At 39.8% G+C, this 111,627-nt stretch overlaps 8 protein-coding genes and 1 long non-coding RNA gene across 16 annotated transcripts; 4 read left to right on the top strand and 5 right to left on the bottom strand.

Moving 5' to 3' along the window:
* Positions 1 to 611: 611 nt before the first annotated feature.
* Positions 612 to 16,473, bottom strand: LOC119739840 (pantothenate kinase 3-like). Of its 4 annotated transcripts, XM_038214936.1 has the most exons (8): positions 16,317 to 16,428; positions 15,516 to 15,658; positions 7,122 to 7,480; positions 6,182 to 6,432; positions 4,612 to 4,788; positions 2,423 to 2,546; positions 1,690 to 1,815; positions 612 to 1,109 (listed from the first exon to the last, which is right to left on the bottom strand). In XM_038214936.1, exons 2-8 carry the CDS (start codon positions 15,613 to 15,615, stop codon positions 1,017 to 1,019), a joined length of 1,230 nt encoding a protein of 409 aa, XP_038070864.1. In that variant the 5' UTR covers positions 15,616 to 15,658; positions 16,317 to 16,428; the 3' UTR covers positions 612 to 1,016. The 4 variants fall into 4 exon arrangements, with proteins under 4 accessions (XP_038070864.1, XP_038070862.1, XP_038070866.1 ...); XM_038214934.1 differs by lacking the exon at positions 15,516 to 15,658 and having other exon boundaries at positions 16,317 to 16,473; XM_038214938.1 differs by lacking the exons at positions 15,516 to 15,658; positions 16,317 to 16,428 and adding an exon at positions 12,444 to 12,598.
* Positions 16,474 to 18,194: 1,721 nt separating this feature from the next.
* Positions 18,195 to 25,090, top strand: LOC119739854 (pyridoxal phosphate homeostasis protein-like). Its single transcript, XM_038214963.1, has 7 exons — positions 18,195 to 18,385; positions 19,470 to 19,583; positions 20,164 to 20,275; positions 20,798 to 20,932; positions 21,665 to 21,807; positions 22,534 to 22,632; positions 23,041 to 25,090. The coding sequence occupies exons 1-7, from the start codon at positions 18,272 to 18,274 to the stop codon at positions 23,227 to 23,229; spliced, it is 906 nt and encodes a 301-aa protein (XP_038070891.1). The 5' UTR covers positions 18,195 to 18,271; the 3' UTR covers positions 23,230 to 25,090.
* A 1,554-nt stretch (positions 25,091 to 26,644) lies between these two features.
* Positions 26,645 to 42,903, bottom strand: LOC119739692 (stress-70 protein, mitochondrial-like). The gene is made up of 14 exons (XM_038214714.1): positions 42,674 to 42,903; positions 40,481 to 40,803; positions 38,959 to 39,157; positions 38,265 to 38,371; positions 37,063 to 37,225; positions 36,333 to 36,425; positions 35,609 to 35,818; positions 34,774 to 35,001; positions 32,651 to 32,755; positions 32,020 to 32,137; positions 31,367 to 31,461; positions 30,920 to 31,012; positions 29,675 to 29,815; positions 26,645 to 29,011 (listed from the first exon to the last, which is right to left on the bottom strand). Exons 1-14 carry the CDS (start codon positions 42,773 to 42,775, stop codon positions 28,871 to 28,873), a joined length of 2,118 nt encoding a protein of 705 aa, XP_038070642.1. The 5' UTR covers positions 42,776 to 42,903; the 3' UTR covers positions 26,645 to 28,870.
* A 97-nt stretch (positions 42,904 to 43,000) lies between these two features.
* Positions 43,001 to 49,007, top strand: LOC119739693 (peroxiredoxin-like). Its single transcript, XM_038214715.1, has 7 exons — positions 43,001 to 43,095; positions 44,034 to 44,178; positions 44,726 to 44,864; positions 46,185 to 46,320; positions 47,254 to 47,357; positions 47,988 to 48,153; positions 48,587 to 49,007. The coding sequence occupies exons 1-7, from the start codon at positions 43,018 to 43,020 to the stop codon at positions 48,638 to 48,640; spliced, it is 822 nt and encodes a 273-aa protein (XP_038070643.1). The 5' UTR covers positions 43,001 to 43,017; the 3' UTR covers positions 48,641 to 49,007.
* Positions 49,008 to 51,811: 2,804 nt separating this feature from the next.
* On the bottom strand, positions 51,812 to 74,713 carry LOC119739702 (aldo-keto reductase family 1 member A1-A-like). 2 transcript variants are annotated; one of them, XM_038214725.1, is made up of 9 exons: positions 74,651 to 74,713; positions 59,228 to 59,395; positions 58,278 to 58,394; positions 57,096 to 57,173; positions 56,424 to 56,540; positions 55,742 to 55,848; positions 54,885 to 55,050; positions 54,276 to 54,358; positions 51,812 to 53,315 (listed from the first exon to the last, which is right to left on the bottom strand). In XM_038214725.1, the coding sequence occupies exons 1-9, from the start codon at positions 74,696 to 74,698 to the stop codon at positions 53,276 to 53,278; spliced, it is 924 nt and encodes a 307-aa protein (XP_038070653.1). In that variant the 5' UTR covers positions 74,699 to 74,713; the 3' UTR covers positions 51,812 to 53,275. The 2 variants fall into 2 exon arrangements, with proteins under 2 accessions (XP_038070653.1, XP_038070652.1); XM_038214724.1 differs by lacking the exon at positions 74,651 to 74,713 and adding an exon at positions 60,469 to 60,651.
* On the bottom strand, positions 51,812 to 75,284 carry LOC119739700 (aldo-keto reductase family 1 member B1-like). 4 transcript variants are annotated; one of them, XR_005272616.1, is made up of 10 exons: positions 74,905 to 75,284; positions 70,874 to 71,041; positions 69,979 to 70,095; positions 68,469 to 68,546; positions 68,052 to 68,168; positions 67,079 to 67,185; positions 65,799 to 65,964; positions 64,361 to 64,443; positions 62,831 to 62,934; positions 51,812 to 53,214 (listed from the first exon to the last, which is right to left on the bottom strand). XR_005272616.1 is itself a non-coding variant. In XM_038214721.1 (9 exons), exons 1-9 carry the CDS (start codon positions 74,974 to 74,976, stop codon positions 62,892 to 62,894), a joined length of 951 nt encoding a protein of 316 aa, XP_038070649.1. In that variant the 5' UTR covers positions 74,977 to 75,284; the 3' UTR covers positions 62,230 to 62,891. The 4 variants fall into 4 exon arrangements, 3 of the variants coding, with proteins under 3 accessions (XP_038070649.1, XP_038070651.1, XP_038070650.1); XM_038214721.1 differs by lacking the exon at positions 51,812 to 53,214 and having other exon boundaries at positions 62,230 to 62,934; XM_038214723.1 differs by lacking the exons at positions 51,812 to 53,214; positions 74,905 to 75,284 and adding an exon at positions 74,775 to 74,793 and having other exon boundaries at positions 62,230 to 62,934.
* Positions 71,561 to 73,341, top strand: LOC119739703. Its single transcript, XR_005272617.1, has 2 exons — positions 71,561 to 72,466; positions 72,789 to 73,341. It is a non-coding gene; the product is annotated as an uncharacterized LOC119739703 (long non-coding RNA).
* A 1,898-nt stretch (positions 75,285 to 77,182) lies between the features above and the next one.
* LOC119739883 (2,3-bisphosphoglycerate-independent phosphoglycerate mutase-like) lies at positions 77,183 to 85,533 on the top strand. The gene is made up of 11 exons (XM_038215005.1): positions 77,183 to 77,363; positions 77,651 to 77,817; positions 78,335 to 78,451; positions 79,295 to 79,427; positions 79,979 to 80,157; positions 81,013 to 81,216; positions 81,831 to 81,957; positions 82,410 to 82,558; positions 82,834 to 82,951; positions 83,775 to 83,909; positions 84,457 to 85,533. The coding sequence occupies exons 1-11, from the start codon at positions 77,309 to 77,311 to the stop codon at positions 84,600 to 84,602; spliced, it is 1,530 nt and encodes a 509-aa protein (XP_038070933.1). The 5' UTR covers positions 77,183 to 77,308; the 3' UTR covers positions 84,603 to 85,533.
* Positions 85,534 to 88,281: 2,748 nt separating this feature from the next.
* On the bottom strand, positions 88,282 to 98,182 carry LOC119739971 (transmembrane anterior posterior transformation protein 1 homolog). Its single transcript, XM_038215137.1, has 12 exons — positions 97,981 to 98,182; positions 96,372 to 96,502; positions 95,346 to 95,464; positions 94,358 to 94,517; positions 93,247 to 93,382; positions 92,633 to 92,730; positions 92,076 to 92,145; positions 91,841 to 91,921; positions 90,977 to 91,086; positions 90,748 to 90,807; positions 89,977 to 90,122; positions 88,282 to 89,434 (listed from the first exon to the last, which is right to left on the bottom strand). The coding sequence occupies exons 1-12, from the start codon at positions 98,150 to 98,152 to the stop codon at positions 89,056 to 89,058; spliced, it is 1,662 nt and encodes a 553-aa protein (XP_038071065.1). The 5' UTR covers positions 98,153 to 98,182; the 3' UTR covers positions 88,282 to 89,055.
* Positions 98,183 to 111,627: the final 13,445 nt, after the last annotated feature.

Raw genomic sequence — 111,627 nt, 5'->3', positions numbered from 1 at the left:
TTTTTATTAACCTCCAATATTTCGTTGTTGCCATAGCAAACAGGAAATGTTTGCTGGAATACGGGTAAAAAAAAGTGCCCTTCTAAAGTGGTCCAAACATCGCAACCAACTTTGTTAATTGCATTGTGGGCTTAAAAAGTCTGTACAGCTGGACTTTAAAAGTCCATCACATACAAACTGTATTCAACTTCATTCAAAAATCTTCGCCGTTATCCTCTAAGAGTGATTATGTAAAGTAGACTACCTACCCAACAAATGATAGTTTCAACTCAATTTTGATGCTACCTGAACGGCAAATTACACAGTTCGGAGGTAAAAGGGACAGGAAAAAGGTCACATTGGGACCCTCGATGTATAGAATGACATTAGCTTCTACCCATATTTATCACAGTGCCTCTCCTTTACCTCCATGTTTCCTTTGTCAGGTTGTCAGCAAACTAACATCCCCCAAAGTAGAATCTCAAGTTAATGTTATTACAAGATACAAAGTTTATTATCTTTTGTATGGAATGCTCTCAGTAGGAAAAAAGTGCTCAGTACCTGATCGGCTGGCTAAAGGCCTCACACAAAGAATACACTGGCATGAGAGTTAAGCGGAACTTGTGCGTTTGTTTTTCTCCTTCTTTTTTCATTCCTTTGTGTTATCTGCTCTACTGGCATAATGCAGGCCTTGGCAGGGCTGGTACGGTATCTTTGTAATAATCAAGGCCACGTACGGGACAGAGTTTGCATGGTACTTCGATAGTCTGCGGCTACTGTTATTGTCAGCATGTGCCAATGTAGTTGTATGGTCAAAGATTCCAGAAAATAGCTCTAGATGAGAGACTCGAGCACAGCCCGAGTTTCATCCCCTGCTTTCCCTGGTGACTGCCAGGATTGTCCATTGAGCTCCATGTACCGTCTACCAGTGATGTAGCATGCGGTGACCAGTGGCCATGCCAGTGCCCGCTGGGTGAATAAGGCCATTGCTAGGGTGCGCGCAGAGCAGTTAACATTCAAAGACATGATGGGGTGGGTTATATAACTCCATTGCATATTTCACCATTGCCGTTCCGATCTCCGTCGTAGCCGATCAGTTCTAGGAATGCTCCCACAGCACCAAAATAACCCTGGAAGAATGACGCATGGAAAAGATGTTGATTTTTCAAATAAACCACACAGGGAAACTGACTAGGTGCTTTATAATCATTTTTTTTCAAAGTTGATTAAAGATAATGGCTTGAATGGGGTTTGAACCCACGACCTACAGATCGCTGTTCCAGTTTGTCAATGTCAGGGCTGGATAGCTCAGTTGGTAGAGCACCGGAACGGCAATCCAGAGGTCGTAGGTTCAAACCCCGCTCTAGTGAATTTTTATATTTAACTTTTTAAAAAAATATTGAAAGAGGGAAAAAAACACACCAGAAAGAAAAGTATTAAATCACACAATTAAATAAAATTAAAAGCAATACACACCTTTTGTTATATCATTGAGCCTTGAACCTTCAACTGTATTTTTCAAACTTTTCTTTACCAACACAAAATCACGATTGGGGAGCAATCCCAAAACTGATAACCATGACAACAAAGCACGTTCTTTGGCAACACCATGTAACTCTTTTTTGTGTAATAACTACTGACAAAAAAGCTCATTATTTACACAAAATATGTTTTCAGTGCCTAATCAAGACCGCCATTCACTGAACGTACCTCATGTTGTAGGAACAGTGCCTTTCGGCTCCCATTGGACCAGAAGTCCATGGCGTAGGACAGGAGCTTCATCGAGATGGGATTGACTCTCAAGAAGTTACCCACGAAGACTATCCTCTCGATGCCCTGAATGGATTGCAGAGAAGAAAAAATCAAGGATTCTTCATGTACGTACAATTACACGATTGGGCAACCGTCTGCCGGCTGAAAGAAAAATGTTATCAATCCTCGTCCTCAATCTTATCTCCCAAATGCAAAGTTCCCTCACACAAAAACAATGTCTTATTGCGTTATTCGAAAAATATCGAACATCATCTAAATCCATTTGCACATTTTCCAAAATGTTTTAACGTAACCTGCCTCAAACAACAAAGTTTACCTTGTGGTCCAATGGTTACGGTGCTCGACTCAAGTGCCGAAGTACCCGGCTTCGTACCAGGAAGGGGGACATGGTGCTTGTGCCCTTGGGCAAGACACTTTACTACAATTGCCTCTCTCCACCCAGGAGTGTATATGGGTACCTGCGAGGGTAGAGACTAGATTGCGCTGATCTAAAAAAAATGGTCTCAGGAGTAATAATTGTGATGTGCTTTGAGACCTTTGGTATAAAGCACTATATCCACACCTGGTGGATACGTGCGCTTTATAAATATCCACTATTATTATTATTATTATTATTATTATTATATCAGCAGCATGTTGTTATTATTATTATTATCATGCCATTTCTCACCTCATTTAGTGCAGTCATTCCAGCAATGGAGCCAATATTGTTGGTGATCGTGACCAGCGTGGCCCGGGCCAGGTCTTTTTTACTGGCAGCCTCTCGTTTCTCTTTGATTCCCATGCAGCAGAAACTAGAAACAGAAAAGATAAGCACCATGAGTTAGGACAAATTATGGGCGTTTTGGTGTATGCCACAGGCCTAGGGGTTGCACTCCGTGTGTTCCTGGGCAAGCCACACAACAGGGACCATTAGAAACTGTGCGGGTGCAGGATATGTATGCGGCTCAGAAAGAGTGGCCTATCAAAATCACCATTCTGCGTGATTCTTTCACCAGACTTACAGCACGGACCAAGTTTGGTTAGGTAACTAGAGTCGACTAGGCTTAACCATAGTCGATCTAGATGTCACTAGGACGCTGCGTGGTTTGACTAGCTAGTCCAACTGGATCAACCTAGCCCCGGAGCACTGTTTCTCTAGTCAATTTGCAAGTTACGTCACTGTAACAAGATGGCAGCAGGCCCGGTTTATCCAATAGGCACACTAGGCACTGTGCCTAGGGCCTACAAAAAATTTGGGGGCTACGAAAAATTTGAGGGCCTACAAAAATACCACAGTGTGCCAACAGGCTTTTAGAGTTATCAGTTTGGCCTGTCTTGTTTCGTACATCAACATGAAATTGGTGTTGGTGCCTTGTGCGGAGTAGGGCCTACGGAACACTTAATCAGGCCCTGGATGGCAGAAAGGTAAACTAGGGCAAGTTTTGCAAACTTTTGTTATCACGGTTAACATTAACAATTAATGAGTAGTTCAACGATAAATTGTAGGTTTTGTTACAAGGGAGCACTCAACTGTTAAAAACAGTCACTTGATTTATTTTGCTGGGCTGGCCTTGTTGAAATTGCCAGCCAGCGAGGGAGTTTTAATCTCAAAAGCAGCCTACCGAATCATTATCAAAAATCTTACTTACACGTAGATTAAAGATTGTACTGGTTTGAGTGCTCCCTGCCTTCATAAAGCAGGATTGACTGGCTGTGATTGTCATGAAACCTGATATAGCCATGCTTTGACTGAAGGAGACTGATAAGCCAGCCATGCCTACCAGTCACCTGCTTTTGTCTGTTGACAGATTTTGACTGTCACAGTGCCTATTGAAATATGATCTGACTGTTGGTGACTAGCCTGTGTAAAAGGCATGGCATGGGATTGATTTTTGACTGTCTGTGGCTGATCAAACAAAAGGAGGGTCAAAAGTGACTATAAACGAGCTACATGTAGGTAACAGAATAACACTGGAACATAATACACAATAGCTGAATAAATATTATCATCATCGTTATGCAAACAGTATACCTAATACCAAATCCTATCAGGCCACTCATATCATTCAGATCCCTATCAGCACTGAGCTCCTTACATTCTATAGAACTGCAAACAAACCCTTGAATGCAAACAGCCTATATCAGGTTGACCTTTTTTATAGGGAAGCTATCTTGAGTGCTGCTTACTAAATATATATTTATTAGTGGTGCCATCCATTTTTAAAACAAAAACTTCAGGTACAGTTTTAGAAAAATCTTTCTACTTTTAGAAGTTTATCTGAAGGCTTGAGATCTTGCGATGGATAGGATGGGTAAGAATAAGGGTAAGAATAAAGGATCTTTAGTTGCAAATATGCAACAAATATTGTTACACTGACATGTTTTAAGTTTTGTTTTCATAGATGCTGGAGAAACTAAGAAAACATGCTGTTCTTGTAGTCTGGTTCCATGACCCTACTTCGGACGAAACAGAGCAATTTATAGACGTCGGGGAATGGTCAAGTCAGGAAACCAGACAAGCTGGCTTGCACCCGTTCACGGATATGTAACCTATTGCAAACAAAATGTGGACTAACTAAGCATAGTAAATTATGGGGTAGTATTTGAAAAAAAAGGTCTAGTTTTTGCAACGATAGTCAGCCGACCATCGTTGGAAATTGATACAAAAATTCCACTTGTCTCGGAGATGACAGCACACCAGGTGCCATGATTTCACAGGATGCTTGAGACTATTATTCACTTACAGTCAAGAACAGTATTTCATAATAATTTGGTAGTTTTGTTTTTTAATGTTTGCAAATGTTGTATATTAAATTTAAAAATTTAGGATGGCAAAATGGGCCTTGGAGGTGAAAATGGGCAAACGATGTTACCAACCTGCTTGCTACCACTGAGCCAGGCAGACCGAACCGATTGTAGTCTGTGCCGTAGATGTCCCTGACGCTCTTGTCCACCTTGGTGCTATCGCCCTGCGAAGCTAGCTCGATGGCCTCCTCAAACGTCTCGCAGCCCGTCAACAAGCAGCACAGGCCTAGAAACGTTCCCCCTCCCAAACTGGAAGGTTGAAAAAAAGAAAGGTCAAACTCCAAACCATGACGATGTATGCTTCTGGACTGAAAACGTTGGAGTCCTGATGTTTCATGTTTACTAATGCAGCCATTTTACTACTTGACTGTTAAAAGAGTTCCCACAGAAACCTTAAATGAAATTCCACGACTTTTCCATGCCTTTTCCCAGGACAAAATTAGGGTTTTTCGTGACCAATTCCTGAGCTGTTTTGGCATCTGAGAAGCCTATTTACAATACACCGGCCAGTCATCACACTGAGGCAAGGGACGCGACTCCCTTTCAGCCTTCCAGTTTGACACAAACCACTGAGCACCACAAAAACACCACAATGATGCACTGAACGAGCAACAAGTATAGAGCATACACGCATAAAGAGGAAGTATAGTGAGCTGGAATGCAAACTGGAAAACTGCCATGGCCAAATATTACGCATCATCACATTTGGGTTGTGCAGGATTTTATGATTTTTTTTCTTGGAGTATCAACTTTCCATGACTCCTTGTAAAATATTAAATTTTCATGATTTTCCATGATAACTTTAAATTCCAGGATTTAAAATTTTTTTCAAGAACTGCTGGAAACCTGATTGAATTTTTTAGTGCCAGTTAGCTTATTAGTCTCTCTCAAATGACGTCACTTTCTACAGATTGCCACGGGCATCGGCATTTCGGGCGTTAAATTTTCGTGACGCGCATCGGCTGCGCCGTATTTCGAAGAAATTTCGAGCAACACGCGTGCGTGTTTAGAACATTTTGCCCACTGCACTGCGTGCACACGCACCTGATGGCGTTGAACATGCAGTTGTAATTTTCAATCAAATACAGCAACGACTGCTGCAACAAAAAGTTAACTTTCCTAAACATAGTGTTATCTAAACCAAGTTTTTTAATACATTCAAATTATGACAATCAATCAATTCGGGCGATTCACAATGCAGTGCGCCACCAAGAGTTTGCCGCGGAGAGTTCATTTTTCCCAGTGCATTGTGGGAGATGGTCGACAAATTTGCAGTGCGGGACATTTGAAATTGTTAGTTTTTCCGGTCAGTAGTTTCGTAAGCGTATAATTCGAGGATTCTGTTTGCCCTTTTCTTTTCTTGTCATCAATATGGTGTTTTTTTGTAAGGCGGCAGAACGCTTTGCCCCAATTTATAACATATTAGCTCAAGTTGTCTACTGACACTCGTTCAAATTGTCCATGTTTTGTCGACCATAAACTTGAAAAATGGACTCTCCATGGCAAACTCTTGGTGGCGCACTGCATTGTGAATCACCCGAATTGCCATAAATAGCAGGCTACAAAATATTGCCAATTACACTTCGAAGCCAAAAATAAGGTGAAATATGTCGAGGCAATAATGGAAGAAGAAAGCAATTACCTGGAGCCCGCAACACGTTTAAAATTGTCCTGTGAGTACACGGCCAGTATGCTGACTCCTGATCCGATGTTGACTGCCAGATATGGGTAGGGGTCCCGGAAGTCATAAGGCACCTTCTCGCTGGCTTCGCTGTTGAAGGCGTCCGTGTTCTTGTAGTAGTAACACTCGTTCGGGAGTATTCTGTCCATGAAGTGGATGCCGCGAAGTAGGCAGGCCAGCTCGTCGTGTTTTTGCAAGCTCATATTGACAATCTAAATGTGGGAAACACAGGATAAAAATATTGTAAAGCTCTTTTACATGCATGTCTTTTTAATGGGTTTGCTTATTGTGCTTGGATCTTAACCCTTACAGAACCCAACCCATCAAACCCCAAAGGCATGTTTGTTGGAATCTGTCAGGATGGGTACAGTACCAACCCTTACAGAACTCAACCCATCAAACCCCAACGGCATGTTTTGTTGGAATCTGTCAGGATGGGTACAGTACCCCTAAACTGGCAGTCTTTAACACTGGGTTGGCACACCTCCAGATACAAAGTCAGAAATGTGTGTGTGCAGTTTCCAATATGGTGTTGGAATTTGCCAGGATGGGTATGGTTCCTCGTAAATCATGCTAGGGAGTTAGGATTAATGAAATTGAGCTTCGGTCACCTGATCATACAGAAATGGCTGTAATTTCTAGAATAGGCTAAGTTTTATCCTAATTCGTAAGGCATTTTTACTCCACTTTGCAGGGAACTAATAACACATTCTCAGTTTCAACTTTCAAAGGGCATCAGTTTAAAGGAACAATAGATGAGCTTGGCTTTACCCTCATCAATCTAGCAAAATCCTTCAAATTTTGAAAAGGACAACTAGTTACTCAGAGATAATGACCTGTTTAGAAGCCTGTTAAGTCCTTAAAACTTCTTTCCTCTCGAAGTGAAAAGAGGGGCTCTCACCTCCTTAAAATCTTGCTCAAACTTATAGGCCCCGCCTCCGGTGGCGTGGATGGTATCGGCCAGACTCGATAGCTTCTTCTCCTTGACCATGTCCAGGAACAGGCTCATGCTGGTGGTCGGGAAGCGGATGAAGTGGATTGAACCCTTGTGGCCCAGGACGGTGACGTCGCGCACCTCCAGGTGCACGTCCCGGATGCCCGTGGAGCCGTAGGCCGTGTTGTAGCGCAGGTAGTGGTGGATCTTGTACAAGGCCTCGGGCTCCAGTTCCGTGTCCTCGTCCTCGAGGTTGAAGTCTGCCGGCTCGAAGTAGACCAGCTTGGCGAGGGAGCCGCCGATGTCCATGCCAAACCAGGGCATCGCTGCAGTGATATTCGGCGAGTAAAAGAACAAATTAGCAAATTAACCCTAACTCCCTTGGCCTTTTTTGCTAGGATGTAGCCTGAATCCTGCAAAATCCTGCAGCAGTGAGTGTCAATATGTTGAGGCTTGGCCATTGACATCCTGGAGCAGTATGGAGGATTTCAAGCATAATCCAGGCCTATATTTACGCATGGCTGAGCAAAAACAACGCAAGGTCTGGCCCAAGTCCTTGACAAAGTGCATCCTACATAAAGGAAATCATTAATGCACTTTTGCCTTGTTACTTCAATCCTCCAAATTCCTCCACTTTGGCAAAGAAGATTTTGAAGGATTCAGGGCGGTTAGGGTTAAGGTATCGTACGTTCATGAGTCTGGCCTTTAAAACCATCCCTCTCTGGCTGGCAACTTCGGCTACACCATCACAGCAGTCAAAATCAAATAAAGGACTGTTTTTAACAGTTGAAAAAGACCCGTGTTAATAGCCATGCTTTGACTGGAGGTGATTGATATGCCAGCTGTACCTACCAGTTACCTCTTTTGTATGTTGATGGAATTTAACTAGTCATGGAGTTTACATGAATATGATCTGACTGTTTTTTTTACTAGTTTGTATATAAATGCATGGCAGGGGAAGTGGAAGAATTTGTTGACTGTCTGTGACTGATCAAACAATAGAAGGGTTTCAACACATAACATACATGCAACTCTCAAGTCAGTCGGTCATTTTATTTGGGTGCTGAATTAAAGCACAAGTGAAAACTGAAAAGGGGTAAAAAAAAAAGGTAAAAAAGATTAAATCAAAGGTTTAAAGGGAACAACATTTGCTGCAATTTTCAAAAATAAATGGATTTGGAGGATTGATGTTATAGCAAATATTGTTCAACTGAAAAACCAAGAAAATCAATCATGTTCTTGTAGTCTGGTTCCCCGACCCCACTTAAGATGAAACACAGCAATTTATAGGCTGTGTGGAAATGTTAAGGTCAGGGAATCAGTCTAGCAGGTTTGTACTCCTTCACAGGTGTGTAATCAATTGCCAAAAAATGCAGAATAACTAAATTTGAAAAATTAGGAGCAGTTTTTGAAAAAAAGTTAGTTTTCTCCAACGCTGGTCGGCCGACCAGCGTTGGACAAATACAGCTTTTCTTGAAAATATCAGCACACCAGGAGCCACGATTTTACAGGATGCTTTAGACTGTCATTCCTTAACAATCCTGTAAGGTATCTTGTGATAATGTGATCATTTCGTTTTTTGATGTTTGCAAATGTTGTATCTTCCCTTTAAATTTAATCCTTCACAATATGAACACAGCAACGTACATGTACAAAACGCCTCATACATGTAAAATCCAAATACCACACTCACAAGAATGTAGGCCTATAACTGACACTTAATGCAAGAAGAGAGAGTTTTTACCCAAATTCTGAGCACATCCATCCACATCGCACACATGGTTTCGCTTAGTAACCGGAGGCATGTCGGCAGTTTTCGAAGTCGGGCCAAGACCAGGCACAGAAAACTGGCGATAAAAGTCTTCTCGACAAAGGTAACTGAAATCTCACCAAAACTGAGTTTCACACATGGGCATCACACGCATTCAAAGTTGCGGTATCCAATATAAGTCATTTTCTAATATAAGGTACATGTAGGCCTTTGGGAAGAAGTCAGTTATACTTTACATGAATACATGTAGGTAGGTTCTTTGAAAGTTGGACTTCAAGTTTAATGGTCAAATTCCAATTAAGTACATGCAGTCAGTCAAGATTTCAAATGAAAAATGGCCATAATACCGCACACCATGTGTGTATAAAAAGAGTATTTCGACAACTCCAGTTTACATTGATATGAATATGCGCAGATAACACTGTCTGTGCCTTATTGACTTCAACCAAACCATCTGTTCAAATACACTTGTTGCAATCAATGAATTTCCATCCTGTCACATGGTGTCTCGCAAAAAGTGCATCAGCTGCATCCAAAAGCACATTGTACATGCTATCATTCAAACTCCTCCGTTATAGTTCCTGGAAAAATCTGATGTGTCCGGGGGAAAATTCAGCAGGGGAACCCGGATTTATTCCCAAAAGCACGGAGGAAATGGTGCAATAACTGACCACAGATCAGACATGCAATCGCTGAAACTTCAGTGGGTAGACCATGCTGGTACCAGCACCGTGTTATACATGTAGACACCTCACAAAAGCAAGTCAGTGTTGCGGCTTCAAACATACACTCTGCTACACTAAGCCAGCCGGACTTGAAAACCGCACAGGAGGATCTCCCCACACCCACCAAGCACTCTCAGCCCAGTACAACTGTACTTAAATCAGCAGTATCTAAGTTTGTGCTGGTATCTATTCTATATTTAGTGTCACCTGACATTTTTTTTTTATCACCTGATTTGGCATGAGTGATTTGGACTGGCCACTCATGAGGCTCAGTTATAATCTTAAACATGCTTTAAATACATGCGCATATGCCTACATGTGTGCACAGGGCTAATAAAGTACAAGGTGCAAGGTTGATAAACCCACACAATTCCTGTGGTAGAATCTGTTCTCATGAAAGCATTTTCTTAGGGATGTGCTTCCGACAGCAGCTATATGATGCGATCAAACTAAATGAGTCGTTTGTTGGACATTTTTATTTGGAGATACAGGCCAAAATACGGTAGGGCCACTTCATCACATCACTTCATCACATCTCTTGGTGTTCCAACTTTTCATAATTTTTGAACTAAAGATGGTACCAACATGCGGTTTTCACAGCAGTAATTGTGAGATTGTGCTGACTTTTCAAGTCTTCAATAAAAATGTTTTGGCCAGGGTCGACAAACGACTCATTTAGCTTGATCGCATCACATATCTTGAACAATTTATGGGAAACTGACTTGCATGTACACGTTATATCAAATAACAATGTTCCGGTAACCATGGTAACAGGCAAAATATTTGTGATGCATTGCTCATATTTATTTTATGGTCTTCCATGGGGCCCAGTAAACTAAGACAATGTGAAGAAATTAGTTTACACGTGGGAGGAAAACCCCAGAAGAATATTCCAAGGAAAACCTGTAGACTCAGGCATGTAATCATGATAATGTTCATGTCATGCTTGCATGTAGTAGGCCTACTTTATACCAAAAGTCTCAAAGCACCTCACACTGTAAAACAACTCACTCAAGCACTCGAACTTTAACGCCTCCAATTTGGCTCTTTGGGGAAAACTCGATAATATTTCAAGCAACAAAAAGGCCACTGCTAAAATGTTGTACTTCCTTACAGAAATTTTTCCACAATTCTTAAGGACAAACATACCTGAACAGCACAATTGAATTGAGATTTTGTTATTGCTGATTTGTTTGAAGGGAAAAATGACCTCCAAAAAAGAAAATCCACTTCTATACCTGCAAAAGAATGCAGCTTCCCAATCTTGAATGCGCAATCTTGAGACCCTTTAACCACTTGAAATAACAATAAACCCAAAACATCCCATGCCTCCATTTTCATTTGAGTAGCTTTCCTCAAAGTTTGAGCACCACTTGACAACTTTCACATCTCCAATTTGGTTCTTTGGAAAACCTTGGTAAGATTTTCTCACAATGAAATGGCCACTCCTGAACAAATGATGAGTGCTTTTCGAAATCATTGAACCATTTTAAGTACTTAGCCGGAGCGCCACAAATTGAATGCTTTTTTGCACAGTATACCCATCGCCTTGTCTCCAATGGTGCTGGGCAGTTCCTCATAATTATAACCTTACTGCCAAAACTTCAAAAACTAAAAATACCACAAATGAAACGTATGTATATATATCATTTTGAAGCTTACTAGCTGTAGTTTATTTCTAACAATGTGCAACAGTTCAGCTGTTACTTATAACTGAAAAATTAAATAATAAGGATACAATAAAAATCTATTTGACAGAGTACATGTACACGTACATCTAAAGAAAAGACCATGGTGGTTTTAGCCAATTTCTACTAAGGCATAAAACTTAGTTGAATGAATATTTTTTTTTAAATCATTGTACTCACTAACCAATACGTTTTATCAGACTTAAATTTAAAATCCACTTAATGATTATAACTATTAATTTAACCCTGTACTTAGATGTGAATGCCAAAACTTTTTTTAGTTCCCGATGTGCCATCAAACAAATAATTTGGTGGCGTGAAACTTTTTTTTTCTTTTTCAGAACAAACCCATGGGCTCAACTTTAAATACACTTTGTTTGTGAAAAATACTTGTATGGTGACTATTGTACATGTACCTCAAGTTTACAGATTACCACTGAATAGGACTTCCAGTTATACAAAAGATGGTAACTTTTTTAGAGTTACCGATCACGGACATTAACCTGGGTCAAGGTCACTTTTTGTTGCAATACAAAATCACACAATTAGTTGTGTTCCTTGATTCTTCATAAGGATGCAGGGAATTGCCTACGCTGGCCAACATGGCCAAATCACGATTTGCATGCATGCCCTCCAATTTTTGCTATTAGAGCATTTGTGGACCATGAAGTTGAGGGCTTGTAGAAAAGGAAAAAAAAAGTGGAAGCCATGAACAGGACTGCGAGATCGAATACATCAGCTTTTCTTATAAATCCCTAAAGAACGTATGTTTTTAGGATTTAGGCAGATGTATGTGTACTTTTATAAGACATATAATGTGTCCTAGAAAATGGAGGAAATATTACAATCGAGTTTCATAATTTTGGGGACCCAAGGACACAATCTGAATTTTCATCTATGGGAAATCTAAAATGTTTTTCTATTTTAGAAACAAAAAGAAAACAAACTTTCATGTGAATAGATACTGCATGTACACATGTAAATAAGCTTTGAATCAAAAATGCTTAATTAATATGTACACCGTAGCTCTTTTCTCCACATTGCACTGGCACATTAAATTAAAGTAAAACATGAGTACTTTAGGTTCACCAATGGTTTTACTTACTTGCACAGTAAAAAGCTCTTGTTCCCATGTCCGAGGCAAGTAACAGTTTGTCATTATTAACAACAGCAGCAGAAAGCCGAATAGGATTATAATCGTGTCGAAAAGTTCATAAGAAAAGCGTAAACAGCTGAGTTCAAACTTCAAAGTTTGTAAAAGAGACACATATGCAGTACGTAATTGTGGAGTGTGGATTCTATAATATTAACCTGTACTCTGGTGCAGTTTGATTTGAATTGATAGTTTTGTGTACACTGCACTGTGCACAGTGAATCACACATCACTGTTTACATAATGGCTTTGGGGGTTTGTAAGAAAACAATTCTGGTCTCCCTCTTCGCCAAGCAATGAAAAAGTTGTTGTTGGGGTCGGCATTAAAACCAAACAGGATTCCTTGATACTTCCCTGAGAAATTTCCAAAATTCCTTGAGAAATATTTTCACTTTAACTAAGTTGCTGGGAAGTCAAGAGGTGGTATGAGGTACATGCAGCACAGCCAATTGATATTGTCTGGAGGGGTGTGTACAAATAGTAATAATAATTATAATAATTTGGGAGGCTAATCATCCTTACTCGCAGCTGATATGCTGAATTGCGAAGGACGCGGCTACAATGTGGTCAGGCCGCTGGCACGTAAAGGCGCCTATGGCTGCCAGCCACATCGACACATACATGAGCACGGAGCACAGCCTGAGATCGAAAGTGTTTGAATTTGCCGGAGGGAGGAAAACCGGAGGGCCCGGAGAAAAACCCTTGTGGCACAGGAGAGAACCAACGCACAACTCTACTCACATGTGATCTGCGGCCAGGATTCGAACCTTGGTCACCTTGGTGAGAGGCGAGCGCTTTACGCACAAGCCACCCAAACAAGCCACCCATGCAAACCAAACATTCACACTGAATAAACACTAAAAGCCACCATAGCCAGTCAGCCGATGGACACAAAGTTGGACACGTGGCACAAGACGAACATATCCCAAACTGGTGAAGAAACTCTTCTGGGTCACTGTCAATTACCCTGAGTTTTCCCTGATTTTAAGTGATTTTCCTAAATTCCCTGAGTTTTTCCCTGACTGGAAAAATGCAAACTCATTTTCAAGGCTTTTCCTGATTTCCATAGTGGAAAAAAAACTTCCAAGGATGATAATGTGATTCACAATCACAACAGCGCATTACAAAGTGTCTCTGAAGAACAATTTCCAAACTTTACGGTTGACGCCCCTGAATACTAACTACACACTTACCTTGAGATGATCTGCCCATCATTGTTCAAGAGTGGGACCACACAAATTACACAATACATGCATGTCAAGAAACCTCATAAATGAAAAACTATAAATACGGTATTTACTACAGAAGGACCAAAACTTGGTTGTTATTGTAGCACAGGGTGTGTCTGTGGCAAAAATAACAGTCTTTTTTTTTTTCAAAATGAAAACGCAATCACGTGGGATTGTTTGCATTAAGTTTGATTCAACTCGAGCGTATCATGGAGGCAGCTGGCTTGAACGCAACTCCACAGAACATCGATTTTTATACAAATTACATTCGTACAAAGCACTGAAAAACTAACGGTGCATGAATACCACATTTTGGGTCATGATACCGGTACATACGTGTATATCATTTGTGTGGCACTTTTGAACATTTAAAACTCATGAGTTCCTCTTTCTCCAAATGGACCACAAAAATATATGGACATGTTCTTGCAAACATGCCTATGTTCTTATTGAAAATGATGGAACCCTTTTATTTTTAAATGTACTTTTCTCAAAATTTCAATGTTCATTTCATTTTTAAATTGCTATTTTTTTAGTGATACAACAGTTACTCACTTTCGAACAAATAAATCGGCCCATGTTAAAGATGCGTTCCCCTTGCTATTTTCGAGTTTCTTCCCCCAAAATAGACTCCTTTAATCTACCCATGTTCAATAATTTCTTTACCAATTTCAGTTTTTGGGTTGTTTTTTTTTTGCGTCCAGTCAATAATCCAGTGTTTTGGAGGGTAGACTGTAGCACTAGTAGACTGGTTCCCGCCTCTTATTTGAAACGATAATGTTGGGACTGGGAACCAGTCCACTCGCAGGTTGGATCTGTTAGTGCGCAACAGCAACCCTAAATAACAGCCTTTTTTTTAAAAGGGTTGGCAGACAGCTAAAATAGATTTACAAAGGTTGTGTTGGTTTTCTTTTCTTAGTGGGATCATTCTAGCCACAAACCAACTGACGTGAATTTATCGCACCACTGGTTATCAATAGCTATGTACTCCAAGAGTAGACTATTTAATGATGACGTTTGACAATACATGTAGTCCAACTGGTGGCATTCTAGCTATGCTCTCAGCATGCAGCGTACATACTATGTATGTGGCAAAAGTGTTGCAAAATGATATCCCTGTGCAGTGTACTAGTGGATTTAAAGCAGGAATTTTTTTTACCCTGTCAGAAATGTATAGTGACATCACATTTTGCAAACTTTGAGATGAGTAACAAACCAAACAAAAAGTATTATACCCCCAATTTTTTGGATATTTTGTAGAAAACAAGTGTTGGTATAATTTTCATCCAAGTTCGTCTCAAGGTCATGTGATCAACAAGGTCAGATTCAAGGTCAAATTAAAGGTCAATAGGTCGTCATACTTCAAATTACTCCACCATGAAAAGTAATGGTAAGTTCGGATTCCTGATGATGTTACCTTGTCCAAAGCAAGCAAGATCAACAAATTTGGCCTATATACTACAGGTTATTTAGATATGGTCATTTGAAAATTGGCGGCCACGCCCATTTTGCCCAAAATCACCAAACAAAGGCGGGTGGTAGCGCAAAAACCCTTGGTCCAATGGTGCTAAAACTTAAGATTTCAACTTATTCAGCCAAATTCACCCACAAACTAAATATGAGCGAAGGGGTTTACTGCTCAAAATGATCCAACAGGATCCAACGGAAATGTAAAATCGTTGGATCCTGTTGGATTGAGCACGGTTAGGGAAAAGTGTTAAACTTTGGTATACATAATTGGGTAGAAGAAAAAAGTTTTTAAAATTATTTTTTTAAATATCAGAATTTAACACACCTGGATTTCTGCAGGACAATTTTCTTGTTCTCTTTGCAGCGTGTTCCTTGATCTTCATTGAGACGTCCGACTCATTGCTCTCCTTTTCCTTGGTATCCATCTTATCAATCAACAGGATTGGGTTTCCTCTGTGAACAAGTTATCTATCAGATGAAAAATTAAGAAACTATTTTACGGCCAGATAGGACCATTTGCTTTTCATGCATTTTGTTCATTTTCAATAATAACACTGCTCAAAATCAAAAAAAAAATGTTCAGAACCTAACCTGTTGAAGTTTCAGCTCAATGGATACACACTTTCAAATAAACAGTTTAAAATATCAATTTCTAAGATAATTGTTATGTATCTTTTTCATCTTTCATTTCTATTCAATTAAAAATGTATATAAGAATGCAAAGTTTTTAAAGTACCGTGGACCGGTCCTGCTTTTTTTCCATTTTTTCATCAAGTGTCTTGCCAAAAAGTTTACAATTCTATCTGATAAAAAAATAGTCCTTTTTCTGTCGATTTATTGTCATATCTCGAATATCAAAAACTTTTTGTAATATAAAAAAGTGATTGAAAAGACGTCCTCCGGTGAGCTGGTTTTACGCAAAACGAGAAAGGAAACAATTCCGTCACAAGAGGGCGTTTTATACGAGCTTAGGCGCAAGCACGGACCGTGCGAACAAACTAATGTCGCCCTGAAAACAGCCCGTCAATAAATAACATGTTATTACCTTTCTTAATTTTGAAACAATAAGTAACTATATTTCGAGGCAAGAACAGTAAGTCTAAGTCAACTCTAAATCATCACTTACCGATCTCCACTGATATCTTAAACGATATTACCGCGTAGTACCAGCAACCTACACATTTGGTTTTTGCCCATGTGCTTACACGAAATGAATCATCGTACGATTTTGCTTTTAGTGTGAATGAATAGTCAAAGACCATGAACCAACAAACGTGTATCCGTCATTCCATGAAAGTGGAACTCGACACTCTGCCGCGCCGGCGTTTGCACGCAGCGCCCCCAACGGCAATGCTCTGTCTAGTGACTTTCGATTGACGTGAAAGTTAACGTTTTTATAAATACAAATGTATAGCTAACAAAATTTTTAAAAAATGTTTTACAGAGAAACAAAATAACAACATTTGCTTCACATGAGTTATTTAAGATCGTCATAAAGGTTTATTGCAATAAAGTTGGTTGGAGTTATTCTTATAAACTTGCTTTTAGGCCAAGTAAAAAAAAAAAACACCGGTTGATCGTCTAGCTCACACGATATTTGTCTTAAAAATGACAAGGCTTTTTTTATTTGATAGTTTTATTACGAATTAAAAATCTTCACTACTTAAATTTAGGAAACTGTATGTATACATATTAAATACCTGGTTGTTTTAGCTTTGAAAAAAATCACCATCATTATATTTTTGCAGTGTCCAAAAAAAATATTCTTAATGCATACTTATAACTTTTTTTAAATTTATTTTGTATTGTTATGTCTTGGTACCTGGCATGCACAATTTATGCTGTTGTAGTCCATTGTCTGTCCCTACGGGTTAGGGTACGAAAACATTTTTGCTTCACCAAAACCTAAATGTTGTCCTTTTTGTAATAATTTGATAATAAGTTAACCCATAATATTGTATTTCAACTAATTGTAAACACTGTATATTTCCTTTTCCCAAAGACAGCATTGAAATAAATGTACTATTCAATACAATTCTGGGTAGTTGTCTACTAGTTGATGACAGCAAAACTTTTTTTTAAGTTAGTACTTACTGAACATTGGTAAAGCTATTAGAAGCATCCGAACTTATGACATATATCTTTTAAAAAATGTTATGCCTGAAATTTAAAACGTAAAACAAAATTGATGCAGCCTCAAGAAAGGAAGCGGGCGGGGACGATGATCAACTGGTATTTTCTTTTTACTTGGCCTTAATTAGTGTTATCGCTTTTTTTGTATACTTCATAAAAAAAATGTTTTTGTCCTAGTTCAGCTTTTGCGCTTATACTACAATAATATAAGAATAAGGGTTTGTGATCTCATCACCAGGGCTGCTCATCACACAAATGTTTTTTTTTCCATAGCATAAATCCCATTTGGCATATATCGAAGTGATTTGAGTTGCAAGTCAGGTCTGAACAAAATTCTCCAAACCACACATGAGCAAAAGAAAAATGTTCGTAAATGGCAAAAAAAAAACCTTTTTAAGAGAAAAGAAAACGAAGTAAAAGAAAGGATTTTTTTTTTAAATCATACCCAGTGGGATTCGAGGTCATGACATACGGACGGTACATAGTAGCGAATGTGTGGTATGGACAAAAAAATCGCCCCCTGAACAAGTGTCATTTTAGACAACTTGCGAGACTTGAAATGAAGACAAATTTTGAAATCGATGTTCTACTCATTATCTCCTTTCCTTTTATAGAGATTATATATAATGCGGCTTTTGAAAGTTATTTCTTTGTTTTGGTATATTTTGTGATATTGATGCTATTTTTGTTTTATTTTTAAATAATGAATTAAGTTTTTTTCCCTTTTTCGAAGTGTTCTGGAAATATGAAAAAATAGTGGACGTCCAGTAGGGCGCCACCAGAAGGTCGATACATCGAAAAGGGGGCGTGTTTTTTTTTCAGCATAAATAAACAAAAGACACCGAAGAGGACTTGAAGCTAGTCTATGTTTGGAACAGCCATCAGCCGTCGGGTACAAAATACCCGACGTACGTGCATTTAAAACGCTGCACGAACTGTGTGTGAACAATGCAGCGGGTTTTCAACGCAGTGATGGCTACCGAATCTGAGTTTGGACAGATAGGCAGGGCGTTGCAAGTCGTCCTGCAGCGAACAGAGGCGGCCTGGCAGTCTAGAAACGAGGTGAGACGAAGTAGTTTGAAGTTTGCGAGATGATTTGGGAAGCAGTTGATGAGTTGTCGGGAATCTGCTCCCCAAATTTTAGGTGGAAAATTTTGGGTCGAAGTTCATGCATGATGGAAAAGTACTGAGACATTGTGCGTGCCAATGCACGTACTTTATGCGTTCATTGTGTACGTTATTCAAGGCTAGGCAATGCGGAAGTGTTTGCGCTCAGTCATCAGCTGTTCTGTTAGACGTGTAGTTGATGATATGGTTCCAAAAAGTGGGCTTGCACTAGTTGCAGGCCTGGATTTTAACCGGTTTAGGACGAAATTTACATATTGCAGGGCTAAGACAGAGGAAAGAAATTGGGAGAAATTTTAATTCAGTATTGCCACTATTTTTCCACCAATAAATTAAACTGCCAATCATTCAACTTCAACTTCAAGTGCACCTTTTTGGAACTTGGGCAAATGTATCGTCAGACCTCCTAATAATATGGTCCTATTTCAGTGCACTTGCATTCAATTTGCACCGGACAGCGCGTGAGCGTTGCAAGCCTCACTTGGCCGATTATGGTGACTCAAACTTCAAAGATATTCATAATTTCGGACTTGGTAACATTTTTTGTTTTGAGAACATGTTTTGTTAAAAATATTAATACTGATTTACCCAAGCTTCAAGAACACATTTGCACATTTTGATTTTTTTAGCTAATGATACTTTTGTTTGTCTTAATTATAATGCAAAAAAGGAAAAAATAGTGCTTCCCTAATTTAAAGAGAAAACCCTACACCACTTGGATGATTTTAAACAAATTAAAAACTTTGATTTTCCTTCATCCCAACTCAAAAAGTGAATAACATAATGTTTTTGGAAGGAATAGTGCATCCTGACGCAACTTTTTTTCATCGTTATCTCAGTAAAGGTCTGTCATTGCAAAAACGTTGAAAAAGACATGAATCTGGGACTGAAAAACATTTGCAATTTTGTTAGGAAATACTTCAAAATACAATCATCGCAGAGAATGCACAAGTACTACTCCTGTGTCATCAATATTCATGGTTGAAATGGTTCTTTCTTTGTTCCCCGACTTTCGCGGCAGAATGTGTCCAGAGAATCACCCAACCTGAGACTAGTGGCTGTTACCAAGACTAAACCAAAGGAGATGGTCCTAGAAGCCTACAAACATGGACAGAAAAACTTTGGAGAGAATTATGTAGGTGTACAACTCGGACAGTTTTGTAATTACAGACTTCTTTTTAGACTTTGAAAATACTTTTTTTAAACTTTAAAAAGTCTGTTGTCAGTGATGTATTAAATTTTAACTTTTTCAAAATTCGAAAATTCTCCCGATGGTTTTTGGAGGATGTTGGAGGATTGATGATGAATGGTGTTTGAGAAACATGATGATTTTGGAGGATTGCGGATGAATGGTGTTGAAGCACATGAGGATTTTGGAGGATTGAGGATGAATTGTGTTTGAAGAAGAGGAGGATTTTGGAGGATTGAGGATGAATGCATTTTGAGAGGCAGGACTGTCTGATGATTTTGAAGGATTGAGGCGCTGGGTATCCTTCATTTGAACTTAAGTGCAAAATGTTGAAAATGGAGGATGGTTCCTAGCAAAAAGGGCTTGGGGTTAGCTTGAAGTTTTTTTTATTTTGAGTACTTAAAACCTTGTTTATACAGAATCTGTTCTTATACCTCTGATATGTAAATTTATAATATTCGTGCTGTGCATATGTTGTTCTTGTTTGATTGACAATGTGTTTTTCATTCACATATTGAAAACCTAGGTACAAGAACTAGTGGAGAAATCTAATGACGAGGAGCTGTTGAAGGCCTGCAATGAAATAAGGTGGCACTTCATCGGTCATCTGCAGACCAACAAAGTGAAAAAGGTCCTCGGTGAGTCCATCATATGATTTCTGATTAAATGCAATAACCAATCTAATCCAGCGTAATTTTTTTTAACCAGTTCGCGTCGGAGGACGTGATAACATGCACTGGCTGTTTTTATACACAGGCACGGATTAAAACATCAAGATTGCCTCGACTCGCCTCTGGGTGACGTCTAAACACGCTAATCCCTCGTGCCTTTTGTACACAAACCAAGTGTGTGGATCTTGTATTGGCCGTTGTGCATGGCCTATTGTGCACACCCTGGTGTATTGAAACGTGAGGTTTCGGCAAGAAATATCGTACAAATACTGTTGAAATTACTCTTGCGAATCAGTGTTTGTTGCGTTTGGCTGTATATCAGAAGTTGGCTGGAAAATTTTGCCTTTTGTGAAAATCGAAATTTTTGGCAAAAATAATCCCGGCACGAAGTGGTTAAAAATCCTGAATTGGCTACAACAAGAGTTTATTTGCAGCCGGTAGAAATATTAATTTTTTTTTACGTATTGAATGAATTTCTTCCTTTTGTAGAGTCGCCGAACCTGTACATGGTGGAAACTGTGGACTCGCTGAAGCTAGCCAACGAGCTGAACAAGACTTGGCAGAAGCTGGCCAAAGGTCGCAGGCTAAAGGTCATGGTGCAGATCAACACGAGTGGAGAAGAACGTGAGTGTAATCACTAAACTCAACCCTAACAATCCCCATCCAGTCAAACTCCAACACCAGGGTTTGTTGGAATCTGTTGGAGTGAGTACTGCACTAGTAAACTGATTATGCTTTACATGGGCTTAGGCATACCATCAAAATTTAAATTGAATTAAAGCAAATAGTAAGTAATAAGTACAACTTGAAATGTTGATCAAGGCAATACAAATAAAAATGCCTTGATGCATTTATTTAAAAGCAAGCTTAACCCTCCTCTGCAAACATACGTTCTGTGCAAAGTTGTCCTTTCAGTCAAAATCAATCCAGTGACTGTAACAGTTACGATCTCCCAGCCTACATAAAGCAGGATTGACTGGCTGTGACTGTTTAAGTAACTTGATACAGCTATGCTTTGACTGTAGGTGATTGATAAGCCATCTGTGCCTACCACTTGCCTGCTTTTGTCTGTTGACTGAATTTGACTAGTCACAGTGTTTGCTTGAAATATGATCTGACTGTTGGTGACTAGCCTGTGTAAAAGGCATGGCAGGGGAAGAGGATTGATTTTCTGACTGTCTGTGACTGATCAAACAAAAGGAGGGTTAAAGTTGAATATAATGATACTTACAGTTGAATATAATTATACTTACCGGTCTTCTCCTGGTTGTGTTTGCGGTGTCTGTCCTATTGGAATGGCTGAGATACCCAAAGCTTGTCTAATCTTACGGAGTGCACATTTTTCTTTTCCTGCAGAAAAGCACGGCGTTTCACCGTCAGAATGCTGCGATCTCTACGACCACGTGAGGCAGAATTGTAGCGCCCTGGATGTTGTGGGTATCATGACGATCGGCGCCTTCGATCACGACCTGAGCAAGGGACCCAATCCTGATTTCCAGGTGAGAGAAGTGATCAAATCGACCCAAGTTTTCTCACCAATGAATATTAATTGCCAAATTAAAGGACACTTGCAAAACTAGTTGAAGAATGCCGAGCTATTAATCTCAACATTTTCAATAGTAACTGTCTGTATTAAATAGACAGTCAAAAAGCTTTTCTTTTATATAACAAGATGGTCAAGTACCCTGAACTTTGCTAATGCTGTTTTGATACAAATTCCGTAGGTTACTTTTGGGTAAAATGCCAATGATCCTATATGCTTTTAAAACAACATGCAGAGGTAAAAAAAAATTATCCATTAGGCCAAAAAAAATAATAAGTCGGTCTCTGGTCAGCGCGCGCGTCGATTTTAATCATGCGCGTCGATCTTTTTTTTTTCCAAAATGTTCCGCGGTAGCTCCAACAGCGCCCTCTATTTCCGCACCTCAATTTTTTTTTACCAAAGAGCACCAAGGAATGGGAAATTGCACCAAGGCAAATGATCGAAAGCACCAAGGCATATTATGGAGGACACCAATGTACATGAGGACACCAAAAAAGCAAAATAGTACCCACCTTGTATGTACAATCAAAGCTTGAAGAAGAAAAAAAAAAAGCCAAAAAAAAAAAAAAAAGCCGCGTGGCCGCGTCAATTCCGGAACTTTGGTCTGACCAGAGACCGAATATTTTTTTTTTTGGCCTTAAAACGATAACTAACTGGTTGCACCTTTTCCCACTTACTCTAGACCCTCATCCAGTGCAGGGAAGCAATCTGCAGTAAGTTTGGCCTGGCCAAGGAGGCCATTGAGCTCAGCATGGGAATGTCCAATGACTTTGAACATGCGGTAAGTTTCTTAGCGTGTAGAAAAGTCTTTAAAAGTCTACGGAAATATAGACCACTAATTTTACGTAAAGTGGTAAAACCTATTCTTGAGAAAATGGCATTTAAAATTTTGCAGTTGTGTTAACGAATGCACAGTCAACTCGTAAAATGGGATGAAATAGATTTTAAAGATGTTTGGCAGGACAACAACAAAATGAAAAAGGTAGCACAGTGCTTACAGATTAAGGTTCAGCTGAAAACAAAAATACCGACCTCCCCTTCAAATTTTTCTTCCACTGTACTGCAAAATATCCGACTTTAACCTGATTTCATGACGACAGGTCACACATGTCTGTGAAGCACATTTCTATTGCTATGTTGTAACAAGAATTAAAATCTCCCCTTCCCCCCCCCCAAAAAAACCCACCAGATTGAAGTCGGGAGCACCAACATCCGGGTCGGCAGCACGATATTCGGAGCTCGAAACTACAAACCCAAAGTGGAGGTGGCCCAACAAGATCCCGTGGAGAAGGCATCGAAAGAGCAGGCGCCCTCCGAGCGGCACGGGGAAAGCAGTCACCAAGATCACATCAGCGGTATGGCCAATCTTGCCCTATAACAGTTCAATGATATGTACTGGATGTGAAAGTGGAAGTTACCTGTCCAGATGTTGGAGTAGTTTTTTTTTACTGCCGTTACGTTTGTCAGGTGATAGGTGGCCCCTCCCTTTTTGTATCGAAGGGCCCAGTTATAACATGGGAAATGGTGGTCGACATGATTGGCGGTCAGTTATAAGGATGTTGCCTTCCACGACAGTGGAACCTTATACGTGGACACTAACCCCAACTCCCTAGCATGATTTTACTAGTACCCATCCTGGCAAATTCCAACACCATATTGGAAACCGCGCGCACATATTTCTGACTTTGATTCTGGAGGTGTGCCAAACCAGTGTTAAAGACTGTCAGTTTAGGGGTGCTGTACCCATCCTGACAGATTCCAACAAAACATGCCGCTGGGGTTTGGTGGGTCGAGTTCTGTTATGGTTAAGGAGCATACCTGCTGTTGAGATGAGACACAAACCTCCCAAATCTTGAAATCTGTGGTCCGTCTTGAAGTAATGTAGAATGCAATCATGCTAACTTTGTTCTGAATGTGCACAAAGCTATGTATAGTGTTTTCGCGTAAGCGTCAGGCATCGTCGGCAATGCGTTATATTATCTTTTCCAGTGGTCTCACCCAACTCTCTCTTTCTTAACGTTGAGGGGGTACTTGTGCACTGAGCCCATACACCAAAGAAGTTTGAACTCTTAGGGGATCCAAAGTTGTGTACGGAGCCCGTATACCAAAGAGGTTTGAATTTTTCGGGGATCCGAAGTTGTAAAAGAAAATTGGTAAAAAGTTAATCTGAGCAGTTTACTCTTGTTCATTTCTCCCAAGCAACTACGCAATATCACTGTGCTGTAGCAGAATGGCTTTAGTTTGATTTAAAAACCCAACTTTTTAAAATCACATTCAAGCTCACCAAACCGTCACAGTCTTTAATTGTATAAAGTTTTCTGTTCTGCATTTTCTGTTAAAGAACTCATAAAATACTGACATTTAAAGAATTATATTGAATTAATTAATAAGCTTGTGGTAAAACTTTAAAAAATTTATATTATATTGAAAAATTTGTACTGTCACCAAAAATGAAGGTAATTTGTCCAATTAAAATTGGACAAGTTTCAACCGAGAATGCCCAGGGAGTTTAAGTTACAGTAAAACTGTAGTCCAAAATTAAAAAAAAAAAAGGCTTGCATTAAGTAATATACCAAAGGTGTTCTGACAAGTCTATTTTTTTTTTTTTGTGATTAAAAAGTGTTTTGGAATTTCTCGTTTATTATGAAATATGGTATCCATACAATTGAAGCTATTGTAAATTGGAAGCAGGCTATTGAAAAACTAAAACTGTTGCAATTTCAGCTCAGTAGATATACCTTTTAAGAAAACTGTAAAAATTCTTCCTTTTTTTCGACGCAAAGCATAGGTTTCGTTTGAAAGTGCGATGATTCAATGATTTCACAGGATTGCTTACGATCAAGTGGGCTATTTGAAGTAGTTTCATTTTTGAACGTTTGCAAATGGTGTCCAATACCTTGCAATTTTGATTCAAATTATTAACCCTAACCCCTTGGGTATATTTACTAGAAAGTATCCTGAATCCGCCAAAATCCATAAATTTTGCCATGAGAAAAATATTTTGGTGGTTCAGCGTTTTTGTGCACATGTGTAAATATGTTTTTGGGTATCCATTTGACGCCACGTTTGCGAAAACACGCCCCTGATTAACTGTGAATTCTAACCTCAGTATGGAACAGATTATTATGGGTTGTTGCTTTTAAACAGTACAAAATGGGACAGTTTTCATGACTGCTGATACCTCAATACCATGTACCAAAGTCTTGACAACAAACCAAAAAGTAGAATAATTGTGAATTCTAACCTCTGTATGGAACAAATTGTTATGGTCAATCTGTTTTTAACAGGAACAAATATGGACAGTTTTCATGACTGCTCATACCTCAATTCAAGGAACTTTATGATAATGTACATTTGCTTTTGCTGTGATTTTCAGAAATTGATGAGTTTGGGGGTTAGGATTTTACAGCAAATAATGTTACGCTGACCTGTTTAAAGTTTTGTGTTCGTAGATGCTGGAAAACCTAGAAAAAAAATGCTGTTCATAAGTCTGGTTCCCTGACCCTACTTCAGACGAAACAGTGCAATATATAGACGTCCGGGAATTGTAAGGTCATGGAACCAGTCTAGCTGGCTTGCACCCGTTCATGGATGTGTAACCGATTGCAAACAAAACGTGGACTAAATACTAAAGTAAGTAAATTGGGGGCAGTATTTGGAAAAAAGTCGGTTTTTTTCCCCAACGATGGTTGATGGACCATTGTTGGAAATTGATACAAAAATTCCACTTGGCACACCAGGTGCCATGATTTCACAGGATGCTTGAGACTATCATTCACTGACAATTGAGCAAGGTATTTCATAATAATTTAGGTTTTTTTTTTTTTTTTTAATGTTTGCAAATGTTGTATATTATCTCTAGGTCTTGACAGCAAACCAAAAAGTAAACTAGAGGCCAAAGCAAAAAGTAAGTTAATGGAGAATTTCAACCTCAGTATGGGACAGAGTATTACAATCAGTCTGTTTTAAACAGTAAAAACATGGACGTTTTCATTACTTAGGTCTGTCTGCTTGTAATATTTGTAAATATGTTTGCAAGTGTAAAAATATTTCTAAAAAAATAAAATATGTATATTAATAACAAGAGTGGAAAATTAAAATGGAATGAAGTTACGACAAGAGTGTAATAAATTGTATTCCTTTATTGTGTTGTATATGAGTAAAACATGAACAGGCAGTATTGAGCCAGTAAGTTTGCAGGGTGCGCACTGGAAAAAAAGGCCAAGTATAAAATACATTGTTTCTGTAAATCTGTTTTTCCCTCCTCAAATGGCAGATCGATTCTTTTTATTTACTCAACTCGTTTGTGTCCAATACCAAAAGAGCCATCACCCTTTCTACCAGAATTTGAACGTGCATACATACACATTGCAACAAATTTGCTGGAAACAAATATAAAACAAAAGATATTGCAAAAATGTGATTAAGAAAAGGCAGACGGGAAACAGGAAGTGGGCAGAGAAGAGAAACGGGTTAATTTTTTATATCTGGCCTAATGGAAAGAATGTTGCAACCTGACGCCACTTTTTTCTTCATATATAATCTCAATAAAGGTCAGTCATTGCAAAAATGTTGAAAAGACATGAATCTGGGAATAAGAAACGTGTACAATTTTGTTAGGAAATACTCTGATTTTTTTTCCTGACTCTCCATAGACTTTGTACACAACCGCTGAAGTGGCGTCCGGATGCTACATTCTTTACGGCTGAACCATGAAACTTTCTGGCTAGTGCAAAATTGTTTCTTACGGGAATTTGTAAAAATGTATCATGTGCACACGCAGATACAGCGGGAACTGTTTTCCAAAATGCATTTTATTTATTGTCATTTCCTCCCATCCCTTTTACGGGTACAATACTGTACACTAAAAATATTTAGCACCCCCCCCCCCCAAAGGAAATATCAAATAGAATACATTGACAAGTTATTGAAAATGTATCATAAACAAGCAAAACAAAAATTGAGAACTGCTTACCGGATTTGCATCAACAAATCTCGTGTTAACGAAAACGTGAAGTCTCAAATGCTTTAAATTAAATTGTTACCGATTGTTATACATAAATTTGCATCAGAAATTGTATAACATCATACATGATCATAAATCATAACAAAAGAATTGTGTATTTTTAAAATCAGATACGAAACTGTACATGTACGGTTAACTGCGAGAGAAGAGAGGAAGAGACCTCTTTTTTAGTTGTAAGAAAATGGTTCTGCTAGACAATGTCTTCCGAAGACAATCTTAGCCCTATTATTGAAGCATTGCGTGTTAACAACTGGTCTCCCCACTTTCATACCATTCAAAAAGAGATCTTTTTCTGTTGGCGTTTCTCAAAAACTTCATTTCAATTTGATCTATACAGATAATTATTTATACTGAAAAATCATTTCACGGCAGAAACAAATGATTCTTGAACATACTTAGCTTGAGTGGGTAAGGTCCCTACGCTATGGACAAGTTTTCTTACAAAGAGCGCGACTACACAAAATGATACCAGTAGCATTAAATGATGGTGGGTAGAGTGGAACGGAACGGGATGGAATCAAGAATGAGATGCCAAGTACTAGACAAGTAGATTACAAGTACAATCACAAGTCGCATCAAAAGTGAGGTCACACGTAATAGGATTAACACCAACTCCCTACTGTCTTTTACCAAGTACTGGACCAAGTCCACCAAAAATCCATCAACCACACCGCTTCCAATGCATGCTTTGCTTTAGGCCTGCAGGCCCAAGTCCATCATACTCCATCAAAAACAAACCAAGCCTGCAGGACCAAGTCCCCCAAAATGGGGGATGGGTTTGATGGAGTTGGGGAGGTAAGGGTTAACGGCAAAGAAATACCTTCCTTAACCCCAACCCCTTCAGTGATTTACTAGGAACCTTCCTCACTCTTGCAAAATCCAACACCATATATTAATTCAACACTTAAACTGTTGGACTCTGATTATGGTGGTATACCTGACTCCATGTAAAGCATAATCAGTTTACTAGTGCAGTACTCACTCCAACAGATTCCAACAAAACATGCGGCTGGATTTTGAAGGGTTGGGGGTGGTTAGGGTTAAAGTTCAACTGAACAACATGTGACTTACATGCGTACATGTAAAAATTGGATCCGTGCAGGTTGTTGAACACCAGCCTTCACTGCAATTTTCACCACCAGGTAAAGTTTAATGTATTCTACAGACGGGCCTGCGTACAGCCTCAACTAGAAAGCACTCAGAGAGCGCAAACCTCGTATAAATGGTGGAAAAATCCTTAAAAAACATCCTGGATCCAGACCCAGAATCGGATCACTTCCAAAGTTTAATCAATTTGTACTTGTAGCAAGGACCACCCCAAAAAATGTTTTCATGCAAATCCGTCCATAACTTTTTGAGTTATCTTGAAAACAGACAAACCAACTAACCGAATCCGATGAAAACAAAACCTCCTTGGCAGAGGTAATAAGTGTCAGCCCCACAGAGATGTATGCATTTCCACATTCCCTTTTAGTGCATCAGTACTGATTCTGATACAGGATAGAAAAAGTGACAATGGCTGGAGTATTAAAAAAATTGAACGAATAAAAGACACTACATCATATTGCCACAAGACAAAGTAAGAGTAGGCTACATCAAATAAAGAGAACCCAAAACCAGGTACTTGGGTACCAACGCTCAAGTGCCTTGTGGGTCCCCTTCGCAAGTACTCGGTCTCGCATTCAGAAGTCAACCTACTGTGACACAAATTCACATAACTCAGAATTCAAACCCGACGCGCTGACTTAAACTGTACAACTTCCACTGCAGTTCATCAATGAATTCGGTTCTAAAAAAAGTTCTAAGCAGGGATCGATGATGACACAATATAGACACAATTACACCCGCAATGTTATTCTAAGACTGCGCAAACACCGTTTTTTTTCTCTCCAAAAGTCAAGTATTAAAAAGGTCTGCTGTATTTATATGTTTCTCCCCTTTGCTGGAACGATGCTATAAATTAGTTATTTCCCACGATGGATTACTGACTATTCTAGTTCTCCTTCTTCTGTTCTGTTGTCTCTTCGCTGGTGCTGCTGCTGTCGCTGCTACTGCTGCTGTCGCTGCTACTGCTACTGTCGCTGCTGCTGTCGCCGCCGCTACCTCCACTGCTTTGGTCTCTTTCTGATGCCATCTGAAAAATTGATGAGAGGAAAAATTGCGTAAGTCTTAGTGCTCATGTTCCTTCAAGAGTTTGTAGTTTTCACAAGGGACTGGCTAAAAGACAGCAGAGATAAGAGCCAACATACAGAAAAGGTAAAATGTAAAGGTATCCCATGGCCATTACTAGCCGTAGGAGCAGTGGGATGTTAGAGGTCCACTGTGTCTGGGGCGCGGCATATGAGTGGCGGGGCCCAGTCCTCTCCTCTCGCCGTCTCACCTTCCCTGAACGAATCAGGTACCCATTTTACTGTTGGGTCGTCAGAGAGAGTTTTCCCGTTTTTGGTCCGAATGGGATTCGAACCACCAACCTTCCACTCCGTGGCTCCACGCTCTAACCGCTCGACTACGAGGCCCCTCTAGACAGAAAAGGTCTCCGTGAACGAAATGATGTCTTGTAACATATTTTTGGTAAAGGTTCGTCTGACCCCATAAACCCTGCTTTCTTTGTTCGTGCATGGCCCATTATAAAGGATTATGTATGTCAGTTTTTTTTAAAAACTCATATGGTACAAGGTGACGTCCAAAGTGGTTACGGTGTTTGACACATGTACGATGGTACGTGGATTCGAACCCTGCCAGGAACATGGGGTTTGTGCCCTTGGGCAAGACACTTAACTAGACTCAAGACACCGACCTTCTTGTAAGCCATCTCAAAGAGCTTGAGGGACGACTGTTGCAAGGTGGATGCGGCTTGCTTGATATTCTCTGCTGTCTCCGTATCCTTCTTGGTAAGAATCTCCCTCACTTTGGCAATCTCCTCCTTCAGTTTATCGCACTGTGGAGAAAAAAATGACTTGCTTTGTAAGTTTAACCCATAACTCCAAGTAATGCCCCTAACAGCTTTACCTGTAGCACTTTCAAATTCTAGGACATGAAAGCTCAATTAATGAGCTTTCTGACGGTACAAGAATCATTCAAATCACTCATGTACTTTTCAAGTTTTGCATTTAAGTTCTGTCCACGGATCATAAAAAAGTTAAGTGCAGCAAAACGAAAACAATTCACATGCATCCCAATGAGAATTGTTTTTGTTTTGCTGAAGGAATGCTTACTTTTTTTGTGATCCGTGGACAGAACTTTAAACGGTGTTTGTGTTCAAAATTCCATAACTTGAAAAGTACACAAGTAATTTGAATGATTCTTGTACTAAAAGAAAGCTTAATGACTGGGCTTTCATATCCTAGATATTGAAAGTGCTACAGGCAAAACTTCATTCAAAACTTGGTTCTGCCATTTGGGTGTCGTGGTTTTTTTTACTCACCCTGAAATTGTTTTTCTGAAAAGCTGCGAGAGTTTGGGATTTCCACTTTAAAACTAAAATAATTCTGCTAAAATAATATTCTAGTGCATTGTAACTTTCTCAGTTGCTCCTCTATTATGTTGAGAACTTTGGCCAAAGCTTTTTCAACCCAACGTAGGAAAGGGTCCATACATTCACAAGGAAAAAGGTTGTGAGCGTATCACATTTTTCAATGTCATTTTCACAGGATTCCTGCGCTTTTAGGCAAATAAAATTCCATGAATTTTTCACGACCATTCCATGACCAAATTATGAAAATCCATGACAAAGTTCATCAAAACGCAGATCAAAATGGTAAAACATGTAAAAACTGCTGAATACAAAGGCGGCAAAAAATTTGAAATCAAAAGCTGGTATCAGATAAACTTGTTGCATTTTGTACGGTATAAATCCTAAATAATTAATATACAAAAGTTTCAAATTTAAAATAAATTGGTCCTCACAAAATTCCGTGACTTTTGTCATGTTGTTTTCAAATTTGCATGACTTTCCCTGACCTGGAAATTGAAAATAAAATTCAGTGACTTTTCCAGGTTTTTTCCAGGCAGCGGGAGCCCTGTTTTGAGACTTTTTTGTTACCTCATCTGCTGGCAGCTGATCTTTGAATTCTTCCATCTTGCTCTCGGTGTCATGTACAATGTTCTCGGCTTGGTTGATGGCCTCCACACTCTCCTGAGTAGGGAGAAAAATAATGACAGAATGATAAATCAGGCTTTCCAGCACTTGATGAAAACAAAATTCCCTGAGTTTTCCCCTGATATTTCCATGAGAAACATTTTCACTGTAACAAGGTTGGGGGGGGGGGGGGAGAGTCGAGAGGTGGTTGCAGCAAAGCATTTAAGATACAGATTAATACACAGGCAACTTGTTGGCAAGCGAGGGCCTCCTTTCTCCCCTTACAGCCATCCTTTCCTCACCATATGCAACACAGTGGTAGCCTGTGCATAAAATATTTTAAGCTATTTCCTGATTTTTTTATGTTTCCCAAATTCCTGACTGGAAAAGTCAGGGCAACTGTCTACTTGCCTTCTTCTTGCGATCCTCCTCGGCATACTTCTCGGCGTTCTGCACCATGTTCTCGATTTCGTCTTTGCTGAGACCGCCAGATGATTGGATAACAACTACAGGCAAACGGAAAACAGGTCTTGATTATACTACCAAATTTGGCAAATGCTGAAAGAGACATCATGTCCACATAACCACGGTTAACCTCTTCAGAAACAGTGGCCAACACAATGCCTCCTCAACGGCCAAAATGATTAAGAGCACCAATTTGGAAGGACCACTGGATACTCTCTAACATTGTGCATGTAAGTAAACAGATAGATTAAGTAAAGTATTCTTTATATTATGTATGACAAGGCTTCACCTCGCCCGCTACAGGACTTTTGATTGACTTGTGATTGACTAGTGACAGACTTGTGATTGACTTGTGATTGACTTGTGATTGACTTGTGATTGACTTGTGATTGACTTGTGATTGACTTGTGACGGACTTGTGATTGACTTGTGATTGGCTTGTGATTGACTTGTGACTGACTTGTGATTTGACTTGTGGCTGACTCGGGAAGTAATTACAACTGGACTTGACTTCGAACTGGAGGTATGAATGCACATATCAGGTCGTGCCACCGCGGTCATAAACACCCTAGCTTCGCTAACAACAGTAACCCTCTTACTCTGTTGCTCTTTTCCCGTTCCCTTGTCCCTGGCGGAAACGTTGACGATGCCGTTGGCGTCGATGTCAAAGGTCACCTCAACCTGCGGCACACCCCGTGGAGCTGGGGGAATTCCAACCTGCCAATGAACAAAAGGATATAACACAACATGATGTGACACCTGTTGATTATAATTTATAAACACATTTTAATAAGTGACCTAGAAATGTAGCCACTGCAGACTCCATGCACAAGAAAGAGAGAAAAAAGTTTGGGGGAAAAAAGAGCAAGTTAGGCAGACTCTTGCATACATTGCTTCTGTGTAGTACACCTGGCACTCTCACAAACATGAACTGTTTAATCACATTCAGAAAAAGACAAGTCGTGCATAACCTGAACCATATGCCGTGAACTAATGCATTGAGCTTTTAAGAACGGTCATGAAGTGCACATACAGTTGACGTCACACCCTCATTCTGTAAACCTCTGAGTCAACATCCAAGAGACTGGTATGCTTGAGATCGATATGCAGAACAAGTCATGTCTATTTATTTATATGACAAAAAATTGAATGCCTATTCAGATTAGAATAAATTACTTAAAGAATAAAAACATGGTCATTAACATGGGTGTTTATGACCATGTCACTTACAAGTTGAAACTGTCCCAGGACCTTGTTGTCGACTGCCATTTCACGCTCTCCCTGGCACACTTTGATCTCGACCTGCGTCTGACCATCGGCAGCTGTGGAGAACACCTACAAGCACCCAGGCAGGGTCAAATGTGAAAGGTCAGAGGTGAGGGGTCAAAGGAATGAATGCATTACTTTTTCCGATAGGAAAGTACCGGGTGAAAGCAAATGCTCGGTGAAGCACTTATTGAAAATTTCAGTATTGTAGTACTCGTACAATTTTTTGGTACTCGTCCTTATATTCATGAGAATGTACTCGTACTCTCAAGAAAAAAATTACCCGTCCTCATACTCGTACTCGTAGTCATGACAACGTACTCGTTTTTAAAAATGTTTTTTAGAAGTACATGCAGGAAGAAAACTAATATTCTACTGTTTGGGAGGCTTCTCCATTTGTTTCATGCCAAAGTTGATAGCGAAAACCCCGGGAGAACACGTGTACCCACTGAAATCTTCTCCTACTCGTGGAAAGTACTCGTACTTGTGCTCGTACTCATGGAAGTACTGGTACTCATACTCATGGAAGTACTTGTACTCGTACTCATGGAAATACTTGCACTCGTACTCATGGAAGTACTGGTACTCATACTCATGGAAGTACTTGTACTCGTACTCATGGAAATACTTGTACTCGTACTCATGGAAGTACTTGTACTCGTACTCATGGAAATACTTGTACTCGTACTCATGGAAGTACTTGTACTTGTACTCGTGGAAATACTTGTACTCATACTCATGGAAGTACTGGTACTCGTACTCATGGAAGTACTTGTACTCGTACTCGTGGAAATACTTGTACTCATACTCATGGAAGTACTTGTACTCATACTCATGGAAGTACTTGTACTCGTACTCATGGAAGTACTTGTACTCGTACTCATGGAAATACTTGTACTCGTACTCATGGAAGTACTGGTACTCATACTCATGGAAGTCCTTGTTCTCGTACTCATGGAAATACTTGTACTCGTACTCATGGAAGTACTGGTACTCATACTCATGGAAGTACTGGTGCTCGTACTCATGGAAATACTTGTACTCGTACTCATGGAAGTACTGGTACTCATACTCATGGAAGTACTTGTACTCGTACTCATGGAAGTACTTGTACTCGTACTCATGGAAGTACTTGTACTCGTACTCATGGAAGTACTTGTACTCGTACTCATGGAAGTACTTGTACTCGTACTCATGGAAATACTTGTACTCGTACTCATGGAAGTACTGGTACTCATACTCATGGAAGTACTTGTACTCGTACTCATGGAAATACTTGTACTCGTACTCATGGAAGTACTGGTACTCATACTCATGGAAGTACTTGTACTCGTACTCATGGAAATACTTGTACTCGTACTCATGGAAGTACTGGTACTCATACTCATGGAAGTACTTGTACTCGTACTCATGGAAGTACTTGTACTCGTACTCATGGAAGTACTGGTACTCATACTCATGGAAGTACTTGTACTCGTACTCATGGAAATACTTGTACTCGTACTCATAAAAAATTGTCCTGTACTTGTACTCGTACTCATGGCAAAGAACTCATACTCATGGATATGTACTCGACCACAACACTAGTATAATTCCCCAAATATGAACTGGTTTTAAGTGGGTTTGGTGTTTCATGTAAGTCAATCAGTTCGTCCCTTTCGTTCCTTCTTCTGTGATTTTGCTGTCATGCTCAGAAACAGTCTTTCCACATTCTCCAACATGTGAAGATTGATGCGGTTGACGAAAAATTAAAGCATCATTGCATGAGCAAAACTTTAACTAACATTCTTTGTTACACATCCAAGTAATTTTCATTCCGTCAAAAGATATAGGAATATTTTGATAAAAGGGCAGCATGGCTCAAATTGAGGCAAAATTAAACACTGTGTGTAAATTTTGAATGAGAAATATCAGCCGTGATAAATTCTCAAAACTTCTTGAAATTGCATTGCTTGTGTACTGTGCAAGGCTGTTTAACATGTGAAAATTATGTTAGCACAATTGTTGAGGATTATCATGAAAATTGTCCCCTGATAAGGCATTGTAGGCCAGAGAATTTCTGAAGTATGTCGTTCTTATCATTATACCTGGCTCTTTTTCGTTGGGATGGTGGTATTCCGGTTGATGAGTTTGGTGAAGACTCCCCCCAGTGTCTCAATGCCCAGGGACAGCGGGGTGACGTCCAGCAGGAGAACGTCTGTCACGTCGCCGGCGAGAACCCCTCCCTGGATGGCCGCTCCCATGGCGACCGCCTCGTCTGGGTTGACCGATTTGCTGGGCGTGCGGCCGAAGAGCTCCTTGACTGTGTCTTGAACCTGTTTCAAAAGAAGATAACAGTAAGAGCTCTCAGTTCGAGACTGGTCCCTGCCTGCTCCTTTATCAAATCCAGAATGGAGGGGGGATGGGAACAAGTCCACTAGCCTTCCGTTACACTTGCAATCACTTCTAGGCTACTACAAATGTACAGGCATGCAACTGGGAATTTAAAAAAAATGAGGAATTTCCAAACCACACCAGACTTTGTACAGGATCTTTCAATTTGTAATGGCATTCATGAGAAGTAAAAAAACGAGGAAATCAGCGGATCCGAGGAAAAGTTGCATGCCTTAATGTAGTATCATTGCTACTACCGGGGGAGTCAGGTTGGCGTAGTTGTACTTTTCTTGTCTTCCACCATTGTGACCCGGATTTGATTCTTGCCTGGGCCAATATGTGCAAACTGGGGTGGTAGGGGTGGGGGGGGGGGTACAAGGAAGACCAAATGCCCCCTCCCCCTGTTGCGCTGCCAGTGACCGCTTGACAATACCATAATGCAGTTGGAAAGTGCCTCTTTGAGGCCAAACTCTTTGTGCTGCATTGCAATCTGAAGCAGCCTATCGACATTTTCTTGTTATATGGAATTGCCTTACTAACGAAGCTTACCCTGGGCATGCGAGTCATCCCTCCGACCAGCAGGACCTCCTTGATCTCGGAGCTGGACACCTCGGCGTCTTGGATGGCCTTCTTGCAGGGCCCGATGGTCCTCTTGATCAGGCTGTCTACGATGGACTCGAACTTGGCACGCGTCAGCTTCATGTTCATGTGCTTGGGGCCCGAGGCATCCATAGTCAGGTAGGGAAGGTTGATGTCCGTCTGGGGTGGGTGGGGGGGGGGGGGGGAGATTAGAGAAAATAAATATTTATGTAGACAAACCCACCATGTCATCAGTCTCCCACAATAGCATTTATATGGTGGTGATGTTTTAATGGGATAACAAAATGATTAGATACCGATTTTATGACAGAAACTTTGCTCAATATAAAGACATATCTGGTGTCAAATATTCTGTGAAATTATTCTGCCTGATATGGTACAGTTCAGAAGAAATGAATCACAGGCAGTTTCAAAATAGAGTACCTGTGGGCACATTTTTTTTATTACACGGATTAGCAACGATACTCAACAAATTTTGCATATGTTTTGTCTGTTTTCTCAAAATGTACAGTAGCCACCACATTAAAACGTCATCATTTTGGCTGTAATGAGCCATCTGCCAGATTTTGAGCAATTTTTTTTGTTTCAAGCGGGAAAAAAAAACATGCGCAGGAAGCAAAGATCCTATGTACCTTTAAATAAAAATACAATGCCTTTTCTTGATTCAGTTTACCTGCAGAGCTGAGGAGAGTTCAATTTTGGCCTTTTCAGCTGCCTCTCGGAGTCGCTGGAGAGCCATGTTGTCCTTTGTCAGATCGATGCCTTGCTGTGGGGTTAGAGGGGGCAGGTTGGAGAGAAAAAAAAACTTGTGAACGTGAAAATTCTCAAAACTCATGAATGTTTTATTTTATCTGCACGTATATAAGTCATATGTCAAAAGTTATCGTTGGGGGCAGCAAACAAAACATAGTAAATCGTGACGTAATAAACAGGACTCCCGATGCAGCGTAGTATAAACAAGTCCCGTTTATTACGTCACGATTTACTATGTTTTGTTTGCTGCCCCCAACGACGACTTTTACACAAATTGCACGTTCAGGTCGAAACAGGACCTGAAAAACAGCTCTCAAAAGTACCTTTTGTACTCATTTCATGACAGACACAATAGTCGTTTTTATTTCATCACACCTTAGGCTACATATACCCGAATAATGACGGAAATGTCTTCGAGCATTCCACAACCTCTTTAAAAATATAGGTGACATCACAAGATATGCCTTCATGCTCAGATAATAAAAAGTCTTTCCTCATTTTGTACTGAAGTACAGACAATATGGCTCAGGGAAAGTTTTTTTTACATCATAGCATCAACAATTCCTCACCATTTTGAGAAGGTAAGAGACGACCCAAGATGGAACACACTAACTTGCGGACAAGATCAATGGATACAAGAATGCACTTACCTCTCTCTTGAATTCTGCAACCAAGTATTTCAAGAGTTCATTGTCGAAGTCTTCGCCTCCAAGGAATGTGTCGCCATTGGTGGATTTGACTTCAAACACCCCCTTCTGAATCTCCAGGACCGAGATATCGAAGGTCCCGCCGCCGAGATCGTAAACAGCAATGCTGGAAGTGAACGTCATGATGCATGTCAAGAAAGACATAACTGATAAAAAGTGTTCACGCACGTAAATAGCTACCCCATGTTTCCAGGATGTTTATTTTTAAAAAAAAAACACGGATTCCTTTTTTTCTTTCACCGGGGAGTAAACTACCTTATAGAGATGGAATTTAAACAATGCTTTCTGTACTTGAAACTGATATATCAATTCTTCGTCTTCAGTTGAGGCTATTTTGAGGCCCCAGATATTTGCTTGCTATACACAGAGTTAAAGAAGTGTCAATGCCTACCTCCCAAGACAACAGTGTTCCCAGTACTGTTATGAAAACAAAATTCCCCCAGATTTCCCTAATATTTCCCTATTAAAAGAAAAAATATTTCCAAACTTCCAGAATTTTTTTCCATTGAACCCTAACCATCCCAAATCCACCAAAATCCTCTTTGCAAAATGGAGGATTTTGCAGGATTGAGGCTATATCGCCAAAATGTGTGGCTGATTTTGAAGGATGCACTGTGTCAAGGTCTTATCTTTAAGCTCAGCCGTGCATACATTTAGGCTACTCTGACGTCATACGATCAGATATTTACAAAGCACAAAGCTGACCTCACAAGATATGCCTTCATGCTCAGATAAAAAGTCTTTCCTCATTTTGTACTGAAGTACAGACAATATGGCTCAGGGAAAGTTTTTTTACATCATAGCATCGACAACTCCTCACCATACTTGTACAATTTTCAAAATAATTAAACAAACTGTAAGCTGCACCTTTGAATGTGTTATACGCAAACTTTTTTGAGGACTGAGGCTGTATGCAATTTTTACTTGGAGGCAGTTGGAGGATTTTGCAGGATGGAGGTTGCATCCTAGCAAAAATGCCCAGGGATTTTGCTGGAAAGTCAAATTCCCTGAGTTTTCTCCGACTGGAAAAATGGAAACTCATTTTCAAGGTCTTCCCTGATTTCCAGAGTGGTGGGAACCCTGGACAATTATCACCCCTTGTAGTTCAATATTCCTGCTGGCTATCCCTTTCATTCTGTCCTTACATTTTGTCGTCTGTCTTGTCCATCCCGTAGGCCAGTGCAGCAGCAGTAGGCTCGTTGATTACTCTGAGAACGTTGAGACCTGCAATCTGTCCAGCATCTTTTGTGGCCTAGTAGCGAACAAATTTTATCAAAAATTTGAATATATGTTTCACAAAAATACTTGGACCCTACTTTAATCTTACTTCTACATGATACCCCATAACACAAATATTGTTAACCCTCCTGCTATCTTAACAGTCACAGACAGTCAAAATTCATTTCCACTTATACTATACTTTTAACAAAGGCTAGTCACCAGCAGTCAGATCATATGTCAAGCAAGCACTGTGACCACTGTTCGTCACGCAATGCGACCAGTTTTTGCAGCAGCTCAAGATCAGCGCATTCTGGTCTCTGCCTTCACAGGCACCCATTTATACACCTGGGTGGAAAGAGGTGATTGTAGTAAAGTATCTTGCCCAAGAACACAAGCCCCATGTTCCCCGTCCGGATTCGAACCCACGTACCACGGCAATGAATCGAACACCGTAATCACTGGACCACAGCGCTCAACTATGTCAGATTAAAAGGGTTTTACAACATCAAATTTTACCACAGCTGTGGTATTTTGTGGTGCCAAAGCATGTAGTACCATACAACCTCAACAGTAAGGGTAAGGGTGAAATGAGATTTTTATCTTTTTTTCTGCAAGTACCTGTCTCTGTGAATCATTGAAGTAAGCCGGCACTGTCACGACGGCATTTTTAGCTGGCGTGCCGAGATAATTCTCGGCCGTCTCCTTCATCTTGATCAGCACAAAAGCGCCAATCTGACTGGGCGAGTACAATTTACCGTGGGCCTTGACCCACGCGTCGCCGTTACTGGCCTTGACAATGTCAAACGATACCGTCTTACTGAAGAGAAAAGAAAAATCAGAGTGATTAGAATTTGTGGAGTACATGTTGAGTAGTGGACTGTCCTTAACCCTGCTCAAGGTATTTTACTAGGATCTTGCTGAATCCAACAATATCCGACATCTGAAATGTGAAGCGTGCTGAATTCACACAGGATTTGACATTTATCTTAAGATCCTTTGTTCACTTTACTCCAAATGTAGAAATTTTTTAAATCCACCAGAAAAATTGTTGATGTTGTATTGTTTTGGATTCAGCAGGGTTAGGGTTAACCCACCCTACCTAAAAAAAAAAAAAAAATCCAGATTAGCAGTTGTCATTAGACCCCAGCATCGGTAACTTTACATACAGCTCATTGTTTAAATTTTAAGAACCAAGAATGTATCATTCAGTTGATACAAGAATGAACTTTGGCAGATTTGGGAACAAATATAATGTTCTGAACTTTGCTTTAAAAGTTACGATGAACAATAACCATGCAAAAATTGAATCAATGAAAACGGCCATAACATTAAGTCATACTGAAACCTCATAATTTAACAACATTGAGAAATTTTTGCTGTATCATGTCATGTTGAGGAGACCGGGCTCAATTTCACGGCACTGCTAAGCATAAACATTTGCTTAGCACAAAAGAAGTCTGGCTTAGTAAAAGCACGTTATCAGCCAAAACTCCATGTGATTTTCATGCTAAAGCCAAAAAAAAAAGTCTCCGGTTTCTGGTATGCGCGCGCGTCGCCGTAGCCATGCGCGTCGGCAAAATGAAAAAGTTTTTTTTCAATGAAAGATGATTTCTCAAAACCGCCAAACTCACTGATTTGACTGGAATTCTGCGGCTGCACAATTTTAACGTGTTTTTAGGTGGGGTTATGGTCGAGAATAAGCTTTATGTGGCATCTCTGGACTCCCAATCCCATATAGGCCTATTTGTACTAAGTTTAGTCAGGCACCATTTGCAGTCATCAGCCGACATTTGAAGCAAAAAAATCAGGTAAAAAAAAAAACAAGCCGCGTCGCCGCACCACTTTTTGGGCAAGCTCCATACCAGAAACCAGAGACTTTTTTTTTGGCCTAAGCAAACAACAATACTAATCACGACCAATATACATCACGTGGAGTTTTGGCTGGTAACCTGCTTTTATAAGCCAGACTTTTTTTGTGCTAAGCAAATTTTGTGCTTAGCAGCGTCGTGAAATTGGCCCCAGGCCGTCTGTTTTCACTGTTGAATTGCGACTGAGTGAAAGTCTTCACATTTCAATTGCTGTTCAATATTGTAGGCAGACTACTAGTAGCATGCGACCTACTCTGCCTCATTCTACTTACATATCTTTCTGTGTTTCCGCATCGTCGAATCTCCTGCCAATCAGTCTCTTTGTGGCGTAAAATGTGTTCTTGGAATTTGTGACTGCCTGGCGCTTGGCGGGCATCCCCACTAGTCGCTCGCCCTCTGGTGTGAACGCGACGACTGACGGCGTCGTTCTTGCACCCTCAGCGTTTTCCAGAACCTTGGCCGCTTTGCCCTCCATGACAGCCACGCAGGAGTTTGTCGTTCCGAGATCTATGCCGATGACGTTGCCTTTGACAGTGTCGGAGGCATAGAACCGCCTCGGCTGTGTGCTGTCTGTGTTTACAATGCTCCATGCTCCCTGGAAAAGAAACATTGCCAAAACTTGGTATTAATTATCTTTAAAAATTCACTCCTGAAATTGTCTTTTTTGTGTTGCTTCCAGTCTCATTTTCTTTAAACCGAGTCCAGAAAGCTGAATGGTAGTCCAATGACATAACAAAAGAGCACTGGTCTGTTGCCACCGCCAATTTGAGTGGAGGACACGAACGAGACAATTGCAAAACTGTTTCTATCTATCTAGTAAGTTTGAGTAGGCCTACAGTTGTCTTGTTTCAATTTTTTTTTAGAATAATGAATGGATGCTTTCTTAAATTCTTTCGAAAGAATTTAGAATATTCCTTGGTTTGTGTACAAAGTCTGTGGAGAGTTAATTGCATTTTCTAAGTATTTTTTTAACAAAATTGAAAATGTTTCTCAGTCCCAGATTCATGTCATTTTAAAAAAATTTACAATGAAAATTTTCTTGACTTCATCTCCATGGCATAGACTTTGTACACAATGGCGGAAGTGGTGTCAGGTTGCAACATTTTTTCCGGAAATGTTTTTCAGTCCCATATTCATGTCTTCTCATCATGTTTGGCATGTTTGCAATGACTGATCATTCAGTATGAAGAAAAAAGTGGCGTCAGTTTGCAACATTCTTTCCAGAAAAAAAATGAAATCTATGTCAATGTTGTGCCCATTCTTGAAAATCACGCAATCTTAAGAATGTGCGCGCATTCTTAAGAATGAGCGCCCATTCTTAAGAACGAGCACGCGTTCTTAAGAATGAGCGCTCATTCTTAAGATTGGGTGGGAATATCACGTGCACAATTTATGAATTTTGCCCAATCTTAACAAACATTGCACGACATAATTATGTTAAATGAAATGTATAGCGGTTAAAAGGGAAACAATTTATATAAAGAGGAAAGAAAATGTTCTATGCTTCTGTACTCGTATAACTACGATAATTTGAATCAAATTAAACCTGTTATTATTGCTTTTTTCTGCCCACTATGGGAAGTTTTGTAATAACGGAGGACTGGGAACTAGTCTGGGAAGTGCTTTGTTTAGGCTAGACAAGTTACAAGTCCCTGTATGTATCATATGCATGCCACGAAAAAAAAACGATGTCCAGAAGCTGCCAAAATTGCTCTTTTGACTAGATAGAATCCAGCTCTGCGACGTAATGGTGGGGTGTGAACAATAAATTGGTGGCAATTTAAATGGGAAATAGCATTAGCACTATGGGATGTCGCAGTATTCATTCTCATTCTTCACATTCTTCATTCTTACGTTCCCTCCCCCCCCCCCCCCCCCCCCGCTTTTATTATCCCAAAAATCAGAATTCTTTCCACTAGTTATTATGTCTCTTATTTTTTCCCGGTCCCCCCCCCCCCCATATCAATACGCCTATACTTATCATATCCACTCTATTTTTCAGCGCCTTGCGTTGCAACAGTATAATTATTGAGTTGAGAATCAGTGAACGAGGATGCAGCTAGACTTGCCAAGCGCAGCCGGTGCTCGGCATCGACAAGACCGTTATCTTGTCGCGCATTCTTAAGAATGTGCGCTCAATCTGGAAGAGTTATTTTTTGCGAAGATTGTGCAAGGATCCAGTTGCACATTCTTAAGAATGTGCATGCACATTCTTAAGAATGCGTGATTTTCAAGAATGGGCACAACATCAATAAAAAGAAGGAATGATTTAATTTTAAAACACACAAGACAAAAAAAAAAAACAATTTTAAAAAGTAAATAGGCCTAGGGGCCTAAACAAAAATTATCTAAAAATCTTAGATTTGATCTTTCGAAACTTTCTATTTTAGTTTTACCACAACTTCACAAGTACAAAAATTTGTCCACGTTGTCCGAAAACTGGGCACGTCTTCTCCATTACTTACCGTTCTCGAAAAATTGGAAAAATGTCTTTGCTGAGTAAACGAACGGAGGCAAGGGCCGCTGCGTAAGCAGCCCGATGTTATTCTATTGACTGATGACAACATTTTGATACTTATTGTAGATTTACGGAGACTCAAATTGTGGTGAAATTTGTTACAAAATTTACAGGTCGACCACACGTGCAAATTTTAAATGCGTGAGCGCATGATGTAAGTTTTACAATAAATTGCTCATGCGTCATAACCTGTGACCTCATTTTTTCCCGAAATTTCCTCTGAAGACGACGACTATTTCATGTATGATGATGTAAAGTGCTGAATTGGCACCGGTAGATGGCGCTGTTTAAATGCCCTGCAGAACTAGACTGCACAAGACGTCTGCAAGAAGCGCAAGCAGCATGTTTGGTTGCGTAAGGTTGCGACTGGTAAAATACTGTTCGTAAATTCAATTGCTATTACAAATTGGGTCCACAAATTGTACTGCAGCAAGGTCATCAAGAGCTCAACATAAATGTTGCAAGTGCTATATGAGGGGGGTGTTAAATTGTTGAGGGAGGGGAGCATGGATGGAGGAATGTTTTCATGGGGGGGGGGGGGGGGGGAAGGAGGGGGGGGGGGAAGGAGGGGGGGGGAGGGATTAATTTTTTGAGGGAGGATAGAGCCTTATGATGTATAGCATTGGAATCCCATCTGAAACAATATTTAGCAGTTGGGATATGTAACAACAGTTAACATGGTAACAACCTTTTCTAAAACTTGCTTTTCAGAATAACTTGGCCCCACCTGTGGCCTCGGTATTGCTGCGCTGTACGGTTGGGCCACACGTCTGGTTTCCCAACCTACTCAGTGCTACTGAGGTCAGTGAGGAGTTTAGTCCGAAACTGGTGCATATGGACTCCAGAAATTAGTCTAAATTTCTCGAAAAATTTGAAGAAAGATTACCTAATCTACCCGGAGGACAAAAGATGAGAAATCATAGAATACAACCATATACAGTGGTATGTAAAGAAAATGCCACAAAAAAGGTGTGCCAGTGTTTGGACTAAACTCCTCAGTAGGTTGGAAAACCAGATGTGTGGCCTAATGTACAGCGCAGCAATACGGAGGCCACACAACAAGTGGGGCTAAGAATAACTATCAAAGCTTGCATAGAACAGCCTAGTCTAGTATAACTGTGAGGCGATCTATCATGGGTCTATAGATTTTTATTTTTTTTAAATTTTGGCTTGGATCGGTCGTATTGGCTACTACGACCGATCCAAGCCAAAAAGGAGTTCCAGCACCCCAGTTACTGGGTCTGGTATCAACCTGCATTTTCCATCTGTATTAAAAAAGTGCTATTTTTTTGTTATTCCGTTTCAAGTTCTCCGCATTAACACGAGGAGCCGTCTCCTTAGCACAGAGAGGGCATGTCCAACAAAGGCTGCCTGCGGTTCTGGCAACGAAGAATCAACAAATTGCAACTTTGGCCAGGGTTTGCAGACCGGAGGCCCGCTTTCTGAGCACATGTAATAAGAAGTGTTTTGTAATTGCTGTTAGACTTCTCTGGCAAATTTTTTTTGATTTAGTCGGAGCACTTTTTTCTTGCATGGAGGAATAAAATGGTCGCTCCTTATTCCTCCGTGGTTCTTGCAAAAAAGCCTAGGCCCTACTATCCAAAACCGTGGTTGGGATGTAGGGAGCCTTGTGTTGTTTTTGCTCAGCCATGCATAAATATAGGCCTGGATTATGCTTGAAATCCTCCGTACTATTCCAGGATGTCACTGGCCAAGCCTCAACATATTGACAGTCACTGCCACAGATGTTTGCAGGATTCAGGCAGTGCTCACACCTCCACGGACCATATTCAAGAAATAAAAGAGGAATTTACAGGATTGAGGCTATGCTATTTTTCCATGAGGCCAATTGAAGGATTTTGCAGGAGGCTACATCCTAGCAAAAAGGCCTAGGGAGTTAGGGTTAAGCTTTCCTGCAGGAAGATTCCGAGAAAAAAGAAAACTGTACAGAGAGTCAGGATTAATGTACAATTTGAATGTATCTTTGCCTTGTCCGTAGCATGCAGATTGAATGTCAGTGTACAGCATGCTGCACCGAGCTTCACTGGCACAGCAGTCGTGAACGGAGACTTCAAGACCATCAGACTTGAAGATTACCGGGGAAAATACCTGGTACTCTTCTTCTACCCTCTCGACTTGTAAGTACATTTCTTACCACCTTCTCAGATGTATATTCTTCATCATTCTGCAGGGATAGGCAGGAAAGATTTCAGTTCACAAATATTGAAGGGTCACTTTTTCGGACAATTTTTTAATGTTGCCTCATTGACTTTAAGACTGGGATACATATTATAGGTTCTGATAGTATGACGTCAAAGTACCACATGGCCATCTCGTTTCCCCGTAAACTAACCACATATTCTTTATCAAATGGATTTATGGTCACAACCTGTGCCGGGTACGGTTGTTATTATCGTGCCGAACCCTTACAGTTTGTTTAATTATTTTGAAACTTTTACAAGTACGGTGAGGAATTGTCGATGCTATGATGTGAAAAAACTTTCCCTGAGCCATATTGTCTGTACTTCAGTACAAAATGAGGAAAGACTTTTTATCTGAGCATGAAGGCATATCTTGTGAGGTCAGCTTTGCGCTTAATAGTCTCCGATCGTATGACATCAAAAGTACCACTTGACCATCGGTTTCCCCGCGATCGGCCATCCTTGACGTGACGTAGGCAACCAATCGGTTAGCAGCCATGGCCAAGTTCGGGCAAGGACCATTAGTCGACTAGTGGTTGATTTGTGACGTACCTTACGCCTGCGCACTGATAGCAAAGTGCGAACGTCTCTAGTCGAACGCTGGTCAAAATGTCATTGCAAAACGTCTGGATCCTGGCTCCCTGCTGTACGTTATGAACACGCGCGGCTATGGTTACCAGCGATGCAACCAGCCCCAGTAGGTTGGTTCCAAATAGTCGACTAGCGTAGTTAACCATCGTCGACTAGACAGAGTTCGGGCAAGCGTTAGTCGACCAATGGTTAACTATAGTCCTTGCGCGAACAAGAATGTCGTGGATAGTAAACTAGACAGTATGGCGTACTTTCACCTAAAATAACCACTACTTCTTTATGAAATGGTATAGTCGTCTTTAGCTGTGCTGAGTACTCCCAACCCTGGGTGTTGGCTCCGCTTTTTTTCTCACAGCTTTGATGGCTTGCCTGCTACCCTATGCGTGCGGTGCTGTACGATCTTTGCCTACTACAATGGCGACGCTGACTTCCCGATATCCGGATGTAGGCTAGGCCACGCAAAACATCCTGAGCACAGAGTGTTTACATGTAGTTAAGGGATAAACTATGGACTTTCAAAACGATGATATGCCAACTTTAACTCCAACTTTCTTGGGTCAATAACTGGTCTCCATAGTTTCTGAAAATCAATTTCTCTTTTCCGGGACGTCCTGTATAAAATTGCCATCGTACTCATTGCTCCATTTCTTTTCGTCTCGTCACCAGCACGTTTGTTTGTCCCACCGAGATCATTGCCTACAGCGAGCGAGCAGGCGAGTTTAGCGCGCTCAACACCGTGGTGGTGGGCGTGTCCGTGGACTCCCACTTCAGCCATCTTGCCTGGATCAACACACCGAGAAAGGTGAGCCGCCATTGGTCGACACCTCACTGGTACCCTGGATAAACACCTCACTGGTACCCTGGCTATTGAATATGTAGTCGAGTCCTTTTCTGAGTCCCCAGTTAGTCAAAATATGCAGAGGTACATAAGTGGGAATGGAGCGTTTAATTTTTTTCTCCTGAATAGAAATATGAGTGTTAAAGATGCATTCTCCGTTCTAGTTACGAGTTTCATCCCGAAAAAAATAGATGTCTTTTCTAAATTGCTGTTTTTCTAGCAATACAAAAGTTATTCACTTTTGAATGAGGGCATCGACCAAAAAATATCGACCCATGTTTAGTTTTTCAATTATTTCAGGCCGGCGTTGTAGCATGAAATGAAAGAAGAATAATTCTATTCCCCTTGGATTGGATGACAGTCTATCACAGGTTACTCCCCAGCTAATGCCAGTAATCATTTATACACCTGGGTGGATGGAGGCAAGTGGTGGTAAGTGGTGCCCAAGGACACGACATATGACCAGCAGCTGGATTCGAACCCATGACCCTCTGATCATGAGTCACGAACCCTAACCACTAGGCCAGTCTCCATACAGAGGCTCTGCAGAAATATACAAAGTGGATTTTTTTTATCCCTAAATCTTAATTAACCCTGCTCATCAAACTGAGGAATTGGAATGTCCAAACCCCAGCCCAAGTAACACCTGGGCTCAATTTCATGGCTCCCGGCTTGCCCTGCATACTGCAGCAGAACATTCTTTGCTTACGGTAAGCATATTTTCACGGGTTAGCTAGGAAATTTTGGCTTATGCGCATGCATCCATCCAATAACTGAGGATTCTGTGCTGACGTGGTTAGCACAGAATGGTAATCATAAGCGCCTAATTCCGGGCTAAGCAGAGCCATGAAATTGGGTCATTTACTCTAATCCTTTCATTACATTCTATAATTTTAGGAAGGGGGACTTGGCCCAATGAACATCCCTCTCCTGAGTGACTTCAAGAAGGAAATCTCCAAGGACTACGGAGTGCTGCTGCATGACGAAGGAGTCGCATTGAGGTACAAAGGTTTGACCTTGAAGACATATTTGAAAACGGCTTCCACGAAACCCAGACAAAGTTGACAACTTTTATTTTAAGGTTGAGTTGGCATTTTCAAATTCCTGAGAACGTCAGTAATTTGAAAACGCCAAAACCTAAAAAACAAATGTTTGTTAACTTTGTAAGGGTTTTGTTGGAACAGGTCTAATTTGAAATACACAGCATTTGTCTTTTACCATTTCTTCAAACTTCATTTTGTCGTTTGATGTTTGGGGAATTGATATAAAATGTTCTTTCCAATCCTGATGATAGTTGAGACTGACCACGATATTGGAAAATATACAAAAACAGGGTGACATTATTAATATTAGCTTCACCCTAGTTTTCTAATTCCACAGGACATTTTGTCTGGAACCTTCCTAAAACCTCTAAAATTCACCAATGTGCAGGAAGCCAACGTTACTTCTTTGCACTACAACTGTCAAACAAGCCTCAATCTCCAAGAGAACAGAAGTGAACGGGTGCTACCCTCGAAAAATTCTCCAAAAATCCTCCACAACAACCAGGTCAATTTTGAGGGACCTCCGAGGGCAAAATCTGCTTTCAGTGATCACCGACTAATTTTTGGTCTTGGAATACCTTTCTGCAGAGGTTTGTTCATCATAGACCCAGAGGGCATCGTGCGCCACACCAGCGTCAATGACCTCCCCGTCGGACGGTCAGTGGACGAGACCCTGCGACTGGTCAAGGCCTTCCAGTTTGTGGCCGAGCATGGAGAGGTCTGCCCAGCAGGCTGGACGCCAGAATCACCCACGGTAAGCAGACTGGTGGTCACTTGGTTTCATTCTTGTGAGCAAAACATTTTACCCATTAATTAACCCTAACCCCCTTTCATAAACCGTTGTCAATCTTGGACGATTTACAGTCTTTAGTAGCAAACGGGTATCAAAATGTAGCTAACAAAAATCTCCAACGGTCTATATAAACAACGTCATGATAAGACGATCAGATTAAAAATTGTGGACTTTCTTTTTTTTGTGGTGTTTATAATACAAGGGAGTATTTTTAAGGATTCCATTTAACATGCTGTGGCATTCCTACTCTATTTGGGAGAAATAATGATAAATTTTGAGACATAAAGGGCTAATAACTATCCTTCAAAACTTATTGTGTAAGCGCTTTATTTGAAGAGATCACTTTTGAGCCTCAGACTTTTAGCCAATTAAATTTTTGTTTCTTTTTTTGCAGATCAAGCCTGACCCTAAAGGATCCAAGACATATTTTGAGAAGGTCAACGAGTAGCTGTGTCATCAATCACAAGCTTGAAGACTTCGGAAGTCCAGGAACTAGCGAATTTATTGGAAAATCAGGCGTACCGTACATATTTTGTTTTTAACTTTTGCAAATATTAGTCCTATATTTCTGAGAAAAAACCAAAGAATTTTGAGTTGTTTATAAAGAAACAAAAAGTTTGAGGTTTTACTTTGCAGGGTAGTTTCATTAGTGTGTGATATACGTTGATATTTTTGTGTGTGTGAATGTAATGATGGTTGATCAGGGTTCTATTTATATACAAGGCTTCAGTTGTGCTTAAGTTTTACTATGCATGAATAATGACGAAAGACCGATAAACTGCAGGGTAAAGTATACAGAAAATCAAAACCATAAACTTTGTAGTATTGTGAAGTACTTTTGTCTTGGCACAGTTTGGAGGATTAAGCTGATAATGTTTTTCAATATATTAAAAAAATTCAAGAAGAAAAAAATTAACTTGCTGCTCAAATCAAGTACTTGCTGCGTCTTTAAAGCAGATGTAAATGACAAGTTACTAACATCAGATTTCAGTGATTTCTTTCTTAACCAGTTCACGCCGGGGTTATTTTGACAAGAACGGAACAAAGCGCGGGATTACTTTTCACTCGACCTCAAGCCAGGCGGGTTGAAGCCATCACCCTTGGGCAGCACACTTATATTTCTGGCCTCGCTCGCTGCGAGCGGATCGCTGACGGATATTTCCGGCCTCGCTCCCTGCGTGTTTATCTGTCATCCGTTCTGAATACCGCAAAACTTTTGCGTGTATACACAGCCTCCGGCGCGAACTGGTTAATAAGAATAAGCAGTAACAAATGCCAATGTGTACATTCGCAAAAGCTGTACAAACAATGAAAAAAAACGAAGTTGCTCAACTGATTTCAAGTGGTACATTTTATTTTCATTTGACTACGTTTTTTTGGTAGTTTTGTGGTGCAATAAAAATTCAAAAGAAGTACTACTCTGTATCTTGAAAACAGTAGAAGAAAGACTAAGTGTGCCTTACTAAGACTAAAAAAAATATTACAAAGAGACAACAGTTCTAGCAGCTGTGTAGGTTTGACCTACGATCTGACATAGTCTGGTGCTCTTTACTCAGTGGAGAAATAAGCGTTGGACTGAAATGGACATAGGTGTAAAAGTTTACCAAAATGGATAGTAATATAGTACTTTTAACGAGATTAAAGGGCTTTATATTATTGCCTGTAATCACTGGGCCAATGAAACATTCTAAATACTAGCTCAGCTCCCTGGGGAGTATACAGTTCGATGCTGCCATTTTGGTGCAAAGCAGCTAATATACCCAATACCCATCTCTGCCTTCACAGGTACCCAATTTACTCCTGGGTGGGGAGAAGCAATGAGTGACAAAGTGCCTTTGCCCAAGGACACATGCACCATGACCCCAGGCTGGACACGAACCCACAACCTGCAACATTACCCGCAGACCATGAGTTCAGTGCTCCCGAACCCGAGGAGTCCTCAAAGTTTCCCATATACAGTCGAGTCTCGTTAATACAAATTCGTTCGGACATAGCCAAATTGTTTGTTATATCAGAATTTTGTACTAAGAGGAACATCAGTCCCATTCATTGTGCACATGTGAATGCACAGTCGAGACTAAGGCTTTATGTTTGTTATAACCAAAATTTTGTATTAACAGAGTTTGTACAAACGAGATTCGACTGTATACATGGTCTTTTGTGGATTTCTTTAAAGCATTTGCAAAATGCAAAAAGCTCTATGACCTTGTATAGGATTTGGTATTTCTGAGGCACAAAATGTACCAGAATTAACCCCGAGTTGCCCATGTCAAAGGCCTAAAAAATATCCAGAATCCAAATTCCAAAATTGTTAGGATAGCTTTCCAAGGGCATTTTTTTGGGTAACTACTTTAAAAATTGTCACACCACGGACCATTCAACTCACAAAACCGCATTGTCATGGGTACAAAGTCCAAAATTGAAGAGATCCGATTACGATTCCGAAGTGGGCCCCCCCCCCACCCCCAAGGTGTAAGGAGACCCTAGCAACCCCCAATTATATAGACAGGACTGCTTTATCAGAACATTTATTCCTTATCTAGTTCAGTAAAAGCTGCAGTAATATTAGCTGCTAGTGGTTGAAGTTTTGCTGGTTGGAGATGTCAATAGTTTGATAAACATGTGCAATCAGTTTTCATATAGTTATCTGGTGATGAGTGTTTTGCAACACAAACTGTATTCACAATACTACTACCATGCCAGTTCTCAAGCAGACATGCATTTTAATCCTGTGGTCTTTTCCTGGCCTTGCAGGCTTAATTCCGTTTGTTGATTAGATTAAGATAAAGCAGTTGTGGAGATTTTAGGTGGCAGTGTACATTTTGTCCATATTATTTCCTTCTTTAATGAGTGGCAATGATTGTGAATCGAATGACTGCACCATCGATTTTCAATAATTCATCCTAATAAATGTGTGCTGTTATGATAAACAGAATTGTATGTGGTGGTTTCTGTGAAGAAATCTTTCTGAAGTGTGTTATTGTGTTTGGGTGATGATCGTCAACAATGCAAATAGGTCACAAATAAAGTACATCTGTTAACTTCGGTTCTCTTTTACAAGATTGAAATTTCCATAAATTTTCAATGAAAACTGATATAAACTAGAAATGTTAGGTTTAGCACCACATTTCTGCTGATACAAACCTTGTCCATTTCACTGAGACTGTAATAAAAATTGTGCTTATATAACGCTTTCCATCGTATCAACAATCTCAAAGCGCTTTACAATTATTACCCCATTCATCAGGCCATGGGACCACGCGGCAGCCGATATCAGCGCTCAATCGGTCCTCGACCCTCACAGGTACCTATTTATACTCCTGGGTGGAGAGAGGCAATTGTAGTCAAGTGTCTTGCCCAAGGGCACAAACACCACGTTCCTGGCAGGGTTCGAACCCACGCACCTTCATACACGAGTCAAACACCTTAACCACTGGACCATGGCGTTCTACTGCAAGCATGGAGCACATTTAATAGTACACTAACTGCATAACCAGGTTTCTCCATAAATTTGCACAACTTTTCTAATAACCATTGAGCAGTTACGCTTTATATATGGGCTACTTTACAAGTCATAAAACATTCATGAAAAAAAGACACAAAACAGGCGTTTCTGCTTTTCTCATATATTCTGAAAAGGTGTTAATGCATACAATGCATAGTTTCCTCTGACATGTCCAAGTTGGTCTCGGGCAAAGGAACATCACACACGTCATAAAACATTTTACGTGTTGTTAAACAACAGTGTAAACGATACATGCTTCATTGCTTCTTTTTTTTATCAATTTTGTGTTGAAGTACGATTTAAAAAAAAGACTATTTTTAAGCATTATAACTAAACTGAAAGAATTGAAATCTAAAATCAGCAGAAGAAATTAAAAAGCCCACCATTCACCAAATTGTCCAGAACATAATTCGTATCTAATCCTAAACTGAACACTTCTGAAAATATTCGTACAAAATATAGTATATCTCATCACAACTTTACTGTTCAGCAATTTTGGAATTTCACATAGTTGCACTTTGATCACATAATTATTAAAGAAAAGTTGACAGTGGCCTAAACAAAATTAAGTGTGAGCAGTTTCTTTCCCAGAATTATTTTTCTTCTCAGAATGTCTATACAGCACTCAAACCATAACACCCTGCGGATGTGTGAAAAATCTTTACCTAACCCTGCTCAATCCAACAGGATCCAACTATTTTTACGTTTCCGTTGGATCCTGTTGGATTGAGCAGTAAAACCCTTCTACATATTCCTGTTGAAATCTGTTAGATTCAGCAGGCAAGTGACAACACCCCAATCGGATTCTGTTGGGTTTTGGTAAATAAAGCCAAGTTGGACTCTGTTGGATCCAGCAGCAAACAGAAAAATAAGGCACTTTTGGATTCTGTTGGATTCTGTTGGATTCTGTTGGATTGAGCATGCCAGTCATTTTATAATTTCAGGTATCCAACAACTGGGCCTGTTGGGTTGCATGGGACTGCGTTGGATTGAGCAGGAAACTCATATGGGTAACCGTCGGACTCCGTTGAATTTAGCAGGGATCTAGCAGAGAACTACTTGGGGGCGAGGGTTTCAAAATTGGAGAAATCAGGACTGTCAGTGTTAATGTCGTGTAAAAAACCTGAAGTTCATATTTGGACTTAATACTTTAATCCTAGTTCCACACTGTACATGTCATGAATAGTTCAGGAGTTTGATGTATAGCCTAAATTTAGATAAATACACCGCCGATCTGAGCAAACCAACCCATTTTAATGGACATTGAACTGTATAAGAAATTGTGTATACAAAACAAAATGAGGGTACTCGTTATTCAACGGAATATAAACAAACGATGCTTGTAATTGATTCAATAGTGTTGGAGGGCACAGCAAGTTGTGGCCAATAATGTTCACAATCCTAGTTTTGTTCAGTGAAATAATTAAAATCACAGCTACATTAATGATTGATACAAGTTTTTGGAAATTAAACTTTAATCTGCGTATGATAGAGCTTTGGTGATCACAGTAGAAAAATTGAAGTTTTCGAGACTCCCATATCTCAGCTGTGATGTGTTCCTTCTATTGTCTTCATTTACTAGGCAAGTGGGGTGAACGGGTGATGACGATGCTTGATCCTATGAAACACAAAAGGGGGTGAATAAAAATTCCCTCAAAATTAATTTTGCAGAAGTAAGTAATTGGACATTATTGGCTCTGATTATGGACTTTAAAAAAGTACGCCCAAAGTGGTAAAACTGTACATTTTATTTCAGGGCCAACGTCACACTATAAATCCTTACATCTGACATCTATGATTTTATCATTCTAGACATGCATTGGTCCTCCAAGAGTGATTATGAATAGCAAATTATCAAACAAATATTGTTTGAGGTCATTCTTATACTCACATGGCAAACTACAAGGTTTAGAGGTTACAAGGCCGGGGGGGGGGGGGGGGGGGGTTAACATTTTGGACACTAAATTTTATACAGGGCATCTCCAAAATACCCAAACCTTTAAAGCGCCCTATTTTTCACAGCTTTTACAAAAATCGCAAATATCTACCCATATTTTGTTACAGAGTATTATCCATTAGTTTTTCAACAACGAAAAACTCTTACCAATCGGGTATAAATAAAGATTAATTGAGTTATAGGCAATTGTAAACAAGCGCCGCTTTTTCATTTTGTCCACAGCAACTGATATTTTGACTGCTGCAATAAGAACAAGGGCTGAAACTTGCATCCTTGAAAAAAGGCTACCAAGCAGAGGGCAGAGACACAGCAGCACAGTTAACATCTAAGAAGTTAACCAAACAGTCTTTTTCTAGCCAGCCGGGCTACTTAAGGAATAGTTTGACTAGCCCGCTACTGTTTTAACTAGCATTTGGCTAGCGGGCTACTGCTAAAGTCGAACCCTGGTTCAAGTAAAATGCTGTTATCACTGAAATGAAATTTGTAGGATTCATGACGAGTTAGACTTTATCCAGTAAAAGAAGTTGTAGATTTGACATTAAAGTAATGATCGCCTTTTGTATTTTAATTTTAAATATTTGGGTAAAACTCCAATTACATGTTAAAAGCCTAATGTCTTACCATTCTAGCGCGCAGCCTCTATAGTCCTTGTTGAGGGCCATCAGATCCTTCATATCAGTGGCACTCAGCTCAAAATCTAGAGCCTGGGGAGAGAAAAAAAATGGCACATTTGACCAAAGTCAACAAAATATGAAGATTTTGTTTCCAAAACGCTATAAATGCCACTTTGTTACCTTAAGACTCATTTGGCATGTTCTGTACTCAGAACACTTGTGCTTCATCCTCAACTAAGCTCTTGGAAGTACAGTTGCAGTTCTCCTGCGCCCAATCCCTTCATTGTGTGAATTACATATGACAGTGTGTAACACTGTTATGAAAATTATTCAATGAGATTTCATTGCTCGGAGTTGTGGGACAAAGTAGGAAAAAGTAGGAAAAAGGAGGAATTTCAAGAAAAAAGTAGGACAAGTAGGAGCAAGATAAAAAGAAAACTAGGAAAAGGTAGGAAAGTAGGAATACTTGAAAGCCTTTACTGTGTTCCAGTGATCGGAGATTCAAATCGCGTTCCCGTCACGTTCACTTAAGCATCCTAGACTAGTAAATGGACTACTTAGAAGAAATTAGTCACTTGTAACAGAAGGATGGGTTAAAAACGAAAGGCCTGATCACCTCAAAGTTATCCTTGATCCTGGAGGGTGTGACGCTCTTGGGGATGCAGATGATGCCTCGCTGGAGAGCGAAGCGGATCAAGACCTGAGCAGGGCTCTTCCCCTTGGCCTCGGCGATTCGCATCACCTCTGGGTCAGCCATCAGATTAGGGTCGGTGTCTTTCACCCTGCAGGAAACACACAAGTGTTCAACAGAGCACCCCTTACCAGATCATAACTCTGATTTGATGAAATTTTGTTGGGAGGGGAGGGGAGAGGGGGGGGGGTTGTTTCATGATCAGTTTGAAGGGACACCTCCTGAGATTATGACAAGTCCTCAAACAAGTCCTCAAACTCATTGACTCAATAAGTAGAGCGTATACTGCAGCAAGCTAAAAGAATGTTTGTCCACCTTCAACCCGAAACTGTCAGGAATTAGAAGTTGCTAAACTGGAGTGCTAAGGATGAATTGTCTGACATTTCTTTGCAAGTCTAAAATTTTCAACCATTTTGCGCACTTCTGCCATTCTGTCCCCTCCATACATTTTTTCCCCCTCAAAATCCATCACAGATAAAAAGACTATACATGCTTCAGTTTTTCACTTAGATAGTCAGAGAACAGCCGGTACATTGTCGTCCTCATGACCTCTGACCCAGAAATACTTTAACTAATTTAAATATGACATGCACAATGGCACCGTGTTCCACATGTACATGTACGTGAGAACTAAACAAAACTAGAAGGCATGTCAAGTACACAAAGCAACTACTACTAATTCAGAAGTTTTGTGGGCATTGCCTGTCTTTTTATGCATGTACGAGGTGTGGGGTGTGGCGTCTGGTATATGAGGAACTCACTAACCCAAGTGCAAGTCTTACCATGGACGGTCCGGTGAGCCTAGGGGGCTGTATGCCGTGACGGAGATGTTGTTATCCTGGCAGTATCGAACAAGCTCTTCCTGGGTCAACCAAGGATGAAGCTCAATCTGCAAAGAACACATACCATTGAACGAAAGGGAAAACATATCTCATCAGATCTCACACTGTCGCATAACTACACCCACAGTGCTAATGATACAAAGTTAAATAGAAAGCACCATATCTCACATCAAAGCAGTCAACACTTATTTTGTTATATCGTGCCAATACGTCAAAAAAGTTCAAGGCTTGTAACCTACTATGCAAGAAATAAATTCAATCAGTGTTATCTTTGATATCTGCGAGCTTTTCTGCTGGACATGAGACTGAGCGGTTGCAATTCTCTGTCATGAGAATAGGCGCGCCGACAGATTGAAGAACAATATACCAAAATTAGGAGAAATACTTAAAAATAACACTTATTTTAAGAGAGAAACCAAGGAGAAGAGTAAAGTGGCAAGCAAGTGTTATAATTACACAATTAATATTGATACACCGCAGTGTATACGAGGTAATTTACATGCAATGCAGTGTATATGAAGTGAATGATTTTGGTTATTTTTTTTACAGATTGGACACGTGGCTGTTCTAGACCAATGAAATCGCAGAATCCAAGACACGATGCAGCAAATTCTATTCTCACCTGGTGGTTGGCTATCGGGACCTTGTTGATAGCCTGAATCTCCTTGATCATCTTCAGGTTGAAGTTGGACACGCCGATGGCCTTGCACATGCCTTTATCCACAAGCTGCTCCATCGCCTTGAAACGGAAGGACACAAACCAGATTGTAGTCGAACATGGGACATTTACCAAACATAAACCCATGTTTATAAATAAAATAGACCTCTGTCGTAATGAAGTCATGTTTTGTTTACATGTGCGCTTTCCTACGGGAGCCAGGTGGGACAAGAGTCACCAAGCTCCTTCAGAAAGGGCACATCTAAAAAAAAAAGGCATGGCATCATTATAAGGGCGTCCACCACCGTATGGGGAACTGCACACACATATTTCTGACTTTGACTCTGGAGGTGTGCCAACGCAATGTAAAAGACCGTCAGTTGAGGGGTGCTGTACCCATCCTGACAGATTCCAACAAAACATGCTGTTGGGGTTTGATGGGTTGAGTTCTGTTAGGGTTAATACATTTTTTTGTGTTAGTGGGGGTTCCAGATACGGTCGGCAGAAACATTATTGTTTTCCCTGGGTCGGGAGCCCAATATAGGGTCGGTCGGAAACGAGACCCAGTGAATAAGGAAGGGTTGCCCCAATTCAGGTCAATTGATTTGTGTCGGTTATGATATATGGTAAACTTACAAGCCAGGTGTCGGTGTACTCAATGTCATCCACCTGCATCACACCGTTTTCGTCCTCGGGAAAGAGTACTTCCCCCCTCTGGAAAGAAAAGAGCTCTTTAAATAAACATGTTCAAGTTCACTCTCAATGTAAAGCACAGGCTAAGAAACACAATTTCTCCCGCTTTTGATTTGTAGCATGCATTGTGTGTCCATCTGCTAACAGGTTTCAGAAGCATGCCTACGTGAAGACATTTTTGTGGCGAAGATTCAGTCCTTCTGTTTTGAGGCGTGCGATCACACCCCCACGCCATCACACGCCTAAAAGCTTCCCGAGAAGTGCGAAAAGTCGCACGCCTGAATCACTCAGAACAGCACACCTCGGCATACACTTACGGCAAAATTATACTTCATAATATGTGAAATATAAAGTACATGCATGTCGGTGAAGAGAAAAACGGCTTCATTGTAAACCAAGATGAATACCGGTATTATGAAATAATACCAGATTGTTCAGTCCCAGCTTGGACCACAGAATCACACGCCTAGAAAAATCACACGCCTAGAAAAATCACACGCCTAGAAAAATCACACGCCTAGAAAAATCACACGCCTAGAAAAATCACACGCCTAGAAAAATCACACGCCTAGAAAAATCACACGCCTAGAAAAATCACACGCCTAGAAAAATCACACGCCTAGAAATATCCATGTGTGCCTTTTTCCACACACCTGTGATTTTTAAATCAGAAGGACTGAGATTAGTAGGCTCTGACTATAGACTAATAATATAGCGGTGCAATAGACACAATGTAGGAGCAATAGACAATATGCAAGAGCAGTAGACAATGTCAACGTTTGTTACTAACTACCTAATTAACTAACTAACTAACTAACTAACTCCCCACCTAACTAACTAACTAACTAACTAACAGAGACACAATGATTTGTTGAGCTGCTACAAGCAGCTAAAAATGTGCCAGCGCCCAAACGGGCACATTTTCATACACCACCTTCAATGAATGTTTTCTTCCGAATTATACCATTTCAGGCCGAATAATTTCATAGGATATTTGTGACTGGCAGTCCTTTCTTCACATTGAGCAAGAATATTCTTAATAAAATAAGTACGTTTTCAGGTAATTGCAAACATTCCTGCGTGCCTTTCAATTATCCTATTTTATATGCCTGTGCTAGTGCATACCTTGTAAGCCATTGGCCAGTGAATTAGATAAAGGTCTAGGTAGGTCACTCCGAGTTGATCCAGAGTCATTTGGCAGGCCTTTGCCACATCGTCGGGGTGGTGCATCGTATTCCACAGCTGCAGACGAAAAATCAATTAATTAATTAATTTAATCCACCTATGCCAACATATAAATACAAATTAATTCTGTACGAAATTGTCCTTGAAGTCCAAATCAATCAAGTGACTGTTTTTAACAGTTAAGAGCTCCCAGCCTACATAAAGCAGGATTGACTGGCCGGGACTGTTTATGTACCTTGAATACAGCTATGCTTTGACTGAGTGTAGGTGATTGATAAGCCATCTGTGCCTACCACTTGCCTGCCTTTGTCTGACTGAATTTGACTAGTCACAGTGCTCGCTTGAAATTGGACCTGAGGACAAGTAAGTAGTTAGTCGTGTTTTGTCCGTCTTGGGCCCCCGATATCTATTAGTACCGTGCTATCGTGTTAACATTAATTCCTGGATTCTACATGTCTAACGACTTTTACTATGAATTCGAGCAGTGCGGGAGTATTTCAAGTATAATCTAGGCCTAAATTATGGCGGAGCATAAACAAAGGTTTGGCCCAAGACCTTGACACAGTGCATCCTCTAAAATCAGCCACACATTTTAGCGATGTATACATGTAGCCTCAATCCTGCAGAATCCTCCATTTTGCAAAGAGGATATTGGAGGTTTTGGGATGGTTGGGGTTAAAATACAGATAACACAATACAGATATATACATACAAATACATTTAGCATATGGATTAAAAAAAAAATTCATGAGGTTTGGATTTTCTGAAATTTTGACATTTGAGGTTCATAACTCCGTAGAACTGCACATGGGTATCAAGCCAATTCTCAGCTATACCTTCCTCAACCCTGCCTTTGGTCCCCCCCCCCCCAAAAAGAACATCGGTGATACCTTGCTGGTGATGAATACATCCTCTCGCTTCACCGTGCCGTCATCGATCTTGGCCTTCAAGCCGGCACCCACTTCCGCTTCGTTGGAGTACGCCATGGCACAGTCCAGATGACGGTAGCCAACCTCCAGCGCAGCCTTAACGGCATTGGTCACTTCACCAGGCTTGGACTGGAGTAAATTTTTAAAAAAGAAAAAAAGAATTAGAACCAAGGCCTTCATAAAAAATATGTATCTTTACATAATATTGGATGGCTTTGAGGGGGATACAAGAATTATATTGCACGAGCTACAAAAATATTGCCGAGTGCAATATTTAGCGAGTAAAAAAAAAGCCATCTAACATTATTATTTAAAGTAGGCTGACTAGCTTGATCCGCAAGAAATACATTTCAGGACACTGCCTTTATTTCTCAAATTTCGTCAATTATCGCGCCGCTCGAAGCTGCCATTGTGGCTGCTGACAACAGTCAACGCTGCGTCCACGTGCCGCAAGCTACGCTGTGTGGTCTGGTTGACTGTGACTTTCTACACTCTAGATTGTGCAGGAACCAACGAAATGCTCGGATGACTTCAATATCAATAATATTGCAGTCATCCGGGTACTTTTACAGACATAATATTGCAGTTATCCGGGTACTATACTTTTTACAAAAGCATACAATATGCTGATTTATTTTTACCACTGGAACTGGAAGCCTGATATTATAAATAACAATAATGTATATTTAAGGCAATGGCAATCATTGGCAATGGCAGTGGAAGAAGCTAAAAAAAGAATCCCAGTCCAAAGTAATTTTGTTTTGAAATACTTTGAAAATGCACTCAACTCTCCACAGACTTAGTTTGTACAAAACCGCTAAAAAGTAAAGTGGGCATGGCATGGCATCTAAACTTTTCCACCTTTTATCCACCTTGCAGTTGCACTGTTGCAGCTTGCTAACTTTTTAAGTACCCTCCTACAACTACAAGCATGACAAGTACAACTGTCCTATGACCGTTTGTGACCTCTTGTGGACTTTAATAGGGTTTTATCCCGGTTCATTATTGAACACCCCCCCCCATACATAACATTGTATAACGCGTTGCATATCATTTATCGGAAGCAAGTTTCCGTACCGGACGAGCACGAGCACGTGACACGAACTACATTGTCATTGTACGTGCCCAATTGTCGTCTGTGTCGCGGCCTTGCGTATTGTGTAACACTCTATAAAAGGAAAATCACTGATAAACTGCCTTACCTTCCAAGTACCCAACCCCAAAATTGGCATTTTCACTTTGTTGGGCAACTCGATGTACTTTTGGAAAGCCATGGCTTAGAATCTAGTCACACTTGAAGTGAGAAAGCCCGCCGAATCAACCGCAACTTCAGACTCCACCCACCGGCTAGCTAGCTATCGGCTTCGGAATAGGCTGGTGCTTTTTTACTTGACATACAAAAAATGGTTTGCCCGAAGTCGAGTCAGGCTTTCAGACAAGGAAATTAAAGCAAGTAGCTCACTAGTCCGACGGCTGTTTTCTGTGTCGCTGGCAAGTACTCACAGCGCCCTCTAGAAAAAAAATTGGAGTTTTAATAATTTCATTTAACTTTTTTTTTTGGAATTTCAGAAAAATGTGGTATTGAACAATGAACACTATCCAGAGCTGCGAAAATTAAAAAAGTAGAGATAATTATTGTGCGCATTTATATTACGAGATGTATGCTATTTTGGAAGCGTATGGGCCAAGTTGAGGGCCCCCAAAATGTTGAACCCCCCCGCCGCGCCGCGCGGCCGCGGCATACAAGACTCGCTGGTGGCATGATATACAAATTTTTAATTTGTTTGATGTTTGAGGCCCATTTTTCTCTCACACACAAAAAGCTTTATACTCTCTTTACAGCTTCCCTGCGTACCATTTTGTTTTTCTGAGTCAGCAGTCATCAACAGGAAATAATTAGATTGTGTTCCTTAGTCTATTTTATAAAATTATTGTAAACTTTTGAGTTGCACGGTGCTGGTATTGGAGTGCATTCCAAGCCTCACGTTTTTTTTTAAAGCAAAGAAACTGAGATTTTCATCAAGGAATTGTTCAAGACAACTGTGCGTTTTTGTAAGAATTTCTTTTCTGTTAGTTTATTTGAAAAAGGAGACCAAGCAATTCCTTAACCATTGCACATCACAGCAAAAATATGATACAGAGCAATTACCTTAATATGCAAGTCCCTGAAAGCCATCAGCACTAAAGTTTATGTATGGTACAAGTTTTTCTGATCAATTTTGGTTCCAATTGTATATGACCTCCAAATAGCTAGGCCATTTAAATGCAACTCTACCATGATTCAACATGAATAAGAAGAACCCACAGTGTTTTCTAAACCACTATAGCTTATTGTCACTTCCTTAAGATTAAAAATGCACATCAGAAAGTTTTAATCAATTGATTGATTGATTGCTTACAGAGTTTTTAAATTTTAAAGTCCATGGTTCATGACTGTAATGAGGAACATTCATGCACATGCACATGCACATGCACATGCGCAACATAGGCTGCATGCCTATAAAATTGTGTACAACCATGGAGGTACTAGCTCTACCTCCATGGTACAACAGACTATATGGTATCCAAGGCCAAAAAAAAAATAGTATCTAGCTGGTCAGACCGAAGTTCCGGAATTGATGCGGCGACGCGTTTTTTTTGGGTTTTTTGGTGGCTTTTTTTTTTTTTTCAAGCTTGTATTGTACAGACAAGGTGGGTACTATTTTGCTTTTTTGTGTCCTCATTATACATTGGTGTCCTCCATAATTTGCCTTGGTGCCCTTTATCATTTGCCTTGGTGCAATTTCCCCATTCCTTGGTGCTCCTTGGTACAAAAATTTGAGGAGGCGCGGCCTTTTTTTTTTGGGCCCAATCTATAGAGCATCGGGCATCGGCTTCAAGTAGATCACCTCGCAGGTAGTTTTACCCGTCTACTCGAAGTAGTCAATATTTGTATACAATGCATGCAGCAGAACTCAAGACCATCACCGTTCTACACTTTATTTATTTATGTCATTTTTAATGAGGGTAAACTCCTATCAGTGCACAGCACTGCTTTCCATGGGGGCCCTCAGTACAAATTTATTATATAACAATTAAAAAGATAAACGTACATCTAATATATCAATTAAGAATTATGAAATTATAGCACCAAAAATAAAACAAGTAAGAAATTAAAACGAAAACAAAATACATAAAAATCAACAATAAGAAATTAAATCAAATTCAAAATTCATCAAAATTAACACCAAATTCACCATAAAAGGAGCTTATTGTATATTGCAGATTATTTGAATTTAAAATGTGCTGCTTGACATGCTTTTTAAAACTCATGATAGTTGGCAAGCTTTTAATGGAAGTTACTTTTGAAGAATATAGCCTCTATACCCATCGAGTTGGGCAAATTTTAGACAACAATCCACCTAAATAAGTCGGAAAAAAAAACCAAAAGAAGTCACAACAAAGAAGAAACAACATTTCTAACTCAAGTTATCATCCGGAAACTAAGCTGCCCGGACGGACGGATGGATGGACGGACGCCGTAGGCGATGACAATACCCCTCAAGCCTCTCGGCTGAGGGGTAAAAATTGAAGTTTTTGAGACTTCCATATCTCAGCTGTGATGTGTTCCTTCTATTGTCTTCATTTACGAGGCAAGTGGGGTGAAGGGGTGATGACGATGCTTGATCCTATGAAACACAAAAGGGGGGAGGAATAATTCTCTCAAAATTATTTTTACCGAAGTATGTAATTGGACACTACTGGCTCTGATTATGGACTTTACAAAAGTACGCCCAAAGTGGTAAAACTAAAACTACACATTTTATTTTAGGGTCAACGTTAAACTATCAATCTCGTCCCTGTTACATCTGACATCTATGATTTTATCATTCTAGACGTGCAGCAGTGATTATGAATAGCAAATTATCTAACAAAAAAAACTAATTGTTTGAGGTCATTCTTATACTCACATGGCAAACTACAAGGTTTAGAGGTAACGAGGACAGTGGGCAAAAAGGTCACACCTTGGACACTAAATTTTAAAGAGGGCATCTCCAAAAAACCCAAACCTTTATAGTGCCCTATTTTTTCACAGCTTTAAAAAAAATCGCAAATATCTACCCATATTTTGTTACAGAGTATTATTATCCATTAGCTTTTCAACAACGAAAAACTGTTACCAATCGGGTAAATATTTATTGAGTTATGGGCAACTGAAAACAAGTGCCGTTTTTTTCATTGTGTCCACTGTGACTGATATTTTGACTGCCGCAGTAACAGCGGGGGCCAAAACTTGCATCCATGAAAAAAGGCTACCAAGTAGAAGGCAGAGGCATAGCAGCACAGTAAACATCTTAAAAGTTAACCAAACAGTCCTTTTCTGGACTACCATTACTTCCAAAAGGATAAATGACCATTGTTGCCCAAAAAATAAGAAATAAAACATAACCAAATAAAAAAAAGGTAAGACATTAAAGAATGCAAAACTGCCCTCACCCCAAATCCATTATGATTGAGACCGTGGACGGATTGAAAAATCGGCACTTATTTTGAACTGTCTCAATAAATATTTACCCGATTGGAAATAATTTTTTGTTCAGAATGTATTTTTTTGGTAACCCTGGTTCAAGTAAAATACTGTTGTCACTGAAATGAAATCTGCAGGACTCATGACGAGTTAGACTTTATCCAGTAAACTAAGGCCAAGTTCGGGCAAGGACCATTAGTCGACTAGTGGTTGATTTGTGACGTACCTTACGCCTGCGCACTGATAGCGACGTGCGAACGTCTCTAGTCAAACGCTGGTCAAAATGTCATCGCAAAACTTCTGGATCCTGGCTCTCTGCTAGCGTTATGAATGGGCGCGGCTATTAATTACCAGCGAAGCAACCAACCCCAGTAGGCTGGTTCCAAATAGTCGACTAGCGTAGTCAACCACCGTCGACTAGACAGAGTTCGGGCAAACGTTAGTTAACCATTGGTCAACTATAGTCCTTGCGCGAACTTGGCCTGGGTTGTAGATTTTACATTAAAGTAATGATCGCCTTTGTAGTTTTACTTTCAATATTTTGGGTAAAAATTCCAATCACATGTTTGAATCCTGATATGTCTTACCATTCTGCCGCGCAGACTCTATAGTTCTTGTTGAGGGCCATCAGGTCTTTCATATCAGTGGCACTCAGCTCAAAATCTAGAGCCTGGGGAGAGGAAAAAAGGGCACATTTGATCAAAGTCAACAAAATATGAAGACTTTTGTTTCCCAAAAAAACGTGATGAATGCCACTTTGTTGCATTTTAGATTCCTGCCCTCCCCTGAAGTCCATTTCAATGGCTGTTCTTTTGTCAAATACAAGTTAAGAATGCAATCAAGGAAAGAAACAAAATTTTGTTTGCAAACAGCTGTCATGCTGTACATGTTCTTTAACCCTAACATACATGAATCCATCAAAATTCATACCCCTGTTTTGGAGGATTTCGGCGGAATCAGGATACCTCCATATTGAAAAAGGTGGGGGATTTTGATGGATTTAGGACAGTAAGCCTTGCAGTACTGCAGGATTTTGATGGATTCAGGATACCTCCATATTGAGCAGTTGGAGGACTTTGATGGATTCAGGATCTCAACAGATTTACTCCCAGCTAACTGATGGATTCTGATGGACTCATTGGCCACCAACATTTTTTTTGCATGGCAAAATTGATGGATTTTGGCGGATTCAGGATACTTTCTAGTAAAAAATACCCGAGGTCTTAGGGTTAAAATTTCACAACTGCAATTTTATTCACTTTTTTCAAATCGATATATTGCTCTTTGGAAAAATACTCTTCAGATGTAACAAAACAAGTTGTGTAACTTTTCTTCCTAGAGCACACCTTCGGAGTACATGGAGAGTCTCTAGAGTTGTCATAAGTTCCTGTTCCTTTGACAATGTGCCCTTTGGAAGAGTACGGCAAAGTACTGCCAGGCTTTCAAGCAGACCCAGGTGAAAAAGTAGCAGAACAGTAGGATCAAAATTTTCAACCAAAAAAAACCCACAAAACAGGACTTGAAAAGGACTTTGGAGGACAAAATCAGGATATCAGTATGGCTTTTGTGGGCTTTCAGGAGTAGTTTTAGTTGCTATTCACCCATGTCCACAGCATCCTAAGCCTCATTTAGCATGTTCTGTACTCACAACACTTGTGTTCCATCCTCCTCCATTTTTCCCCCTTGGAAACACAGTTGCAGTACTCCTGCGCCCAAGCCTTTCATTGTGTGAATTACACATAACAGCGTGTAACACTGTCATAAAAATTAATCCATGAGATTTCATTTTTCGGAGTTGTGACCCAATTATTTTTTTTTTTTTAGGAATTTCAAGAAAAAAGGAGGGAAAGTAGTCTGAGCAAAGTAAAAAAAAATGGAAAAAGTAGGAAAAAAGTAGTAGTACTTGAAATCCTATACTGCGTTCAGAGATCACAGGTTGAAGTTCTGTTTCCTGCTCAATTAACTGACCCTTAGAAGGAATTAATCCCAACAGAAGGAAGGATTAAAAACGAAAGGCCTGATCACCTCAAAGTTATCCTTGATCCTGGAGGGTGTGACACTCTTGGGGATGCAGATGATGCCTCGCTGGAGAGCGAAGCGGATCAAGACCTGAGCAGGGCTCTTCCCCTTGGCCTCGGCGATTCGCATCACCTCGGGGTCAGCCATCAGATTAGGGTCGGTGTCTTTCAGCCTGTAGGAAACACAAGCGTTCAACAGAACACCCCTTACCAGATCATAATTCTGATTTGATGAAATTTTGTTGGGGGGGGGGTGTTTCATGATCAGTTTGAAGGGACACCTCCTGGGATTATGACAAGTTCTTTAACCCTAACCACTTCAACTCCATCAAAATCCATCCCCCATTTTGGTGGATTTTGGGGGACTTGGTCCAGAAGGCCTGGCGTGACTAAACATTGATGGAGTATGATGAAGCAGTGCTAGGGGTATCCGATTGATTTTGCCTAGCTTCTTGTACTGCTATTGTGATAAAAGCCATGTGTAGCAAGTCCATGAATGTCAACCAGTGCGTCAATGGTGGATTCCATTATGTCATGTACAGTTTTGTATTGGACGCACAGCGATTGATGGATTTTGATGGACTTGGTCCAGTTCCTAGTGAAAGACGCTAGGGAGTTAGAGTTAACACAACAAGTTGACTCAATAAGTAGAGCATACGCACAGCAAGCTAAAAGAATTTATTTCCACTGTGAACTCCAAACTGTCAGAAATTGCTATGCTGGAGTGCTTAGGATGAAACGTCGGACATTTATTTGCAAGTTTAAAATTTTCAACCATTTTGCGTACTTCTGAAATTTCGTCCAGAAAACAGATTTTTTGAATATCTTGCTAGGTTCAAAGTGCTGATCAAAGAGACCCAAATCAAAAACGGTACAGACTGAAAAAATAGGACCACAAAGAGTAGGAAGGGAAGGTCGGAATCCCACATGATCGTTTTCCCTTCAAATTTGTTGGAAAGGCTCGAGCGATGATGCCCTCCATAATTTTTTTTCTCAAAACTCCACCACAGATAAAAAGACTTATTTGTGCTTCAAAATCTCACTTAGATATAGTCAGAGAACAGCCGGTACATTGTCACCCTCTGACCTCCCACCCAGATACAACTAAATTTTAAGTATGACATGCACAATGTACATGTACTTTAGACTAAACAACACTAGAAGGCATGTTGAGTACAAAAAGCAATTACATCTTTGTGGGCATTGTCTATCTTTTTATACATGTACGAGGTGTGGGGTGTGGTGTCTGGTATATGAGGAACTCACTAACCCAAATGCAAGTCTTACCATGGACGATCTGGTGAGCCAAGGGGGCTGTATGCCGTGACGGAGATGTTGTTATCCTGGCAGTATTGTACAAGCTCTTCCTGGGTCAGCCAAGGATGAAGCTCAATCTGCAAAGCACACATAACACTGAATGAAAAGAGAAAACATATCTCATCGGATCTCACAATCTCGTAAAACTACACCCGGGCATGCAACTGGGAATTTTTAAAAAATGAGGAGACTCCAAATACCAAGACTTTGTACACTGTTTTTCAATTTGCAATGGCATTCATGAGAAGTAAAATGAGGAAATCAGCGGATCCGAGGAAAGTTGCATGCCTGTACACCCAAAGTGCTAATAATATAGAAAGCACCATATCCCACATCACAGCAGTCAACACTTGTTTTGTTATTATCGTGCCAATACGTCAAAAACGTCAAGGCTTGTAACTTATACTATGCAAGAAATAAATTCAATCAGTGTTATCTTTGATAACTGCGAGCTTTTCTGCTGGACATGAGACTGAGCGGTTGCAATTCTCTGTCACGAGAATAGGCTCGCGGACAGGCCCTACACGCGCGCGCAACGCAGAGGTAATTTTTTTTCTTTCTATGCTTTATTGATTTGCAAATGCAATTTACATTGGAAAATAAAAACAGGTATCACACGAAAAATTAAGGTAATTGAAGAACAATATACCAAAATTAGGAGAAATACTTAAAAAATAACACTTATTTTAAGAGAGAAACCAAGGAGAAGAGTTAAGTAAAGTGGCAAGCAAGTGTTATGATTACACAATTAATATCGATACACCGCAGTGTATAAGAGGTAATTTATATGCAACGCAGTGTATATGAGGTAATTTACATGGAATGCAGTATATATATGAAGTGAATGATTTTGGTTATTTTTTTTTACAGATTGGACACGTGGCTGTCCTAGACCAATGAAATCGCAGAATCCAAGACACGATGTAGCAAATTCTATGCTCACCTGGTAGTTGGCTATCGGGACCTTGTTGATAGCCTGAATCTCCTTGATCATCTTCAGGTTGAAGTTGGACAAGCCGATGGCCTTGCACATGCCTTTTTCCACCAGCTGCTCCATCGCCTTGAAACGGAAGGACACAAACAAGATTGTAGCCGGACATCGGACATTTACGACCATAAACCCATTGTAGTTTCCAAGATCTCTTCCTTATATGTTAAGAATGTTTACTCACCTTTGACCTCTGTGCACTGCGCGCATTCAGTGACCCTGCCTTATTTGCATGCGAAGCGTGGGCGTGCAAGGTATTACGGTTGGGAGCCCAAAATAAAGACGGTCGGAAATGAGAACCAACGAATAAGGAAGGGTTGCCCCAATTCAGGTCAACTGATTTGTGTCGGTAATGGTATATGGTTAACTTACGAGCCAGGTGTCGGTGTATTCAATGTCATCCACCTGCAACACACCGTTTTCATCCACTGGAAAGAGTACTTCCCCCCTCTGGAAAGAAAAACGAGATCTTTTAAATAAGAATGTTTAAGCTCACTTTCAATGTATTGTTGATGTACCCGAACGTGGCACGGCCCCAACGTGGCGCACTTTGATTTTTCGCCTGTAGCGCCTACCTAGAGCAAAAGTAATAACTGAAATTTCACAGAAAGTGACATTTCATCAAGTTCTAAACACTCCTGTTCATATATCGTGATTTTATTCACCCGTTACAAAGTTAGAAGAAAAAATTATTTTGGCGTGATTTTCCGATTTTATTTTCAAGTGCAAAGTGAACACTTTGAAAATGCCCCGAAAAATAAGAAAATAATTTTCTGACAAACATCTGGCTGGGTATGTAAGTAGAGATAATAATGATTTATCAGAATTTATCAAGTTAACAGAAATTCTTAAATGTTAATTTGGAATTTTCCGAGATTTATTTAAAGTGCGCCACATTAGGGAACACCCCGCCAATTTGTGCCCAATTTCCGGACGCCACCGTTTTTGAATTTCGGATTAAATTTTATGAAACCGAAATTGTTCACAGAGGTTAAATAGCATGCATTAATAAGGTCAAAGTACATTGTACCAGTATTTTACTGCATGAATTTGAGGTTTGTCAACAAAGAGGTTTGGCAACACTACACGAGGAAAGTTGGGTAAGCTTCGAAGTGCGCCACGTTAGGGAACACGACTATACATGTGTACAGCACTGGCTAAGAAACACAATTCCTTTTGATTTGTAGCATGCATTGTGTGTCCATCTGCTACCAGGTTTCAGAAGCATGCCTAGTAGAAGATATTTTTCTGGCGAAGATTGGTTGGCTCTGACTGTAGATCAATAGCAGTGTTCCCTAACGTGGGTGCACCCCGACTTTCCACATGCAGTGTTGCCGAACTTCTTTGTTGACAAAATTCAAATTCGTTCAGTTAAATAATGGTACAATTTACCTTAATAACGCTTGCTTTTGAACCGGTTTAAACAATATAGTGTCATGAAATTTAGTCCGAAATACCAAAAAGGTGATATCCGAAAATTGGGTACAAAATCGGCATTAGAGTGTTCCCTAACGTGGCGCACTTGATCAAATCTCAGAAAATCCCAAGTTAACATTTTAAGAATTTATTTAAAGTTGAAAATATCTTATAAACCATTTTTATTCTCCATTCAAATACCCAACTCGAAGTTTGTCAGATAATTATTTTCTTATTTTGGGGTGCATTTTTAAAGGGTACATTGGGCACTTTGAAATGAAATCGGAAAGTAACGTTTTTAACTGCTACCCGCAGCTAAAAACGTGCCAGCGCACATCTTCATATACCACCTTCAATTATTGTTTTCTTCTGAATTATTTCAGGCCGAATAATTTCATAGGATATTGCAAATATTCCTGCGTGCCTTTACGATGACACAATTTTATATGCCTGTGCTAGTACATACCTTGAAAGCCATCGGCCAGTGCATCAGATAAAGGTCCAGGTAGGCCACCCCAAGTTGATCCAGAGTCATTTGGCAGGCCTTTGCCACATCGTCGGGGTGGTGCATCGTACACCACAGCTGCAGACAAAAAATCAATTAATTTAATCCTCCTATGCAAACATTTAAATGCAAATGTACATTTTGTAAGAAGTTGTCCTTCAAGTCCAAATCAATCAAGTGACTGTTTTTAACAGTTAAGAGCTCCCAGCCTACATAAAGCAGGATTGACTGGCCGTGACTGGTTATGTAGCTTGATACAGCTATGCTTTGGCTGTGGTTGATTGATAAGCCAGCTGTGCCTACCACTTGCCTGCTTTTGTCTGACTGAATTTGACTATAGTCACAGTGTTTGCTTGAAATTAAACTTGAGGACAAGTAGTTGGACAGTCGTGTTGTGTCTGTCTGGGCCCAGATATTTACTAGTACGGTGCTCGCTACGACTTGTCTAATGACTTGACTAATATGAACTGGAGCAGTGCGGAAGATGTCGAGTATAATCTAGGCCTAAGTTTATGCAGGGCAGAGCATAAACAACACAAGGTCCAACCACAAAGTCAGCCGCACATTTTTGCCATATAGCCTCAATCCTGCAAAATCCTCCATTTTGCCAAGAGGATTTGGGATGGTTGGGTAGATAACACAATACAGATATATAAATACAGATAATAATTTATACATGTTTCATTTGTAGCATTTGGATTTTAAAAAAAAATCATGAGGTTTGGATTTTCTTAAATTTTGACATTGAGGTTCATAACTCTGTAGAATTGCCCAGGGGTATCCAGCCAATCCTGAGCTATACCTTCCTCAATCCTGCCAAGGTCCCCCCCCCCCAAAAAAAAACCATTCGTGATACCTTGCTGGTGATGAATACATCCTCTTGTTTCACCGTGCCGTCATCGATCTTGGCCTTCAAGCCGGCACCCACTTCCGCTTCGTTCTCGTATATCATGGCACAGTCCAGATGACGGTAGCCAACCTCCAGCGCAGCCTTGACGGCATTTGTCACTTCACCATGCTTGGACTGGAGTAAATTAAAAAACAAAACAAAAACGAGTCAGAACCAAGGCCTTCATAAAAATATGTTTCTTTACATAATATTGGATGGCTTTGGGGGAATACAAGAATTATATTACCGAGTGCAATATTTAGCGAGTAAAAAAAAGCCATCTAACATTAATATTACTCCTAACTTTGGAGCCTTAAAAATACATTGTTATTTATATCAGGCTTCCAGTGGTAAATATAAATCAGCGTTATTTAAAGTAGGCTGGTATCCGCGTAGCCGGCTACGATGTGGGATAGATGAGTGGTGGGGTATTCTGCAGTTGTGCCCAAAGTAAACCATACCTGTAAAATGATTACACTTGAAATGTCTCAGTGGAGAAAAAAAATGGTTTGAAAAATGACAAATACACTGTAACTAACCAAGAACAGCAACAAAAATCCTAATTTTTTAATATGGAACTTTTTCCCTCAATCGAGGTCACTCACTGCCAAAATTTGAGAAGACATGAATCTGTGGCCAATTTACTGGACTACAGTCAATTGACCGGTTCCGCAATTTGACCAGTTCCGCAATTTCGGAAAACTAGCTCTCGTTTTCAGGAAGACGAAAACGCCAAGGACTTAAACTTTGGTACCGATGGAAAGGTTATTCCATCTACTTTTCAAAAATGGTTTTAGTTTTAGGATACTCACTTACATTTAAAAATAAATCCCCTACGACCGTCACTTGCCGTTAACGAACTGCCGAAATGGAACGCGCACGGAAGCGTGATTTCATGTTTGTCGGCCTGCTACACGATTGTTCAGGGGAATTAAATCATGGCGATTGATGCAACTTGTTCGGAAATTATTCATTATTCCACCATACAAATATAAGATTTGAAGTCTTTGAATTTTTTTTTCTATACCCACCAGAGTAACTGCTGGTCGTTTGGCCGGTTCCGCAAACGCATTCATACTGCCTATACAATACACTGGCCATGGTGTGACTGTATTAACCAGTGCTGCTATTGACAAGTATTGTTGATGACGGCCCCCTAGCGCGGTGCACTTTATTTATTTTGGCATGAATCTTTCTTTTTTTACAACTTACAAAGAATTGAGAATTTCTATTTATTTTTAATCCTTGTTTTAAAAATGTCGAATTTGATGATCATTTCTGGGTGTTCAGTGCACAAAATTGAAAACTAAATTGAAACAAAATGATTTTGTTTCTGTCCAGCTTCCGGACAGCACTGTAGGTTTTGGATAAAAAAAAATTGGACTTCAAAATTTAAAATACAAAAATCTTTCTTAATACTTCCCACTAAACGCTTTTCCTTTGCTCTAAAAAAATTCACCCCATACTTGATGTTGAAGCAGTTGTGCCTCAGGGGTTTGAATTCATTTTAGAGTTACAACTCTCCACATCCAGGGTGCATGAGTCAGCCCAGGCTAGGAGGTGAGGTTTGTGGGGACCAATTAAGAATAGTGCATAATAATATGTTTCTAACCCAAAGGACATTTCCAATTCCAGTAATATAGTAAATTTAAAATTATCCTTTTTCGGTGGGTTCTAACCTTACTCTTTACCCTTTTAAACATAAAGAAAAATAGGTCCACTCATATTTCATAATGAAGACCAGTCTCTCGTCAGTACAGAGACACAAATTTTGATTGTTTTCTTGGAGCACAAAATTTGTCAAATACTATAAACCATTTCTCATTTTTGTCTCAATTGGTCATAAACTAAACGTTTTATATAAAATTTCTTTTTCATACAGACAATGCCAAAGACAAAGAAGAAGATTACGCCAGCCTCCTGATAGGCCATAAGAGGCCATCGGCACATCTTTTTCAGTTTTACCTGTGAAGGTCAAGAAGAAGTTGAATATTATAGTGAAAGTACATGTAGCTGTGTGTCTTCATCACCATTTCTTTGAATTTTATTTATGTGACAAGTTTTTTTGTATAGTGCTAGCTTCTGGAGTGCTTAAATTATTTGTGTATAACAATTAAACAGACATGCAGGTGTCATAAAGGCAATAAATTTAAAGGCGTTACATACATTTTTATTTACCAGTACATGTGAAAGAGAAGTGAGGTGTTTGAAAAACTATGCTACTTTGCATGAAAAACTCACAGGACATGTCTATTTCTGTGATTCATCACCATTTATTTATATGACACGTATATTTTTGGATTTAAAAGGGGTAGCTTCTTGAGTGCTTTAGTTTTGTATTACATTTACACATGCAGGTATCACATGTCAATATATTGAAAGGGTTATCGGGATATACGTGATGAATGTGTTGACATTTTCTTTTAAGAGCATCATCGAACAGTAGATGAGGTTTGCTAATACAGTTGCCCAAGCATGATACATGTACATAGTTAATATGTGCAACAACGTATGAGGAGTAACTGAACATTATAATTAGAAATTGCCATTGCTATGAAACAGCCATAGGATTTATGACATTTTTAACAATTTGTTTTAATTTGTTTGTGAAATTTAATTTGAATGTGAAACAATATGTGCATGTATGTGGCCTGTATGTATCTGGCCTGCTGAGGCCTGTTCCCCCTCCCCTCCCGGCCCCCAGGTTCCCCCTACTGGATGTTGGTGCACACAAAATTAAGCATATTGTGTTGTTACCCTGAACATATTGAAACACTTCCCCCCCCCCCACAAAAAAAAGTAACATGAAAAAAAGGAGGAGGGAATAAACAAAAGTAAATAAATAATAATAATTAAATAAAAAAATAATATTAATAAACAGTGCTCCCCTGCAGACAATGATTCAGTTCCAATTCATCCAGCCATGCAGTAACTTCCTTAAGTGTCATAGGAATTAAAAATGATCCTGGAGAAAATATTAATTCAAATTCATAAATTATCTGGTCTGTGCTTATGTGAGAAAAAAACAACCAACTGGAGCAATTCGGTACAAGGTTTGTGTCTGGTTCTATTCAACGTCAGAGTGTGTCTAAATAAAAATAAGACAACAAAAAAGCAAAATATTAGTGATTGCAAGATGATAGACAGAATGCACAAAAAGCAAGAAAGTCATTTAATTGGATTGAAGCAAGTCAAATAATTATAACGTAAAAAAAATCCAACGAACCATAACATTTTCATGGAGTTACACTTTGTAAATTTGGACGCATTATAATGTGCAGACCTTGGCTCATGCACAGGGAAATATAATCCACATCTTTTCTTGGCTGGTTTGGGGGCAAAAACGATCTAGATTTGGCCAGTGAACAAGGAATATTTTCAGTCCAGTATCGCAGAGGGCGCCGTTTGCGAAACCGGAAAACATTTGCGGAACCGGTCAAAGCACCGACCTCTACAAAACGTCCTGGCAAATTTCTCTTTCAAACGATCACAGAAAACTATTCATATCATGAAGTAGGTGAGTAATTTGCGCATATTTATAGATAGGTAGCTTCCTGTGAAAGCGCGTTTTTTCGCCACAAGACGCTTCAGACGATTTGCGATTGCGGAACCGGTCAAACGACTGTACCTCCGTTTTTTTACAGCGGTAGTCCAGTTAATACATGTAGGCCTAGGCCACATTTATGGGGCTAATTAAGAAGTAAGATTGTGATACAAGCATTTCCAATTTTGCCCTTTATCCACCTTGCGAACTTCTTGTAGATTTGAATAGGGTTTTATATCCCTGTTCATTATTGAACATGTTACGCCCCAACTATCGCATCGGTCCCAGCAAACACACCCCCCGGCACTACATATCAACGCATACCAGATCGGACGAGCACGCACGTGATACAACGTGCCCAATTGTCTTCTGCGCCGCGGCCCCTTGTGACGCGTATTAATATTGTGTAAAAGTAACACTCTATAAAAGGAAAATCACCGATAATCTGCCTTACCTGCCAAGTACCCAACCCCAAAATTGGCATTTTCGCTTTGTTGGGCAACTCGATGTACTTTTGGAAAGCCATGGCTTAGAATCTAGTCACACTTAATTGACGTGAGAAAGCCCGCCGAATCAACTACTGCAACTCCGGACTCCACCACCGGCTACAGCTAGCTGCACACTTGTGTGTTCAGCTGGTATGATCCTTCGCTCCACTTTAATATAGCCTAGTTTGTCTATTGTGCCAAGGTATCACTCGACGCCATCAGCATGATCAGCCTTTGTCCCAAAGATAGCTCTTTGCTTTGTCCCTAAATAAATGTGGCATCAAGGCCAAGTTCGCGCATGGACTTTGTTTTATAGCTCCATGGGTTGACCAATGGTTAACTAACGTGTGCCCGAACTCCATGGTCTAGTCGACGTGGTTTAACGTTACCGTACCGGTTGACTAGACTGCACTGCGCGCTATTCGACTATTTGGAAACTAGTCCGACGGCTGTTTTCTCTGTCGCTGGCTAGCTGGTACCGCGGCCACGCTACCCACAGCGCCCTCTATAAAGAATAATGGAGTTTCAAACCGCAGCTTCATATTATCCGAATTTATGTTTTAATTTCGTTGAATTTTTCAAATTTCAGAAAATGGTGCTATTGAACAATGAACACTATCCAGAGTAGAGACACTTTGGTGCGTATTCATATTACGAGATGTATATTAACTATTTCGGAAGCGTATATATGGGCGACAGCCCCCCATGAAACCTTGTCCCCCCCCCCCCAGTGGCCCCCCCCCCCCACTGAGATTTTGAAGTTTGTAAAAAAAATATCATTGATCTACATGACGCCCCCCCCAGGAATGTTCCAGCCCCCCCCCCCCCCCCCCCAGCGCCCCCCACTGAAAAATCCCTGGCTACGCCACTGCCAACCCCCAAAATCCATTCATTTCTGAAAATTACAGCATATTAGCAAATGATGTATATTCCCTTTAATAACCATTACATCACATCAAAAATATGATACAGGGCAATTACCTTAATATGCAAGTCCCTGAAAGCCACCAGCCTTAAAGTTTATCGTACAAGTTGTTCTGATCAATTTTGGTTCCAAGTATATGACCTTCAAATAGCTAGGCCATTTAAATGCAACTCTACCATGATTCAACACGAAGAAAAACCTGTGTTTTCTAAACCACTATAGCTTATTGTCACTTCCTTAACATTCAAAATGCACCTCAGAAAGTTTTAATCAATTAGCAAGGCTTATGGAGTTTTTAAATTTAAGTCCATGGTTTTATGTAATGACAAACATACAGGCGCAACATTGGCTGCCTATAAAATTGTGTACAACAGACTACAGGGTATCCATGGAACATCGGCGTAGAATGCTCCATGGATCACCTCGGGTAGCTAGCAAGGGCGGATCCGGGGGGGGGGGCCATGGGAAACGAAACCAATTTTTTTTTTTTTTGGTGACATCGCAATAACGGCAGCAGTACACCACCATCTTTTCTTCAAAAAAACATTGGTTAAAGTGGTCAGAAATCGCCTCAGATCGCACCACAGAGCATCTAGAATCCAAAACAATTTCGGGGCCCTTAAGCGGGCCCCGAACCCCACGCTGTAATTTTTTTGACCCACTGTTTTGGGGGACCAATTTTTTTTGCCCCCCCCCCCCCCAAATTGTGTTCTAGATCCGCCCTTCGTAGCTAGTTTTACTATCTACACGAAGCAGTCAATATTTGTATACCATGTAGAAGTACTCACGGCCGTGAACTTACATCACTGTTAACAGTATTGAAGAATACAGTGAACACCATCGAGTTGGGCAAATTTTAAAAATGAAAAAAAAAAAAAAAAATATCCACCTAAGCTAAAAAAAAGTCGGCACCGACAAAACCAAAGAAGGTATATACGCATGTACTGCGACACAGTTTTGAAAATTGGCGATCTACTACCATGGATCACCCCACCACGTGTGTGTACTTTCCATTCAAAAAAGTGTCTCCGCTCGAATTTGCATACCCAGCTGGCCGTCCCACGACAAGAGGGCGCTCGCCGTTCCAAGGGCATACCAAAAAAAAGGTCATTTTCTTTTCTTTTCCAAAATACGTATCTGTTGAATTGAAAATTAGTTTAAAAAACAAAAACACATGCTGATGTATAGTCTGCATCGTCTAGAATGTTTGGCAATCACTATGTTTTTTTCTATTGAAAAAATCATACGAAAAACCGGTCCGAATGAATGACGAACTCAACTCGGGGAGTACGAGTACAACTTTACGGCTGTAGACAGAGACTAGCGATGGCAGCATGACCCCTGACACTAGTGTGGGACGTACGTGCGATGAGCAGTGCAGCGCTTGCTAGCTACCGGAACCTACCGGCGTTTTTGCTCGGATGATCTGCTTGAGTTAACTGAAGATGAATGTCTGTCTGATTGTGATCGATGGCTGGGGAATTTCAGACGAAAAGCATGGTGAGGGTTTCATTTAAAACATATCTGAAGACTAAAAAATGCTGGATATATAACGATACTAGGCATGCAACTCGAACATCGATGATCTAGCCTACTCCTAGTCCTACCCTAGCATGCCTAGACATGCTAGAACTATGAGGCTCCGCGTGAGCGGAGCTTTCATAATCTTGCAATCTTTGTAGTCCTTTTCATTTGCTGTCACAAGTACATAAAGACCCTTAGTTAAAAAGCAAAAAACAAAATTTGGATAGTGTCTGATTTGATTTTCTCCCATTTTATGTGAGTAGGCAATGCCATCGCTAATGCTGATACCCCGGTCATGGACGACCTGTGCAAAGATCCTAACTGGGTGACGCTGGATGCGTCTGGATTGTCGGTGGGTTTGCCCAAGGGCCTGATGGGTAATAGCGAGGTCGGCCACCTGAGCATCGGAGCCGGGCGCGTCTTGTATCAGGTATGCTGACGTTTCAATACAAATAAAACTTGATTTAATGGAACATGAGATCATTTGCATTTGTCGTAATTTCATGAAATGGACCGATTTAAGGACTTTTAATTTATAGCTGATATCGTTCCACTGAGCTTTTCAATGCTGTGTGTCCATTGGTGCTGGAAAAACAAGGAAAAAACGCTAAATTCATTTTCAACCGTCAAAGTGCAGCTCGCGCAATCTGTCGTACCTGAGCGTACGCATGAAGTCAACAACTGGCTGACGGCCATTTAACGGATGTAGTATTTGAGAAAACTGGGGTTTTTTGCAGCAATGATTAGGACCTAAAACAAGGAGGCGTCCTGGGACGAGAAACTGAATTATTTTTTTACTTGGCCTTATCAGTTATATCAGTCATTAGAGTGAGTGTTTGGGAATCATGTGAATTCTTGTTAACGTATCCGTGAAATTTTTAAATCTGAATATTTTGTAAATTTGTCTTGATATGCTGTGATTTTTTTAAATGTTTTTTTTACCATAGAGTATTGTTATGATCGACTTGGCCTTTGAGGACCGATCTATCATGACCAAGCCGGCATTTGTGGAGGCGTTCACCAGGGCCAAGAATGGCAACGGCAGGCTTCACCTTCTTGGCTTGGTGAGTGTGTCACTGCAGAAATGGGATTCAAAATACTGCCACTGAGCGTACAATTTCATGTGAAGTGGTAGCCTTGGTCAAGGCGTTTGTCGATAGTGTCTGTGATGGTCCGTAAAATTCCAAAAATGTTCTATTGAAAGAAATTTACAAAAATTTTCCAAAAATAAAGAAAAGTTACATATTTGAAACATTTTGTTTCAGTCCACCCCTTTTATTTTTCCAACGTTTTGAAAGGTTATTTAACCCTAACCCCTAGGCCTTTTTGCTAGGAAATAGCCTCAATCCTGCAAAATCCTCCAACTGGCCTCATGAGTATGGTCCATGGAGTGGTGACCACTGCCTGAATCCTGCAAAATCCGGCAGCAGTGACTGTCAATATGCTGAGGCTTGGCCAGTGACATCCTGGAGCAGTACGGAGGATTTCAAGCATAATCCAGACCTATCTAATCCATGCATGGCTGAGCAAAGACTACACAAGGTCCAAGCCCAAGACCTTGACAAAGTGCATCCTACGAAATCAGTGACGCACTTTTGCCATGTAACCTCAATCCTCCAAATTCCTCCACTTTGGCAAAGAGGATTTGGAAGGATTCAGGGCAGTTAGGGTTAATGTCTGTGACAGAGCCAATGATCCCGAACTCCTAGTCTGTAATCTCCTTGACCATTACCAGATGATGGATGTATAAGATTTGAACAACACTTTTTCATATTTATTCACTGAGCTCTTAAACGCTCTGTCATGGACATTACATAGAGTGGAATTGGCCAAATGTTAACATCAGTGTTTTGGTTAATGGATTTTGAGAAAAGTGCTGTGAACATTTTGTTCCCCCTAACCTTCAGGTCAGCGACGGGGGCGTGCATTCCCACATCAACCACCTGAAGGGTTTGCTGGACGGGCTCAAGGAAAAGGGCGTGCCAAAGACTTTCATCCAGTTCTTCTCAGACGGTCGCGATACAAGCCCTGTCAGTGGAGGTAATTTAACACGTTCACTCTAGACAAGATGATTTGAAAAGGCTCATGAAATATATCCTCTCTTAGCTTGAATTCTTGAAATGTAAATTTATTTCAGTTTTCCTGTACCTGTAATATTTAAATTACATACTCTAAGGTTTTTTATTATAATTATGCAAATTATGCAAATTTCAGTGCAGTGATCTTTCTTTCACATGAATTTAACTGTCAAAAAGTTGTCAGTGTGTTTTCTTTAAGTGAGAATGATTCACCAAACTTTTGAGGTTTATTTGTTAATTTTTAAAAACAATTTCTTTGATTTTTTTTTAAATTTAACAAATTTCAAGTCAATCCAGTCAGCAAGCAGTTTGCAGCAGTTTCACAAGCAATGTTGTCACAGTGAGCTTAATTTTGGGTTTATAATTTTACACATAATATTCTGGTCGTAAATGCTTGCAACATGCTCATCATTCCATTTGTGGATTAATTCAGGACACACTTTTTCCATTTAGCATAAATTGAAAACACTACTGCTTTGGAATCATGTTTGCATCGTTGACCGTAAATTTCAGTGAAGTATATTCAAGAGGTGCTGGATCACACTAAAAACACTGGGTACGGGTCTCTGGCTACCGTTGTTGGCCGGTACTACGCCATGGACAGGGACAAGCGCTTCGAGCGAAACAAGATTGCTTACGAGGGTCTGGTACAAGGAATTGGGGAAAAGGCGACCGCTGACACTATCATCCAGGTGAGTATCGCATGAATATCATGTAACATATGATTCAAACAGACAGCTGGATTGGATGCCCAGGATTTACCTTCAATTGATCACACTTATAAAGTAATTGAGAAAAAAGTGTAAGTATCAGGGTTCCCAGCCGCTCTGGAAATCAGGGAAACCTTGAAAATTATTTTGCTTTTTTTAAGGAATTTTTTTGGGTGGACCCCCAAATCAGGGAAAAGTCGTGGAATTTTACAGTGACCCAGAAGGGAAAGGTTTTCGCCAGTTTGGCGTATGTGCGTCTCTGTTACATATGCTGAGGAAAGGATGGCTGTAAGGGGAGAAGGGAGGCCATCGCTCGTCAACAAGTTGGCAGTATCTTAGTTGCTTTGCTGCAACCACCTCTTGACTTCCAAGCAACCTCGTTAAGGTGAAAATATCTCTCATGGAATTTTGGAAATTTCTTAGTGAAATATCAGGGAAATCTGTTTGGAACCTTGAATTAAACTTCCTTCCTTCATTACTTTTGATTAACCCTAACGCCCCAGCCTAATTTACTAGGAACCATACCCATTCTGGCAAATTCCAACACCCACATGGGAAATTGTACACACACACTGTTGGACTTAGTTTCTGGAGGTTTGCCAACCCCAGTGTAAAAGACCATCAGTTTAGGGGTACTCTACCTATCCCAACAGATTTAAACAAAACCTGCTGTTGAACTTTGATGGGTTGAGTTCGGTTAGGGTTAATCATTACACACCTCTAATAATCAACAATAGCGATGATGTCACAGCACGAAGAGCACCAGTTTTGCCAAATGTGCTCTTCAGAAACACACATAACTGTTTGATATTTTTTATGTTTGTGATGTTTTCCTAGGTTGTTCAGAGTCACTACGACGCTCCTGAGGAAGAGAGGGTCACAGACGAGTTTCTCAAGCCCATCATCGTGGACCCCGAGGGGCGGATTAGGGACGGCGACACGCTGATCTTCTTTGACTTCCGGGCCGACCGCATGCGACAAATCGTGGAAGCCGTCGGCATCAAACCTCAATTTGAGACGGCGAAAATCCCCAAAGACCTGGTGAGGTTGTAAATGCTGCAGTCAATTTAACGAAAGTTTGCGTAAAAATGTGACTCAGCTTTAAAGTAAAAGGTAAAGGGGACGAACCTGTGTTCACAGGAACGGTGTGCCCATCTCTCTTTTGAAGCGATTGGGTCAGACTCGAGCTCATGAAATGCTGCTGTGGGGGGATCACCACACCTCCTCCACAGCGAGTCTGTTACCTTCCCAGCATTGAATAATGCCGGTACCCATTTAACCCCTGGGTTGTGAGGAGTAATTGAGGTAAAGTGCCTTACTCAAGGGCACAATACGCATGGCCACGGCAGGGCCCGAACCCACAATCTCACGATCATGAATCCTATGCTCCTTTGCAGCTTTGTTTTTGAGCAATGAAATGCTTTTTTACCTCTGAGGGATTTTGAGAGTTGTTGCTTGATTCAGAAAAAAAGTAAAACAACCATTTTTTTCAAATATGTAGAAAGAGCTAATTCAAAGACTTTTTTCAGACCCATATTTAATTGTGTGAATATAAAAGTGTGCTGCCTTGGTTAATTTTATAGTACATGATAAAGTACATGATTTTTATCACTGATTCTCATCGGCGATATTCTCACGGATTCTCATCATCATAGGGTGTGTTCTGCATGACAGAGTACAAAGCAGATTTTCCGTTCCACGTCATCTTCCCACCAGAGGAGTCAGTCAATGTCTTGGCCGAGTGGTTGGCCGTCCGCAAGATCCCTCAGTATCACTGTGCAGGTAAAACAATCAAGCGAAGGGCAAAGCCTAATTTGATTTACATCACCCCGACGCAAAAGATTCCATCTTATGAATAATCAAGTGACTGTTTTCAACCCGTAAGAATTCCCAGCCCACATAAAGCAGGATTGACTGCCTTGGACTGATTAAGTAACTTGATACAGCTATGCTTTGACTCCGGTTGAGTGATAAAACAGCTGTGACCCCAACTTGCCTGCTTTGTCTGTTGACCCAGTTTGACTAGACACAGCGCTTGCTTGACATGTGATCTGACTGGTGGTGACTAGCCGTTGTCAAAAGTATAGCAGGGGAAGTGAAAGTGAATTTTAACGGCTTAAAATAACGGGAGGCTTAAACTGAAAATGGCATTTTGTGCCAGGATGATGAACTGACTCAGTCGCCTTTAGTGTTACTATTTTATGTAAAAAGGAACGAGTGATTTTCTTTCACAGAAACGGAAAAGTACGCCCATGTGACGTTCTTCTTCAACGGAGGCCGAGAGAAGCAGTTTGAGGGTGAAGAGCGTTGCCTGGTGCCCTCACCGAAGGTCGCGACCTACGACCTTCAGCCTGAGATGAGCTGCCAGGGAGTTGCCGATAAGGTACGATTCCAAAACCGTTGTTCTGCTATTTAGTGATTTGAGGATTTTATTTTGGCCTTAAATCGGATTTTAAAAATAAGCTGACTGTCCGTGGAAAGCTGTTTGGTCGAGACATTTGTGCTAGACTGAGAAGGAGATCGAGGTGTAAGTCTTCTGACTTAGATCGCAACTCTCTTCCAAAAAATTTAAATAACACCAAAAACCTGTACTTACTTTTTTAACAAAGGCCAAACCCAAGTATCATAAAAGACATTTGGCTTATTTCTCATATTCAGATGGTGGAGACGATCAAGTCCAAGAAGTACCCGTTTGTGATGTGTAACTTTGCACCGCCTGACATGGTCGGACACACTGGTGTCTATGAGGCTGCCGTCAAAGCTTGCACAGCTACTGGTGAGTTCATAATAAATGTCTATATTTGTCCTTGTGTAGAAGGCTGATCCATGTGACATCTGCACGAATACAAAATGAATATGACGTCCCAAAAATATTTATTCATCCAAATCAAAAGTTTTTGAAAATTTGCAGTGCAATTACTTGCCATGTTGTCATAATAAATACTGCAGCTATGTAGCCGCATTTGTTGCACTCTTCATTGCATTTAGAACTCACGGTGTGAAACTTCATTCCACCTAATTTCAGTATATTCTACAAACATCCTCCAGTCTCAATTCAAGTCACAAGCTATTTAAATGAATTGTGACAAAGGTTTTCCTTTGTTATTGTTTATCCCTGTTACTTGTGAAAGTACTAATGCAAGTACTTGTGATTTACTTACGAAATTGTGTTACTTGCAGTCATTGCTAGTCTACACATCATTCCCCTTAGTTTTTGCAGAGTCTGTAGTAAAATTTGTTTGCGCCGGGATTATTTTGACATTGACCGGACCCAGACACGGGATCGTTTTCACGAACTTCGATGCCAGATGGGTTCAGGCTGTCATCTGCGGGTAGCACACCCTGATATTTCTGGCCTCGCTTGCTTCGAGCGGTTCGCTGACATATATTTCCGGCCTCGCTCGTTCGTGTTTATCCATCATCCATTCCAAATACCGCAAAACCTTTGCGTGTATACACGTCATCCGACGTGAACTGGTTAAAAGCAAGAAGTATACACAAAACCACCATACTTCCTCAAGGAGCAGAGATTCTTTGAAACTTTTGGCTTCTTTCAGTCCACTTAAACTAATTTTTATGTTTCCAACGTCTGTGTTCAGACAAAGCTATCGGGGACATGAAGAAAGCTTGCGAGGAGAATAACTACGTCTTACTGGTCACGGCAGACCACGGCAATGCAGAGATCATGATCGATAGTCAGGGGGATCCAGTCACTAAACACACCACCAAGAGAGGTAAGTAAAAAGCAATGTTAGGGAACTGGTAAGCAAGTGGACTTGCTAAGCCTTTATGCGATGCAACGCAGAGAAACTTGAGAAAGAATGAAAATACATTGAGAATTTTGCCTTTTTTCGTTTTGTACTCTAGCAGTAAGTGAAACAAAAAGTAAAAACAAAAAGTAAGTAAAAACGTACACAGTAGTGAAAGAAATATAGAGACCTGTTAATTTCTTAACAAAAGCAATTCCATTTGACCTGTTCGATTCCTGTAGATAACTCATAAAGTCAATTTTACCCAAAATGACTCGGTTTTCCACAATGTCACACATATGGACTTGCTCCCCTTAATACAAAATGCCACCAAAACTGTGGAACATATTTATATCTGCAGGAAAACAAAACAAAATGTTGTCCTGTCTTGAAAGTATTTTAGCAAGTCTTTTGACCATATCACAGGTAGCTCTTTTACAAATTTAGTTTAGAACTATACTGAAGAATGTCTTTTCCTGTACCATTTTAAGCAGCAGTTTTTTTGAGTAATTTTTTTTTTGTGGTCATCCAGTTCCTTTCTGCATGCACGGCGGAACCCGCAAGTTCAAGAAGAATATCACCCACAATGCTGCGCTCCCCGACGTTGCGCCGACCGTGCTGGAGTTGATGGGGCAGCCAATCCCGCCGGAAATGAAGGGAAAATCCCTCTTAGAATGATGAACAAATGCAGTGGCAATATTAGTCAAGAATATTTTGCAAAGTGTAGAGTACTAGTGGATTTGATCAATAGGAGCGATTCGCAAAGCAGTGTGCCAGCGAGCGTTTGAATCTTATCATCTGGTTCAAAATAAATTTATTATCACTGCCACCATAGAAATTACTGACTGCCAAGGTGGCAGAGATTTAAACTGTTTGGTTTTTCCTGCATGTGTTTTGATCAACCACCCACTCCTGTAGCAATACCAATATGAAAATGCGTCAAGTTTTAATCAGCATGCAAGACAATTTTTCATTCGTTTTTCGCTCTTAGAATAAAGTGTGTTCAGGCACAGCGAAGCCTTTTGAATTCAAACAGCTCAAACAAAAAAAACCTGACTTTAGTAAAAAAAGGAATAAGGTTTTGACTTATGGCAGTTAAAAAGAGTATAAAAATTAGAAATGTTGACGGCAAAATGTTGTGACTTCTGAGAGCCCCAGAAAAGCACAATTTAACTTAATGACACAGAAAGTTAGTTCTTAAGAAACCTAGAGTACTGTAATAATTTTAATTAAGCCTATTATTGTGATATACAAAGTATTTATAGAGTAAAATCAAAAAGTTTATGCAAGTACATAAGTGATTGGGGTTATTGAACATCGGTCTTTTTTATGGATAGCCGCTTGACCGAGATGTTTTGTGAAGGTACGAGTTGTGCTGCATTTTGGGACATTTGGCAGTGCAAGAAATCATTCTTAGAGCCGACTGTCCAGTAACGTGATGTAGTGCAGTCTAAAGTATAATCCAGCGAACAATATTAGCAGCCATTTTTTGAGGTGGTGCCAAGTCGCTGCCTTTAAGGTTGCAGACCAGTAAATCGGTCCGAAATTGCCTACGCCGGCCAAATCACGATTTGCATGCCCTCAAAATCTTCAGTATTTGAGCATACTGTGGGCCATGAACTGGAGGGTTTGTAAAAAATATGGGTGGAAGCCGTGCACAGGACTGTGAGCTTGTAGTTCCGTTCGATTTGGATAAAATTGGGGCCCTAAAAGCGCTCTATTTTGCAATGGAGTGTAGGCATCATTTTTCAAAATGGCGATGGGCTTCAGGACTATTTTAAGGGGTGACCATCTTCGGATGGAAATTTCTCCTAAAAGTCATCCGTTGACCCCCCGTAAATTGAAAAGAAAATGAAAGATGATGAAATAAGCTTTAATTTTGATGTGTGTCTCGAACACCTTGGAGAGTTGTGAGTATTTGTTTTCCCGAATTTCTGAAGTGGGAGCATTTATCATTGGGGTCAATGGAAGTTTATTTACTGGTCTGGAACCTTAAAGACAAGCCGCGCATGTATTTTGGTAACACAGCGGGTCGAAGGAACCCAAAGTGCGTGCGTACTACCTAAAGCAGGACTCACTAGAGCCGGGTGCCACTGCAGTACCACCGTAGAAAGTGGCTGTCGCCGAAGTAGTCTATGCCTTCACTGCACACTTCTGATTTATCTGTAAAAGGATATGTGTGTTTAGATGTTGTGATTGTTCTGATCAAAGTAGCTTTCCCGTTGATGTGAACTTCCAGTATAACTATTATATGCCCAGAGTGGTAAAAAGTGAAACAATACCGTTTGAAGAGGAGACATGATTATGCACCCATGGTGAGCTGCATTCCTCTGGGCTCTCACACAAAGGCACAGTGGCTTGTGTTAAAAAAATTGGTCAACTGCACATCATACAAACGCCTTAAAAAAAACACCATGTTTTAGGACTCGTGTATGCCAAATCTTATGAATACATGTAGCTATTTTGAATTAAACACCTAATGAAGATACTGAAAACAAAAAGTATGACTTTTCAGAAAAAAAAACCAAAAAACTGTGCTTTCCGTGGGAAACTTTATGCTCAAGTGTAACGATTGTCCACGAGCTGCCTATACCAGTTTGCCAAAAAGTTAAGCTAACTTCATCAGTACTTGGCTGCACTTGCTGGTGCTTCATTGTTTTAAGCAAATTCTTCCTCAGATGAAGATGGTAAGCTCTTAGTGCTTACACTCTCTATACAATGAAAGCATCACCAGCAGAAACGTTTTGGGTGCTAAGCAGCACAATGGAATTTGGGGGGGGGGGGATGGATTATACACTCATGTTTTTAGATGTACCATAGAAGTTATATACTTTTAAAAATTAATCTCAAAAATGTCAAGTGTTTACCTATTTTAAAAAAACCTTTAGACTAGCCAATCTATTATTCAATTCTATTGACAACCTTATTGGCCATTATTGTCGAGTGGGACAGTTTATGCCAAGTATTATGTGAATAAATATTTGTGAAAAGAAAATGTAACTAATAGGCAATGTTTCAATTCAAGTAATAAATATCAAATTAAACTATCAATGGAGTAATCTTTTGTTTAAGAATTTAAGACGACACTTGAGTGAACGCTCTCCATTAAATGTCAGATGGATTGTTCAGAAGAGAATCTGTATCTTCTTGTCGTTGTTTTATTTATTTTTCTGATGACAGTATTTGAGCAATAAAAAGACCAAAAAAACCTTCAATTTTTTTCACAGCACATTTTATTCACATCTGTCACGCAAAAAATGACAAAATGTAGAGATTGCTTGATATACACGCATGGAAGATACAACGTTAATATATTTTGATGTCAAAACCCCCAACATATACATTAACAAATTACTAATGAATTCAACAGTCTTTTGAACGAATTCAGTCCTTTGGTCTGGCTTTAGTACTTTCAACATATTTCACATCTAATGTATTCACATTATAGTTTTATTGTATAGCATGAACAAAAAATAAATTTACCACAAACTGCATAACACAATATTTAGAAATGGCCATTTGTGAATACATTTGACACATTAGGCAGATTGACTTACTTTGTGTAGAGACATGCTATATTTCTGCAAAGAAGAAAATCTACAAGTTATTTCTATGAATTCAATTGGCAACCCAAGTAAATTTGTTTGGTAAAAAATATTTACTGTAATTTAAGAAGGGGCTATTTAAATAAGATGAAAAAAAAATACAAATTGGAATTTTGAATTGTCAAAACAACCGATGAAATATACCTAAATGGAAGTAAAGAAAAGAAATCATGAAAACTACAGTTTAAACTTGACACAGAGCCGCAAGAAACTTTAAAAGGAAGAATAAGGAAAGTAAAGAATAATAGTCAAAGTCTTGAAGACTTTCATGATTATATTTTCATAACGAAGGCAATGCAAACACTGGCAGAAAGCAAAAAGAATGATATATGAAAAATTGGAAATGACCACCATTGGACAAAAGACAAGAGTGTAATTACCTTCTGCAAATAATCAGTGTTTCTAAAGAGCAAACTTTACCGTGAGACCAAGCATCCAACGTTTTTTCTGTAATATTTTGACTCAAAAGAAAGGTATTCAAACTAAAACACAATCTGCACTTCAATTTCTTGTAAAGACTTTCCAATTTCAGGAATAAAACCACACAAAACATCACTGTCAAATCTAACATTGGGTTTTACCCTTTGCCCACAAAACTTTACAAGTCCTGTATACTCGGTGCTGTATGGAAGATTGGGAGATAAAAATCACAAGCTCGCCCAGGTAAGATTCGAACCCATAACCTCTGCTTACATATTCAGACTTCCTAACCATAAATGAGTTTGTCAGGGTTAGCTGACCCAAAGCCACAAATATTTTTTTTCATGCACCATGACCACAATTTGGCAGACAACTCAACTTTCATGAACAATACACATTAAGTTATTCAACTGTATTACAAATCTTCATAGAAATTTCAATAAATTACATCACAAATTTACAAATACATTTAAATAAGTCCACATTTCAGGCAATGGGCACTTTGCACAGTCATGTTGAAAAATATGCTTAGCTAGCTTTTGTACACTTAAATGGGCTTGTACTTAATGACTAAAAAATGTGCGTAGTTAAGATGAGAAAGGGTCTTTTGTTCTGCAAGTCCAGCCTAAAATTTGTTCTAATATAACAATTCCATGCAAAGGGCAAATCACATGTAATTTCCTACATTTGGTTATAATCCGACTAAGTCTGGTGAAAAGACAAAAATAAAGCTGAATTGTGGAAGGCTACAATAAGATTATTTGCTGCATGTTTGTCAATAAATTGTACACAAAAAGTACATGCATGGGCGTCGCCAGGATTTTTTCTAGAAGGGGGGGGGCAAAGCACATTTTTTTTTTCCAATTTGGCTGATGGCCTAACCACTTATAAAATCCGAAATCTTATTTCAAATGCTTTTCAAGCATAGCAATGGATTAAATCAATCCTGCACCATTTCTTCGTTTAGTTTTTTTTTCCAAACACATAGCACACCGAAAAAATTCATACAAGACATATAACTGAAAAAGACAGTAAGGCATGTTACAATTAAAATATTTTAATTTATAAAATGGAGTTCTGGGTTTAGGGTTTGGGTGACTTTTGTGCTATACGATGCGGTTACTGCAAAGCGTGTACCTGTCGATCTCAGATAGTGTCCGTTTCCGGTCTGGCTTATTCTTCAAAATGTCTTCTTTACTCAGGGACTGGCTGACCTCTAGCGGCGACAGGGGCCCAACGTCAGGCCCGGCCCCCATCAGATTCACGCTGCTGTCCGTGGTCAGGAGCGTGTGGGAGCTGATGGGCGGGGGCGCTGTCTTGGCCCTCGTTGTTTCCTTAGAGGTTGCTGTTGACGAGGAGGACGATGTGGGAGGAGGTGGAGGCTGCTTGGGCTGTGAAGCCGGGACGTCTAGGTTTGCCTCCTTGACGTACTGGCAAGCTTTGCCGAGCAGCAGGATGCTGTTTAAGACTTTGAAGGCCGTCAGACTGTCACAAGACAAAGAACACACAAAACAAAACAACTCATGAAACAGTTACATGTACAATCGAAGCCTGATTCAAGGCAATGGACACCATTTGAAGACAATTTTTTTTTTTCGAATTGGAGGAACAACAATACAATCATCTAAAGCAGGTTACTAATAAACTAGCCTGTCGAAATTCCAGCTTAGTAGATATATTTTTGGACTAAAATTTGAAAATGCTTCTTCATTTTCCTGACGTAAAGCAAGGTTTCTGTTAAAAGCACTCCGTTCCAAAATGCTCATAAAATTTTCATTTGCTTCCTCATTGTGATACGATCTCCAGTTTGTCATTCAGGAAAATAATTCTCATTCTCTTAACCTAAGCTAGACTAAATTCGGTCAATTTTGGGGCAGTATAAAAGCTTGGTTTTTTTTTTTATACTTAGTGACTTGGCCAGTCAGTCAGCGGATCACTCAGTCAGTGACTCAGTCAGTTGGTCATTCAGGTCCAGCAATAACTACTAAAGAAACTCTGAAAGCTTCAGTCTCTTTCAATGAGCTCACCACAAGTACAGAAGAAAGACGAGGACTATTCCCGTTGTGCCGTGTATCTTAAACGACTGGCCGACGATGCGATAGACAAGGCAGGCCAGAGGTAGGGGGATAAAACCCATCCTCCGAGCGACGACATCGGAGTGGTCAGAAAAAGCCTGAAACAAAGGGCACCGAGTCACTTTATCCATCACTTAATTAACACTCTCATTAACCCTATCTCCCTAGGCCTTTTTGCTAGGATGTAGCCTCAATCCTGCAAAATCCTCCAATTGGCCTCATGGAAAAATAGCATATGGCCTCAATCCTGCAAATTTTTCCATTATTTCTTGAATATAATCCGTGGAGGGTTGACCACTGCTTGAATCCTGCAAAATCCTGCGGCAGTGACTGTCAATATGTTGAGGCTTGGCCAGTGACATCCTGGAGCAGTACGTAGGATTTCAAGCATAATCCAGGCCTATATTTATGCATGGCTGAGCAAAAAGAGCACAAGGTTCAGACCAAGACCTTGACAAAGTGCATCCTATGAAATCAGTAACGCATTTTTGCCATGTAACCTCAATCCTCCAAATTCCTCAAAGAGGATTTTGAAGGATTCAGGGCGGCTAGGGTTAAAGACTCCCCGTACATACACAAGTCTGTGTACTGTACATACTGATTCAAGATCATGAGGTAAGAATGTCAACTGTGTAACGATCCCTGTTGCTCTATCAAGATAAACACAAAAAAATTAAAAGAAAACAGCTCATCAATATTTTACTTTCCATTTATGTAACTCACATTTCTCTTGCGACTTGTCACCATATCAAAAGCCAAGCTGGCTCTGTATTCTGTGTACACCTAGAAAAATTTAAAAAATGTAAAAAGTCAAAACCAATGTTCATATTTGCTATAAATGATACCTATAAATGATGTAAATCATGTCCTGCAATGCCTCACTGCACGAACACCCCATTAAAATAGGAAAATTATCATAACTGATGCAAGGTGCAAGAAGTGAAAAACCCACCTCAGCTGGAATTGAGTTGAATTTTGTGATGAATGCGTGCTTGACCCAGTCCACTAGGATCTCGGCGACGAGTACTGATATCAGGTCGGGTATTAACTCCCAAAAGTGATCTACAGAACAGTATTGATGGAAATTAAGAAACTAAAATTAAAAGGTCATTTGAAAAAAAAAAAATATCTGCAAAGAACACGAAGAAATGTGGTCCAAATGTGGGGAAAAAGGTGTTTTCAATACTTGCAAAGGTTCTGGGCGGTGTAGGGTGGCAGGACGCAAGTTTTTGTAAAATTGCCTGCCAGATGAAGTAAATTAAACCATCAGAGAAAAATGTTGGTTGTAGACGTGTGATATTTGCCCATTATTGCACAACTTAAACCCTTTAGCATTTGTATACGCTGTAGTTACTCCTTGACGAGTAGTAGAATAATGCAGCAGGCGCGGATCCAGGGGGGGGGGGGATAAAAAAACAAAACGCTGCTCTGACAAAACTTTTTTTTTTTAAATTGAAAATTATAGTAATAATTACCTAAATGTCCGCCTGTCCACAACACTCGGACACAGAGGCTTAGCCAGCGAGGGTAAGGGGGGGGGGGCATTTGCACACTATTGTGCGATAGTGTGCATGATCATCGGATTCAAACAGTGCCCCCATTGGAAGATGGAACCCCCCCCCACACTTTTTTTTTTTACGGAGGCCAACTCTCCGGAGAAAAAAACCCTGTCTACATTTCAGCACTGATTTGCTGATTAAAAAAATCTGAAGGGCCTGACCCCCCTCCCCTGCAAAAATTCCTGGATCAGCCCCTGTGCAGGTTTTGGCTGCACTTAATTCTGTTAAAACTACATTCTATGAAAGGAGGAACTCACCAATATTCCAGTTAAACTCGGTCATGTTGCGAAGTACGACGCAGAAGAGCAGGATCATGTAATGGTATCGCTCTCTGACATCTGTCAATAAACAGTACACTAGCCCTGATTATTTCAAGTTCACTCTGGGATAAGATCAGATCAATCAATTCTACTGTTTTCAATTACAATTTTGTTTCTATCTTCATGCAAAGATTTACTAATAACGGCTACCTATAAAGAAGAGGCAACTTACCACTGCAGGACATCTGGTAGAGATTGTACTTTTCAAATTTCTTGAAGACACTTCCCTTGAGCTCGACAAACTATCGACAATTACAAGAGTAAAGTAGGTTATTTGAGATTTATCGCAAAAAGCAACATCATCGGGCTAGAATCATAGCCTCTAAAGTCGTAATGAGATCAATAAATAATTAGGTTTCGACTTCAAATAAAGTTGATTTTTGGGTCCACTTGATCTTTTCCGCTGTCAGGCCGCCAAATTTGTCAATTTCTTGGAATGAGCAACGCATGCGTGCGACGTATTTCCGCCACTGACTCCACTCCACGAGCAGGGTCTGTGGTGGCTGACCCGGGTGAGCCCCGAGAATGATGTCAGAGCTATTCCAGCGGAATGGGGCTGACCCGAATCGACCCGGGTGAGCTAATCGAACGCATCTGTAATGAAGCAATTTGAAAGGAACAAGAACACTCACAGGTTTGAGAACACTCTGAGCAAAAAAAAAAGGGAAAAGAAGTATCCTCACTGTTGGTACATATACAACCATTATACGATTTATGCATTATACTCACATTGTTGGACATCATGATTGTGAGCAGTGCCTTGCTGTGGGAGTTGAACGCTACGTTGAGTGTGGTGGCTTGAAGCAAGACTAGTAAAGCGTGTAAGACTGACGCAGTTATTAACGGAAAAACCTCAGGATGGTTAGACTGCAGTGACTACAAGTACAACATGTATAAAAGAACACTCTATCCTTCAATAAAAGGCTTGTCGAATTCAGCAGTATTCGAACTAAATTTCCTGCTTGATCGGGTCGGATTAGAAAAGGCTTCCTTGGGGTGCTGTGGTCGAATGGTTACGGTGTTTGACTCACATGTCGTAGTACGTGGGTTCAAGCCCTGACAGGGAACATGGTGCTTGTGTTCTTGGGCAAGACACTTTACTACAATTGCCTCTCTCCACCCAGGAGTATACATGGGTACCCGTGAAGGTAGAGACCAGAATGCGCTGATCTCGAGCTGCTGCTGAAACTGGTCTCATGGCCTGATGAACAGAGGTAATAATTGTTAAGAGCTTTGAGACCTTTGGTATAAAGCGCTATATAAGCACCACATTATTATTATTACAAATTGTGGGGGGGAGGGGGGGGGGAAGTGTCAAAACTAAATATATCTTTGAAGGATACAGACATAGATGATAGCCATGAGTAGGTGGGGCAAGATGCCAAGATGCTCCCGTTTCCTGTCCCGGGGCTCCGTGGCCGTCCAGAAAAGAGTGTCCAGGATGTCTTGGCCGAACGATGAGAAAAGACGATCTGCCACCTAGGATCATGACAAGTCAAAAGATTTCAAACTCAAGTTTCAATTTTGATAATCATAAACACAACGAGCACGAGTGAGTTCTGTCTCAAGTCAAAACTGGCACTCGTCACATTGTTTCTCTGTAGTTTACTTGGCATGACGCAAACTGAGAATATGTGACACCCAAAATTAGTTCCTTCACCTATTAGACTGCAATAAAAGAAATCATATGAGGAAGGATAAAGTAGCAAAATTTGACATTTAAACAGTTTGACTTTTAAACCTCCACTGGATGACATGCCAGTTAAACACAGGTTACTCCCAAGCTCAAGTCAATACCCACTGATCCCCTGGGTGGAGAGGGGCAAGTAGGGGTGAAGTGGCTTGCCCAAGAACACAACATATGACCAGCAGCTGGAGGGGTTAGTAGGGGTAAAGTGGCTTGCCCAAGAACACAACATATGACCAGCAGCTGGAGGGGCAAGTAGGGATGAAATGGCTTGCCCAAGAACACAACATATGACCAGCAGCTGGCAGGGCAAGTAGGGGTAAAGTGGCTTGCCCAAGGACACAACATATGACCAGCAGCTTGATGGGCAAGTAGGGGTAAAGTGGCTTGCCAAAGAACACAACATATGACCAGCAGCTGGAGGGGTAAGTAGGGATAAAGTGGCTTGCCCAAGGACACAACATATGACCAGCAGCTGGAGGGGTAAGTAGAGGTAAGGTGGCTTGCCCAAGGACACAACGTTTGACCAGCAGCTGGCGGGCCTAGGGCAAGTAGGGTTAAAGTGGCTTGCCCAAGGACACAACATATTACCAGCAGCTGGAGGGGTAAGTAGGGGTAAGGTGGCTTGCCCAAGAACACAACATATGACCAACAGCTGGAGGGCCTAGGGCAAGTAGGGGTAAAGCGGCTTGCCCAAGGACACAACATATGACCAGCAGCTGCGCAGATGACAGGGCACTGTCTTATTCTTTGACAACTCTTCTTACCTCTAACATATTGTAAATGATGTAGAGCTTGATGACAGCCTGGCCTCTGACTAAGTGATACAGCATCGACACGTCCACAAACTGCAGCAGCCAAGTACAGGCTATCACGATGATGGCCTTAAAGATGTCACATATCTGGGCAGGCTCTAGCCTCCTCCCCCTGGGAAAGGAAGGGCATGTTAGCTCGTTTTGACCGTTAGCTACAAACATAATCTTTTTATAACTGTTAAAGGGAATATACAACATTCGCAAACATCGAAAAATAAAACTACCAAGTTTTAAGAAATACCTTACTAGGATTTGGTAATTGACAGTCTAAAGTATCCTGCAAAATTATGGTACCTGGTATGAAGTCATTTTCAAGAAAATGGTATTTTTGTATACATTTCCAAAGGTGGTCGGCCGACCACCGTTGGAGAAGCCTAACTATTTTTTAACTACTGCTCCAAATTTACCACTTTTTTTCAGTCCAAATTGTTTTGCTATTGGTTACATATTCATGAACGGGTGCAGGCCAGCTAGACTGGTTGCCTTACCCCACAATTTGTCGGCATCTATAGATTGATCCATTTCATCTTAAGTGGAGTCAGGGAACCAGACTACTCGAACATTTTTGTTTTTCTTGGTATTTTCAGCATTTTCGAACCCAAAACTTCAAAAATGTCAGTGTCACAATATTTGATCTGTGGCAATTCCATGATGACACACGCTACTTTTTTTTAAAGGAGGCTTTTCATCAAGTTTTTTAATTATATTTTGCATACAGTTGTTTTATAAGGTCAAAGCATTTAGGGTGGATTTTCTTACAGAACATCCCTTGAAATTAAGTGACTACACTAATGGTCAATCAACACCTGCTAAACATGTAACTATTTGGCAAAATTTGTTATTAATCACTTCATTTTTGATAAAGCAAAGGAATTGTAGCAATAATTTCTACAATCCTACATTTTTCAAAATGGCGAAGGCTATAAGAATAAGACCCTACCTGTGAATGATGCAGGGATGTGTGATGAGACGAAGCAGCGCCATGATAACGCGCAGCGGTAGGAAGGTGAAGACAAAGAGAAAGGCATCCATGCACAGGAAGAAGCCGTAGATCATCATCTGAAATGAACACATTCCAAGAAAACAAATCATTATTATTTTCTTGCAGGTAATGAAAACCAAGGATTCCTCAAATGCGCCCTAGGCACTGTAGCTCGCAAGCCGGAAAAAACCTGCAGAGAGGAAACAATGGGACAATTTTACAGGTGGGAGGAAAAAGCCTCAGAATATTCTGGGGAAACCCATGGCATCGGGTAGGGACTGAAATCCCAATCCAAATGTGGAATTGGCTGGGATTCAAAGCTTTGGCCTTTGAGGTGGAAGGCAACGAAAGAACTACCTTCCTGTGCATGATGTCATGTTGAAGGCAACTATCAAGGAAAAAAAGCACCCTAGAAGCATTTTTGCTACAAGTTTTAGGCCATGTATAAAAATGAACCTGTTTCTCATCTCTGCCTGCTTCCTTTTTTCCTGGCCGCCTCCCTTTTTTTTTTTAATCATGCATTTGCAGTGCAGAAAGAGTTATGGCTCCTTTGTACACAATTTTGTAGCAGGAAGGAAAATAGTCGAGAAAATCAAAGAATCCATCTGCAATCTTGGAAAATCTGCCATCTTGGGAAAAAAACCCACAAATTTGGCCATCTCCTTCAATTTTTTCAAACAAGGACGAACAAGAAACCACTAAGTTTTATTACTCGGCCTTAAAAGTCCTTGATAATTACATTAAAAATGCAAATGGCACATTTTGTTGCACTTTGACAATGAGATATCAAGCCCATATAATTTACATTATATTGTTTCTACTTCGCTATGAATTTAAACATCATTATTCATCTTTTTCAGGGGGAGAGGGCTCTAATATTCTCGAGGCTTTTCTGTCTTGAATATCTCAGTACGGTGCTGGTATTGTGAAATATTCTTTATATTCCCAATCACACAATGCATTCATGAATGAATGAAGACTCACCTTTTCCAGTTCCTTTGGGATGCGTATGAACGTGTAGACGCGTTGTCTCTTGAGTGCATAGCGTGCTTCATCGTGTTCAAGAAGATAACCCCTTGTTAGCTCTGCACTGAAGTACCTCCACAAAGACAGATCTACGTTTATGTGATGACATGCAGGAGAATTCACATCAATAAAAGTAGACAATTTTTATTACTGCATTATCACAGAGCTCTCTATTACTCTAATACCACATTTATATAAACTCAACAACTGACTTTGTAAATAAATATATAGGCCTATGTTTGACAAAACAAAGACTTTTTTTTGTTAATGTACTTGGACCTAAAAAACATTGCCAATCCAATTTTGCTAGAAACTTAAAAAATACTTTTGTCATAATAATTTTAACATAATTAATTTTAATAGGATAGCTTTAACTTTAATCAACAAAAAACACTGCCTAAGTTCTACTTCTAGTCACTCACTGATATAATGGAAAATGTTAGCTGGTCATAAACAAATGTCGAAAACGAACAAACAAATCTTGGATTGCATTGATTTACAAACACTTTATTATACAAGTGAACGATGAATGATGAATGATGAATGATGATGTCACGCCCCAACTATCGCATCGGTCCCAACTATAGTTGGGACTGTCCCAACTATAGTGCGGCAGTTGGGTCGGCCCAACTATAGTTAGGACTGGAGTTGCGCCGGATGCTTCATGCTTGATAGATCTTGTTGGATTAAATGTTCCGCGGCGCTGGCACCGTGTATTCGTCGTGCATGCATGCCGCAAGGCTGGCCGGTCACGTGGTACTGCCTAGTTGGATGAGTTGTCCAGCTGCTGCTGGGTTTTATTGTCCAGCAACATTTTGCAAAATTCAAAGATTGCCATGGCCGGCCAACTATAGATAGGCCCCACCCATAGCTAATGTCAAAGGTCCCAAGTAAAGTCGGACAGTATGTAACAGAGCTGTAGGGAATGTTTTATAGTCGTACATCAATGTAAACTATAGTTGGGACCGCCAAATAAAAATATTGCGGTGGCCCAACTACAGATGGTCCCCACCCATAGATAATTTCATTGGTCCCAAGTAAAGTCAGATGTGTATGAGAGTTGTAGGGAATGTTTTATAATCGTACAACAATGTACACTATAGTTGGGACCGCAAAATAAAAAGATTGGAGTGGCCCAACTATAGATTCGCCCCATCAATAACTAATTTCAGTGGTCCCCAGTAAAGTCAGACGTGTATCAGAGCTGTAGGGAACGTTTTACAGTTGTACATCAATGTCAACTATAGTTGGGACACCGCAAAATAAAAAGATCGGAGTACGTGGCCCAACTATAGATGGGCCAGCCCAACAGTGGAACTTACAGTTGGGACCGTCCCAACTATAGTTGGGACAGGCCCAACTATAGTTGGGCCAGCCCAACTGTGGAACTACAGTTGGGACAGGCCCAACTATAGTTGGGACAGGCCCAACTATAGTTGGGACAGGCCCAACTATAGTTGGGACCGATGCGATAGTTGGGGCGTGACAACGATGTAAACAAACACAACTCCTGGAATCTAATGCATTGCCAAAAGGCAAAAGTGCATTGGCGCTTCAGATGGCCCACCTTTTTCTTCAACAGTAGAGGCGTCCCCCGCCTCAGATAACTGTCCAACCGTCTCTGGAGGCTTGTCATATTCTGCTGCAGCCTCCTTGGCTATTTCGGAGCTTTTGAGCGGTCGTTCTCCCTCAGCATCTCCAGAATTTGTGGGCTCGTTCTGCTCACCAACAGCTGCCATATTTTCCAACTCTAAAAATAGATACCGCTATAGCGCCCTCTTGCGTTAAAATATGTATGAGCCGGTGTGACAGGTAATTCTGTCCCCCTGGTAAATGTGTCCCCCCGGACACATTTACCGGCTCGTGACATTCTGTCCCCCCGGACAGCTTTACCGGGAGACAGAATTACCTTCCACCCCCCCCCCCCCCCCCCACTAAAAAAAATCCTGGCTACACCACTGAATACACGTTATATTAAAATGAATTTTCGTACACTCATTTGTCACGATGTTTGGCATCAAAAGATTTCATTTCATAATAAAAACGTCAAATTATCAAGCTATTATGACCGTAACAATACAGGATTTTAATTGCAACAAATACAATCCTAATGTAAGTCAACATGGATTTTTAACGTTTAAAACACTAGATTGTTACGATCATATTGTAATTATAGCTCCACGGTTTCTTACGCCATTCGAACTACTTATGCTACACATCGTGAAAACTAATTGCACGAAATTTTGAATTTAATCCATTTTGTATTTCTTGAGTAGTTCATCGGAAACGAGGTTGTTCTTTTTCTTCACTTGTGCAGCATCCGTGTTGATGCGTTGTTAAGACCACTATTTATGTGGCGCGCCCTCTATTATAGTGGTCTCGATCTCCACCACCAAACCCGATTTGGGGCCAACACAACCCAAGAAATACACGTTACATTAAAATGAATTTTCGTACACTCATTTGTCATGATGTTTGGCATCAAAAGATTTCATTTCAGAAAAAAAAACGTCAAATAATCAAGCTATTATGAAAGTAACAATACAGGATTTTATTTCCAACAAATACTATCCAATTGGAAGTCAACATGGATTTTTAAGGTTTAAAACACTAGATTGTTACGATCATATTATATTTATAGCTCCACGGTTCCTCACGCCATTCAAACCACTCGTGCTACACATCGTGAAAACTAATTGCACGAAATTTCAATTTAATCCATTTTGTATTTCTTGAGTAGTTCATCGGAAACGAGGTTGTTCTTTTTCTTCACTTGTGCAGCATCCGTGTTGATGCGTTGTTAAGACCACTATTTATGTGGCGCGCCCTCTATTATAGTGGTCTCGATCTCCACCACCAAACCCGATTTGGGGCCAACACAACTCAAGAAATACAACTTACATTAAAATGAATTTTCGTACACTCATTTGTCATGATGTTTGGCATCAAAAGATTTCATTTCAGAAAAAAAACGTCAAATAATCAAGCTATTATGAAAGTAACAATACAGGATTTTATTTCCAACAAATACTATACTAATGGAAGTCAACATGGATTTTTAACGTTTAAAACAGATTGTTACGATCATATTATATTTACAGCTCCACGGTTTCTCACGCCATTTAAACTACTCATGCTACACATCGTGAAAACTAATTGCACGAAATTTCAATTTAATCCATTTTGTATTTCTTGAGTAGTTCACCGGAAACGAGGTTGTTCTTTTTCTTCAATTGTGCAGCATCCGTGTTGATGCGTTGCCGAGACCACTATTTATGTGGCGCGCCCGGGGCCAACAGCTCAAGAAATACACGCAGTGGCGTAGCCTTGGGGGGCGTGGGGGGCGAAAGCCTCCCCCCACATGAAATCTTGTCGCCCCCACAATCCTAATGTAAGTCAACATGGATTTTTAACGTTTAAAACACTAGATTGTTACGATCATATTGTATTTATAGCTCCACGGTTTCTCACGCCATTCAAACTACTTATGCTACACATCGTGAAAACTAATTGCACGAAATTTCAATTTAATCTATTTTGTATTTCCTGAGTAGTTCAACATGAAATCTTGTCGCCCCCCCCCCCCCAGTCGCCCCCCCCCACAGAGATTTTGTGTTTCTAAAAAAATTATCATTGATCTACATGACACCCCCCATGAAATATGCCAGCCCCCCCCCCCCCCCCCCCCGAAAAAAAATCCTCGCTACGCCACTGAATACACGTTACATTAAAATGAATTTTCGTACACTCATTTGTCACGATGTTTGACATCAAAAGATTTCATTTCATAATAAAAACGTCAAATTATCAAGCTATTATGACCGTAACAATACAGGATTTTAATTGCAACAAATACAATCCTAATGTAAGTCAACATGGATTTTTAACGTTTAAAACACTAGATTGTTACGATCATATTGTATTTATAGCTCCACGGTTTCTCACGCCATTTAAACTACTTATGCTACACATCGTGAAAACTAATTGCACGAAATTTCAATTTAATCTAATTTGTATTTCCTGAGTAGTTCATCGGAAACGAGTTTGTTCTTTTTCTTCACTTGTGCAGCATCCGTGTTGATGCGTTGTTGAGACCACTATTTATGTGGCGCGCCCTCTATTGAACAAAACTTAAAATATTCTACGGCGTGCGGATGTATGGCTTGGCGGTTATGGCGTGTCAAACGTTGCAATATTCAATATTTTGCAATATATATGTTGGATGTTCAATATGTGTTTGTTATCTTTTACATTTATGTGCGATGTTCAATATAAGTGTGCGATGTTTTTCATTATTTGCGCGATGTTTAATATATTTGTGCGATGTTTTACAATATATGTCCGATGTTTAATATATGTGTGCGATGTTTTACATTTATATGCGATTTTCAATTTATATGTGCGATGTTTTGAATATTATGTTCGATTTTTTGCATTAAATGTGCGATGTTTTTCGATACAATTGTGTGTGTTGTTTTACAATATATTTGCGATATTCTCAAATATGTGAGCAATGTTTCACACATATGTTTGACATTTCGAGCTATTTGTACTCGATGTTTCATCGGTATGTTTGCATTCGATCTTTTGCAATATGCATTTGTTATTTCCCTTTTCATTCGATGTTTCTTTAAGAGTCAAAGTCTGGTTACTAGACCGCGAAAGTCTGACTATTTTGCCTAAAGTCAGTGTATGAGACGTCCGGGGATCGCGTAAAGTGATTAGAGCCAGACCTAAACGGTAAAAACCGGAATTGTGGGTAATTCTTTAAGCATACGCAATGCGTTCATCATTGTTTGGGCAGTACCCCCAGCTGTGCCTGTACTACCCATAGTGTTATGTGCATCATCTATGCATTGAGGAGTGCATGACACATGGTCTGAGCTCCAAGGCCGATGTGCACCTGTCCCGTTTAATGATCCAGTTACCTAATAATTTGTTAGCATAAGCTGATGTAAAATTGGGCAAAATTAGATGTTTATGAAAAAAAATCAAATTGTAAGGGGTTAACCTTGCATTTTTTAAAGCGAAAATGGGAAAAAATCAAATGTTTCTGGAAAATTGCAGATGGTAAGGGGTTAACCTTGCTTTTTGAATAAGATTGGGGAAAATTAGGTGTTCATGAAAAAAATTCAAATTGTAAGGGGTTAACCTTGCATTTTTTTTTTGCAAAATAGGACACAATCAGATGATTCTGGAAAATTGCAGATTGTTAGGGCTTAACCTTGTATTTCTAGCAAAACTGGGCAAAAAGAAATGTTTATGAAAAATTTTAAATTGTAAGAGGTGTACCTTGTATATTAAGTAAAATTTGGCAAAATCAGATTTGTATGAAAAATCTAAAATGGTAAGGGGTTAACCTTGCTTTTTTAGCATAATTTGGAGCATATTTTACTAAAATTGGGCAAAATCAGATGCTTCTAAAAAATCCAGATGTAAAGTTTCCGCAAAAACAGCTGTTGAAAAAGAGCCCAATGTTGAACTTTACTGAGTCTGAGGTCTATCGAGGGGACGATCCTTATTTCAACTCCCGGAGATTCGCTGACAGTCTCTATTTTTCTTTTTAAGAAAGTCGAAAAAGCTGAAGAGGGAGGTGTGAATCTATATGTGCCCAGATACAAAGAGTAGAAATCTACGCGTCTGCCTTTTGAAAATACACAATTGCGGTGTTCATTGTTGCGTAATGATCCGCCTAGCACACGACTGTTTTGCACATTAGGCTGTGTTATGCAGCTTCCTAACAAACCAAACACACTGGGCTCATTATATCGACTTGTTTTTACGCATTAAGGTAGCCTAAAGCAAATGGACCCAGTAATCTTCCTGGCGCGTTTGCTCAACTATAAAGACAACTTTTCTCAGTTTAAGGAAAATTCTAAGGTAACGAAATGGCCGAGTGGTTACGATTCGTCGTCCACGGTTTATAGCGGGGTCCCGGGTTCGAATCCCGCTGGTGTCTTTTTGGTTTTTAACGAATGAGTTCAATTATTCACTATAAGAGATGTAATTTCCCGTCGTAAAGTACCAACAGTACCTTAGCTTAATCGGTAAGCACTGCTGCTGGTACTGTCCGCGAGTTCCAGGTTGGCGCCTTCGTACAGGTTCAGGGCATGTGGTCCACTCGGAGGATCAGGGCTTAGGGGCCGCCCTGTTCCTCCCTTAGCTCTTTGCTTTTACATGGTGCCTGGCCCTCCGGGGTTATATGGATGGATAGGGAAGGAAGTGTGTATTGGTCGGGGACGCCGAGACCCCGGAAGAGAACTAAGGGATCGGCTGGGGCATTGTTATGGCTCAGACCGATCCCTGAAAGCTTGACTAGCACATAACTTTTTGATTTTTTTTACCCTCTATCTTTTATACTTTGGTTTAGTTTGATATCTACAGCTGCTCGGCAGGTCTACGGGTAGTATCAAAATTGAAACAAAGTTGTATGTCATTAATCAATGAATATTTCATAATTGACTAAAATCAAAACGGAGTTTCGTTTGATCAATTTGACTATCATTATATAATGACGCGATTGCCAATTGACTAAGAAACGTCATAAATTATACCGTGAAAGAATAAAGATGTACATTGTAATATAAATATTATTTATACATCTTTCAAATAACGTGTCTTTAATTGTGAGCATTCCAAACAATACAGTAATTCGCAATGGTATTAGAATGGTATATGATAGCACGATCAATGCGTCTCTATTAAATTTAAAAATATATAATTTAGGCCCCTATGTGTGAAATATTCTTTGATTGACTATGAGCATTCCATACGAATGAGTTAATTCGCAAAATATAGCAACAACAAAAGAGAAAGGAAAAAGAGAAAATTTCTTTACCCAAAAAACTGGGAAAATAATTTGCTTTAAAAAAGTCAAATGGGACACTTCATGTATTGATTTAACAGTTTGCAGGGAGTTAGCCCTACATTTTAGCAAAATTGGGAAAAATCAGATGTTTCTGGAAAATTGCAGCGTGTAAGGGGTTAACCTTGCATTTTTAGTAAAATTTAGATGTTTATGAAACATTTCAAATAGTAAGGGGTGAACCTTGCATTTTTTTGCGAAATTGGGCAAAATCAGATCTTTCTGGACAATTTCAGATTGTAAGGGATTAACCTTGCTTTTGTAGTAAAATTTGGCAAAATAAGATGTGTATGAAAAATTTCAAATTGTAAGGGGTTAACCTTTCTTTTTTAGTAAAATTGGGAAAATTTAAATGTTTATGAAAAATTTCAAATTGTCAGTGGTTAACCTTGCATTTTTTAGCAAAGTAGGGCAAAATCAGGTGTTTATGGAAAATTTCAGATTGTAAGGGGTAAACTTTGCATTTTTAGCAAAATTGGGCAAAATCAGATTTGTATGAAAAATCAAAAATTGTAAGAGGTTAACCTTGCCAAATAAGGGCAAAATCAGATGTTTCTGGAAAATTGCAGATTGAAAGGGGTTAACCTTGCTTTTTTAAGCGAAATTGGGAAAAATCAGATGTTTCTGGAAAATTGAAGATTGTAAGGGGTTAACTTGGCATTTTTAGCATAACTGGGCGATATCAGATTTATATGAAAAATCTCAAATTGTAAGGGGTGAACCTTGCATTTTTTAGCGAAATTAGGCAAAATCAGATCTTTCTGGACAATTTCAGATTGTAAGGGATTAACCTTGCTTTTGTAGTAAAATTTGGCAAAATAAGATGAGTATGAAAAATTTCAAATTGTAAGGGGTTAACCTTTCTTTTTTAGTAAAATTGGGAAAATTTAAATGTGTATGAAAAATTTCAAATTGTCAGTGGTTAACCTTGCATTTTTTAGCAAAGTAGGGCAAAATCAGGTGTTTATGGAAAATTTCAGATTGTAAGGGGTTAACTTTGCATTTTTAGCAAAATTGGGCAAAATCAGATTTGTATGAAAAATCAAAAATTGTAAGAGGTTAACCTTGCCAAATAAGGGTAAAATCAGATGTTTCTGGAAAATTGCAGATTGAAAGGGGTTAACCTTTTTTTTTAAGCGAAATTGGGAAAAATCAGATGGTTCTGGAAAATTGAAGATTGTAAGGGGTTAACTTGGCATTTTTAGCATAACTGGGCGATATCAGATTTATATGAAAAATCTCAAATTGTAAGGGGTGAACCTTGCATTTTTTAGCGAAATTAGGCAAAATCAGATCTTTCTGGACAATTTCAGATTGTAAGGGGTTAACCTTGCCTTTTTTAGTGATATTTGGCAAAATAAGATGTGAATGAAAAATTTCAAATTGTAAGGGGTTAACCTTGCTTTTTGTAGTAAAATTGGGCAAATTTAAATGTTCATGAAAAATCGCAAATTGTAAGGGGTGAACCTTGCATTTTTTAGCAAAATAGGGCAAAATCAGGTGTTTATAAAAAATGTTAGATTGTAAGGGGTTAACCTTGCATTTTTAGCAAAATTGGGAAAAAATCAGATTTGTATGAAAAATCAAAAATTGTAAGAGGTTAACCTTTGCCCAATTAGGGCAAAATCAGATGTTTCTGGAAAATTGCAGATTGAAAGGGGTTAACCTTGCATTTTTAGCAAAACTAGGCAATATCAGATTTTATGAAAAATCTCAACTTGTAAGGGGTGAACCTTGCATTTTTAGCAAAATTGGGCAAAATCAGATGTTTATGAAAAATTTCAGATGTAAGGGGGTTCACCTTGCTTTTTTAGTAGAATTGGGCAAATTTTAATGTGCATGAAAAATTTCAAATTGTTAGGGGTTAACCTTGCATTTTTAGCAAAATACGGCAAAACCAGGCGTTAATGAAAAATTTCAGATTGTAAAGGGTTCACCAAGCATTTTTAGCAAAATTGGGAATAATCAGATTTGTATGAAAAATCAAAAATTGTAAGAGGTTAACCTTTGCCAAATTAGGGCAAAATCAGATGTTTCTGGAAAATTGCAGATTGAAAGGGGTTAACCTTGCATTTTAAGCAAAATAGGGCAAAATGATATTTTTATGAAAAATCTCTAATTGTAAGGGGTGAACCTTGCATATATTAGCAAAATTGGGCAAAATCAGATGTTTCTGAAAAAAATTCCGATGTAAGGAATTAACCTAACTTTTTTCTTTAGTGAAATTTGGTAAAAAAATAGGTGTTTATGAAAAATTTCAAATTGTAAGGGGTTAAGATTGCATTTTTTTTAAGCAAAATAGGGCAAAATCAGATGTTTATGGAAAATTTCAAATTGTAAGGGGTTAACCTTGCTTTTTTAGTAAAATTGGGAAAATTTAAATGTTTATGAAAAATCTCAAATTGTAAGGGGTGAACCTTGGATTTTTATAGCAAAATAGGGCAAAATCAGGTGTTTATGAAAAATGTCAGATTGTAAGGGGTTCACCTTGCATTTTTAGCAAAATTGGGAAAAATCAGATTTGTATGAAAAATCAAAATTGTAAGAGGTTAACCTTTGCCCAATGAGGGCAAAATCAGATGTTTCTGGAAAATTGCAGATTGGGAAAAGGGGTTAACCTTGCATTTTTAGCAAAACTGGGCAATATCAGATTTTAATGAAAAATCTCAAATTGTAAGGGGTGAACCTTGCATTTTTAGCAAAATTGGGCAAAATCAGATGTTTCTGAAAAAAATTCCGATGCAAGGAATTAACCTTCCTTTTTTTTTAGTGAAATTTGGTAAAAATTAGATGTTTATGAAAAATTTCAAATTGTAAGGGGTTCAGCTTGCATTTTTTTTTAAGCAAAACAGGGCAAAATCAGATGTTTCTGGAAAATTTCAGATGTAAGGGATTATCCTTGCTTTTTTAGTAAAATTTGGCAAAGTTAGATGTTTATGAAAAATTTCAAATGATAAAGGGTTAACCTTGCATTTTTTAAGCGAAATTGGGAAAAAAATCTGATGTTTCTGAAAAATTGCAGATTGTAAGGGGTTAACCTTGCTTTTTGAATAAGATTGGGAAAAATTAGATGTTCATGAAAAAAATTCAAATTGTAAGGAGTTAACCTTGCATTTTTTTAGCAAAATAGGACACAATCAGATGATTCTGAAAAATTGCAGATTGTTAGGGCTTAACCTTGTATTTCTAGCAAAATTGGGCAAAAAGAAATGCTTATGAAAAATTTCAAACTGTAAGAGGTGCACCTTGTATATTTAGTAAAATTTGGTAAAATCAGATTTGTATGAAAAATCTAAAATTTGGAGCATATTTTACTAAAATTGGGCAGAATCAGATGCTTCTATAAATCCAGATGTAAAATTTTCGCTAAAAATACAAGGTTCACCCCTTACAATTTGAGATTTTTCATATAAATCTGATATTGCCCCGTTATGCTAAACATGCCAGGTTAACCCCTTACAATCTGCAATTTTCAAGAAACATCTGATTTTTCCCAATTTCGCTTAAAAAAGCAAGGTTAACCCCTTTCAATCTGCAATTTTCCAGAAACACCTGATTTTGCCCTAATTTGGCAAGGTTAACCCCTTACAATTTTTGATTTTTCATACATATATGATTTTGCCCAATTTTGCTAAAAATGCAAAGTAAACCCCTTACCATCTGAAATTTTTCCATAAACACCTGATTTTGCCCTATTTTGCTAAAAAAAATGCAAGGTTAACCACTGACAATTTGAAATTTTTCATAAACATTTAAATTTTCCAAAATTTACTAAAAAAAAGAAAGGTTAACCCCTTACAATTTGAAATTTTTCATACACATCTTATTTTGCCAAATTTTACTACAAAAGCAAGGTTAACCCCTTACAATCTGAAGTTGTCCAGAAAGATCTGATTTTGCCCAATTTCGCTAAAAAATGCAAGGTTCACCCCTTACAATTTGAAATGTTTCATAAACATCTAAATTTTACTAAAAATGCAAGGTTAACCCCTTACAAGCTGCAATTTTCCAGAAACATCTGATTTTTCCCAATTTTGCTAAAATGTAGGGTTAACCCCTTGCAAACTGTTAAATCAATACATGAAGTGTCCCATTTGACTTTTTTAAAACAAATTATTTTTCCAGTTTTTTGGGTAAAGGAATTTTCTCTTTTTCCTTTCTCTTTTGTTGTTGCTATATTTTGCGAATTAACTCATTCGTATGGAATGCTCATAGTTAATCAAAGAATATTTCACACATAGGGGCCTAAATTTTATTTTTTTTAAATTTAATAGAGACGCATTGATCGTGCTATCATATACCATTCTATTACTATTGCGAATTACTGTATTGTTGGAATGCTCACAATTACAGACACGTTTTTTGAAAGATGTATAAATAATATTTATATTACAATGTACATCTTTATTCTTTCCCGGTATAATTTATGGCGTTTCTTACGTCAATTGGCAATCGCGTCATTATATAATGATAGTCAAATTGATCAAACGAAACTCCGTTTTGATTATAGTCAATTATGAAATATTCATTGATTTATGACATACACCTTTGTTTCAATTTTGATACTACCCGTAGACCTGCCGAGCAGCTGTAGATATCAAACTAAACCAAAGTATAAAAGATAGAGGGTAAAAAAAAATCAAAAAGTTATGTGCTAGTCAAGCTTTCAGGGATCGGTCTGAGCCATAACAATGCCCCAGCCGATCCCTTAGTTCTCTTCCGGGGTCTCGGCGTCCCCGACCAATACACACTTCCTTCCCTATCCATCCATATAACCCCGGAGGGCCAGGCACCATGTAAAAGCAAAGAGCTAAGGGAGGAACAGGGCGGCCCCTAAGCCCTGATCCTCCGAGTGGACCACATGCCCTGAACCTGTACAACCTGGAACTCGCGGACAGTACCAGCAGCAGTGCTTACCGATTAAGCTAAGGTACTGTTGGTACTTTACGACGGGAAATTACATCTCTTATAGTGAATAATTGAACTCATTCGTTAAAAACCAAAAAGACACCAGCGGGATTCGAACCCGGGACCCCGCTATAAACCGTGGACGACGAATCGTAACCACTCGGCCATTTCGTTACCTTAGAATTTTCCTTAAACTGAGAAAAGTTGTCTTTATAGTTGAGCAAACGCGCCAGGAAGATTACTGGGTCCATTTGCTTTAGGCTACCTTAATGCGTAAAAACAAGTCGATATAATGAGCCCAGTGTGTTTGGTTTGTTAGGAAGCTGCATAACACAGCCTAATGTGCAAAACAGTCGTGTGCTAGGCGGATCATTACGCAACAATGAACACCGCAATTGTGTATTTTCAAAAGGCAGACGCGTAGATTTCTACTCTTTGTATCTGGGCACATATAGATTCTCACCTCCCTCTTCAGCTATTTCGACTCTCTTAAAAAGAAAAATAGAGACTGTCAGCGAATCTCCGGGAGTTGAAATAAGGATCGTCCCCTCGATAGACCTCAGACTCAGTAAAGTTCAACATTGGGCTCTTTTTCAACAGCTGTTTTTGTGGAAACTTTACATCTGGATTTTTTAGAAGCATCTGATTTTGCCCAATTTTAGTAAAATATGCTCCAAATTTTGCTAAAAAAGCAAGGTTAACCCCTTACCATTTTAGATTTTTCATACAAATCTGATTTTGCCAAATTTTTACTAAATATACAAGGTACACCTCTTACAATTTAAAATTTTTCATAAACATTTCTTTTTGCCCAATTTGCTAGATATACAGGGTTAAGCCCTAACAATCTGCAATTTTCCAGAATCATCTGATTGTGTCCTATTTTGCTTTTAAAAAATGCAAGGTTAACCCCTTACAATTTGAATTTTTTTCATGAACATCTAATTTTTCCCAATCGTATTTAAAAAGCAAGGTTAACCCCTTACAATCTGCAATTTTCCAGAAACATAAGATTTTTTCCCCAATTTCGCTTAAAAAATTCAAGGAATTAACCCCTTATAATTTGAAATTTTTCATAAACATTTAACTTTGCCAAATTTCAATAAAAAAGCAAGGATATTCCCTTACATCTGAAATTTTTCGGAAACATCTGATTTTGCCCAATTTCGCTAAAATATGCAATGTTCACCTCTTACAATTTTGAAATGTTTCATAAACATCTAACCCCATACAATCTGCAATTTTCCAGAAACATCTGATTTTTCCCGATTTTGCTAAAAAAATGCAAGGTTAACCCCTTACAATTTGATTTTTTTTCATAAACATCTAATTTTGCCCAATTTTACATCAGCTTATGCTAACAAATTATCAGGTAACTGGATCATTAAACGGGACAGGCGCACATCGGCCTTGGAGCTCAGACCATGTGTCATGCACTCCTCAATGCATAGATGATGCACATAACACTATGGGTAGTACAGGCACAGCTGGGGGTACTGCCCAAACAATGATGAACGCATTGCGTATGCTTAAAGAATTACCCACAATTCCGGTTTTTACCGTTTAGGTCTGGCTCTAATCACTTTACGCGATCCCCGGACGTCTCATACACTGACTTTAGGCAAAATAGTCAGACTTTCGCGGTCTAGTAACCAGACTTTGACTCTTAACGAAACATCGAATGAAAAGCCCTCACAGCGTGTTGCCTTTGACGCCTCTGCTTCAACAGCTCCTTCATATAATTATGTTTCTTTGGGAAACATCAAATGCATATTGCAAAAGATCGAATGCAAACATACCGATGAAACATCGAATACAAATATATCGAAATGTCAAACATATGTGTAAAACATTGCTCACATATTTGAGAATATCGCAAATATATTGTAAAACAACACACACAATTTTATCGAAAAACATCGCACATTTAATGCAAAAAATCGAACATAATATTGAAAACATCGCACATATACATGTATATCGTCAAAAACATCGCACATATAAATTAAAAATCGCATATAAATGTAAAACATCGCACACATATATTGAACATCGCACATATATTGTAAAACATCGAACAAATATATTAAACATCGTGCAAATAATGAAAAACATCGCACACTTATATTGAACATCGCACATAAATGTAAAAGATAACAAACACATATTGAACATCCAACATATATATTGCAAAATATTGAATATTGCAACGTTTGAAACGCCATAGGCGGTGTGGCAAGTAATTCTGTCCCCCCCCTCCCCCCCCCCCCCCCTCTGGTAAATGTGTCCCCCCGGACAAATTTACCGGTTTGTGACCCGGTAAATCTGTCCGGGGGGGACACATTTACCTAGGTAGATCTGTCCCCCTCCCTGGTAAATATGTCCCCCTGCCCAACGTTGAAAGTGTCCCCCTGGTAAATGTGTCCCCGTGCAAGTATTACCCATGCGATGATACGAGTCGTGTTCGTGAGCGCGCATCGCCGCAAGTACATGCTGCAAGATTTGTGGCAGCGTATATCGCATATGTGTACATAATGTGTATCCCGCTACACAAAGGAAATTCATCCAATAGGAAATTTCGTTATGCGCTACGATGGGAACGCAGACCAATCCAAGTAGGCGTTTTATCAATGAGGCGTCCACCGTAGAATAGGGCAACACCGTACTCCGAATCGATCGAAACATTGTGTTCACATTTCACATCTAAGAAAGAGACCAAAAATTTAATTTTTTCATCTTCATGAAGGGCAGACTAAAGAGTAAAAAATGTATACCTTGTAGAGTGAATTCATGAAAACAATATAGAGAACTGGCCTTCTGCGTTGCAAAACTAGGGGGACAAAAAAAACCTGGAGGGGACAGAATTACCTGAAGGGGGACAGAATTAACGGGCCGGGGAGGACACTTTTACCTAGGTAATTCTGTCCCCCGGACACTTTTAACGGGGGACAGAATTACCGTCCACACCGGCGCACGTGGGAAGGAGGGGGGGGGGGGCACTGGAGTTATGGATGATGGGATTATTGACCTCAAACAAGATTATGAGACTGCACTAGAATTAACTGATCTGAACTGTAATTGGATTGGATCGCGCTGATCTTATAAGGTTACGTTACCATTCCCTGTACCTGTTTGCCAAAGGCTACTGGCAAATCAGTAGTATATCACATCACGTTTACGTACGGAGCTCTCAACTCGATAGAAACCCGGTGTGATGAAGATTTTTGCGCAACATTAAAATTATAACGATGTAGTCTTATCATGTGTGACGTCACATCATATTAAAACTGACTTTCGCTTATTTTCGACGTCGTGACGTCAACATTTTAAAAATATACTACATGCAAGCAGGTTAGATGTACAACAAACGGCGGCCGCCCGAACCCTGCAACCTAGTCGCCCAAGGGCGTTTGTGGTGCTACTGCTGATATGAAAAGCAGA

This window comes from Patiria miniata, unplaced genomic scaffold, assembly GCF_015706575.1.
Source record: "Patiria miniata isolate m_02_andy unplaced genomic scaffold, ASM1570657v1 HiC_scaffold_4, whole genome shotgun sequence".
Classification (NCBI taxonomy): Eukaryota; Metazoa; Echinodermata; class Asteroidea; order Valvatida; family Asterinidae; genus Patiria; species Patiria miniata.
This window is presented reverse-complemented; position numbering and strand designations above follow the sequence as displayed.

Excerpts from the sequence above, each read along its gene's own strand:
- LOC119739840 (XM_038214934.1), bottom strand. The coding sequence starts at position 16,452 with ATGGTCTTTGACTATTCATTCACACTAAAAGCAAAATCGTACGATGAT. Across the intron at positions 7,481-16,316 it reads TAAGATATCAGTGGAGATCG|CGATGCCCTGGTTTGGCATG; the intron begins GTAAGTGATGAT and ends ATATCACTGCAG. Across the intron at positions 2,547-4,611 it reads GGCTCAGTGGTAGCAAGCAG|TTTCTGCTGCATGGGAATCA; the intron begins GTTGGTAACATC and ends TTCTGTTTCTAG.
- LOC119739854 (XM_038214963.1), top strand. The coding sequence starts at position 18,272 with ATGCAGCGGGTTTTCAACGCAGTGATGGCTACCGAATCTGAGTTTGGA. Across the intron at positions 19,584-20,163 it reads AAAACTTTGGAGAGAATTAT|GTACAAGAACTAGTGGAGAA; the intron begins GTAGGTGTACAA and ends TTGAAAACCTAG. Across the intron at positions 20,933-21,664 it reads CAACACGAGTGGAGAAGAAC|AAAAGCACGGCGTTTCACCG; the intron begins GTGAGTGTAATC and ends CTTTTCCTGCAG.
- LOC119739692 (XM_038214714.1), bottom strand. The coding sequence starts at position 42,775 with ATGTTGTCATCAGTCAATAGAATAACATCGGGCTGCTTACGCAGCGGC. Across the intron at positions 40,804-42,673 it reads TTTCCAATTTTTCGAGAACG|GGAGCATGGAGCATTGTAAA; the intron begins GTAAGTAATGGA and ends TTTCTTTTCCAG. Across the intron at positions 32,138-32,650 it reads TCCTGGGACAGTTTCAACTT|GTTGGAATTCCCCCAGCTCC; the intron begins GTAAGTGACATG and ends GTTCATTGGCAG.
- LOC119739693 (XM_038214715.1), top strand. The coding sequence starts at position 43,018 with ATGCCCTGCAGAACTAGACTGCACAAGACGTCTGCAAGAAGCGCAAGC. Across the intron at positions 44,865-46,184 it reads TTCTTCTACCCTCTCGACTT|CACGTTTGTTTGTCCCACCG; the intron begins GTAAGTACATTT and ends TCTCGTCACCAG. Across the intron at positions 47,358-47,987 it reads GACGAAGGAGTCGCATTGAG|AGGTTTGTTCATCATAGACC; the intron begins GTACAAAGGTTT and ends ACCTTTCTGCAG.
- LOC119739702 (XM_038214724.1), bottom strand. The coding sequence starts at position 60,540 with ATGGCTTTCCAAAAGTACATCGAGTTGCCCAACAAAGTGAAAATGCCA. Across the intron at positions 59,396-60,468 it reads TGGGGTTGGGTACTTGGAAG|TCCAAGCCTGGTGAAGTGAC; the intron begins GTAAGGCAGTTT and ends AATTTACTCCAG. Across the intron at positions 54,359-54,884 it reads GGATCAAGGATAACTTTGAG|GCTCTAGATTTTGAGCTGAG; the intron begins GTGATCAGGCCT and ends TTCTCTCCCCAG.
- LOC119739700 (XM_038214721.1), bottom strand. The coding sequence starts at position 74,976 with ATGGCTTTCCAAAAGTACATCGAGTTGCCCAACAAAGCGAAAATGCCA. Across the intron at positions 71,042-74,904 it reads TGGGGTTGGGTACTTGGCAG|TCCAAGCATGGTGAAGTGAC; the intron begins GTAAGGCAGATT and ends AATTTACTCCAG. Across the intron at positions 64,444-65,798 it reads GGATCAAGGATAACTTTGAG|GCTCTAGATTTTGAGCTGAG; the intron begins GTGATCAGGCCT and ends TCCTCTCCCCAG.
- LOC119739883 (XM_038215005.1), top strand. The coding sequence starts at position 77,309 with ATGAATGTCTGTCTGATTGTGATCGATGGCTGGGGAATTTCAGACGAA. Across the intron at positions 81,217-81,830 it reads CGAAAATCCCCAAAGACCTG|GGTGTGTTCTGCATGACAGA; the intron begins GTGAGGTTGTAA and ends TCATCATCATAG. Across the intron at positions 82,952-83,774 it reads CAAAGCTTGCACAGCTACTG|ACAAAGCTATCGGGGACATG; the intron begins GTGAGTTCATAA and ends GTCTGTGTTCAG.
- LOC119739971 (XM_038215137.1), bottom strand. The coding sequence starts at position 98,152 with ATGGCAGCTGTTGGTGAGCAGAACGAGCCCACAAATTCTGGAGATGCT. Across the intron at positions 96,503-97,980 it reads CTCTACTGTTGAAGAAAAAG|ATCTGTCTTTGTGGAGGTAC; the intron begins GTGGGCCATCTG and ends ACATAAACGTAG. Across the intron at positions 92,731-93,246 it reads CATGGCTATCATCTATGTCT|TCTTACACGCTTTACTAGTC; the intron begins GTATCCTTCAAA and ends TAACTGCGTCAG.